Source organism: Ictidomys tridecemlineatus, chromosome 15 (assembly GCF_052094955.1).
Source record: "Ictidomys tridecemlineatus isolate mIctTri1 chromosome 15, mIctTri1.hap1, whole genome shotgun sequence".
NCBI lineage: Eukaryota > Metazoa > Chordata > Mammalia > Rodentia > Sciuridae > Ictidomys > Ictidomys tridecemlineatus.
The window spans coordinates 49,430,872-49,543,315 of NC_135491.1; the positions used below are offsets into that span (position 1 = coordinate 49,430,872).

The 112,444-nt window shown below is 43.6% G+C and overlaps 3 protein-coding genes and 1 long non-coding RNA gene across 11 annotated transcripts; 2 read left to right on the forward strand and 2 right to left on the reverse strand.

Moving 5' to 3' along the window:
• Nucleotides 1–296: 296 nt before the first annotated feature.
• Nucleotides 297–51,761, forward strand: St3gal2 (ST3 beta-galactoside alpha-2,3-sialyltransferase 2). Of its 2 annotated transcripts, none has more exons than XM_005318409.5 (7): nt 297–551; nt 37,945–39,280; nt 42,263–42,456; nt 46,678–46,857; nt 49,126–49,171; nt 49,406–49,525; nt 50,949–51,761. In XM_005318409.5, the coding sequence occupies exons 2-7, from the start codon at nt 38,942–38,944 to the stop codon at nt 51,120–51,122; spliced, it is 1,053 nt and encodes a 350-aa protein (XP_005318466.1). In that variant the 5' UTR covers nt 297–551; nt 37,945–38,941; the 3' UTR covers nt 51,123–51,761. The 2 variants fall into 2 exon arrangements, with proteins under 2 accessions (XP_005318466.1, XP_077888782.1); XM_078032656.1 differs by lacking the exon at nt 297–551 and adding an exon at nt 23,706–23,727.
• Nucleotides 51,762–53,148: 1,387 nt separating this feature from the next.
• Nucleotides 53,149–80,804, reverse strand: LOC101958629 (ATP-dependent RNA helicase DDX19A). 5 transcript variants are annotated; one of them, XM_005318410.5, is made up of 12 exons: nt 80,625–80,804; nt 77,304–77,352; nt 75,747–75,797; nt 74,274–74,409; nt 70,174–70,266; nt 67,610–67,712; nt 67,143–67,257; nt 62,800–62,977; nt 62,159–62,396; nt 59,828–59,990; nt 59,171–59,362; nt 53,149–58,740 (listed from the first exon to the last, which is right to left on the reverse strand). In XM_005318410.5, exons 1-12 carry the CDS (start codon nt 80,679–80,681, stop codon nt 58,679–58,681), a joined length of 1,437 nt encoding a protein of 478 aa, XP_005318467.2. In that variant the 5' UTR covers nt 80,682–80,804; the 3' UTR covers nt 53,149–58,678. The 5 variants fall into 5 exon arrangements, 4 of the variants coding, with proteins under 4 accessions (XP_005318467.2, XP_013221470.2, XP_013221474.2 ...); XM_013366016.4 differs by lacking the exon at nt 80,625–80,804 and adding an exon at nt 78,100–78,246; XR_013430983.1 differs by lacking the exons at nt 59,828–59,990; nt 80,625–80,804 and adding an exon at nt 78,100–78,945.
• LOC144370901 (uncharacterized) lies at nt 80,776–81,309 on the forward strand. Its single transcript, XR_013430984.1, has 2 exons — nt 80,776–80,898; nt 81,037–81,309. It is a non-coding gene; the product is annotated as an uncharacterized LOC144370901 (long non-coding RNA).
• A 6,288-nt stretch (nt 81,310–87,597) lies between these two features.
• On the reverse strand, nt 87,598–112,175 carry LOC101959289 (ATP-dependent RNA helicase DDX19B). Of its 3 annotated transcripts, XM_005318413.4 has the most exons (12): nt 111,970–112,175; nt 101,119–101,167; nt 100,101–100,154; nt 98,768–98,903; nt 98,347–98,439; nt 94,187–94,289; nt 93,266–93,380; nt 91,077–91,254; nt 90,518–90,755; nt 89,626–89,788; nt 88,968–89,159; nt 87,598–88,529 (listed from the first exon to the last, which is right to left on the reverse strand). In XM_005318413.4, the coding sequence occupies exons 1-12, from the start codon at nt 112,024–112,026 to the stop codon at nt 88,468–88,470; spliced, it is 1,440 nt and encodes a 479-aa protein (XP_005318470.1). In that variant the 5' UTR covers nt 112,027–112,175; the 3' UTR covers nt 87,598–88,467. The 3 variants fall into 3 exon arrangements, with proteins under 3 accessions (XP_005318470.1, XP_021577402.1, XP_040135987.2); XM_021721727.3 differs by lacking the exons at nt 100,101–100,154; nt 101,119–101,167 and having other exon boundaries at nt 111,970–112,167; XM_040280053.2 differs by lacking the exons at nt 98,768–98,903; nt 100,101–100,154; nt 101,119–101,167; nt 111,970–112,175 and adding an exon at nt 96,692–96,789.
• Nucleotides 112,176–112,444: the final 269 nt, after the last annotated feature.

The window sequence follows — 112,444 nt, forward strand, 5'->3', positions numbered from 1 at the left end:
CCGAGCCCGGAGCACCGCAGACTCGACGGCCTCTGCTTTAGTCGCTGGGAGCCCGGCCTTTGGGGAACCGAGACACCCCGACTCCTGCGCTGTAGCCCACTGAGCCCCGACCGAACTACAAAGCCCACAATCCCTGGGGCGGGCGCGCGCTGCCTTCTAGGAGCGGTAGTCCAGCATGCAGGGCGCCCCTGGCGGCTGGACGCCCGCAGGACTGCATATCCCAGCATGCTCGCGCGCATAAGGGAGGGGGCGGGAGGGGAGAGCCCCAGAGGATGTGAATGGGGAGGGGGCACCCGCCCCCTTCCCCCACCCTTCCCTTCTGCTGGGCAGGGGTGGGGGGAGGGGCCGGGCTGAGGCGGCGGCGGCGGCGCTCCGGGAGGGCAGGGCCAGGCAAGGGCGGGACTGGCCCGCGATCGGCGGACCGGAGAGCCGCGGAGGTAACGGGTCCGGACGCGGGCGGCGGTGGCGGCAGCAGCAGCGGCTTTCTGCACGGGCGGAGGCGGCGGCAGGAGCGGCGAGCATGGCCCGCGCAGCGCCCGGCGCTGATTGAGGTGCGCGGGCGGGATGAGGCGGGCGGGATGCGGGGCGCCCGGGGCCCCTAGCTGCCCCAGGCCACCTCTTTGCAGGCAACGGGCTTGGCTCAGCGGCCCAGATCGGCCCGATCCACCCCGGCAACTTCCCCCCGGGTCGGGGCGCCGTGTGGGCGGGGGTCCCCTTGCCTTGGCCTCGATCCCTGTCCCCGCCTTCTGCTTCTGCACATCCAGCCGCTCCCAGCCTTCCAGTCACTCCTGTTCCACTCCTTGCCGGCTTCCCCCAGCCCCAGCCCTTGAAGAGCTGCCTGCCCCAGTCCCCACTTTCAGTCCACTTATACCCCCAGCCCCCCACGTGCTGGCCATTGCTCCATCTGGAGACCCCTGCCTCATTCCTTTGGGCCACAGATTGTCTGCACCATCAGCCTTTCCCCTACCTGGCACAGACCCCCAGCCCTACACTCTGTGGCCCAGTTCTCTTAGATAAGACTTGGCAGCTTGACCTCCTTCTTACTTTGGAGGAATTGAGGCATGGGTGCAAGCCAGAAAGTTGACCCACCTGCCAGACCTGTGGACTCTGGCCTGAACCCGTCTTTTGTGTCTTCTGTCCATTCTATGACTTGAAATGGAAGATTCATTTCTTCTCTCCAGTCATTCCCCTGTGACTGGACCAAACTTCCTGACCCTGCTGCAGGTCTGGGCTGAGCTCACTTTAGTCTCCCCTGTAGCTCTTCTACCACTTCTGTTGCCCCCGCCCACCCCTTTCTTTGCATAGCCCACTCTGGCCCATTCTGCCTGAAGAGGAGTCCCTACCCATTACTGCTTCCTCGAGTTAGCCTTTCGGTTGTATCTCTTGCCAACTGCACCCATCTAGCTTTTTGCTTTCCAGTTGCCTTCAAAAGGACTGGAGAACAGAGTTTTAAGGTGGTGTTGGGAGAAGGGAGAGAGGTGCGGGTGGCTGAAAGAGATCTGCAGGCTCTTTTAGCCAGAGCTGCGGAGGGGAGTTCAGGGCGCCCTGGGGAACAGTCATTCCTAGCCAGCAACCCACACTTCTGATGTCTAGAATCTTGTTGGCCGTCCCTTTCTCTTCTTATGCCTGATGGACTTGGAAGTCCCTCTGAGATGGAAGGGACGGCTACTTTTACGGAGATGGTGGCATAAGATGACTCTGGGAGACCACACCTCACAGCCTTCTCTGGCTTCTGCTGCTAACTTTGGAGGGGGTTGCCCTTTCAGGAATGGATTCCTGCTAGGTGGAGGAAGGCATGGTGTCTGGATGTGGGGATCAGAAGTTTAGTCCTGGTGTTCAGAATTTGAAGGGAAGAGGGAACAAGGGTTCAGAGAGGCGCCACAGACTTGTTTGTACCATTCAGTTTTTTGTGTTTTTTTTTTCTGGCAAATTTTCCTCTGGGTCTTCCCTTTCTACTCCAATCCCCAGTTTCCCAGCAGGAAGAAGGGAAAGGAGGGTGGGAAACCTGTGAGCCATCAGGAAAGGTGGGGATGCTCTGGGTGTTTGGAGGGGTCCTGAGTGAGCAGTCTTGATCTGAACCAGATGGTTCCCTGCTTCAGCACCCCCTCCTCCTATGCTTCCCCACTTGGCTGTGAATAGGATTCTTTTAACCTTGTAACTTGAGAATGGAGGAAGAGAGGCCAGGGGGCCAACTGTCTGTGCAGTGTTTTTGTCTGCATCTGTACACACCAACAGACTTGCCCGGGGCCTGTGGGAGTGACTCTGCCAGGGAGTATTTTGCTGTAATGTGCTGTGGCATGCTTTAGGCCCCTAGGCAAGTTCTGAGCCCAAGCCTCAGGTACAGCCAATTTTGAAGTCCTTAAGAACCACTAGGTGTGGCCTCATAACAGCATTTTCCTCAAGCCGAGCCTCAGGTTGAGGACCCCTGTTCTTGAGAAGGCTGGCTGGGATTAGGGACATTGAAACAGCAGGATTGGCAGAGTCAGGAGGTCAGGCAGTCCTGGAACTGGTTTCTCTTCGTGGCATGAGAAAACCTGGGGTATTAGGGTCTGGGGTGAGGGGAAGGAAATAAATTTCTTTGCATTGTTCTATTCCACATTTTGCTTTGTTTCAAAGATATCTGTGTACTTGATTTTTGGTCCCCAGTAGACAGATGTTCTTCAAATGTGTCCTCATTCCTGAAATACCCTTACCTAGTCAGTCCTTGGCACATAGTAGGTGCTCAGTAAATGCTTGAGTCAAAGTAGAGGGTCTCAGGAATCTGGACTACACTACCAGAATTTTCTGACCCAGTTTGTTTGTGTGGGTCTAAAATTTGCATCTCTACCCAGCTTTTGGGGGCTAATATTTTGAAAACAAATGTTTGGGGGCCGTTAAAGTTGTGTGGCAAATTAATTTAGGCAAGTGTAAAGTCTTTTTTGTATATATTTTATTTTTTAGTTGTACACAATACCTTCATTTTGTTTATTTGTTTTTATGTGGTGCTGAGGATCCAACCCAGGGCCTCACACATGCTAGGCGAGCGAGCGCTCTCCAGCTGAGCCACAACCCCAGCCTTAAAAGAGACTTCCTTCCTCTTTACTTCCCCACCTTGTTTTGGCAGCTGCATTCTTTCATTCTAATGACCTAGGGTTGGCTAGGTTAATGAGAGGGGTGACTTGTGGTGCCTGAACTGCCAGTCCTACTCTAACCATAGCTCTATTGTCATTTGAAAGCAAGTCCCATGACCAACCAGGACATTTAGGACTCGGGGCTTTGTAAAAGAGTGGCTTTATGGACACAGTGAAGTGACACAGAAGCTGAGCCAGGCCCTCATGTGCTTTATGCCCATCTCCCAGAACAAGTGCATCCATGTACCTGCCAGGTGAGGTACTGCCACAGCTGCACACTGGTCAGAATGCTGGGAATCTGAAATTTCTTTATTTAATTTATTTTTTGGTATTGGGGATTGAACCCAGGAGCACTTAACCACTGAGCCACATCCACAGTCCTTTATCTTTTTTATTTTGAGACAGAGTCTCACTAAGTTGCTTAGGCCATACTAAATTGCTAAGGCTGGTCTTGAACTTGTGGTCTTCCTTCCTCAGCCTCCCAAATCGCTGGGATTAGAGACATGTGCCACATGCCCAGTGAAATCTTAAATTTACACAAACAGGAAGAATTACATGGAGATTTGTAAAACATTTTATATCTGCTGTTCACAGGACAGTGAGAGGTAGACATAGATAGAAGGCAGCTATAGATCTAGATAGGATTACAGAGGAACAGAGAAATATACTGTGGGTCACACAGCAGTCAAGACTCCTCGTTCTGACCCTCTGAATATTTGCTAGACCAGTTTCTACTAATAGCTCCAACAATGGGCTGCTGTTCATTGAGCACTTCCGCTAGCTAGGCATTGTGCTAGATGTGCTCATGTGTTAGTGAATCCTCCCAGTTAACATTGTGTGCAATTGGCATCACTGTCACTGTTCCATAGGTGAAGGACTGAGATTTACACATCGTGTGAGACTTATTAAAATACAGACAGTTGGGCTGGGGTTGTAGCTCAGTGGTAAAGCACTTGCCTAGCATGTGTGAGGCACTGGGTTCAATCCTCAGTACCACATAAAAATAAATGAATAAGGGTTCACCAACATCTAAAAAAAAAAAAAAAATACGGACAGCTAGGAGTAGGATCTGGGATTCAAACTTACGGCTTTCTGACAGCACATTCCATGCTTTTAGTCACTTAGCTATCGTGGTCAGCAAACCTGTAATTGTCCTTTGAGGTTGTCTGTCCCAAAAAGTCTGATGCATTTTGGGGACCTGGAACTGTGTTGGGCATGATGAAAGAGACAAAAACGATCAAGTCACAGAGGGAGGAGGATAAGACAAGAGTACAAGTGTATCTACAGTGGAAGGCAGACGGTAGAGCCAGTGACTTGTAAGAGATAGAAGTGATTCATATAGAGGGCTCAGAAGAAGCACTGGGGACAGTCCTTGATGTGTAGAGTTCCTGCAGCACCTTTGGGCTGGAGAGGTATGTAGGCTACCAGGTGCAGAGAGGTCATCACAGGGCACATTTAGAGAGTTGTCCCTTCCTACTAGAGCATAGGGAAGGTTTTCTTTGTTATTTGCAAATGTAAGGGCAAAAAAAGGGGGTGATCCCCTTCCTGCCCATTAAAAAGGCTCTTGGCACCCTTTGCCAAAAAGTTCATAAACTATACTAAAAAGTTAACAAGATAAAAACATAATTTATTTGACCATAATTTTATATAACATGGGAGCCTGCAGACTGAAGACCCAAAGACCCTGGGAACTATCTATTTTTATGCTTAGGTTGAATGAAGCTTGGACAGGCATGTAGAAGTGTGATTGCACAAGTTGAATGTGGTGGTGCACGCCTGTAATTCCAGTAACTTGGGAGGCTGAGGCAGGAGAATCACACAAGTTTGAGGCCAGTCTGGACAACTAATAAGACCCTGTCTCAAGATTTTAAAAAGGAGTCAGATGCAGTGGTGCATGCCTGTAATCCCAGAGGTGTAGTTTCCTCCTACAGGCTCAGGAGTTAAGCCGGGAGGATAGAGTTCAAAACCAGCCTCAGCAGTTTAGTGAGGACTTAAGCAACTCAGCAAGACCCTGTCTCTAAATATATATATATATATATATATATATATATATATATATATATATATATATAAAGAGCTGGAAAGCTGGGCGTGGTGGGACATGCTTATAATTTCAGCAGCTCAGGAGGCTGAGACAGGAGGATCTCAAGTTCAAAGCCAGCCTCTGCTTAAGCGCCCCTGGGTTCAATCCCCTGTACAAAAAAAAGATTTAAAAAAGGGCTGGGGGTACTGGGGTTGTGGCTCAGTGGTAGAGTGCTTGCCTAGCATGGACAAAGCCCTGGGTTCCATCCTCAGCACCACATAAAAATAAATAAGTAAAATAAAAGTATTGTGTCCAACTACAGCTAAAAAATAATATTAAAACAATTTAAAAAGGGCTGGGGATGTAACTCAATGGTTAAAGAACTTGCCTGGCATGTATGAGGCCCTGGATTTGATCCCCAACGCTGGAAAAGAGAAGAAGAAATATGATTAAACAAAAGGATGTGACTAATGCTAATATACTGAGTGTAAAAACCCAGCAGGACTCGTCCATTCAGATGCTTCTTGGCCTCTCTGTGTAGGGTTCCTTCCTCCTGGGCATGGGGCAAGACCCCTTTGGAAATGGAGGTATTATGATCTACTATCAGACAAGATAGGTCAGAGAATTTCTTTATGGCCAACTCAGTTTCAGAAAAGCAGGCAGGGGAAGGTTAAAATAATATTTTTAGGCTTTATGACTTGCTTTGGAGAAAAGGGGATCTAGTTTCTATGACCTGCTTTGGGGATGAGAAATTCTGATTTTTATGGCTTGCCTTGGGGGTAGACAGGGAAACAGGAGAGATCAGAGAGAAACTTTGCTTCTGAGGCCTTTGGGGTATTTCTGAGCCCCAGCACAGGAAAAGTGTTAGGGCTCAGACTTTAGCAGGAAAGGGCTTCCCTGGAAGGCTGTGAGAACTACCAGAATTAGTAGGATGACTAATCAACCCTCATCCCCTTCAGGGTCTCAGAGTGGGTGTGGCAGGAAGCAATGACTAGTTTTTCCAGAGTACCACTGCTGCGAGGAAAAAAAAAAATCTGTTGTATTGTTTTGTTTTTGTTTGTTTTTACCAGAATAAATCTGTACCAGCTGTGCCCAGTAATTTTATCACCACAGCTTGAGTTTCACATTCCAGAGAGGAAGTGTTTGGTTGGCCCACCGCAGGCCTTGTGCCCTCCCTTAGTGAAAGAAGAACTCAGGGCATGATAGGCAGTCCTTCTCCACTGTCTTCAAAAAGGGAAGTCCCAGGGCTGGGGATGTGGCTCAGGGGTAGAGTGTTTGCCTAGCATGCATGAGACTCTGGGTTCCATCCCCAGTACCACCCCTCCCCCCAAAAAAATGTCCCTAGAAGAAGAGAAAATGGACATTGTAGACACAGCAAGAGATCAGTCCAGAAGGATGCTAGACAAGAACTTGAGTTGGCAGGTGGCGGAGAGGTTACTTAATGTGACAAGTTTCTGAGCAGGCCCAGGGCAGATTGATGTGCAGCAAGGGACGGCTGGGTTATCAGGGAGAAGGGAGGGAGGATACAGAAAGCTCAGATAGGGTGCAGGTGAAATGTAATGCAGGCTGGAACTTGGCTGTAGAAATGGAAGAGAGGGGACTGGTTCAAGAGAGGCTGTGAAACTCAGTATCATCTCCTGGAACAGACACTTGATTGGCTGGAATTTGACGGTTCAGTGCCTAGGTGATGAAGGTTGACTTCTTTAGCTGAAATGGGCAGTCAGGAGGAGGAAGGGTTTGCAGTATGTGCCTTTGATTTCATGCGGATGCTAACTGCATACCCAGAATCCTAGAGCTCATTATTTCTGACTTGGAGCTTCCTGAGGTTTGGGGACTCACTCTGAGGAGGTAGGGCCACAGACCCTAGAGCCCTCTACATCCTGAAAGCAGCTGGGGCCTTGTGGCCAACTCAGCCCTGTCACATCTCTTCCCTCCACACCTCAGCCCAGGATGGGCTTCTGCCTTCCCTGTCAAGCCTCTCAGCTCCCCCGCCCCCATGTTCCCTTGTACCTGACCCCTTACCAAGGCAAGGACCTGGCCCAACTCTCTGGGGACTACTGTTTTGCTCTCTCTATATTCAGAAGCTTGTTAACAACAAGTGTTTGCTGACTATCAGGACAGACATCTCCATGTGACATTTCACAAGGAGAGAGTCTGAACTTTCCCTGCATCTGGGGAAAACAGGCTTTTTTTCCTCCAGTTATGCTGAACTCACCAGGGACAGCTGCCTGTGTCCCCGACCAGCCGTTCTCAAGTGCTTCTTCTTGTTTATTTATAAATCATTATTGTAATTGCAACATGTTGTCCATCGAGCCTTCATGTTGCCACTGCAGATCTCGCCTAGGACACAGACTGCGCTTTCCGCCACATTAGCCCTCCCTAGCTGAGCCCTGGGGGAGTTTCCTCCTACTGGACTGGTCAGGAAGGAGGGAACAGGGTCCACTCAGGAGGAGTGATGTGGAAGGACACGTTATCCCTGTGGTTCCCAGAGCAGAAGGTCATCTTCCTGGAGCGAGAAGGGCTGTTTCCCACAATTCTAATCTCTGTGATATCATCCCATCTACTAATGCAAGGTGCACTACCAAGAAAGACAAGAGATGAGGGAAATCTAGAGAAAAAAATATCATTTCTGTATATTTTAATATGGATGCTAACTTTTTATTTGTATAATACTAATATTATTACAACACGACACACATAGTTCTGGCATCTGATGTTGAAAAATTTAAGAGGGGCCTCAGCCCAGCCTCTTCGGGCAGGCAGATAAGACCCTCTTCACCAATGGACTTGGTTCTCTTGCCTTCAAGGCATTTTAGCTACCCAGGAAATAGCTGCCTCTGTTTCTCAACTCTGCCTAGGTTAGGAGCTGTGTCCTTAGCATCTTTTTTTCTTTTCTACCTTCCTATTTAAGATAGGGTATGGATGTGCAGGAGGGACACAGAAGGCAGCCTCACCGCTGTGTGAGTTAGGGCTCAAGAATGAAGCCATCCTCAAATGAAGTCACCTCTCCTCTTTAGCCTTGCAGGGCTCCAGGGCCCTGGAGGTATGGACCGGCCCTGGGACCTCAGGAGGCAGCCCTCACACTGCTCTGCCTCTTCTCTCCTGAATCCTTCAGGAGTCACTGCTGACGCCGTGGTAGGCAGCATCCCCAGCCTGGCAGGTCAGCAGCCTTCAGAGGAAGAAGCCAGCAGCAACTGCAGATAGCTAATTGGTCTAGAGGGAACTGCTCTGGTGAGGAAATATCAACCAGTTATTTGTTTTTGTGGTTAAAGAGAATTTGGAGGGGAACGGGGTTGCGGAGAGGGGAAGGTGAGAGGAAGAGTGTTGGGAGAGGCATAGGGAAGGGAATTGCAGCGGTGAGGTGACCATCTTCTCGCCCCTGTCACCACCCCCCATGCCTTTCCCACTCCAATCCCTCTTGCTGTCTTTGCCAGGTTCCTTTGAGTTTGAAAGGGACATTAGTAGAATGTTGAGTCTCTCCTGTCCTGTAAGTGGCCCCCATTCCCATCCAAGTCCAGTTAAAGATAAAGTAAAGTACCTGTTATTTGATGGAGAAGGTGACTTGGAACCAGTGTCAGGAGGAAACAAACGCTTCTGCGGGTCAGTGTTTGAATTCTTAGGCTGCACAGGAAAACAGACAGCAACCAAAGACTGTGAGGCCCGGTGGAAAGACAAGAGGGAGCTCCTAAGAGCCTCGGGCCCTCCTTCCAGCCCTATTAGGTCCTCTAGGGAGCTGTGTGAGGTCCAGCCTGGATTGGGTTGCCACCCACAAGGAAGTTTCTGGTGGTTGGCCTTCTCTGTTCCTTCCTGTCCCAGAAGGTTTGGTATTTCCTTGGATTCCTGCTTATTTAACCTTTGGCTGATTCCTGGGGCCTCCAGCGTAGCTCAGGAGAAGTTCCCGGGTACCATGGTAGGGGAGATGGTGCTGGAGACATGAAACCTAAAGAGGGTGAGGAGAGGAATGGGGACCCTGTTTGGACTTTTCCAGTGGAGAGGGCACTTCCTTAGGAAGATGCTGTGAAATGTCAAGCAGATAAATAGTGTCGAAGGGTTCAGCCTAAGACCAAAATGGCAGATGTTTGAGGAAGGAATTTCCTTAGTGGCTGAAAAGCAATCCATACTTGACCTTAAAGCAACAGTGGCAAAACTCTAAGATGAAAGGGAGTTTTAATCTCTCAAGAGGCATTTCCTGTGCCTTGCACAGACGGTAACAGCTGTCTGTGTTCTTCACGCCCTTCCAACCTGGGCAAGGGTCTTTGGAGGGCATTTCCTATGCACATTGTCAGTCCTAGCAATTCCTGACCATCCCAGATCTGCAGGCTGACCCTGCCATTCACCTTATATAGAAGGAGCCAGCAGGCCCTTGGTGGACAGCCCCCAAAGCAGCCCTGGGAGCCTCAGGGCAGGGCTGTTAGATTCTTCCAAAGGGGCATCAGCCTGTTTGCCTGAGTGGTTCAAGGGGGCTCAGTTTTCATGGTTCGTGGCTTAGTCTGGTCAGGTTCATGTAAACTATGGAGAGCCTTAGCTACCCACAGGGAATTCAGTGCTCCGCGACCCAAGACAAGTCACTGCCCTCTCTGGGTTTCAAGAGTCTTCATTTTTGAAAAAAAATTAAGCGGACTGGGGATGTAAATCAGTGATAGCCTTATGAGGCCCTGGGTTCAATTTCTAGCAAGAAAAACCAGGCTCAGTGGCACACTCCTGTAATCTCAGCAACTTGAGAGGCTGAGGCACAAATTCAAGGCCAGCCTGGGCAATTTAGGGATACCCTGTCTCAGAATAATTAAAAAAAATTTTTTTTGGTCCTGGAGATTTAACCCAGGGGTGCTCTACCGATGAGCTATGACCCCAGCCCTTTTTAATTTTTCATTTTGAGGCAGGGTCTCCCTAAGTTGCTTAGGGCCTCATTAAATTGATGAGACTGGCATCAAACTTGTGATCCTCCTGCCTCAGACTCCCAAGTCACTAGAATCACAGGTGTGAGCCATGGGATTATGGGTTTGTACCACAGTGCCCCACTCAAAATAAAATTTTATTTATTTATTTTTAAATATTTATTTTTCAGTTTTAGGTGGACATAATATCTTCATTTTTTAAAAATTTTTATGTGGTGCTGAGAATCAAACCCTGTGCCTCATGCATGCTAGGCGAGTGCGCTACCACTTGAGCCACATCCCCAGCCCCTGTTTATTTTTTTAATTAATTAATTAATTAGTTTTTAGTTGTGGTTGGAAACGATACCTTTTACTTATTTATTTTTATGTGGTGCTGAGGATCAAACCCAGAGTCTTGGATGTGATAGGCGAGCATTCTACCACTGAGCCACAACCCCAGTCCCTCAAAATAAAATTTTAAAAGAGGGCTGGGGATGTAGCTCAGTGGTAGTGCATTTATCTAGCATATGTGAGGACAGGATTCAATCCCCAGTACTGCAAAAAAAAGAATTTTACAGAATGGCTTAGGAATTTGCTCTCAAATTATCTGGTCTACCTGACAGAGGAGTGCCACATCCTGAGTGCAGAGGTAGAGCTGGGGGCCCAGGATGCCTCTGTGGTGTTCGACATCTGGAAATTGGCTTGACCTTTCTTCTTAGCCGCTTGGATGCATTAAGCAGCAGCCAGCCAGCCCTGGCACTTCTGAAGAACCTAGACTCCTGCAGCTAGTAGCCATTCCCTTTGTTAGGATTTTCTCATCCCCCTCCCAGTCCTTGCTCCGGCTCTGTCCTAGGTTCAGGCAGAAAAACCTGTCTGGTTTCTTATCATTCTTCCCTTCTTACACTGGCCACAATTAGGCCCTGGGGAGATGGCTAATAGGGTTCCTGTGTTTTCTATCCCAAGTTCCCCTCCTCCTTACACACTAAGCTCTGCTCTAGCCAGGTTTTCCCAAGGACAGGGTGGGAGGTGGGATCTCAGGCTGATCATACCAGGTGGTACATTTGCTAGGAGTTGAGGACCTCCCTGGGAGGAGAGGGTAGGGTCTCACAGTAGACAGGGAAGGTGGTAAGGAAAGGGCCACACATACCACTGTGCAGAAAAGGCATGGGTATTTGGGGACATTGAGGAGATAAGTTCGAGCAGAGCATAAGATTTCTTGGATCATTGCCCAGGACAGGGGGGTCTGACCAGAGATAAGCCCCAGGCCACACCCTGGCAGGGAAGAAGGGCAGGCTTTCTGGCAGAGATACCAGGCTGGGCGGGTCACATAGAATTGTGTCTGGAGAGGTGTGTGTGTGGGCGGGTGGGAGGTTGTTAATGATGGTTTGTTCTCCACAGACTGCCAGGTGGCCAGGGGTCAGTGTGATAAGAGGGAAGAGATAGACTTGGGTTTTCTACTTAGACAGCTGCCTGCTCTGGGAGGTCTCACAGCTCCTGCCAGCCTATTGTGAGGCTCTTGTTTGATCTGCTGTTCTTGAAATAAGCAGCCCCTGGCCTCAGCCCAGCTGGGTTTCCCCTGCCTGGTACCACTCCCTTTTCCCAGAGGGTCAGAGGAGATCTGCACTGGGGGAGGGGGGCAATCCTGGTGAGACTGAGTCCTGGGTATTTAGGGAGTCTCACCTTTGCCCCAGAGCATTGGAGAGGGGGGGGGCTGTCTGCTTTGCTGGAAGGAGTTGGAGGTGGGAATCTGATGGGATTTGCATTGGAGAAGATTACTTGGGCTTCCCTGTGGAGAGAAACATGGTGGGCATCTCTTTTGTAGATTCTGGGGTTTAATAGCTGGGGAGCTACTGCAGATGAAGGATGGCAATTTCTTGGATAGAATGGGTGGTTGTAGTTGTGGAGAGAAATTGGAAGATTAGAGATTCAGATGGTTAAAAAAAAAAAAAAACCTGGGTTTTGTAATAGATTGGCTGTGGGAAGTCACGGAAAGGGAGGGTCCCAGATGACTATTATGTTTCAGGGCTAAATGGATGGTGTGGTTCCTTTCCCAGAAATTGGGAATATAGAAGTAGGACTGGGTTTGAAATTCTTAATATGTGTGAGTTTGGTTGGGGCAGTTTTTTCAAGTTTGGGGATTCTAAGATACATCATCCATCGAAGCAAGGAGCATGCCTGTAATCCCAGTGGCTCAAGAGACTGAGGCAGGAGGATCACAAGTTCAAAGCCTGCCTCAGTAACTTAGCAAGGTCCTGAGCAATTTAGCAAGACCCTGTCTCAAAATAAGACAAGCTGAGGATGTGGCTAAGTGCTCCTGAATTTAATCATTCAATCACTGGTACCAAAAAAAAAACAAAACAAAAAGAAACCTCATCCAAGGAGTCGTGTTCAGGGAGTGTGACTGGCATCATTTGAAAAGTCAGAGATGATACTTAGAGGTTGAGCAGCAGTGTTGGAGAGACAGCCCTCCATGTCCAGGATTGTGTTCTGTTTTCAGCTGGTTTAGGGCATGGCTAGGCAACAAAAGGTACAAGTCAGTCTTTCCTGTGGTTGGGGGACTCTGGCAGTGGGCAGTGCTGACCATAGGCCACCCTGGAAATCCATGCATATCAAAGGCTCCTTTATTGATTGTACATAGGGGTAGTGTCCCTGGCCAATGAAGGATTTTAGTCTTGCCCAGAATGAGCTACTGCTGGGAATTCCAGAATATTGTTTTCCAGGCCCCTTCTGCTCTTGTGGCCCTCTGAGCTGGGGTGACCTATCAAGGATGGGAGTTTCAAATACAAGTCTAGGTCAGCCCTTTTGTGTCAGATGGCAAAGTGATTCAATCAGGGACTTTTAAAAATTCTTTTAAGTGGAATGGAAAATGGTAGTATGTGTGTGCAAGATTCTGTCAGTTGAACTTCTTCAGTTATAAAGGTCAAAAATCCAACTCAAAGTGCCCTTTGATAAAGGGGGATCTATGGCCTCATGTGTCTGTGGGTGTGGCTGGCTGGCTGCAGGGAAAATGCTACCACCCCCAGTTTTCACCTGGTAGGAGGCCCCTGCCCTCCATCCTCCCAGCCCTCTCCTGGGATTCTTGTAGGGAATCCTGAACTGGAGCCTTGGCCAGGCCAAGGGTACCTAGTATAGAGATGGCAGTCTGGGGAGAGACAGTTCCCTAAAGGAAGATAAGCTTGTTGTTTGCTTTGAAGACATGATATGTTGAAGTAGGGGTAAGTATTTAGGCCCATGGAGACCTTGCGGAGGCTCCATGACCTGCCTTACATGTCAGAAGCACCATTGTGAACAAACTAATACGGGTTTACTGTAGTTTATTAATTTCGCCTGTTAAAAACTAAATGCTAGAATGTAGGATGAACTTAGAATCATTGAGTCATTCCGTTTACATGTCTCGAAGTGGAGGTTGAGGAGTGTGCCTGAGATCCCCAAACTAGAAGGCACAAGAATTGAGACAAGTACCTAGATGGCCTACCTCACCGGCCAGGGGTCTGGCTGCCCAGAACAGGAGTGATTTATTCTCTGGACTGCAGGATAAAGAGTGGACATAGGCAGGTTGTAGCAAATGGCTCCTTCTTCCTGTGGCCCAGGGCTGTCTGTATGTAGCTGGTGTTATGAAGGGATCTGTCTGAGATGAGAGCCCCTTGCAGTGGCTTCAGTGAGGTCCCTGTGAACAATGACTTGGCCTAAGTCTGTGAATTCTGCCCTGGCTTTCAGGATGCTAACTCTGCTCCTGTGGTTTTTCCTTCCTTTGGGGCTATCTCTAGGGCTGCTGAGCTTTCTGGATTATACTGGGAATTTCCTGCTTGGGAAGCTCTGTGCTTCTCTGACTTCTTCAGAAGTGAATGCACAGGACAGTGGTTCTGGTTTCAGTTCCAGACAGACAAAACCAGCTCTCTTAGACCTCTGTTCCCCATAGCCTCTAATTTGGGAGGGTATAGATATTTCACCCGGGGTGGCCAAACCAAGGAATGGGTGTGGTAGTAAGATCTTAGCAGTGTGCTCTGGGCTTTGAGCCTCAGATTAGCAGGAGGAGACCTCAGATTCAATCATGCACAGGCGTCTTGCCTTGTGTGGCTCACTTCTCTGGGGCCTCTGGTTCAGAAAGGGAAGGATGCATATGAGGGGTTGGGAGCTGTTGAAGAGTGTGAAGTTTTATACCAATACAGTGCTGCTGGAGGTCCAGGGAGCTCTGGGCAAGTCTCATGCACTCCTAAATCCTCAGGCATGAGGTGGCTCTTCTGAGTTTGGGAATAAAGCCCCCTTTTATTCTGCTCATCCCCTTTCCTCCTTTAGATATTTGCTGACAGTCAGTTCTTCCCTCCTGAACTGTCTACCAGCCTGGACTGACAGGTGTGATCTGCCTGCCCCTCCTGCTTGGCATCCAGAGGCCCCTCATCTACCTGTTTCTGCCTGAACTAGCTTCTAAGTCGTCTCCCAGCCTGGCCCAGAGCCCCCTACCCTCCTTCAGCTTAGCTGTAGCATCTCCTGTCATCCGTGGTTCCTTCCTCTCTGTGAGACAAACTTGTTGATAGCCAGCAAGCCACTTCCCAGTCATAGCATATTTCATCTTTGCAGGGAGTACATGAGGTCAGCAGGGCAGACATTATCATGTTTATTTTACAGATAGGGGACCTGAGGCCCAGAGAGGTATGATTTGCTCAACTGTTGACTCAACTGCAGAGCCAGTTCTGGAATCAAGGTCCTCAGGCTTATTTCATCATCATCATTGAAAACTGTCAGCTTCTGGGCACATGATGGGGTGGGGACACCCCAGCCTCACAAAGGAATGCAAAGGATTTGAAAGCAGGCCCACTCCTTATGGCCCCCAGGTCACCCCTGCATAGTCTCTGAAAGCACCGGCATGTTGGGAATCTCTGGAAATCCCTGTGTAACTCTGAGGTAGATAACAAGCCAGAAAACTAAGCCCGCTTCCCGGGGGGCCATTGTAATAGACCAAGGTCTGTGTACCCCTCCCCTCCACATCCCCCCAAGTTGGCAACATTGATGCATGTTGTGTTGGGTATCATGTTAGCAGGGGGCTTAGAACTCAGGCCAGACCCAGGAGGATGAGTCATCCTTGAAGACGGGCAGCAGGGGCAGGGAGGGCCCCTGGCTGTCCTGGCCCTTCCTCCTCTCCTAGAGGGAGGGCCAGAGGCAGTGCAAGGAGAGGGCCCCTTTGCACCTACTCATAGCAGCTCATGTTGCCACTTTCCAGAGGTGGTAAAGTGATCACCTAGCAACCAGGGCCCTTTCTGCGTAGGGCACAGCGTATCATCAGCTCCTCACTGAAGAGGAAGATTGCTCAAGTAGAGGCAGAGAGAAGGGAAAGCAGGTGTGTACTACGGGGCTCCCCACGTCACCATCCATCTCCCACCGCTGTTTCCTGGGACTGAACTTTGTGATGGAAAAGTGGGGATGCAGGGCAGAGGTGTTTCGCAAACCTACCAGCAGTGTCGAGGCCAGAGGTTACCAAATGGTACCAGGCTGGCCGTGGGCTCATTACTACTCTCTTCCTAATTGTAACTTTCAAGGTCTCAGAAAGAAATTCAGAAAGATATAGTGACCAATGCAGGGATCCAGCTCTGGTTTCCTCCATTCTTTTTTTCTACCTTTCTCTACCTCCTCTCCTGGAGGAGTGGGGGACCCTGATTGATAGATGGTACTGGGGATTGAACCTGGGGCACTTTATCACTTGATTTTATTTGTTTATTTATTTATTTATTTTTATTTTGGGACAAGCTCTCATGAAGTTTGTTTGTTTGTTTTTGGTACCAAGGATTGAAATCAGGGGGCACTTAACCAATGAGCCACAGTCCTATATTTGTCTTTTATTTAGAGACAGGGTATCACTGAGTTGCTTGTGGCCTTGCTAAGTTGCTGAGGCTGGCTTTGAATTCATGATCCTCCTGCCTCAGCCTCCCGAGTCACAAGGATTCCAGGCTTTGCCATCATGCCTGGTTCATTGCTTCCCTTTAATCTTCTGGTCCAGGCATAGATGAAAACATCTTTAGGTTTCTATTAGCATAGCTGCCACAGGCTGACCTTTCCAAAAGACATTGCTAAATATAAAAGGAGTGCAAAATAAAGCTAAAGAGAGGGTGTGTGAAGAATAAAAACAGCCTGGCTCAAAAAGTACAGGCTACTGGTTTGTTTTTGGACCCTGCTGTTCTCTGCCATTTCCTAGACATCATCAAATCTGGGATTAGCAAACCTTCACATGACCTTTTGCCATACTCTCTGACTTCCTATGCTGGCCTGTCTCCCTGTCCAGGAACCCTTTAGGACCCATGTCACTATGAGTCCTCACCTTTGCCCTATCTTTCTTTCCCCTCAGGGTTCATTGGCTGTGTGTGAGGAATGCCTCCTTTCTTTATCTCCCCCAGGGGGTTGACATCTGTGTGCCTCTTAGGAGTGTGCTCTGATTCTAAGTACACCTTGTACTATACCTATCTCTCTCTCTCCCTCTCTCTCTGTTTTGTTATTGGAGATTGAACCCCAAGGATGCTTTTTACCACTGAGCTACATCCCCAGCCCTTTTTATTTTATTTTGAGACAGGGTCTCACTAGGTTGCCCAGTCTGGCCTTGAATTTGAAATCCTCCTGCCTCAGCTTCCTGAGTTGCTAAGATTATACGTGCATGCCATTGCAACCAGCTATAATATATCTCTTCTAGACAAAGTGCTCAGGCCCGGTTTAGCCCACAATGTGCTAAAGGACTGGTGGTTCTCCAACATCTGATCTTGGCAGGAACTATAGAAGTCTGCCCACCTGGTTCCTTCTTCCCACTGGGGCACAAGAATAGAAACTGATAAGACGTTGGCCTTTGGCTGATAGAAGTTTATTGGGTAAATTAGGGAAAGATTGTTCTGGGTTTGGAACAAAAAGCACCACTGAAATTATGTGGTCTTAATGAAGGAAATAGATAAAATCCTGGCCACAAAGCTGAGTTTCCAGACTGCAGCAACAGCTCTGTGTCCTGCCTGGCACTGGGTGGGGCCCAGGAGCCAGACAGGTCTCTAGACTTTCAGGCTACTGCTTGCCAGTGTGCACAGTACTCCCACTGCATGCCAGATGTTCAGATGAAGTCACAGAAATCCAGAGAACCACCACCTTAGGGGAATGTGGGAGCAGGAATGATTAAAAAGGGAGGTTAACTTGTCAGTTATAGCTGGCTCTCCTCACCTTCTTGCCAACATTGTGGCCCTTTAGAGAAACTTGCCCTGTGCAATCTACCTCCATGCCTGCAGCCTAGACTGTCACCTTCATGATATTGCCTGGTCTTAGAGGCAGTACATTCCACCTGGCCAGCATTCCCCAGGGCAGCATGGCCTGGCCAAGGGAACTGAAAAGTAATAGCCAGAGGCTGTTATCAGCCCAGTGATGGAAGTGTGGCGCATATCTGGGCCTGATAAAGGAGAACCTTTTTCTCACCGGCTCCTTCGAGTGTGACTTTAGCACTAGATGAGTAAGTGGTCCTGGATTTGAGGAGCATTGCACTTGGGCCCTTGTGTCCCAGAAGCGTTCCCGGCATTTTCAGGGGCTGTATTTATTCTGTTAGAGCTTTGGGCCAAGTCTGCCCCAATGTGCCATCCAGAATATTCTGCCACCGCACTCTGGCTTGCTGAGGACCTGAAATCCTGTTGCAGAGACTCCATGGACCCTGCCCAGAGCTTTCCTTTGTGACAAAGCAGTCTGGTCAGTCACAGTGGCGCATTCCTGTAATCCCAGCATCCGGAGGCTGAAATAGGCAGGAGGATCCTAAGTTTGAGGCCAACCTCACTAAGTTAGCAAGCCCTTATATCAAAAAATAAAAAATAAAATAAAAAGGGCTGGAGATGTAGTAGCTCAGTGGTAAAGTACCCCTGGGTTCAATACCCAGTACTAAAAAAACAAAAAACAGAAAATAAAAAAACTTCCATTGACGCAGTCTGTTGCCTGTCTTCCTGTGCCTGTCTTTTCAGGCTTAGCACTGGCTGTTGGCTTGATTCTCTTCCCTCTTCTCCCCATTCCACAGAGGATGTGGGGATCCGTATTTTAATTAATAAATTGATTGATTTTTGTATTGGGGATTTAACCCAGGGGCACTCTACCACTGAGCTTTTTTTATTTTTATTTTTTTATTTTGAGATAGGGTCTCTCTAAGTTGCCCAGGCTGGCCTTGAACTTGTGACCCTCCTGCCTCAGCCTCTTGAATCACTGGGATTACAGACTTGTATCACCACATCTGGTTAGATGCTGGATTTTCAGTTGGGTCCTTCAACTCCAGGTCAAGTCTTTCTGTAAAGACTGTTCTAGAGGCTTCCAGAGGCATAGCTTTTCCTTCCTGTATGTATGTTTTAGCACTTGTATTACCCAAGCTCAGCCCTTTTCCACCAGCCTCTGCTGGGATCAAGCAGGCCTGAGTCTTCTCCAGGGTGGCCAGCCTTCCAGGGCTCCCAGGTGGAGGGAGGGGCAGAATCCAGACTAGAGCCCCTGGCCATGTCCCAAGCTTGGGAAGAGCCAAGTGAGCAGAAAGCAAAGGCACCAATCCCACTCCTTTCTCCCAAGTTCAGAAACTTAGTGTTGACAGCCACGGGCTGGAAACTAGGGAAGGAACACCATGCCCCCTTTCCACCATGTTGTGTGAATCACCCTGGCTCAGTTCCTTTGGGAAAGCAATTTTTCTTTGTCCCCAGCCCCTGGAGCTTCCTTCCCAGGCTGGATGTTCTTGCCCAGGATTGTTCCAGGGAACCTATCTGGCGTCGTGGGCTCTGTTATACTTCACTGATTTCCAGCCCTGTGGGTGCCTGAGTTGGGGAAGAGAGGTTGAAATTTATTTATTTATTTTTTGTTTGTTCTAAATTTGTTATACATGACAGCAGAATGCGTTTAAATTCATGGTAAACAAATAGAGCACAATTTTTCATTTCTCTGGTTGTACCCAAAGTAGAGTCACACCATTTGTGTCTTCATACATGTACCTAGGGTAATGATATCCGTCTCATTGAGAGGTTGAAATTTACCTGGAAAAAGCTCTTGCTCTACTTCCTTTTCACCCCTTTTCTGGAGTGGATCTTGATGGAACAGATGGGACTCTGAAATTTCTCTTAGTCCTCTGACACCAGGCCAAGGGAGTGTTATTTGTTTGGGGAAGTGGGAGGGAGTGGTTGGGGAGGATGGGACGGACCAGTATTTTTATTTGGTTGGTACTGGGAATTGAACCCAGGGGTGCTTTACCATTGAGCTACATCCCCACCCCTTTTTTCCACCACATTTTAAATTGATGCATTATAGTTGTACATAATGTTGGAATTTGTTGTTACATATCTGTCTGTGCACACAATATAACAATATAATTGGTCACCAGCACTTCCCCTCCATTCCCACCTCCCACCCTTTGGTCCCTTTCTTCTACTGATTTCCCTTTGATTTTTAAGAGCTCCACCCCCACCTTTCTTTTCCTTTTTCCTCTCAACCTTCCAAATCCAAAAGAAAATGTATGACCCTTGATCTTCTGAGCTTGACTTATTTCACTTAGCGTGATAGTCTCTAGTTCCATCTATTTTCTTGCAAATGGCCATAATTTCATTTTTCTTTTTGGTCAAATAAAACTCCATTCTATGTATATACCACTTTTTTTAATCCATTCATTCGTTGATGGACACCTAGGCTGGTTCCATAGTTTGGCTATTATGAATTGTCCCAGCCCTTTTTATTTTTTATTTTGAAACAGGGTCTTGCTAAGTTACTGACACTGGCCTTGCACTTGATTCTCCTGCCTCGGCCTCCCTAGCTGCTCTTTTTCTTTAAGGAGAGTGAGACCTGGGGTACCAGTCTTGGAGGTTAGTTCCTTCTTGGCATCCTTCATAGAAGAGCAGCTCTCCTAGAGGAAGGCTGTTCTCATAGCTAAGGAACACTGTGTGGTGGGGAAGTTGGAAGGGTTGCAAGGAGCCCTGAAAACAGAGCAGCCCCACTGCTCTGCTCCTGGACAACAGGAAGCTGTCCTGAATGTTACCAGAGAGGAGCCACATCCTTTGGTGATGTGACCCAACAAGAAAGGAAGGGCCAGGGTTCTGCCCATGCTTGTTACCACTCCCCCCATGTGGATCATTAAATATTTGTTGAATGAAAACATCTGCTTTTCTTTTGCCATTCAAAGTATTCTCTAGACAGTAGACAAGCACAGATGGAAAGAGAAGTCTTGAAGTTTCTTGGTGGATCTTTATTAAACATTCGTGATATGACAAGTCAGTCATAAGCAGTGATGAGCAACCATAGCACCTGCCACTTTGAACCCTGTCTTCAAAGGAAATCAGACAATCAGCACCCGAGTCCCTTCACCCTGGGCATGGGTGCATTCAGATCCCATTGGAGATGTCAGAGGGCAGAAATGGAGTCCAAACTCCTAGCTGTGCAGACTCGCCTCCGGCTTCCCCTAGGTCACTAATCATACATCCCAGTCTGCTCCCTTCAGAAGTCTCCAAAGGACCTTAGATCAATATCTATCTATCTGTCCCCCCTTCTTTAGGTTTTTCTGTGTCAGGCTTTCAGCCCTGTGGAGAAACCCCTTGTTTTCCCTAGAATCTTGGTGCTGACCTGGACCTCGAGAACCCCAGGCATGGCCACTGTGGATGGGCCTCACAGAGCTTTTAGAACCAGCTCAGGTCAGGCCTCTGTTCTGTGTGGTTTGATGAAGTGGCAGCTGGGGAAGAGGTGACAGGCTCCATGACCCACAGATTCTGACACAGCACCCTTCTCTGTTCAGCCTGGAAGCAAGGGTCAACCAAGCAGAGCCATCTGTGAGACCTCATCCTTCCTGAAGGCTGGGTCTGCCTCTGTGGGTGGGGCGGGCAGTGCCTGTGGTTAGCCAGAAAGGAAAGGCTGAAGCAAGACAAGGGTGGGCCTGGGGAGGCTGGAGGTGTTGACAGATCAGAGCCAACTCTGTATAGAAGGGGCTATGCCTCCGGATGCCAATCCAGGGCTATGGGTCTCCAGCCCAGAATTTACCCAGGGTGGAGTGGGAATCACCAGAACTGGGGCCTCAACATGTCCAACTCAAGATGACATCCACTGAGCAAGGAGCTTTTGGCCTCTGATTCATTCAGAACCCCTTCGGGAGGGTGACTTTTCCATTTTGCAGAGAAGGACACAGATCAGAGAGGGTAAATTGTTAATAGCTGACAGGGGCAAAGCCAGATTGTGAATCCAAGTTTTTCTAGATACTTTCATTTGGGAGGCTTTGAGCTGAGTGTGAATAGGTGAGTAATCCAAAAGCCCTCGCTGGGATGGTCTACAGCCAGTGGCCCACAGTTCTGAGAGTAGTGAACAGAGTTGCATCATAGGAACCTGATGTGAGTCTGCAGATAGAACCTTAAGACGGGCACTGCCACTGGTCCCACTGTCCAAGCAGCTTCTTCAGCTTGGACACACCCACTGTTTCCCATCTCATTTTTCTTGGTGGTTCAAGAGAAGTCAGAGAAAATGCTCACTTCTAGATGTCAGCGATAGAAGAGTGGGGACAGAATATAATTAACACTTCATCTGCTTCCTTATATAATTATAAAAATGGTTTCAAGGCATTTTTTCATAACTAGTATTTGTTTTGATCCTTATAACCCTGAGGTTATATGAGGTTATTCAACTGAATAAACATTTATTGGTGTCAACTATATGTAGGATGGTGCTAGATTCTATAGTGGGACAGATAATGAATTAAATAACATGGTCTCGGTACTCCTAGAGTTTATGTTTTAAGTGAGGGAGGTAGACACATTCAAATCATCTTAGTTTCAGTGTAGGATCTTAATAAATATGGGTCAGATTTTGCTTTTGATCCAAATTAGTTTGTAAGCCCCAGAGGGTAGGGCATTATGAGAGAAGAGGCTTGGGAGGAGAGCCTGGTTTGTGGATCTCCAAATGCTATTTATGTTAAGGACTTTACCTTGACCTCATGAATGAGGGCACATCCATGAGCACGTTTTAAAAAAAAAATTCTTGAGAAATGAGCTCATTAAGTTGCCAAGGTTGGCCTTGAATCCTCCTACCTCAGTAGTAGCTGGGATCACAGCCATGCACCACTGTGCCCAGCTCATGAGTGTTTTAATGCAGGAAGATGATCAGTCTGTGATACACTTGCGCAGAAGGCAGGTTTATTTTATTTAGTTTTTTTTGGAGGGATGGGAATGCTGGGTATTGAACCCAGAGGCATTTTGCCACTGAGCTACAACCCCATTTCTGTTTGTTTGATTGAAGGAAGGGTCTAGTTAATTGCTGAAAGTTTCCCCCAAGTTGCTGAGTGCTACTGTTGAACTTGTGATCCTCCTGCCTCAGCCTCCTGAGTCACTGGATTACAGGCATGTGCTACAATGCCTGACAGAAGACAGGTTTAGAACTCAAGAGAAAAGAGCAGCAAAGACCAGAAAGGGCTGAGGGAACTGGGAATGATGCTCAGTGGTAGAGTGCACATCTAGCAATCCCTGGTTCAATCCCTGGTGTCTCTCTCTCTCTCACACACGCACACACACACACACACACACACACACACACACAATCCTTAGTACTTAGATTGTTTACTAACTCTGCTGGCCAAAGTGGCACACATCTGTAATCTCAGCTACTTGGAAGGTAGGAGCAAGAGGATCAGTTAAATGCAGGAGTTTGACCCAAAACTGGGCAACATAGGTCCCATCTCAAAATTAAGAATCCTGGCTAATCCTCAGTAGCCAGGATTACAGGAGCTGCTGCATGCAATGACATGCTCCTGTAATCCTGGCTACTGAGACGAGGCAGGAGGATCACAAGTTCAAGGCCAGCCTCAGCAATTTAGCCAGGCAGTGTAGGAAGACACTGTCTCAAAATAGAAAGCGCTGAGGATGAAGCTGAGTGGTAAAGCATCCTGGGTTCAATCTCCAGTACTGAAAACAAACAAAAATAATAAATAAGTAAAAGTGAATTATTGCTTGGTAGCAGCCTGGACTAGAATTTGGCTCCTGAATCTACTGCTCTTCTGATGAACAGCAAAATGTCAGGCTGGACCCGCTGCAGGTGGGATGGGGACTAAAAGAGCCAGATGGGACTGAGCATTAAGGGTTTCCATATGGCCAATATGCATTTTTCATTAGCCAGAAGAAAGATTTAAATGGTCAGGTACTATGGAAGTTGCCCTCTTCAGTGAAGGCCTGCTCTGTCCACATCTCGAAGATCCAGTGGTCAGTAGCATACTTGGCTCCTATCCCTGTGTGAACTGGAATGAGGGTGGGGGTGGGAATGGGAGCGCTTCAGGACTTTTGATCAGCTTACCCCAGAGTATCATATCAGTCTGAGTCCATCAGTGTGCTGGCCAGAGTTCTATCAATCTTGTTAGAGATGGTTTGATATTCCTTCCCCAGAGACAAACATTGGCAGGGATCCCTACTTCCCTGGTACAAATAGTTTAGTTCAATCCATCCCATTGAGATGGCACTGTAAATTTATACTCTTAAACACAACAGTTACGCATAAAAAGATAAAATTCTAAAAACGTCTTGCTCTTCCCCTCTTCCCAATCCCTGCCACAAACAACATTGGACAGACATCCCTGTGGACGAGAAGTGGAACAGGAACACACAAGAAAGCAGGGCTGAAGCCACAGGCCTGCTGGTCTCTGAGTCTTGAAGCAGAAATTTGGGCTACAGCAATAAAGTGATTTCATATGGAGAATTGAATTGGAGCTGGCACACTGCTAGAATCCAAGGGCTAGGTAAATGAGTTGAAAAAAAAATTGCTGCTGACCCTTCCCTTGGGCTGTGATTTATTTTTTAATTTTCATACTGTTTCTTCAAATCTGGAATTCTTAGCCATTATTCCTTCAGCTATCATTATTTCTTTTGTCATTTCCTTTATTCATATTTGAAATTCCTATTAGATATATGCTAAAGGCTCACCATCTGTCTTCCATGTGTGTGCTCCATCCTAGATGAATTTCTTAGTATTGTCTCCCAATTCCATGATTTCTTCTTTTTTTATTATTTATTTTTTTAGTTGTAGTTGGACACAATAAGTTTATTTTATTTATTTTTATGTGGTGCTGAAGATCAAACCCAGGGTCTCACACATGCTAGGCAAGTGCTCTACCGCTGAGCCACAACCCCAGCCCCAGTTCCCATGATTTCTTCATGTCCAGTCTGAAGTAATCTACTGTTTCAAATTCTAACACCGCTATTTTTTATTACTTTTTTTTCTTCCTTTTTTTTTTTCTTTTGAGATAGAATATTGCTATGGTGTCTATGTTGCTCAAACTGGCCTTGAATTTGGGATCCCCCTCTTCAGCCTTCTGAATAGCTTGGAGTAAAGAGCAGTAGAAACAGTATGGAAATCAAACAGAAAAAGTCATGTTACTAGACATAGTAAAACTGCAGAGTAAAGAGAGGATGGTAAAAAATTCCAGAGGACAGGCTCAGCTGTATGGTTCTTGCCCCCCCAAAAGAAGTTGGGCACAGTGGTACATGCCTGTAATGCCAGTGATTTGGGAAGCTGATGTAGGAGGATCACAGGTTCAAGGCCAGCCTTGACAATTTAGTGAAACTCCCATCTCAAAAAGCCTGGAAGGCTGGGGATCTAGCTCAATTGGTAGAGTACTTGCCTTAAGTTTAATCTCCAGCCCACCAAAAAAAAAAAAAAAAAAAAAAGAGCAAAAGATAAAGAAAGCTTGGGGATGTAGCTCAGTGGTAAAGCACTACTGGGTTCAATACCCAATACCAAAAAAAGAGAGAGAGAGAGCAAGAAAGAATTTCTAGATATCTTAAGACAATTTTGTTGCCAGAAAATCCTTGCTAAAAGAAAAGTAAATCCATATGGGAAGAAGCAGGTTGCTGGTGCCAGTGGTGAGCACAGAAATTGTCACATTGAGCCAGGTACATGCCCTGTAGTCTTAGCTACTTTGGGAGGCTGAGGCAGGAGGATCACTTGAGCCCATGAAAGACTGTTAAGCAAGAAAGGGATAGAAGCAGGCAGAGAGGGAGGGAGGGAGAAAAGAAAATAAATTGATACATTATGTTGTACATTTAACTACCCTTTGAAGCATAGCAGGATACTTTCTGCTACAAGGACAGAATAACCTGCTATAAAACTATAAAAAATGTTGCCAGGCACGGTGAGGCAGGAGGATCCCGAGTTCAAAGCCAGCCTCAGCAAAAAGTAAGGTGCTAAGCAACTCAATGAGACCCTGACTCTAAATAAAATACAAAAAGTAGGGCTGTGGATGTGACTCAGTGGTCAAGTGCCCCTGAGTTAAATCCCTGGTATCCCGCCTCAAAAAATGTTGAGAATGGGGGTGTAACCCACTGATAAACTTCTTAGCATGCTTGAAGTCCAAGGTTCAATCCCAGAGCCAAAAATTAAAAAAAAAAAAAAAAAAAAGATTAAATAGATTAACTGACCAGTGTAGAGGTAGCAAAGTTCCAGGCTTCCTTTCATGTGTCTCTTTTTCAGGAAGAATTTTTCCAAGACAGCTCTAGTTGATACCTTCTTAGGTCTGCTTACCCTAAGTTGGATCATCTTCAAACCAGTTCCTGGCAAAAGCAAACAAACAGGCTGGCTGTGGTTGGCTTTGACCAGTCTTGCCTCATCTCCTGGGACTGGGTCTTTAGCTGCCTGAACAAGTCAGGATTTTGTTGGCACAAAAAGAGAGTGACTGCTGGTGGGCAACCAACATTGTCTGCTACAGATGGCAAAACACAAGTGAAGAGCCAGCATCTAATTGGGTTTTTAATTTAAAAAAGGAAAACTAAAATTTTAAATTTAATTTTAAAACTACATTATCAAGGAAGAATAGGGTAAAATAAAGTAGGGAACTCCATTGTTAAATCATATCAGAATTCTGCCTTGTTTAAGGGAATGACACTATTGGAAAACTAGACTTCATTGGGAAAAATATATGTGTGCTAACAATTTAAGATAATCACTAAAAGAAGAGCAATATCATTTCTAAACCAGGGAGAAAAAAAAAGTGGTAGGATTGGGGATAATGTGTCAATCCACTGAAAGTCAGGAAAAGAGAAAAAGCTAAAGAAATAAAAAAGTAAGATAGTAACATAAGTGCAAAGCCAGAAATATGTTGGATTCAAAAAAAGATGGTTCAGTGGTGCATTCCTGTAATCCTAACTACTCTGGTGGCTGAGGCAAGAGAATTGAAAGTTGGAGACCAGCCTCAGCAATTTAAGACTCTGTCTTAAAAAATGGCTGGGGATGTGGCTCAGTGTAGAGTGCTTACCTAGCCTGTGCAAGGCTTCAGTGCCACCAAAACAAAAACCAAACAAATAAAAAACCAGTAATAAGAAGTGATCTATCATGAAATGGGGAGGAGAGACCTGGTCAGCAGGAAATGAACCCTGTGGAACTGGGGATGAGAACCAGGAGCAGTCTATCACTGAACTACATCCCCAGCCCTTTTGGCTTTCTTTCTTTTAAATTTTGAGACAGGGTCTTGCTAAATTGTTTGGGCTAGACTCAAATTTGTCATCCTCCTACCTCAGCCTCCTGAGTAGCTGGGATTACATGCCTGGCTCTCCCTAATTCTTTATATCTGGCTTGCCTGCCCAGCTATTGAGATAACTTTGCTCTTTTAGATTTCACTTCTGACTTAATAGATATATATAGTAAATTACTGGACCTCCACCCTCCCCCCACAACCACATTGGGGCTCTCTCCTGAGGAAGCAGGCCTGGGACACAGCAGGTAGCTGGTCTAAAGGGACCCTGCATCCCAACTCTCCCCATCCCACCTCCCTCTGCCTCAGCACCTGGTGGTCCTCCCTTTAGAGGATACTTGTTTCGGGGTAACATTGGTCCTCTTACAGCGCGGACTGATGGTTTATTTCTCCAGGACTTAACTGATGGTTAGGCAAGGTCTAATCTTTGATTTGAAGAGATGTGTTAGCTCTTACCTTCAGAAAACCAGAAGGCAGTTTTCTGGCTGCTAATTCTAGATAGCATCTGAGGTACGACAGCTGAGCATTCAGACTGGATATCAAGGTTAGGGGTCCTGCAAGAAGACAGGGCTGGGGGAGGCACAGGCTGTCTGAGGAGTTGTAACAAGGGACTAGAAAGTACCTGAGTCACTAGGCTAGCTAGGAGGGAGGACTCTGTGCCAGAGGCTGGTGCCAGGATGTTGCAATGCAGTGACTTCAGTTAACCAAGCATTCGAAGTGAAGCAACCCGTACACCGAGGTCAAGGACGTGCCTTGCTGGGTTTGAGTGGCGGGTAAGGGATGGGCATTCTTCTCTTCCTCAAAATAATGGGTTACCTCCCAGGGCACCTTCTGCCAGGGTTGGTGATTGCCTCATCTAGGAATCGGTCAGGGAGTTTGCTAGGTGGTCAGAAATGAGGGTATGGGGAACCTTTTGGTGTTTGAACCCTAGTTGGTGGGGAAATCCTGGATAGAAGGCAACAGGGAAGAAGCCCTTGTCTTGGAGTCTTCCCTTCTGCCTGGCTGACCTTGTCCAGCTGGTCTTGGGACTCCGGAGAATACTAAATGAGAGGCTATCCCCGAAAATGCCTGGAGACTCATAAAGCATCCTGGCACTTGAGTAATAATCTGTGGTTTGCTGACTTTAGAATGAGGCTTTGGGACTTACTCAGGCCGGGTGTGAGTGGATGGGAAGAAGTGCTTCATCAGCTTGGGCTCGGCTCTTTTCCTTCTCCCCATCCCTCCAAGAGGCAAGCAGCCCCACCCCCCACCCTCAGCGCCTTATTTTGATGCTTCTTTTCTCTGCCTGCCAGGAAGGTTGTGTTCAGCTGTGCTGCTCTGAGGCCCTGCTATCCAGGGCTTCATTAGGTTAATTCGAAAGCTGGTCTCCTGGGATCTGACAGAGACTGACTCTAAAGCCACCACAGCTTCCGAAACAGCTCCTGCTGCTCTCCTTTTGGGCACCCTTTGTTCCTCAATCCAGTGCTTCTGTTTTTCCTTCCCATCACCTGCCAGCTTGTGAAGTCTCCTTAGAGCTTCCATTGTTTCCTTGAAGAGCGGGAGCCACCCAGACAGGCATCGCGCTGATTGGTGGAAGTCTGGGGGAGGAGGAGAGAGAGCCCCATCAACTCCTCAGGGCCCCAGCTGCCTCTGACCTTTACCCTGGCTGCCATTTCCTCTGATCAGCCTCAGCAACTGGAGATTAACCAGCCCTTCCGGGGAATATTGATATGTGATCTCCCCAAATTTGCCAAATCCGTGAGCATAAACTTCTTATGAGGTCCTGGGTTCATCCCTAGCACCACAAATAATAATAATAAATAATAATAATAATAATAAAATAGAAAGGGGAAGAGAAACCTTTTTATGTTTGTTTTGAGACGGGGTCTTAACAATGTTCAGCCCAAAATTGGCTTTGAATCCCTGGGCTCAAAGGATCCTCCAGCCTCAGCCTCCCAGTAGCTGGGACTGAAGGTGTGTACCACCATGCCCAGCTTGGAAGATCTCTCTCTCTCTCTCTCCTAAATTGCCACCTACTAAATTTCCCTGGTTTTCTCCTTTCTCTCTTAGGGGACTATTTCACATCTGATCTCTGTAAATCTTCAACTCCAACAATAAAAATAATGGGCTGGGGATGTGGCTCAAGTGGTAGTGCACTCGCCTGGCATGCGTGTGGCCCGGGTTCGATCCTCAGCACCACATACCAACAAAGATGTTGTGTCTGCCGAGAACTAAAAAATAAATTAAAAACAATTTCTCTCTCTTCTCTCTCTCTTCTCTCACTCTCTCTTTAAAAAAAAATAAAAAAATAAAAATAAATCTTCCTTGTTATCTAAGCTTCTCTGATCTACTTTGCTTCCCATTCCTAGGGTAGTCCCTCCACAGATAAGTCCATCCTAGTCCCCTCTTGCTTCGCAAAGACTTTACTCCTCAATTAGCCTTCTTCCTGCATCATGAACTTTTTTGCTAATTCATTCTCATACATTCAGTAATTCCTCCCATCTCAAACTCTGATTCTAAGTGCTTATATCATATATATACATATATATACATATATATATACACACACACATATTTATATATATATACATTTATTTATTTATTTATTTATTTTATCTGTTGATGAACCTTTATTTAATTTCTTTATATGTGGTGCTGAGAATCAGATCCAGTATCTCACACATACTAGTCAAGTTCTTTACCACTGAGCTACAACCCCAGCCCTCCTTTTATTTTTATTTATTTTTTTTTTAATTTTTTATTTAGGTGGACACAATATCTTTATTTTACATTTATGTGGTGCTGAGGATTGAATCCAGTGCCTTGTGGGTGCTAAGCGAGCACTCTACCACTGAGCCACGACCCCAGCCCTTTATTTTTTAATTTGAAAAAAAAAATTAGTTGTAGTTGGACACAATATCTTTATTTATTTATTTTTATGTGGTGCTGAGGATTGAACCCAGCGCCTCATACGTGCTGGCAAGTGCTCTACCGTTGAGCCACAACCCCAGCCCCTCCTTTTATTTTTTTTAAAACACCGTTATTGGTATATAATTCGTATCTCATACAGTTTACTCATTTGAAGTGTGTACTAGTCAGCTGGAAATAGCTCAGTGGTAGGATGCTTGTGTAGCATGTGCAAGGCCCTGGGTTCAGTCCACAGTAACACACACACACACACACACACACACACACACATACACGTGCACAAATGAAGTGTCCAAGTCTGTTCACTTGAGTGTATAACCATCATCACAAGTTTAGATATTTTATCACCTCAAAAGGAAACTCTAACTCACTAGCAGTCATTTCCTATCCTCCCTCCCAGTCCCAGCCCTTGGAAACCAATAATCTACTTTCTGACTCTATGGATAGTCTATTCTGGACATTTCATAGAAATCATTCAATATAGGGTCTTTTCTGACTGACTTCTTTCACTTAGCACAATGTTTTCAAGGTTCATCTATGATGTGGAATGTAACAGAGGGCTGGGGCTGGGGCTCAGTGGTAGTGCACTTGCCTATCTCACACTTGGCATGTGTGAGGTAATGGGTTCGATTCTCAGCACCACATATAAATAAATAAAATAAAGGTCTATCAACAACTTGAAAAAAGAATACATTCCTTTTTTTTGAGATGAATTCCATGGTAGGGACAGACCACATTTTGTTGCTTCATTTATCAGTTAATAGAACCTTTGATTGTTCCTGCTCTGGAGCTATTATGGATAAGGCTCTAAATCACTTGTCTAGGTTTTTATGTGGACACATGCTTTCATTTCATATGAGTGTATACCTCGGAGTGGAATCACTGAGTCATATGATAACTCTGCAGTTAACCTTTTGAGGAACTGCCAGGCTGTTTTTCAAAGCAACCACACCATTTCAGCATTCCCACCAGCAACATATAAGGGTTATGATTTCTCCACATCCTCACTAATATTTGTTATTATCTGTCTTTTTTTAGTACATCCTGGTAGGTGGGAAGTACTATCTGATTGTGGTTTTGATTTGATTTTTGAGGACTAATGAATGACCTAGAGCATCTTTTCATGTTCTTAAAGACATTTCATCCCCACTCTCCCCCAGCCACTCTCATGGGCCACTAGGTGCTATCCTGGGCTGCCTCCTCTCATCTACCTCAGGCTCTCCAGACATTATTTATTCCAGTTTGTAGCTTAAAAAAAATGAACTGTGAGGGCCAGGTGCAATGGCACACCCCTAATCCCAGTGGTTTGAGAGGCAGAAGCAGGAGGATCATGAGTTCAAAGCCAGCTCAGCAATTCAGCGAGGGCGCTAAGCAACTCAGTGACACTCTGTCTCTAATAAAATACAAAATAGGACTCAGTGATCGAGTGCCCCTGAGTTCAATGCCCAGTATCTCCCCCTGAAAAAATGAACTAGTTTTTACAACTCTGGTTTGTAGCTCAGTGGTTGAGCACTTGCCTCGCATGGGTGAGGCACTGGATTCGATCTTCAGCACCACATGAAAAATAAATAAATAACATAAAAATATTGTGTCCATCTACAACTAAAAATATTATATATATATATATATATATATATATATATATATATATATATAGAGAGAGAGAGAGAGAGAGAGAGAGAGACACACACACACACACATAATGACCTCTCCCTGGGCATGGTGCAAACCTGTAGTCCCAGGGGACTCAGGAGGCTGTGGCAGGAGAATCACAAATTCAAGGCTAGCCTCAGCGACATCGTGAGACCTTCAGCAACTTTAGATCCTAAGAAACCTATCTCAAAATTTAAAAATAAATAAATGAAAAGGTCTGGGGATGTAGCTTAGTGGTGAAGTACCCCTGGGTTCAATCCTTAGTAGCAAAAAAAGAAAACTTCTCAAATGTATTCCTCCAGCTCTGATCTCACCCAGGAGCTTCAGATGTATGTGTTCAACTGCTTGTTACACATGGGCATCTAAAAAGCATCTTAAATGTAACCTGTCACAGATAGAATTCTTATTTTTTAACCACCCAAACCCATCAACTTCCTATCTTCTTTGTGAATGGCACTCCATCCACCATGTTGCTCAGGCCACAGCCACCGTACCTCCCTGGTTCCTTCTTTCTCTCCCACCCCCGACCTTCCAAACCCCTTCCTCACCCATATCAGGTTAAGTCCTTCAGGAAACACTCAGCCTCTTCTCACCACCTCCACAGCCTGCAGTTTAGTACAGTTCTTGTCTGGTCTCCTTACTAGTCTCACACAGCAGCCGAGTTGTCCTTTAATAAAGCATGTTTTAACCACAACAACAAATTAGGGGCTGGGATGTAGCTCAGGGGTAGGGGCCCTGGGGCTGATCTCCAGCATCAGGGGAAAAAAAAGAAAAAGAAAACATACTGAATTCTGTGCTTTTTGGAGTTTTTTTTTTTTTCTTTCTCTCTCTCTCTCTCTCTTTTATTTTATTTATTTATTTATTTTTGGTACCAGGGATTGAACCAAGGGACACTTAACCACTGAACCATATCCCCAGCCCTTTTTATATTTTATTTAGAGACAGGGTTTGCTGAGGTGCTTAAGTCCTCCCTAACTGCTGAGGCTGGCTTTGAACTCATACTCCTCTTGCCTCAGCTTCTGGAGCCACTGGGATTATAGGTATGTGCCACCACACCCTGCCCTAGCTTTTTTAAATTTTATTTGAGAGAGGGTCTGGCAGAATTGCTGAAGTTGGCTTCAAACTTCAGTCTTCCTGCCTCAGCCTCCCAAGTTGCTGATTATAGTAGGAATCCACTGTTGAGAGAGAGAGAGAGGTGTAAATGGTGTCTTGCTTGGCTTTGCATGTTTTGAACTTTTCGTGGACTCATGCTGTGGGCAGTCATCCACGATTTACTCTTTTTGCTCAGCACAGTAGTTATTCCTCCCTGTTGATGTTTGCAGCTGGATTTCAGTTATTTTTTTATGGTACAGCAGGAACATACCTCAGTTTATCCCTTCTATTTTGATGGGTATTTGTGTTGTTTGTAGTTTTCTGATACATGGTACTGTTGAAAGCATTCTGATGCATGTCTCTTGGTGCACCTGTTCTTCTGTACCTAGTAGAAATACTAGAGAAAAACACCCACCAGAATGCCTAAAATTAAAGATTGAAACTATCAAGGCTATGGAACAAATGGAACTGTCATGCATAACTGGTGGGAATGTAAAATGCTACAACCACTTTGGAAAACTACTTGATAATTTCTAGTAAAGTTAAACATACACCCACCCTATGACTCAGCAATTCCACTCCCAGATATTTATCCAAGAGAAATGAGTATGTCCATAAAAAAAAGAGAAAAACTTGTACAAGAAGTTCAGTTTTGTTAATAATAGCCAAAAACTAGAAATAACTCAATGTCCAAACATGGAAAAGAAGAAACTACTGGTACATACAACAGTGTGACTGAATCTCTGGAACATTACGATGAGCAGAAGGACAAGTGCAAATGAATATATAATGAATGTGTGTTTATGTGAAGTTCAAGAGCAGGTACAGTTCACCTCTGGTGACAGAATTCAGAAAAGTGGTAGAGCATCAGCTGTTGACTGGTAAAGGGACAAAGAGAACTTCTGGGATGCTGGAAATGTTCTATATTCTAACACTTTTTTTTTTTTCTCTCCATGCTGGGGATTGAACCCAGAGCCTCCAGCATGCTAAGCAAGTGCTCCTGTAACTGAGCTGCACCCCTAGCACAGTGTAGCTCACATAGGTAAAAGTTCATGAAGCTTAACATTGGACAGCTTCTGTGTTTTAGTATATATGAATTAGTCCTCAAAAAGACAATTAAAAAACCAGGCGCAGTGTCGAACATTGATAATCCCAGTGGTTTGGGAGGCTGAGGCAGGAGGATCGTGTGTTCAAAGCCAGGCTCAGCAACAGTGAGGTGCTAAGCAACTCAGTGAGATCCTGTCTCTAAATAAAATACAAAACAGGGCTGGGGATGTGGTTCAGTGGCTAGGTACCCCTGAGTTCAATCCCCAGTACTGAAAAAACAAAAATAAGAACATATGAGTGAGCCTTCCAACAACCAGGTGGCCCAGGAGTACTGCCTCTCTCCACTGGCAGCAGAGATGGAGACCAGGGACTGACGCCAAAGTGTATACCCTCCCCCCAATTTCTTTATACTGGAGTGTTCATGGGCTTATGAATGATCAGAGAAGCTGAGAAGGGGAGAGATCCCAGTTAGGCCCTGGGCCACCTAAGGGACGTCAGAGTTCACAGGTGGAAATGAGACAGGTGAGGGCCAGCATGAGTGACTTCTGGGGTTGTTAGTGCCCATCCAGAGGCCTATGATGTTTTTTGCTCCTCCCAGTGCCTCCTTTTACCCTCAACACAAGTTGAGCAGTTTAAGCTCCGGGTAACCGTCTGAATGTGAAGTTCCCAAAACAAGGGCTTTTGCCAGCGGCTCCATTCATGCCTTTGCTGTTCCCAGGTATGTCGTTGAACTAGGGATTTTCCTTTTCCCAGCAGAGCGGGTTACTTCAGGTGCCCCCTGGGTTGATTTAGAATCCCGGGAGTTGGGGCATGGTCCTATCTGAGCTCTTTCCTTGGGAAGCCTCCTGTGCAGGTTCTTGCCCAGCCCCCACCTTTGGTGTCACAGTGGGGCTACCCATCCACAAATGAGTCTCCATATCTGTCACTTGTCCAGTCTGCAAATTCACTGCCTTTCATGACCACCTGCTCCATGAATGACTCTTCTTAGGTCACAGGAAGCTAGGAGTGGGACCTGCTAAAGCCAAGTTCTTTTTCTTAGATATTGGGCACGGAAATGGGCAAAGGGAGAACTGAAAGAGAAAAGTGACCTGGTTTCCTGTTTACAGGATGTCTAGCCACAGGCTCGAGCTATGCCATTAACATAGACCAAACATGTTCGTGTCTTCCCACAATGTCAGAATTTATTGAATAACAATAAATTCACAAGCTACACCACTTGCAGCAGTGGTGATTCATGGAATACTTGTAGGTCATCTGATAGAGATAAGTCAGGCAATCACAAGTTCTTTTATTCCCTTCCAGTCTTAATTTCTAGTATCTATAACACATCATACTTTCTCTCTCTTTCTCTCTCTCTCTCTCTCTCACACACACACACACACACACACACAGAATGAGAAAGGGTTAAGGTGGCCACAGGGTTACAGGATGCTATGCCAAAAGCACAGGTGAGAGTGATAAGAATGCAGAGTCAAAGAGCTGTTGTAGATGGTCAGATAAAGGTTTTCTGCAGTTATCAAGGCAGAGCTGGACAGATGGCAATTTCAGTTTCAGAATGTCAGCTTGAAGTGTCAGCTCAAAGTGTTAGCTTGGAGTGGGCCCTGTGTAGTGACCATGGGCAGGAGAAACCATGCTGTGCCAAAACATAAAGACACAGGGAATCAGAGGTGCATCACTGTGGCATTCTTTCCTGGCAAGGCTTGTGATGAGTGACCAGGTAAGAGGTCAGAGTGCTGCCATGTCCAAGTACTTAGGTTTTTTTTTTTTTTTTTTTTTTTTTTGAGGGGTGGTTCCTGGGAGGGGCACTTGACTACTGAGCCACATCCCCAGCCATATTTATTTATTTATTTATTTAAATATTTATTTTTTTTTAACTTTAGGTGCACACAATATCTTTATTTTATTTTTATGTGGTGCTGAGGATCGAACCCAGTACCTCACGCATGCCAGGCAAGCACGCTACTACTTGAGCCATATCCCCAGCCTCCCCAGCCCTATTTTATATTTTATTAGAGACAGGGTCTCACTGGGTTGCTTAGCACCTTGCTGTTGCTGAGGCTGGCTTTGAACTCACGGTCCTCCTCCCTCAGCCTCCTGGGATTACAGGCATGTACCACTGTGCCCGGCAATTACTGAGTTTTGGTGCATACAAGTTATTAGTTTATGCTTTATGGTTGTGCCATGCAGGTAGTGGTTGTTTACCTCTACAAACAAGGTGTAGATTCAGTCTACCTTGGCACTTAGTCTCAAAATGGAGTAGCTCATGGCAAGCTACTGCTTTACAACATGGACTAACTCAGTGTTAGGCAGTTTGAAAACTCAGAGCAGGGCCCAACCTGTTTTCCACATGATCTGCTAAATGGGTTCAGTGGAGAAACTTTGGAAAAGGCACATTTGAACCAGTACTGCTGTTGCCAAAAGCTTGGTCCTTGTCCCTGATGCCAATCTAATAACAAGGACATGGTTTTGAGAAAAAAGGAAAAAGAAGGTTTATTGCTTTGCTAGCAAAGGAGAAACTGGGGCCCTTGACCCAGAGGCTGTGATTCTGCCCATCAGCAGGAGACTCAAAGGGTACATTCCTGTGTTCTCTGTTGGAGTTGTAATTTACTTGTTAATTTGGGAGATAGTCATTCCTGAGATCTTCTAGTGCCAACCCCAAAGTCTGGATTATTTCATCCTATGGTGGGTGTGTACTCAGGGACAGATAAATCTGCCTGAAGTGGGAAAGAAAGGTAATTCTGTTTTCCATGATATTAAGGAAGGAGAGAGATTAGTGAGGAGCAGGGAGAGAGGAAGAGAAAAAAGATGTCCATTTAAAAAATAAGTTGCAAGCCGGGCGAGGTGGCACAGACCCGTAATACCAGCGGCTCAGGAGGCTAAGGCAGGAGGATATCGAGTTCAAAGCCAGCCTCAGCAAAAGCAAGGCAAAAGTGAGACCCTGTCTCACAATTCAGTGAGACCCTGTCTCTAAATAAAATACAAAATAGAGCTGGGGATGTGACTCAGTGGTCGAGTGCCCCTGAGTTCAATCCCCAGTACCAAACAAACAAACAAACAAACAAATAAAAAGTTACAGTGGCAGAGCAGCAAGGACTACATTCAAAGTATAAAGTGGACCACGGTTACACTGTTGAGTGTCTGTGTGGATTCAAGCCAGGAGGCCTGGGTGAGGCATATGGGTAAAGCTTCACTCTTAACCCTGGGAAGCCAGTCTCTGTGTCTCTCCTTCCCTGTCGTCCCTGTGGAGCTCAAGGAACTCATGAGCTCCTTTCTTTCTTTCTTTCTTCTTCTTTTTTTTTTTTTTAAATATTTTTTTAGTTGTAGTTGGACACAATACCTTTATTTTTTTCATTTTTATGTGGTGCTGAGGATCGAACCCAGCGTCTCGCATGTGCTCTACCGCTGAGCCACAACCCTGGCCCTCCATGAGCTCCTTTCTGTGCCCTGGTTTCAGTCTAGGCTTTGGAATCAGCCAGGGGGCTCAAAGCTCCCTCCCATTCATGAGATCACGACATTAAGCGTGCTCTTTTACTTCTGTGAGCCTCATTTTCCCACCCAGAGTAATATCCTCCCACTCTGTTGCAATGGGCTGCTTCCATTCCCTGATGGCTTTGTGGTTTGGCTTGGACCCAGAAATTTGAGCTACCATGAGGGCAGTTGGATTTCTCTTAAACATGGAACCTCAGATAACTTCTCTACAGCGGCCAGGGCAGTCAGAGGACCCTGGAAGGGCAGGCTGGAGCTTTCAACAAGGGTAGGGCTGTCAGAACTAGCACTGGCCAGATTTGGAGAGGAGATGGTTTAAGAGATTCCCATGCCATGGACTCAAGCTCCTTTCCTGAGGGCCAGTATCCACACTACTCTACCCTCGGCCTCTGCCCATTTTCGTGTGCCAGGACAGCATGGGCCTCAGACTTTCAGCTCTACCAGAGACCCTGGCGCTCTTTTCACCTATAATATACAGCTAAAGGCAGGTGTCCAGAGGGAGGCTGGTCAGTGGGGGTCTTGCGCCCAGCAACTCCATTTCCTGATGCAGTCACATTCTCCCCTCATACCAGAGCAGGAAGGATTGTTCCACTACCCACACCAAGAGAGGAGAGGGGCAAGTTTGAATGGTCTGGGCCCAGTCCTTCCTTCTTGCTGGAGAGCTTTCCCCGGGCATTGAGAGGGCCTTGGGTGATCTGTGTCAGAGAGTTAGCATTCGAAGACCCTGGGATCTTCTCTGGATTGTTTTCTCTAAGTTTTACCTGAAAGTAACTATACAAAGCTGGACTGGGGGCTGGGCACTATGGCGCATGCCTGTAATCCCAGTGACTGGGGAGGCTCTGGCAGGAGGATCACAAATTCAAGGCCAGTCTGGGCAATTTAGTGAGACCCTGTTTCAAAATAATATATATATGGTATGGGCTAGGGATGTGGCAGAGTGCCTGAGTATGAGCCCCAGTACAAGGGGAAAAAACTAAATGAAGCTAGACTAAAGGCTTTCTAAACCTACTAATTCCAGTAACTTGCCATGTGACTCTAGGGAAATCAAGTTAACTGCTCCTTGTTTACCTTCTGGCTAATAAATGAAGTTTCTGGCTAATCTAGTCCCCTGAGGGGGAGATATGCAGAGCTATGCTGTCTGTGGATGGTTAGGGAGGAGAGCCCTTTCTTTTGTCCACCCTTTGGTTAAGTGGGTGTCTCCTCTGCTGCTAGCTTTGTCCCCTCTGGGACTGGGGGGTGGAGTTGGGGAAGAGCCTGTGTGTGTGCAATTTATCTGCACATTCTTTTTCCTCTCTGCAATTTCAGGGTCATGCTGCGGCAGCCTGGCGCCTGACAAGTGTGGGGGGGAACCTGCCTGGGGATTACTGCTACTGTGAACTAACAGCAAGCCAGCCTGGCCTCAGGAGAGCAGGGATGGACAGAGCAGCCGCCGAGCCCAGGCCAGCAGCTCCAGGAAGGAGGCCTGGACCCTGGTGGGGAGCTCTGCGCACACTCTGCTGACCTGGAGGGCTTGGATGCAGCACCCCACTGAGCAGCAACTGTTACCAGCCCCATAGGACTCCATAGCAAGAATAGGTGCTTGGTGACCCCTGTGCAACTGCAGTTGGAGCTGTGACTACTAAGAAGAGGAACCAGCACCTCGGATGGGAAGCAGTTGGGGACTAATTCCAGGAGAATCTTGGTCTTTGCAGCAATTTCCTGACACCGCCCACGAAGCTTCCTGGTTTTCTTCTTTCAGGGCTGGGATCCGGTCCCTGCCCCTGGCAGAAGGGTTAAACGGGAGTGTCAGCCAAGGTGGGGAGGACTCTTGCATGGAATGCAGGCCCCCTGAAGCCTGTGTCCTCTCTGTTTTAATCAGAGTTCCAGGGCTTCCCCGCTGCAGGGGACGAGGGGCTGCCTCCGTGTCTGCTCATGAGCCACAAAGACCCCGACTGCTCCAAACTGGACCTTTTCAAGCCGCCAAAGAGGGGGGCCCCCAGAGCTGGCAGCCAGCAATCCCAAGGGACTAGAGGGCTGGGATGGACTGACCTCCTCCTCTCTGGGGCAGCAGGAGAGGCAGAGCCTTTGTGGCCCAGCTAGTGACAGAGATAACCAATGAAGCCCTAAGCTGGGACCCAAGTGGCTCAGGGACAGGGGAGCCACTCCTTACATTGAGGGAGGGTGTGGCGAGGATCCCCTGCCATATCACATGCCCCTATGCCCGTTGCACTTGCTGCCGGAATAGACAGGCTGCGCCGTGGCTGGCCCCTCAGTGGGCTGGGAAAGAAGTGGCCACGGTGACAGCTGCCTGCCTGCTAGCACCATGAAGTGCTCTCTGCGGGTGTGGTTCCTCTCTGTGGCCTTCCTGCTGGTGTTCATCATGTCCCTGCTATTCACCTACTCGCACCATAGCATGGCCACCTTGCCCTACCTGGATTCGGGGTCCCTGGGTGGGACACACCGGGTGAAGCTGGTGCCCGGCTACGCTGGCCTACAGCGCCTCAGCAAGGAGGGGCTCTCGGGCAAGAGCTGTGCCTGCCGCCGCTGCATGGGTGATGCAGGCGCCTCCGATTGGTTCGACAGCCACTTTGACAGCAACATCTCACCTGTCTGGACCAGAGAGAACATGGATCTTCCCCCGGATGTCCAAAGGTGGTGGATGGTGAGAGCTCTGGCCCCTTCTGCCTCCCCTTTGCTGCCCTCTCGCCCAGGGCTCGTCCTCCCTGTTTTGGAATCACCCTTAAAATCCCCCTCTTGGTTTGGGGCTTCTTCTGGCCTCCCGTGCTTTGACAAAGTGGGAGGCCCATTTGACCGGAGCCATATACGAGGATTGCAGATAACTGAAGGGCAGATCAAGATTTCACCTGGAAGGAGAGAGAGCTAGTATTTTTGATACCTGTTGAAGCCCAGCATAGACTAGAAATGGTTATTGGTCCAGGAAAGTTGCACAGACAGGAGGATCAGCCCATGTGAGATGGTGGGGACAAATGGAAGACATGAAGATAGGGGAGCCTGTCCATTGTGCAAGAGGCAGCCACCCCTCAGCCCCAGTGAGTGTTGCCCAGCCAGGGTGTGGCTTGTGCTGCTACATCTTCCAGAACTCTTATGAGAACCACACATCTAGATTTTTTTTGTTTAAGCACTGGGCCTCAGGCATGCTAGAAAGTCACTCTACCATTGACTTACATCCCTAGCCCTTTAAAAATATTCTTTTATTTTGAGACAGGGTCTCACTCAGTTGACCAGGCTGGAACTTGGAATCCTCTTGTTTCAGCCTCCAGAGTAGCTGGGATTATAGGCCTGTGTCCCCCTTATCGGCTACTCTTGGTTCTTTACAATTGCTGGAAAAAGACTTGTCTCTGGGCTCACCTAGAAAGCATTGTAAATTACCCTCAGGGGCTGAGGAAAATCAAGAGGAGGGATGAGGGACCTGTGTAGCAGGACCCTCCTGCCCTTTTAGATCCTGCCCTCTTTCTGCTTCTCTCACCGCCTTCTGCCTTGCTCCCGTTATCTCTGGAGCAATGCCTCCCAGGCTTCGCAGGGCCATCTGGGTGCTGCCTGTGCCAAGGGTGGAGTGGTATCTTTGGGCTCACAGGCTTCCTGCACACCCAATAGGAGGCCTCAAGAGCCCCCGGTTTCCCCAGTTGGCAAATGGTAGCAGATGCCCACCCTTTCTCTCACATTCAGGGAAGATGTGAGGATGAGCTTGGGTGACCAGCTTATCAGAGCAACTTCCCACACTTCTGGCCCAGACTCTCAGAGTGCCCCAGGATTGGGGTCTGAGAGCAAGGGTGCCTAGGAACCCCGTAGGCCCTTCCATGGCATCCTGGAGCCCTTCCTGTCTATTAGTCATACTCACATCCTTCATTTAATGGAAAATAAAGATTCAGGGAATGCATGGTGCCCAAGACCATACTCTCTCAGCAGTGGTCACATAGAGCCAAATCAGTATTCTAGACAAGGGTGGATGCCCAGGGGACAGCACAGGCCTCCTGCCCACAGGGATAAAATTCAGTGACTGTTTAAGCAGTAAGTGTGTTCCTCAATCGAGAGGCTTCTCTGTTCCCCTCTTTTGCCACAGAGTTGGGAATTCTCGTCTGAGGACCAGGATACCTTTCCAGAAAGATCTCTGGTTTTCTGAGCAGCTCCTGCTTATCCACAAACCCCATAGGTTATGGCCCATTCCACAGTCTCCCCCACCCCCAACCCCTCCTGCAGTGCCAGGGATGGAACCCAGGGGCTCACAAATGCTAGGCAAGTGCTCTTTCATGACCTGAGTCTCAGGAGTACCCCATATGGGCTGATTGGGAAGGATTCCTGAAGGAATTTACTCTGCCTTGTACCCTCAGTCCACAGCATTTTAAAGCCCCAGTTTTAGCATTATCAGTTGGTGGCCATGCTATGGACCAGGTCTAGCCCACTAAGTATTATTCTAGTATTTACATTTACATAGTTACCAATATTTAGAAATCAGAGTATTTCACATGAAACCTATATTTTTTGCTTCTCTTTAAAAATTGGGGAATTTGGCCCCTTTGGGCTTATAATTCCATGTGTTAAGAATTGGTTTGGGGCTGGGGATGTGCCCAAGTGGTAACGCGCTCGCCTGGCATGCGCGGGGCGCTGGGTTCGATCCTCAGCACCACATAAAAATAAAAGATGTTGTGTCCACTGAAAACTGAAAAATAAATATTAAAAAAAAATCTCTTTCTCTGTCCTCTCTCTCTTAAAAAAAAAAAAGAATTGGTTGAATTTTTTTTTTTTTTTTGAGGTACTGGGATTGAACTCAGAGGCACTCTACCACTAAGCTACATCTTCAACCCTTTTAAAATTTTTTAATTTTTTAAAATATTTTTTATAAATTGTTGATGAATTTTTTAATTTTATTTATTTGTATATGGTGCTGAGAATCGAACCTAGTGCCTCACACATGCTAGGCAAGCGTTCTACCACTAAGTCACAATCCCAGCCCTTAAAATTTTTACTTTGAAACATGCTCTTTCTAAGTTACAGAGGCTGGTCTTGAACTTGTGATCTTCCCAGTCACTGGGATTACAGACATGTACCACTGTGCTGGACTGAATTTGCTCTTTCTGATGGGGCATATGGTCTGTGGACCCCATCTGTTGCTTCACTCCTGTGTGATACCTTTCTGGCCCAGAAAGCAGTAGACTGCTGTCCTGCCATATTTTACAATCTTTATCTATCAGTAGCTTGGTTTCCAGCTGATAGTTGGGGGCGACTGAGGGTGAGGTGAGGGAATGGCTTCAGGTATCCCATGAATGTGGCCCTGGATGGGGCATCTGTAACCCCAGCCATCAGTCTGAGTCTCAGGGGTTCCCAAGGTGGGCCGATTGGGAAGGACTCCTGAAAGAAGTTGCTCTGCCTTGTGACTGCAGGTCCCCCAGGGGCACTGTGAATAGCAGCTGATCCTCCAGTCTTCTATGGCATGTGAGAGAAACCCAGTGATTGTCAGGGCACTGGTTTCTGAACAGGAGGCTCACTGGAACCAGGACTTTGCTGCTTTTGAGAAATGGAGGGGTCCTCCCAGGCAAGGAGGTCTATGTGGCTCCAACTCAAAGGGAGGGCCCAGAGGGGTGGCCAGAGGCCCTCCCTCCATTTAGCCCTCCCTCCCCACCCACAGATGTTGCAGCCCCAGTTCAAGTCGCACAACACCAATGAGGTACTGGAGAAGCTGTTCCAGATTGTGCCAGGCGAGAACCCCTACCGCTTCCGGGACCCCCACCAGTGCAGGCGCTGTGCCGTGGTGGGGAACTCTGGCAACTTGAGGGGCTCTGGCTACGGGCAGGACGTGGATGGGCACAATTTCATCATGAGGTGAGCCCCCATGGAACTGAGGGTGGGTAAGGACAAGCCTCCAGGAAGGGGTCCCTGCCTCCTTGGCCTTATCTGGCAGGGGATGAGTTGCCTGGGTGCTAAGGGATGCTGACACCTATAGGCTTCCAGGACAGGCTTGTCTGTTTAGGGTGGGTGGGAGGTTGCATTCCAAATCTCACTTTGCTAGAGGACCACATTCGCTTTCCAATTCCTCTGAAAAGGGCTGAAACTAGACCCCTGGCTGATATTTGGTGGAAACTCATCAGAAGCCCTTGTTCTTGTTACTCACCTGGTCCCCTCAGCATAGGCCAGAAGTGAGCTCCCCAAGGCAAACTTGCATCTTGCTTTATAGCAACAGGTGATTCTTTCTAGCAGACTAACTGAAGACAGATGTTGTAGGCAGAAAAAGCTGTCTCGAAGACTGCCTGTTCTCTTCATCCTCATAAGGCTTCCAGAGACATCTCTGCCTAGCCCTGAGGAAGGGAGAAGAGTAGAGAGAGTGTTCAGTGAAGACAGACACAGTGTGAGGAAGGGTGTGTCAGGGAACACAGAGTACACTCAGGTTCCAGCATGGACTGCTCTCAGCTCTTAACCCATCTCTTCTGCCTTCCTCCCTTGGTTTGGCTAGGGATAGGATATGCCACACGGGGATCCTTCCACCCCTGTCCTTGGTATTGCCTGGTTTTTACCAAATATCTCAGGATGAGCATTACCAAAAGGCCACATTTCCCAAGAGGCAGAAGGAAGGGCTTTGTCTTCGACACTGTTGCTGTCTCCATAGCAACACCAGGCAGCAATAAGTCTCTGAGACTTTCCACATTCTTTGTAATACCTTCCTCCTATTGAGAAATGGTTATGGGTGGGGGAGAGAAAAGGGTGCTTTACTCCACCCAGCACCCCAGAACCACCTCAGTTTACCTCATCCCCTAATTACTGGCACCTCAAATAGGAGGGAGATGAGATGGGAGCCAGGGAGGGACCTCTCTCTCTTCACCCAGAAACAATGGGTTGAAATTAGAAAATGAGGTGCTGTTACAGTGCGGCCATCAAGCACTTGGGTAGCCCAGTGAAATGCTCTCAGATGCCTGAGCACCTGCCTTCCCAGCCACCTGCACCAAGTGGGAGCTCTGATGAGACACCTCAGGATAGTTGATGAGCTCCAGGGTTGAAATCCTGCAAAACCAAAAGTCTTGGCCACTTATGACATGTAGGTGACACCTAGTCAGGCCAGGCTGAGACAAATCCACCAGTACTCCTCAGGAGGCATGCTCAAGATATGTTTTGGATCAAACCCCAGAATTTCCTTCTGGAAGGGATGATCAGATGGTAATTGACTATCTGCTGGTCTGTATGAGGAACCAGATAGCAGTGGAGGCCTATCTTGATTTAGAACCAACAGGGAGGCCCCTCATCCTAGAACCAGTATGAGACTCTACTGGGAGAGCCAAACTGAGTTACACTGACATGATGGCTCTACTCTCCTGTCTCCCTACCAGCTGCCTCCTCCAGGAGGATAAGTCCTCCAAGCCCTGCTGACAACTCAAAATAGAATTGAGCTATTCCCATCTCGGATGGCCAGCAGCTACATCCACAACTCCTAGTGCAGCGCCTGGTAGATAGAAGGCATGCTGTGAATATATGAAGGAAAAGGAGTAGGCAACCAGACACCAGACCGTAAATAAGAGTGTCCATCCACCCTGCCTGTATTCCATCCCAAGGCATTTTTGGCTGCTGGAGATAGCCACGGACAGATAAAAGTTTCTGGAATGCTTTGCCCCCAAATCCCAGAGAGCCAGCTCATCCTATGGCCCCTTTCCAGGGGTTGGCTTCTCCAAAATGAATCAGAACCTCAAAACAACATCTTGACTCCAGAAGACTGCCACGTTCTTTCCTTTTCCCTCAGAGGCTAGAAATATCTTTGGGGCTTCCTACTTCATTTGTTCCCAGCTTTGTGGGCTGGTGCCTGGACAGAGCATAGAGGAGAGTAGGGTGAGAGCAGGCTCTACAGCAGGCCTGCCTGCAGGGGTGGGAGGTGGGTGGCCTCACTGCCAGGTCTAAGGAGGGTCTAAGCTGCCAGCGCATGGAGAAGGCAAAAGCAGGTCTTCAGAAGCCAGGCCTGAGGCAACCTCAGCCCCTTGATCAGCAGGATGTGCTTGGCCTCTTAGTCTCTTGTGAAATGAAGTTTGCTTCTTAGGTTCTCACAAGTATGAGACCCCTTGCTCCTGCTCAGCCAGTGTCCCCAACTCACATTTTTCCACTTCCTGTTTGTCCCTTTGCATCCTTCAGGCAACCAAGAGATGGTTCCTTACCTACTTTGATACCATCCCCTGTTAAGGCTTCTCACCAACCTACTTTGTTCTCCACAGGGTCCAGGATGACTTGGCAGAAGGCAGACAGCAGACACAGACTAGCTATGGTGACCGCAGGACATCAGTGCCTGTGTGTATAACTGTAGCAGCCCCAAACCTGTTAAGCATTACTCATGAGAGGGAAAAGATAATTCTGTGCTTCTCTAGGAGACAGTAGCTCTGAACCCTAAAGACTAGGAGACCAGAGGGAGACAGCCAGGAGACAGAGGGAGTTTCTCTGAAGACATGGGTCTGGGGCATGGGGGCAGGATCTAGATCTCTGTTCTAGGCATGGGGCACTATAGGTTCTGTAGGGAAGATTCCAGAAGTCTGCTTGAACCCAGTCTAGAACTAAGGTGGTTCAGAACAAAGACTGCTAGAGGTGGTAGTGCACTCCTGTAATCTCAGGCTGAGGTAGGAGGATTCAAATTCAAGGTCAGTCTTGCAATTTAGCAAGACCCTGACTCAAAAAAAAAAAAAAAAAAAAAAAAAAAGAACAAGGGCTGAGGATGTAGCTCAATGGTAGAGCACTTTGGGGTACAATGACCAGTAATGGAAGAAAAACAAAAAGAGAGACTCATTATCCAGACTTTATGGCCTCCCATTCCAAGGCACCTTCTAGTCCCTGAAGGGAAGGAAAAGAGAAACAGAAGGTAGAGATGATTGGCAGGGGTGGAGCATTCTGGACAGCACAACCCTTGTCTCCTCAGCTCTACCAGGTGAGGGGCAGGAGGAAGACAGTGTGGATACTCCTACAGCCCGGAAAATCTGCACCCAGCTTGGCTAATGGTGTCAGCCACTGTGAGGGCAGGGAATATTTGTACTGATTTTACAGAACTGGTATAAAAAGCTAGAGGCACGTGACGACTCTGCTCCATCCTTGTTGGATCCCTGTGGCCAATATAAGACCAGGTTATGGTCATCTGACCTTGGTAGTCATGATTCTGCAAGGTGGTTCTCAGGAGACAGTAGTGTCCTCAGCAAAAGACAAGACCAACAGATTTGTGTTTAGAGCTGGTTCACATGGGATGTAAGTTGATCACGAGAAAAGGGAGCATTGATTGTAATTATCCTGTATTTTGCAGAAATTGAAAGGATAGGATGCCTTCTTGGTTTATTACACTCAGGGCCATGGGAAGTCTACTTCATGGCCTTCATTTTCTATTCTTTTCTTTTTTTTTTTTTCCTTTCAGTACTGAGGATTGAACCCAAGGGCACTCTATCACTGAGCTATACATCCTCAGCTCTTTTTTAAACTTTGAGACTGAGTCTTGCTAAATTGTCTGGGCTGACCTCAAATTTGCAATCCTGCCTTAGCCTCTCAAATTGCTAGAATTAAAGATGTGCACCACCTGTCTAGCATTTGGATTTGTTTATTTATGTATTCATTTACTTATTTTTTTTAATGCATTCTCAGCAAGTGCTATACCACTGAGCTACATCTCAGCTCCAGAAGGAAGGCTTTTTTCCTCTTTCTGAGTTGTAATTCCCTCCTGCTGCACATAGTAGATACTAAAATACATATATTAGAAAAAGTGGAATACTTCTTACCACTTGATTCCTTCAGTGATTAGCTGTCTTGGATTTATTTCTTACCAGTACATATAAATTTCCTTCACTTCCTCTGATGGCTGTATTTCATTATCTGAAGGTGAAAAATGCATATACTGGTTTATTGTTTGACTGTTAAATAGCCATGTGCATATCTTTGCACACATATGCAACCATTTTTATTGATTTATGGAAATAGAATTGCTGGGTCAAAGTGTACATCCATTTATGTTTTTGATGGTTAGCACCAAATCGTCCTCTAAAAATCGCCTACCAGTTTCCATGGCAGTTTTTTTCTCATGTCACCCTCTTTTCCCTGCAGGATGAATCAAGCACCAACTGTGGGCTTTGAGCAGGATGTTGGCAGCCGAACCACCCACCATTTCATGTACCCTGAGAGTGCCAAGAACCTGCCTGCCAACGTCAGCTTTGTGCTGGTGCCCTTCAAGGCCCTGGACCTGCTGTGGATTGCCAGCGCCCTGTCCACAGGGCAGATCCGATTGTGAGCTTCTTTGCTGGCTGGGAATGAAATATGGGTGACAGGACCACCATGGGAAGAGTCTCCCCTAGGAGTGGATGATAGAATCCCTTGAAGTTAACATTTTGGTCAAGAAGGGCTAGTGAGCTGGGTGCTTTGGTGCATGCCTATAATCCTAGCAGCTCGGGAAGCTGAGGCAGGAGGATCACGAGTTCAAAGGTCCTGAGCAACTCAGTGAGACTATTTCTAAATAAATATAAAAAGGGCTGTGGATATGGCTCAGTGGTTAAGCACCCCTGGGTTTAATTCCTGGCACCAAAACCAAAGAGGGGCTACTAAGGATGGAAGGCCCAAAACTGTGGGTTAGCTGAGAGTACCACATGTTCTATGTCACTTCTTTCATGCTGCTGACTAGCATTCTAGTTGGTAAAGAGGTGAGGAAAAGCAGTCTGGCTTTGGTCTCCTTCCCAGGTAGTGGCTCCTGACTCTGGGAGCTCTGCCTTCTGAGAACTTTCTTCGGGGCAATTGTCCCATCACAGCTGGGAACCATGGGAGATTCAATCCACCAGTATTTTTTTAAAAGAGCATTATCACGACTTGCCCATTTAAAGTATACAATCCAGTGATTTTTGGTATGTTAAAAGGGCAGCGTAACCATTTCCACAATTTTAGAATATTTTCATATTTTAAAGATCTTTATTTAAAGATCTAATGAATACTCCTTAGCCATCACCCCCACTCCACCCACCCCTACCTTAGGCAACCACCAATCTATTCTCTTATCTTGTATTTTGTTGTGACTAAATATACATAGTATGAAATTACCATTTTAACTATTTGTAAGTTCAGTAACATTTTCACATTGTTATGCACCGGTCACTACTGTCCACCTTCAGAACTCTTCCATCATCCTGAATGGAAATCATGTACCCATTAAACAATAACCCTGATCCCTGGTAACCTCTGTTTTACTCTCCATCTCTATGGCTTGATTATTCTAGTGCATCAAGTAAGTGGAATCATATCCTATTTGTCCTTTTGTGTCTGACTGATTTCATTCAGCATGATATTCTTCAGGTTCATCTATGTTGTAGCATTTGTCATAATTTCATTCTCTTAAGGCTGTATGCATATGCCACATTCTGTTTATCCATTTATCCCTCAATGGACATTTGAGTTGTTTCTACCTTTTGACTGTGGTTATCATGTATTTTTTATGCCCTTTTTTTTTTTTTTTTTTTTTTGCAATTCTTTGGATTGAACTCAGGGATGCTCTACCACTGAGCTACATTCCTATCTCCTTTATTTTTTTTATTTTTAGACACAGTCATGTATTTTTTTAAAATATTTGTTAGTTTTTTTTCCAGCGGACACAACATCTTACACAACATCTTTGTTTGTATATGGTGCTGAGGATCGAACCCGGGCCGCACGCATGCCAGGCGAGCACGCTACTGCTTCAGCCACATCCCCAGCCTCTCAGTTATGTATTTTTTAAACAAAAAAAATTAGTTGAGTTGGGCACAGTGGCACATGCCTGTAATACTAGTGACTAGGGAGGCTGAGGTAGGATTGCAAATTCAAAGATGGCCAGCCTGAGCAACTTAATGAGGCCCTAAGCAACTTAGTAAGATCCTGTTTTGAGAAATAAAAAAAGGGGGTTGGGGGAGGCTAAGAAATAAAATAAAAAAAAGGGGATTAGGCTGTGGCTCAGTGGCAAGATGCCCAAGTCCAATCCCCGTATATATATATATATATATATATATATATATAAAATTGGTATAAATTATACTTTCCTGACTTAAGATGTTCAACATGCAATGTTTTGGAAACCTGAGGGCAGAAATCAGTGCTGTAGAGTTGAGGAGCTATAGGAACTCAGAAAAGAAAGTGTGGATTATAGGAGCCATACTGGCTAAGAGGTGTTTGTGCCAAGCCTGAGGGAAGCAGAGAGAAGGTCATTCTGGGCCGAAGGAAGTACACAAACACGGTAGGTGTGAAATGATCAGCTAAACTGAAGTAGAGGGTTCCCAGAAGACAGCTGAGGGAGAAGGGTTGTGTCTGGGCTATCGAAGGCATCAGGGCTTCTCTAAAACATCTCTACTCTGTCTCGAATGGTATGGGAGCCCCTGAAGGTTTCTGATCAAGTTACTGTCACAGATGAACATGCCACAGAAGAGCAATTTGGAAGCAGCCTGGAGGTTGTGAGGCTGTCATCAGTCCTGAGGGGGAAAAGAGGGATCTCTGGGTCCCACAAGCCATCTGAAATGTTACCTTTCTGTCCTCATGCAGCACTTATGCCCCAGTGAAGTCTTTCCTTCGAGTGGACAAAGAAAAGGTAATTTCTCCCTCTCTCCCCTTTTTTGTGGAAACAGTGCTCACCTTACTGTGGTTCAGGTGTGCCCCAGTGCTCTTACAGAACCTTCAGAATTCCCATCTGCTGACCTCTTAAGAGGCCACAGGGACCAAGGAGCACTCAGGCTCAGGTCTCCTGACAAGCACAGTAGAACTGGTAGTAGCTGCTCAGAGGCTGGTCCCTACAACCTCTCATATGCCTGTTACTTTTTCCCAGGTCCAGATCTACAACCCAGCCTTCTTCAAGTACATCCATGACAGGTGGACAGAGCATCATGGGCGGTACCCTTCCACAGGGATGTTGGTGCTCTTCTTTGCCCTGCATGTGTGTGATGAGGTGGGTAGGTCCCAGTCTAGGGAGATAAAAGGGACAGCAGGACTCACAAACAGGGAATCAGATCTTCTCAGGTCTTAACAGTGCCTCCACAGGAAATCACTTTTTTTTTAAATATTTTTTTTTTAGTTGAGATGAACACAATACATTTATTTTATTTTATTTATTTTTATGTGTTGCTAAGGATTGAACCCAGTGCTTCATATGGGCAAGGCAAGCACTCTGCCGCTGAGCCACAATCCCAGCCCAAGGAAAGAATTTTTGTAGCAGAAACTATGTGAGTTAGCCAAGAACATACTTATAATCCCAGATATACAGGAGACTGTGGCAGGAGAATCACAAAGTTTGAGGGCAGCCTGGGCAACTTTTAATAAGACTCTGTCTCTAAATTGAAAGGGCTGAGGATATAGCTCAGTGGTAGTATTGCCCACGGGCCCTAAGTTCAACTCTCAGTACAGTGTATGTGCACACACACATACACACACAATCATAGAGCTGAGCATGGTGGCCTCTAATCCCAGCTACTGGTGAGGTTGGGAGAGGAGGATCCCTTGAGTCCAAGGGTTTGAGGCCAGCCTGGATAATTTTTAAGACTTGTCTCTTAAAAAGCAAAAAGTTCCCAGTGACTTGCAGTCTGACTTGGGAAAAGCCCAAGCTTAAACCTGGGATGGCTGTGTCTCACAGCCCTGAGCCTAGGCCTATTCTGTTAAAAATGCAGGTTAGGCTGGATGTGGTAATCTAAAATGGAGGTAGAGGCAGAAAAACTTCAAGTTTAGGGCCAGCCTGCCTGGGCAATTTAGCAAAACCCTGTCTCAAAATAAAAACATTTTTTAAAAGGGCTGGGGATGTAATTCAGTTGTAGAGCTCTTGCCTGGCATGCTTGAGGCACTGGATTGGATTTCAAGTAACACACACACATACACATACACACACAAAAAAAATTACTCAAAAGAACCACATTTCACTATGCCATCAAGGGCAGTGCTCATGCCTGGCACACCCACTTTTGCCAGTAAGTTCAATGTATGGTATTGAGTATCTGACGAGCTTTCAAAAAAAAGTAATGTTTCAAAAAATGTAAGGCTGGGGCTGTAGCTCAGGTTCAAACCGCAGCACACAACCACTACCAACACACACACACACACACACACACACAATAATAATAATAATCTTTAAAAAGAGGAAGGTAAAAAAGAGGAAGTTAGCAAGGGTTGGAGGGGAGGCAGAACTGAAAAGGGAAGAGCCATCCCCTGCAACCCCAAGTCTGTCCATAATGTCCGTCCTGGGTGTTTCCTACGTCTCGGTGCCTCCTCACTGGGAAGAGATAAGCTGTCAGCCTCAAGGAGCTGTTTTGTCGCGGTGCCCCGTTCTCCTTCCTTACCGTGGTCCCTGACATACTGTGACCCTGCGCCGCCCTTCCCCGCAGGTGAACGTGTACGGGTTCGGGGCCGACAGCCGGGGCAACTGGCACCACTACTGGGAGAATAACCGGTACGCGGGCGAATTCCGGAAGACGGGCGTACACGACGCGGACTTCGAAGCCCACATCATCGACATGCTGGCCAAAGCCAGCAAGATCGAGGTCTACCGAGGCAATTGAGCCGGGCCTTGCCGCAACCCTGCCTGCCCCGCCGCTGGGTGCCGAGGCGCGCTCCCTCTTTGGGCGTCAACCAGGCAATCAGGAACAACGCCAGGCCAAGTGTGGACCAATCATACTGCAGCCCAGCGAGTGCCTGCTGTCCTCCGCCAATCATGAGACTGGAGGGCCGGCCGAGGCCTGGCACCAATCAGCTCTGCAACTGGGCGGAATTTCTGTTTCTCCCAGCCAATCATGCGACTCAAGGAGAATTTCCGTCGCTGGGACCCGTCTCCTCCAATCAATGGCCTTCGGAGGCGGGCGGGCGGCCGCTCAATCTCCCATCCCTTCTGCTTTTGGATAAGGTTTTATTTTCCGCTTTTTAAGTAGAGGCTCCTTGGAGCCTCGATGGAGTACTGTTCTCAGGCGCGACCAGAGAAAGGCCTGTCGCTGACGGGCCTAGCTACCCCTGGGGCGCCGAGGAGGAAACGGCGGGAAGGGGCCGCAGGCCTGGGCGTGTCCGGGTCCCTGGGGACTTGGGGCGTCAGCCGAGGCTGGATGGTGGTCAGGAGAGAGTGTGCCTCACCCCGGGAAAAAAGCTATGTCCCCAAATCCGAGAGCATTTTAGACTGCACATGTCCTTTCTCCATCAGGCCCAGATGGGTGAGTGCAAACCCACCAAAGAAAATTCGGTCATGGTGAAAACCCAGCGGGCGCGTGGGGCCCTCCTCCACCTCCTCCCTCCCTGCCTCTGGCCGCCCTTTGGTATGTCCTCTGACCAGGGCATTTTGTGTCTCACTAGAAACTAGGAAATTATATACGCCCCTTGTCGGGGTGGACCTTGCCTAGGGCTTAACTCCGTAACAGAGATGTCAGGGACTGGATAGGGAACCAGGAAGCCCTGTCAGGTCACATGTAAGGTGCTTCTTTCTCACGCGTGCCCTCGCTTCTACTGTTCACCAACAACCTTTTTAGTGGCTCTCCTTAAGCCCCGGGCCTCCTCACCAGCCAACCTGTTGCTCTGGAAAAATATCAGAAAACTTGCCCTAGTATTGGGGCCCTGCTTCTCTCTGGGTCCACTTCCTCTCTCCCTTTCCCTCCCCGCACCCCCAACATGCCCAGGTCTTTGGCCTTGGGAGAGAGAACAGCCCCTGGGGAAGGAGGCTGGAGAGCCCAGCTGCCTGTGCATGCGCCTTCTTCTTTCACCTATCACCCCAAAGAGGAGCAGGAAGCAAGCCTCTTGCTTGGGGGTGGAATTTGCTTTGGGCTCATACTTTAGTTAACCTAAAGCTGCCGGATATGGCCACCCAACCAAGATTCCTTCACAATTCTAAGCAGACCTCGCAGACACATCCAAGAGCGTCCCTGGGGAGGAGCGGACCTGCTGCTGTCCTCATGCCTCCCCACTGCCCGCACTCCTGGCCTGCTGCCTCCAGCCTCCTCTCTCTAACCCACTTTCCTTTCCAGCTCTATAAGGGCTAGGAAGCCAACAACCAGGGGTTACGACTAGAAATCTACTTATTATGACTGGCCCCATCTCAAGTCCCTAGTAGTTGAAGCTATTGATGGTTTTCTCACCTTCAGGGTTGGGGATGTTTAGCAGGGAGAAAGGGCTTCTGTGAAGCCCTCACAGCATAGAAAGGATCCCTCTTCCCAAAAGTAACGTCAGGAATACCACCCTTTTCTTAGTGAGTGGACACAAACTAGCAACCTCTGGCCACTGGTACAGTTGCTTTAGTTGACTGGGGGACAGTCATCCATTGGAAAGAATGGAGGTTGGGACAGGGTAATTGGCATTGAACCTAAAAATTAATATATTAAGAACCTACATTGAGTCAGTTCCTTTGCAGTTCCAAAAGCAGGAGGCATAGAGAGTGGGTGTGGTAGGGTGAACTGGGGCAGGGCTGTGGTAGAATGCCTGTCAGGGTGCCCTCACCATTTGGGAGAGTCAAGGTACCAGCTGTTCTTGCAAGTCTCATTTCAGTGCTTCCTCAAGAGGCTGTTTCAAGTGTTGAGAAGAGGAAAAACAATGCAATTATGCCAAACAGTATTGAGCAGAATAATTTATTTTTTGTTGTTTTTCTTTTAAATCATTAATCCTCATTTGGAAGAGGTAGGTCCCAGCACCCAGCCCAGATCTCCTTTTCTGCAATAGTTATTTAAACTTTTTTTTTTATTTCCTTCCCTTTCTCTTTCTGAATTAAAAAGAACCAAAAAAAAAAAAAAACCACAAAAAACCTGTAGTCATCTGTTTTGTGTATGATCATAGGTTTATCTGGGAGTGAGGAGCTGTGACCAAATAATGACTAAGGATGTTGAAGATATGAAGGGAAAGCAAAATGGCTCCCAGATATCCACCTCTTACATGTGAGCCTGGTGTCATGAACCACACTCTTTCAAGTCCCCAAGACATTTAAATCTGAGTATTTTGGTTAAAAATGAACCCATTGCCACCTCTTCAGTTTTCTCCAAAAGAGAAATCTGTTAGAATTCCTGGCAGGAACTTTCATAAATACAGAGTATCCATGAGAGGCTCAGTGCATTTGGACATACCAAAGCTGGGCCATCTCCATCTCTCTGGGATGAATTCATCTCTTGGAGGTTTTCCTCCTTGCTCTGGCATGGCTCATCAATCTGTAGCCTGCTCTTCCCACCATACCACAGGGGCCTGCATTTCACTGCAGGTTCTACATAGAAGGGCACACACAGCCTACCTGCCATTGGGAGAGCATCAGGAGGCAGAGTACCTCCCCCAGCCTAGAAGGTTGCTAAGGAAAAGATAAATGCTTAGATAAATTGCCATGTAATAACTGGGTAACCATTGGGAAAAGACAAAATTAGATCTATACTTTAAACCATTCACCAAAATAAATGTTAAGTGGATCATAGAACTAAATGTAAAAATTCCTAATAGTAGTAGCTTTTTGATGTATTCAAACAGATTTTATATTTTCTATAACTTTGTAGTTTGTTTTTAGATGATTTTTTTCATAATTTCTAGCTCCCCTTATTGTTAAGGATATTTTTTTTCACCTATTTGTATATGTGTATGTTCCCAACATTTTTGTTAAATACCTCATCTAAGGCTGTAATTATTACTATTTTGAGTTTTTTCTTCTTACCTTAAGTTGTAAGAACTGTGATATTTCATCATCTACATAGCAGATGCCATTTTCTTCCTCAATTCCCTGGTCTCTAAAAGTTTTGGTTTTGTATTTCTCCATCTACTTTATTTAATGCCCCTCTGTCATGATGAAGACTTTTAAAATTTGGAAATGAAAGACTGTCACTGTTCACTCTTCTGAAATAGTGGATCAATGGGAGGAGCTCCTTGGGAATTTTGCATACAATGGGGCCTATCAATTGTGAGGACTAAATAGTATTAGGGTGGCCAGAGGATCAGGCATTTCCTGGGGTTGAGGGTTATGGGTGTGCTGTGGCACCATCTAGAATTGGATCTCAAGAGCAAGAAAAAGGGAACCTCCAGAACCACACTTGCCTCTTTACAGTTTCTGCCAAGTTCACATTTCCTTGGTGCCAAATAAGTCCCATGGCTGTACCTCAGTTTCTCAGGGATGTGTGCTGTTCATCTGGAAGAGGTGCCATATTTGGGTAAGCAATATACAATCTAAAACAGTAGGTAGGTCTTTGGAGAGAAGGTGTTAGCTTTATGGCCTGGGATGGAGTGGGTAATACACACCTGCAGGTATGCTGGCTATATTCCAAAGGGAAGCAATTAAGTATTTTACCTGCCACAGGAACAGTAGTAGACTACCATTCAGCAGGCAAGGAGCTATCTCCTGTGATTTGTTCAGTGAAATAAGAAAGCATCATTCTATTAACTGAGGGGAAGGATAAAGTCCTAAAACTGAATTTTAAAAAATCAAATTATTCTTTTTTGAATGTGAATTAAAAAGCAATGTTCCTTCTCATTCTTTCAGAAAAAAACAAAACAAAACAAAACAGCTTCTGCAGTGAGTCTCTGCCTGGGTAACAACCACCACACAAAAATACAAGAGGATCCCTCTCTGCCCCTGAAGCTTGTTGAACCATTGGTATCAAGACCAGCATGGCCCTCAGGATACAGAATGAATACCTTTCCTGTTTCTGCTCCTGAGAATAATGCAGGCAGTTTCTGGCAGGATGGTTTCTCTACAGGAAAGAACTTGTGAAGTAGAAAAAACATTTGGTAACTGCACTTGGAAGGGTCTGAGTGTCATCCTTTGCTAACTTTGCTTTTTTTTTTAAATATATATTTATTTTTTACTTGTAAGTGTACACAATGCCTTTATTTTATTTTTATGTGGTGCTGAGGATTGAACCAAGTGAGTGCCTCATGTGAACTGGGTGAACACTCTACTACTGAGCCACAACCCCAGCCCTACCTTTTCTTTTTATACATTAAAATTGCAATGCATCTTCATTACAAAAATGACTCAAATACATAAAGTAAGTAAGGCATGAGTGGACTCCTGAACAGGGGCAGGGGAAGTACTGTGTACTGAGTTGACTCCAAGCAGGGGGGCTGCTCGGATTTGACCTTCAGAGCAGTTATCTGACAGCCTAGTCCACTTCTGTACTGGGCCCAGCAAGTGTTCAGCTTCAGACCTGCCCACCACTTGGCATTTCTGCTCCACTGCTCATCCACAGAAACACTCAACTTGTTTTTGAGTCAGATGGTAGTTTTGTTTTTGCACTCTGTATACCACTGCTCTGTGGCTCAGAGCAGATCTGTTGCTCCACTGTCTGGCTTCCTGTCTCCCCCCCCCCCCCCCCGACTTCTTCCCATGCATGCCTGGCCCCCATCACCACACCACTTCCCCTTGCCTCTTGCTGTAACCTTGCTCCTCCCTCACCCCTTCTTGAAGTTCTCCTGGACGCCCAGGTGTGCTATGCACTTGCATCCTCTCTCCTGCACTACATTCCCACAAGGCACTCAGTCTTTCACAACCTCACACACATCCATTCCCACGGAGACCTTTTCTGTTCTTGTCCATTCATGCAGGGGCCATGACTGGCCATGCACCAACAGCAACAGCTTTGCCACACACTCACCCTCTATGGAACAAAAATCTCCCACAGCCAAACAGTGGACAAAACAATGACTTTTTTTTTGGTACCAGGGATTGAGCACAGGAGCACTGAGTCACATCCCCAGTCCTACAATGACTTGTTTCTAAGATGAGTTCTCACTATGTTGCTCAGGCTGATCCCTGGAAGGGGATCAATCCTCCTGCCTTAGCCTTCAGAATAGCTGGGACTGCAACTCACACCACAAGTCTGCCTAAGTTTATTTTTTGCATCCTGGGGATGGAACTGTGGACTTTGCATATGCTAAGCAAGCACTCTACCGCTAAGCTACTTTTTAAACTTTTTTGAGACAGGGTCTTGCTAAATTGCGCAGCTTGGCCTTAACTTATAATCCTCCTGCCTCAGCTTCCTGAATAGCTGGGATTACAAGCTTGTGGCCACTGTGCCTGGTCCAGCTAATGACATTTTAAGGTCAACAAGAACTAAAAAAAATGTATTGCTTAACAATTGTCTCTACAGGAAATATGAGTAAATTTTTTATAGTATGAAGAAAATTTTTCTAGTCATGACATAAAATCCAAATTTCTTAAAAAATGGAATCTTAACATTGAAATTTTACTTTTGGACTGGGGATAGCTCAGTGGTAGAGCACTTGCCTAGCATGTACAGTGGGTTCCATCCCTACCCACTTAAAAATAAACTTTTGTGTGGCATGTTTAAAAAAATGAACTTGTAAAGAAACACTAAGAAGGGGATGGGATTGTAACTCAGTGGTAGAGCACTTGCTTATCATGTGTGAGGCACTGGGTTCGATTCTCAGCAACACATAAACAAAACAACACTAAGAAAACATCCATCACTTAAGACAAAGTCTAATTTCCCCAGCATGAACAGGGAGCTAAAACCCACTAAGGACTTATACCCCAATAGTAAAACAAGAATGGGCAGCTTACAAAAAGAGAAAATAAAATTATCCAATAAACTATAAATTTGCCAAGGCTCAGTAAATTAAAAAAAAAATAGCAATGACATTTTGCTACTCAGACTGGCATTTTAAAAATAAAGTTGGCAAGCAGGTAAGAGTAAATAAGTATTTTTGTATTACTATAATAACAAATAGGAAAAAGCTTTTTGGCAGGAATAACTGGCAATGTATTAGGAATTTAAATATTTCCATTCTTTGACCCAGCAGTTCTTCTTCCAGGAATATATCCTAGAGCAATTCTTACCAGTGCTTCAAGACAAGGACAAAGTATTCACTGTGGCACTGTGGGTAACCTTGCACGCTGGAAACTTCCAGTGCCTATCATTGGAGCCACCAGGATATAAATGCCAAGACTGCTTACACGCTGGAGTGATGCCATTTTCCAGAGTGAAGTAGATGTATGCTAGATGGGTCATCATGTCTAAGACATGGTGACCAGTAAAAAAGCAGACTGCATAATTGCACAAAGAGCACAATCATACTTCTGCAAAAGAAAGTTCGGTTGCTTTTGCATAGAAAGCAATATGACCCCCTACTGAAGGGCAGGGAGCACTTTCACATTATATATAGATGCACATATTTTTAATGAGCATATATTAGTCTAATAAGCAGAAAAATACAAATCATGATTAGTAAAGCCTTTCTCATAATTACTTTAAAATTTCTTATAATGAATGATGCATATAATTTATCTGTCCTTATTCATACATATAATGTATGAATTAAGTACCCAAAAAAGTCCACTATTATGGATAACGGCATAATTAGAGTTTCACTTGGTCACAACTTCCTTTCCAAACTCTGCTCAGCTCCAGGCACCACATGACACCCCATGGATAAGAACTGGCTAACTGGGCCAAGTCTCCTGGTGGCCACAACCAGGACCCAATGGAAATGGAAAGGGGAAAGCAGGCCCAGATATCCTCAAAGAATTTGACCACTCGTGCCAAAACAATCTCTCTCACTGACTTCCATGCTTCTTCCCAAATCTCAAGTTCATAAAAGGAGCCATGATGTTCATCAGGGAGGAAGAGGGAAGCTTCCAATGAAGACAGACAGCAAAGGTAAAGCAACCAGCAGGATGATACTTGAAGGTAGGAGAAACATTCACAACAAGCACAGGAGAGGGGCAGTGCAGAAGCCTCCGGCTTCACTCTACCCATGGTGTGGGACTACACTCATGTCTGGCCCTGCCTCTCCTGAGGACATCTACCTGTCATTTCTTCAGGGCTGTAGGCTGGTCCCAAGCCCCCCGCCAGAAAGACAGTAGGTAGGGAGGCCCTGGATAAGTGATTACCATCAGCAACCAGATTACTATAAAGATAGGGAAAATCATATTTTAAAAGGGGTGAATTTAGGACTATTTCCAAAATGCAAAATTTCAATTGTCTCCCATTATTTGCACACATTTTTGTCAAGTCCAAACATAATTTAAAATGAGGTAGGTAGCTTCTCTCCTCATGCCTTTGTCTTTGTGGTGACAGTTGAGGCCTGTGCCATGAAAGCACTCATCTCCTGGGCAGGGGCAGCCCCGACGGCGGGCACCAGTGGCTGGTAGAGCTTCTCAGTTGGCTATTTTCTCAATCTCGTCCAAATCATCTGTGTCCAATCTTTCTATCTTCTTATCTGGGGGGAAAAGAAAGATGTGACGAGAGACCAAAATGGGGTTGCCATGGAGACACAGCTGAAGTCACCCACAAGGACAGTGTGGCAGGAAAAGCGAAGACACAGGACCCTGCTCAAGAATGGGCCGCTCTTTGGGCCACTACAATGCTCCTTCCTCTTAACCCCAAAGGCTTCCAGAGCCTGAGCAGGGAGCTCTGACCAACATCCAAAAGCCCAGGGCCTTCAACCTGGCCACAGGCGAATCATCATTAGAGCCCCTAAGCCCCCATCATATGTATGCTCCTTGAGAACACCCATCCAGCCAATGGTAGAAGGGAAGGGAGGGAGCATGTATAGGGACAAAGGCCTCTCTCAGGGCCACAGGAAAACTTCCCCTTTCCCCACATCCACCACAAAGAGGGTGCCTGCAGGAGACCCTCTGGGGACTCACTAAAATGTTCCTGGATTCTGTTCAGGATGTTCATGCTGTGCTTGCTGTCAACCATGTTCACGGCCAGGCCTCTCTTGCCAAAGCGGCCAGTGCGCCCAATCCGGTGCAGGTAGGTCTCGTTATCTGGGTTCCCGTCCTTGTCCACAGGAAGATCAAAGTTGATGACCACAGACACTTGTTCAACATCGATGCCTGCACAAAGGAGGGACACAGAGGAGTCAGGGCCAAAGACGTGGTCAACCATGCACCCACTCTGGTGGAGGGAGAGTCTGCAGCAGGTCACCTCTGGAGTGCAGGCACAAGAGAGGATACATATTGGCCTATGTACCAGAACCTTGCAGGTACTAAAACCATGAAACCACAAAGCAAGTCTTTGCTACACACGCAAGAGAGTCTGAAGACACAGCCACAGCCAAACACCTAGAGATGCCCTGGAAAGAGCTGACTCTGTTTTGAGTGTCTCCTTGTACCTGGGCATGACTCTTGGCTTCTATACATTCCCATCACCCGAGGGAAATCCCATCTCTCCTGAAAAGGATTATCCCTGCCAACCCCAGAGGGCTCCTAGAGACCATCCAAGTCTCCTGGATGTAAGGACTTCTCTCGCTAACAGGGCTGGATGCCTGAGCCTAGGATTCCAGGACAGTCTCTGCTTACCACGAGCACACACATTGGTGGTCACCAGAACCTTCTCTTTGCCCTCTCGGAAGCGCTCAATCACAGCAGCCCTCTGCTCCACCATCATTTCTCCACTCAGCAGAGCCACCTGGTGGCCTTCTTTTGAGAGCTCTGCTGCCAACCAACTAGCTGTTTTGCGAGTCTGGAAGGAAAATTATTTGAGAAATGAAGGTACCTAAAGAGACTGTTTTTGATCTGGAAGACTCTTATCTGAAGGGTTAAATTTCCTAAAACTGCCAACCTGATGTGGTATAATAGAAAGTAACTATGTCACCTGAGTAGTAATTTTACAAAAACGTTCATACTACAAAAATATTTTTATATAGATTTTCAGATTGACACAATCTTTATTTTTTTTTTTTGGTGGGCTGAGGATCGAACCCAGTGCCTCACACATGCAAGGCAAGCACCCTACCACTGAGCTACAATCTCAGCTCCATACTACTATAAAAATATTTAACTTGTATAGATCACAAGGGAAAAAGTCAGGCACAGAAGCCCATGTCTATAATCCCAGCTATTTAGGAGGCTGAGGCAGGAGGATCATAAGTTCAAGGCCAGCCTCAGCAATGTAGCAAGAGGCTATCACAAAAAGTAAAAGGGCTGGGGATATAGCTCAATGGCAGAGTAGCTGGCTAGACCTTGGATTCAATCCCCAGCACTGCAAACCCCCCCCCCAACAGAAAACAAAAGCCAGCCCACCAAAACAACAAAAAACAAGAGGGAAAATCAAACAAATTATGATTATGAGTCTAGACTCTTTTAAGATGTCCATGTGATGAAAGGCATTCAGAAAGGATGGTTCTGGATTAAGGGAGTCTCAAGAGATATGACAATTAAATGTAAGCAATCCTGGGTTGACTTATAGGTTTAATATAACAAAAAGCAATGAAGAACATTTCTGAAGAAGGTAGAATATGAAACTGTATTTGAGAAAATGTTATTGTATCATTGTTACAGGAATGAAGGTGGCACCATGGTCAAGTGGGAGAATATCTCGTTCTTAGTAAACATTTTGAGTATATGATGTCTACAACTAACTTTAAAATGATTCAGCAAAAAGAAAAAACACACCCAGGTTCAGTGGCTAACATCTGTAATCCCAGCAATTTTGGAGGCTGAGGCAGAAAGATACCAAGCTGAACGCCAGTGACTTAGAAGAGCCTGTCTCAAAATTAAAATAAAAATAAACAGGGGGCTGAGTATATAGCTCAGTTGGTGGAGTGCTTGCCTCACGTGCACAAGACCCTGGGTTCAATCCCCAGCACCACCAAAAAAAAAAAAAAAAAAAAAAGAGAGATATAAAGACAGAGAAAAGTAGACGCTGACCAGTGTGGGGTATGAAAGTACTTTTTAAATTTTTTCCACTTTTTTTTTTTCCCCAAAATGTTTTAATCTGAAGTGGAGACGGGGAGAGGTTTTACTGCTTAAAAAAAAAAAAAAAAGCAAAGCTAATCAGAGTTACATATCTTTCAATAAGAGAATGACTTGTCTTAAGTCTTATATTCTCATATCCATGGCATTTGTACCATTTTCTTTTTTTAAGTTAACAGGGATTAAACCCAGTGGTGCTTAACCACTGAGTCATATTTCCAGCTCTTCATTTTTTGAGATAGGGTCCCGCTACAATGTTCAGGGCCTCTCTAAATTGCTAAGGCTGGTCTCGAACTTGCAATCCTCTTGTCTTTACCTCCCAAGTCACTGGGATTACAGGTGTATGCCACTGCACCCAGCCTTTAGTATCATCTTGAAGTGTTCTTCAGAGATCTTAAATATTTTTAAAAAATATTTATTTTTAGTTATAGGTGGATATAATATCTTCATTTTATTTTTATGTGGTGCTGAGGATCTAACCCAGTGCCTCTCGCATGGTATACGAGCGCTCTACCTCTGAGCCCCAGCCCCAGCCCCCAGAGATCTTAAATATTTACTCCTAATTTGTTCATTTTGCTTTATGTGTGTGATTTATTCTTCCATTTTTCAAATGTTTCTTGTTTGCAGTTGGGAAACTGTGTGTATTAATTTTATAACCACCCATCTTGTTAAATTTCTTATTTTTCCACAAATATCAGCTTATTCTCACGTTTTCCAATAACATATCACGTACAAATAAGATATACAGTACAGGAAGCTCTGTTTACCCTATGTATCTCAGAAACTGTCTCCTTATTTCTTCAAAAACGACTTCCTTTCTTGGCACACACTGGAACCTGCTCCTCCTCAGCACAGAGGTGCAGCTGTGCATTCTATTTGTATAGCTTATTTTCCTAAAGGGGAAGGGGGCAGGGCAGCCCTGAAAGTGCTACTCACATGGCAGAAGATCATGGCTTGTGCGATGGTGATGGCCCCATACAGGTTGCACAAGGCCTGGAACTTCTCGTCTCTGTTATTGCACAGGACATAATACTGCTTAATGGTGTCCAATGTCTCCTCCTCACGCTTTAGTTTGATAATGTTTGGGTCTGGGACCACTTTCTGGGCAAACTTCCACACAGAGTCTTCAAAGGTGGCAGAGAAAAGCAACATCTGGCAGTTCCTGGGCAGCATCCTGCAAGGTGAGACCCAGGCACTTTATACAGCATCCCTGGGATAGAGAGAAGAAGCAGGTCCAGGGTTGCATAGGGGTGGGTTAGGGTCCCAGATCTCCTTTCCCAACCCAGGCTGGGAGGACGGTCAGTGCTGACGTGAAAATGGCCCACCAAACAATTGCTTTTTCAAATATCAGAGTAAAAAATGCAACAGCAGGCTGGAGTTATGGCTCAGTAGTAGAGCACCTGCCTAACGTGTGTGAGGCCCTGGGTTCAATCCTTAGCACCACATAAAAATAAATAAATAAAATTGTACACAATACAACTTAAAAAATATTAAAAAAAAAAGAAAAGGAAAAAGAAAGAAAGAATGCAACAGAAGCAAGAGGGGCATCTGAATTTCCTCCTCACTCTAGTTCTTACCTCTGGATGCGGATGCTCTGATCTTGGTGGCCTTGAGTGGCTATCATCACGTCGGCCTCATCTAGAACAAATACCTTGATCCTCTTAGGGTCAATGAACCTGAGCTTGGAGCACCAGTCCAGGACAGTCCCAGGGGTACCAATGACAATCTGCTCACTGATCTTCTGACCCCTTTCCACTGTGGAGATGAAATGTTTTCTGTGGGTATTTCTTTTTTTTTTTTTAATATTTTTTAGCTTTAGGCGGACACAATATCTTTATTTTATTTTTATGTGGTGCTGAGTATAGAACCCAGCGCCCCATGCATGCGAGGTGAGCGCGCTACCACTTGAGCCATATCCCCAGTCCTTTCTGTGGGTATTTCATAGGTAAAGCCAGCTCTGGAAATCAAAGTCTTGCCTATCCTTCCAGGAATAGTAGAAAAAATTAATTTCAGATTTCAAAACACACCTGAGTGTTGTCTCAAATCTTAGTTTCTTTTACTGTGAAACGAGTAGAATGGCATTGTGATCATGATTAAATTCCATGCCATGGACCCTCAATAAATGTTCTACATTCTCCTATAACTTAACATCATACAATTCTCTTTATGATTACTCTTCTTCCTTTTCTATTATCCATTCACCCAAAATTCACTTAGTTCCTCCTTTATTGGTAGTTGTGACAAAATTTATTTATCAACTGGCAAAATTTATTGCTCTATTCTCTCGTCTCTCTAGACATTCTATTTGTGTAGCTTATTTTCCTAAAATATGGAGCTCTTAAATTAACAAAATACTACATTATCCTAAACTATAGCTGGTTGGAATTGAAACTGTTACAATCATTCATCATATTTTCTAATTTATGTGCCCACTGACCAACACTTCCACTATTAGAAATTAATCCTGCAAGTACAGTTTATGTGTGAAGTAACATGTGCAAGAATACACACAGGGGCTGGGATTGTGGCTCAGCAGTAGAGCACTCGTCTAGCACATGCAAGGCCATGGGTTTGATCCTCAGAACTACATAAAAATAAATAAAGGTATTGTGTCCAACTAAAACTAAAAAATAAATAAATAAACAGAATACACACAAAATATGATGAGTAAGATAAGATACACCCAATGTATGACACCAATGATACTTAGGAACTGAGATGAAATAATCTCCAAAACATATTATTAAAAGTGAAAAAAGCCAGATGTGAAGCACTTGCCTTTGGTCCCAGCTACTTGGAAGGCTGAGGCAGGAAGATCAAAGCCAGCCTTAGCAAGTTAGCAAGACCCTGTCCCAAAATAAAATAAAAGGGAAGGGGGATGTAGCTCAGTAGTAGAACACCCATGGATTCAATCCCCATTACCATAAAAAAAAAAAAAAAAATTTTTTTTTTTTTTTTTTAAATTAGCTGGGTATGGTGGCACATGCCTATAATCCCAGCTACCCAGGTCTCTGAGAAGGAGAATCATAGGTTTGAAGCCAGCCTGGGCAACAGAATGAGACTGTCTCAAAAAGAAAAACAAGAGCCAGGATAGCAAGTTCAAAGCCAGCCTCAACAATAGCGAGGTGCTTATTAGCAACTTAGTGAAAGCCAATCTCTAAATAAAATACAAACTAGGGCTGGGTGGCTCAGGGGTTGGGTACCCCTGAGTTTAAGCCCCAGTACCAAAAAAAAAAAAAGAAAAGAAAAAAAAGGGCTGGGCATGTAGCTCAGTGGTAGAGCAGCCCTGGGCTTAATTTCCTAGCACTGCAAAAATAGATAGATAAATAAATTTAAAAACAAATACATAAGCAAATATAAGAAGATCTGCTAAAAAATGTAAAATAAGAATGTCAGGGCTGGGTTGTGGCTCAGCGGTAGAGCACTCACCTAGCACGTGCAAGGCCCCGGGTTTGATCCTCAGCACCATATAAAAATAAATAAAATAAAGATATGTGTCCAATCAACTACAACTAAAAATAAATATTTAAAAAAAGAACGTCATTCTTATTAATTTTGTATTGGAAATATACCTCTTATAGTGCTGGGGTTCTGGCTCAGTGGTAAAGCACTTGCCTAGTATATGTGAGGCACTGGGTTTAATGCTCAGTACTACATATGAATAAATAAAATAAAGGTCCACTGACAACTAAAAAGCATTTAAGAAAAAATTATTTACATTATATGTAGTGAGTTTGTTGCTGTTATTTTTAAATTAATAAGTACTTCTAAAGTTTCTCAGTTTTAGCTTCTACTATGGTTAATAGCAATAAATATAACCTACAAAAAATAAAAAATGCTTTCCTCAATAATATTGAATGTAAGAGAATACTAAACCAAAAAACTTGAGAACTGCTGCTCTATATAAGCAATTATAAACTGCTGGGGACAAGGGAATGTCTCGCTTTTCAATTTTTGTTTTCTGTTTTTTAAATTTTTATTTTTTAATATATATATATATATATTTTTTTAGTTGTTGATGGGCCTTTATTTATTAATTTATATGTGGTGCTGAGAATCGAACCTAGTGCCTCACACATGCTAGACAAGCGCTCTACCACTAAGCCACAACCTCAGCCCCATGGTTTTTTTATTTTTGGTACTGAGGATTGATCTGGAGGTACTAAACCATGAGCCACATCCTCAGCCCCTTTTTATTTTATATTTTGAGGCTGGCTTTGAACTTGTGATCCTCCTGCCTCAGCCTCCCCAATTGCTGGGGATTTTGTAATGCCAAACTATTTCCTAAAACAACTATACCAATGTATACTCCCTTCCAGGAGTGTGCCTGCACTTCAGTTCTGTCTTCACGAATATTTAGTATTATCAGATACTTTAATTTTTTCTCAGCTTAGAGGGGCATAAGGTTTCCATTTCTTTGTTTCCCAGAAGCCCAATTAGGCTCATCATCTTTTCATGTCTATTAGACATCTGAATTCCTTTTTGTGCAGTGGCTGTTCAATTGGGCCTCTTCTGTCCATTTTCCTAGTAGAGATTGATTGTTTTCTTATTGATTTGTAGAAGTTTTACATATTCTGATACTTTCTTTTCTTTCTTTCTATTTATTTATTTATTTATTTATTTATTTATTTATTTATTTATTTATTTATTTATTTATTTATGTATGTATGTATGTATGTATGTGGTCGACACAATATCTTTATTTTACATGTATGTGGTGCTGAGGATCGAACCCAGTGCCTCCTGCATGCTAGGCAAGCACTCTACCACTGAGCCACAACCCCATCCCCTATTCTGATACTTTCTAATGACCCATTTCCTAAGAAATCTTTCAAATCCTCCCATGCTCCCCTCTTCACTTTAACCCATACTTTCTACAGCACATATAGAAGAATTGAAGGAGGGATTTCTGATTTGAGATGAATGTATTAACTATACATGCTCTCAGTTTCCTCTTATTAGGGCTGATTCATACAGTTAATGGAAGGGATCTGACCCCAACCTACCATCCCCAGTCTTGCGAATTCAATACCTCTTTATTAGGCAGGTCCAGAACTATGGATGCCAAACTCAAAATTCCATCTTTTCAATGAAGAACTGAAGACTCTAGGAACTTCATGAGCTTCAGTTTAACAAATTAAAAATTTTTTAAAACTAGAGAGGAGGGGCTGGGGATGTGGCTCAAGCGGTGGCGCGCTCGCCTGGCATGCGTGCTGCCCGGGTTCGATCCTCAGCAGCACCACATGCCAACAAAGATGTTGTGTCCGCCGAGAACTAAGAAAAAATAAATAAATGTTGAAATTCTCTCTCTCTCTCTCTGTCCCCCTCTCTCACTCTCTCTTTAAAAAAAAAAAAAAAAAAACTAGAGAGGAGGAACAGGGATGTAGCTCAATGGTACAGCACTTGCCTAGCATGTGCAAGGCCCTAGGTTTGATCCCCAGGACTGAGGCAGGGGACTGGAAAGTACAGCTTACACATCAGCAAGTATTTAAACAGACACAGTAAAAGCACTAGGGTGAGACTGATCTAAAAAGCTGAATATGAGCTAGAGATGTGGCTCAGGGGTAGAACACATGCCTGGCATGAGCAAGGCCCTGTTTTTTTTTTTCTTTTGTTGTTGTTTTAATATTTATTTTTAGTTATAGTTGGAAACAATACTTTTATTTTGTTTACTTATTTTTATGTGGTGCTGAGAATCGAACCCAGGGCCCCACATGTGCTAGGCGAGTGTGCTGCTGCTGCTGCTGAGCCACAACCCCAGCCCAAAGCCCTGGTTTTGATCTCTGGTGCAAAAAGAAAAGAAAGAAAAAGAAAAAATTATTTGTACCCTCAAAAGCTGAATATGTTCTCAGCTTCAAAATCCAAATATGCAGCTACCTTCCCCCACTGCTCATGTTTGGATCTCATTCCCGATACTCACATTTATTGCCTCGAACAGCATAAGCAAGCTTTAGTTCTGGATGAAATTTGCCCATCTGCTCAATCACTTTTCCTGTTTGAAGTGCCAATTCATATGTAGGGGAGAGGCACAGACACTGACAGAAAAATCATACAGGATGAGTTTAGTAACAGAAAATAGGTTCTAACACAAGTATGTAGTTATTATGACTTGAACAATGCAGGGAGTCACAACCTCCCACTTTCCAATAGTGGACTGAAGTCTTCAGTAGGGAGCCCTAGCTTAATGGAATCCCTGGCATGGTGGAGGCCTTTGTAAGATGCTGCTTTCAAATGAATTCTATTAGGATGAGGCCTGGTGTGTTAATCTGTTCTGCCTGAGCCATGGCCTAGGCTGTCAGTAAAGGTCAGGGTTCTTATTAATCCTCCCACCAAATGGCTCCTTCCCAGGGCAGGCAAGCCCCCACCCCCAGGCTTCCAAGCCCTCACCTGAGGGTATCTGTCTGTTGGTTCTACTCTGCTAAGCATGGCCAGGACAAAGGCAGCTGTTTTTCCAGTGCCAGACTGAGACTGGGCAATCAGGTTCTGTGGACTGGATTGACAAAGAGCAAAAAAGAAATAAATATTGGTTGAACATAATAAAATATCAAAATGTTCTTTCTGGGTAGAAGGAATATTTTCCTCTTTATGCTTCTCTGTATTATCTAGATCTTCTGCATTGAATGCAAATTACTTTAATATATTTTTATATGTTATTTAAAAATTTAAATAGTCAAGGAAATAATGATTGTTTTGGATAGGTTGACACACAGACACACAGACACACACAAACACACGCAAATCCTCATTCTTTTTTTTTTTTTTTTAAAGAGAGAGTGAGAGAGGGGGGGACAGAGAGAGAGAGAGAGAGAGAGAGAGAGAGAGAGAGAGAGAGAGAGAATTTTAACATTTATTTATTTTTTCTTAGTTGTCCGCGGACAGAACATCTTCGTTTGTATGTGGTGCTGAGGATCGAACCCGGGCCACACGCACGCTAGGCGAGCGCGCTACCGCTTGAGCCACATCCCCAGCCCTAAATCCTCATTCTTGACTCTAGCATAACTAAAGTGCCCTAGTTTTATATCCCAAGGGCTCCAGGGAAATCAAAAGTACAGAGCAGATCTGTGCCAGACAAGTCCCCATTTTCTGCTGAGCCATAATGTATCTTGGATCTTGGCTCCTTCTGCACTTTCCCTTTTCACATCTTGTTATTATTTTTTTTTTTGGGGGGGGGTGCTTGGGTGGGTAGTGCAGCACTGAGGATAAACCAGGGCCTTCCACATACTAGGTAAGCACTTAAAAAAAAAAATTCATTTTTTAGTAATAGGTGGACACAATATCTTTATTTTATTTTTATGTGGTGCTGAGGATCTAACCCAGTGCCTCATGCATGGTAGGTGAGCCCTCTACAGCTGAGCCACAACCCTAGCCCTAGGCAAGCACTCTTAACATTGAGCTCATTCACAGTCCTTTCATTTAAATTTTACTGAGATAGAACCTCACTAAATTGTCCTAGCTGGCCTCAAACTTTCAATCCTCCTGCCTCAGCCTTTCAAATCATTGGGATTATAAATATGCCTGTCTATTCTTTCTTAATGGGGGTGGGGGAAAGCAACTTAATGAAGTCTTAAACAACACAGCATAACCTTGTTTCAAAATAAAAAATAAGGGGCTGGGGTTGTAGCTCAGTGGTAGAGCACTTTCCTAGCACGTGATGAGGCACTGGGTTCAATCCTCAGCACCGCATAAAAGTAAATAAATGAAATAGCTGGGCGCAGTAGTGCACGCCTGTAATCCCAGCAGCTCGGGAGGCTGAGACAGGAGAATTTTGAGTTCAAAGCCAGCTTCAGCAACGGCAAGGCGCTAAGCAACTCAGTGAGACCCTGTCTCTACATAAAATACAAAATAGGGCTGGGGATGTGGCTCAGTGGTCCAGTGCCCCTGAGTTCAATCCCCGATACCTCCCCGCCCCCCAAAAAAGTAAATAAATAAAATAAAGGTACTGTGTTCATCTATAACTAAAATATTATTTTTAAATAAATAAAAGAGCTGGAGATGTGGCTCAGTGTAAAATACCCCTGGGTTCAATCCCCAGTACCCACCCACCCCAATAACAACCAAAGAAAGGAAAAAAGAAAACTAAAATGTTCAGCTATAATGTTGCTGCATAAAGTATGACACCATTTAAACTTTAATAATATGCACACTATTCCTCAGAGTTTAGTGGACATATACATATCTAGTGAAAGTATAAAGAAACCTGAGGGATAATGATGCACTTCAGGATGGAGCTCACTTTGGAGGGGGCGGGAGAGAACATGAAGGGACAGTTAAGACAGGAGCACTGACTATCAAATGGAGTCTTGTTTCTTTCTTTTTTTTTTTTTTTTTTAAATAAACATCTTTATTTTTATTTATTATTTTCTTATGTGTTGCTGAGGATCAAACCCAGAGCCTTCCGTGTGCAAGGCAAGCGCTCTGCCACTGAGCTTCAACCCCAGCCCTGGAGCCTTGTTTTATTACTTGGCAAGGAAAAGCTATTTAGTAGGATAAGGCTCTTCATACTCTAGCTAATTCAATTTTTAAAAACCCAAGTTTAGCTGGGCATGGTGGCACATATCTGTAATCCCAGCAACTCAGGAGGCAGAGGCAAAAGGATCACAAGTTCAAGGTCAGCCTCAGCAAATTAGAAAGATCCTGTCTCAAAATCAAAATTTTTAAAAAAGAGCTGGGGGTATAGCTTAGAGGTAGAGCACCTCTGGGTTCAATTCCCTGTAACAACAACCACTACTCCCCCAAATTTTAAAACTGTGTAAAATAATGCACTCTTAGTTTTTAGTGCTAAATGGGAAAGACAGGAACTATGCCTAAATCCATGTTCTCAGTACTTGCCCAAGCTCTTTTCCAGAAGAAACATGTTGCCCCAAACTACCCATTTTTTACTCAGATAATAAAAGCTAAATTTAATTTCAGTTAAATCAGATTGGGAAGAGGGGTCTTGGGTCTGCACTCACGGTTCAGCAAGCATCATGGGTAACGCATTTTCTTGTATCTTGGATGGTCGATTGAAACCCATGGCATAGACTCCCTGGAGAAGCTGCGGCTTCCTAGGAGGAAAAGCAAAGACAAGATGGGTTTCAAATAGTTGAAACTAGTTTAAAGGCCTCTAATCTTACCTTTTCCTACATCTAGCAAGGAATGATGAATGATGCCTTAAAAAATACTATTTAAACTCAACTCAAACCACCATCTTTACCTATTAAGATTAAGATATATATATGTGTATGTGTGTGTGTATTTTTTTTTAAATATTTTTTAGTTGCCAATGGATTTTTTACTTTGTTTATTTATATGTGGTGCTGAGGATCGAACCCAGGGCCTTCACACATGCTAGGCAAGCACTCTACTACTGAGCCACAACCCCAGTCCAATACATTTTTTTTTATTTGTTCTAACCCTACTAAATTTTAATCTGCAACTATTATATAATTCATAAAATAAAGACTGGTTTCCTTTTTTGGAGAAATTCATGCTTTTAGCAGACCCACAAATCGGCTGGTCTTGGATGACAAGTGTTCCCTGCGTACAGCAGAGCAGTATTTACTAATTCATAGCATAATAAATTATAAAAGAAATATCTAAAAATAAATAGTTCTTGCAATATTGCTAAGATGTAGAAATCTTCTTAGAGAATGGATTTCAGTTTTTATTTCTTGGTGCACATGTTAAAACTTGAGCCTCAAAGGCTGGGGATATAGCTCACTGGTAGGGTGCTTGCTCAGCAAGTGTGAGGCCCTGGGTTCAATCCCCAACACTACACAAAAATTTAAAATTGAATCACAGTCCTTTTGTGTTCCACACTCCTTCTAAAGCCAGCTCTGCAAATACACTAGATAACCAAGAGGTAAGAATATTGATTACGCCAGTTTCTAATAGCTAATGTAGAATAGATGACTTTAATTATGTTTAATCAAAGTAAAAAATAAAAAAGCACCAAATTCTTTTTTTTTTTTTAATATTTATTTTTTAGTTCTCGGCAGACACAACATCTTTGTTGGTATGTGGTGCTGAGGATCGAACCCGGGCCGCACGCATGCCAGGCGAGCGCGCTACCGTTTGAGCCACATCCCCAGCCCCTAGCACCAAATTCTTATATAAGTAGCCGCACAAAAGAATATCAATTAAACTACCCTTACATTCCATTTACAATGAGCTCTCTGTTATCTCTAAACTGACAGGACATTTGACAAAAACCACAACAGATTGTTTCTGAAGAAAAGCCAAACTGCATCAAGACTTCTGTTTTGGAAGCCTTCCCTGGAGGCTAACAGGCTCTCTAAAAGGCAAATGCTGCCACATGTTTCTCAGATATGCAGAACTTTAAAAAAAAAAATGCTTGGTATTTTTTGTTGGGAAAATAAAGCAGCTTCTTATTTAGTTATCAAGGAACAAAGTCATACCTAATTGGGATTCATATAATCTAATAGCTTTCACTGGATTATTATTTTTCTTTTATTTTGCAGATTATTTCAAATCTTTTAAATAAACAGCCCAAATGCTGGCAATGGTGCCACACATCTGTAACCCCAGGAACTCAGGAGGCTGAGGCAGGAGGATCACAAGTTGGAGGTGAGTCTCAGCAACTTATCAGGGACCTACATAAATCATCAGTGATACCCTGTCTCAAAAAATTAAAAAGGCTAGGGATGTAGCTCAGTGGTAAAGGCCCCATGCGTTCAATCCCAAGTACCAAGACAAAATAACAGCCCCAAGTACATTAGGTGACCTACTTCCTGTTCTTTGCTTCTTCTGACTTCCAACAATTGAATTAGAAAGAACTTGCCTTTTTTGGTACTGGGGATTGAATTCAGGAGTGCTTTACTACTGAGCTACATCTCCAGCTGTGGGAAGCCATTCTCCCACGTGATTTGAGTTACCTCCCTGGCTGGGTGAGAGGCGCTTAGACACCGCCATGTCAGAGCCTTCCCCACCCTGTCTCAGGTGCGAGGGCTTGTCCGAGTTGGGGTGTGCCTGACCACTGACCTGAAGACCAATCAATGACCCTGACCTTGGAATGCTGCCCCCCTCGACCTTCATTGGATGGAATTTTCCCTTGAATTTTTTGTTCCCCAATAAAAGCTCAATCCCTGGCGTGTTCCCTCTCTCTCGTGGCCTCTTGTGTTAACCTCGCTACGACATTAGGTGGCTGGAGGCAGGAGCTAGGAGGAGCCGTCTCTGAGCTGGGCAAATAAGGTAACGAAAGTTATGTCTCTTTAATTTTAAAACTCACTAGTTAATTTTTATGCTTTCGAACCTCTATTATGAAGCTATCGTGCTGGTCGCATGGCTGATCCAGCCCTTTTTTAAATTTTGAGACAAGGTCTCACGAACTTGCTGAGGCTAGGAAAACCTTAAAAGTTACACTTAAAAAAAAAATCATGTTCTTCACAATTACTTTGTATTATGATCTAGATCTGAAATGTCCCAAGTCTTGTATTTTGAAAACTTGGTCTCAAATGCAGCAAAGTCCAGGGATAGGGCTATTTTAAGAAACTGTTGAATCAAGAGGGCTCTAACCTCATCGGGGGATTAGTACATTTGTGAATGAACTATTGGGAGGTGATGGAAACTGTTGGCAGGTGGGACATGGGGGGAAGGAGTAACTCTCTGAGGGGTATGTCCTTGGGAAATATATTTTATCAGTGATTCCTTCCATTCTCCCCTTCTCTCTGCTTCCTGGCTGCTCTGAGCTGAGCAGGTTTCCTCCTCCACACCCTTTACCATGAGGCTCTGTCTTACCTCAGGCCCAAAGCAATGAAGCCAGCCAAACATGGACTAAAATCTCTGAAAATGTAAGCCAAAATAAAATTTTCTTCCTCTAGGTTATTTTTCTCAGATATTTGTCACAGTGACAAAAAACAGACTAACACATTTCACTAACAACTAGTTAGCTCTTATTTTCAATGTGTCTTACTCAGTGGTATTAGACAACAGGAATTTAGCCTCTATTTGCCCAGAGGGACACACTAGATTTTTCTAAACAAAGGCAAATAATCCATTTATTCCACCACATTCTTATTCACCAGCTATTTTCTGTCTATGATTTGGATCCTGGCAGACAGAAAGAATGGTAGGTATGTGATGTACTCCTCGAAAAAACCTGCACAGCGGCATATACATGAAGCAATCATCCATAAATACTATTCTATTAATTTACTGAAGAAAACAAAGCATGTGGAATGACCCTCATAATTCTCTACCTTTTTTTTTTTTTTTTTTTAAAGAGAGAGAGAGGGAGAGAGAGTTTTTTTTTTTTTAGTTTTCGGCGGACACAACATCTTTGTATGTGGTGCTGAGGATGGAACTCGGGCCGCACGCATGCCAGGCGAGCGTGCTACCACTGGAGCCACATCCCCAGCCCTAATTCTCTACCTTTTAAAATAATGACATTAAAAGGCTTTCTCAGCACACCAGGAAGAGGCTACCTTAAGGCTTGATTCTGGGTTTTTCTTAAAATTTAGAAACAATAAAATTTGGTTTCCACTCTAATACTGAGAATCCAGGCTCTTTTCACAGACTTTCTATACACAGATAAACTGTTCTTAAGACTATATACCCTACAATCTAACAAAAGGGCTTACCTAATAAGAAATGTTCCTGATATCCAGAAATCACCTGTCAGCCAATATTTTATTGAAAGTTCTAAGAGCATAAAAGAAAAGAGACTTTCAGCTATGATGAATAAATCTGTGGCATTTAAAATCTCTACCAAGAAAGTCAGGCCCAGAGGTGGACACCTTTAATACCAGTTTCCCAGGAGGCTGAGATGGGAAGCTCCCTTGAGCCCAGGAGTTGGAGGCCAGCCTGGGCCACAAAGAGAAAGAGTCTCAAAAAAAACCAAGAGAACTGGATAGCCAAGAAAGGGGTGGGAGACCATAAACTTGTTCATTCGTTTTCACTTCTGAATTGTGCATTATTACCTACTCAGAGAAGTAAATACATTAAAAAATTTAAAGCAAATTAAAAAGTAAAATCCTCACAAGAATTTCTTAGGTACTAGTTTTATAGGGGCGTAGTTGGGAAGAAAAAGTTGTTCAAAGCTATGGATACTCACAGTCGAAGCTCTTCAAAAGACTTCACTGAGTAGAGCGGGGAGTTCGGATCCCGCTGTAGGACTTCCACTTGGTTAGTGTTATCCACAAGGTTGCTTCGGATCAGCTTGTTGAGTAAAGACTGGGCAGCTCTGTCCTCTGTCAGGAAGAAACTAGCAGATTTTCTCTATACTCACCAGGCAAACTCCACCCTTGTAAGAGCCCACTCTTCCCCTCTGCACCTCTGCACCAGCACCTGGGCAACCAAGCATGGCTGGAGAAAAACATGATCACACTGACAAGCCTCCTTTTTATTGTTTTTAGTACTAGGGATTGAACACAAAGGCACTTAATCACTGAGCCACATTCCCAGTCCTTTTTTATTCTGAGACAAGGTCTCACTAAGTTGTTTAGGGTCTTGCTAAATTGCTAAGCCTGGCTTTGAGCTTGTGATCTTCCTGCCTCAGCCTCTTGAGTTGCTGGATCACAGGTGTGCAACACCATGCCTTGCTCTCCCTTTAAATTCTTCACCACTAGATTCAAATAGGCTGAGTTGCCCAGCAAGTCTTTGTTTTCATAGTCCACTCGTTCATCCTTCTTCTCAAACCTCCAGCTATAACTCCTCTTTTCTCAACTTTTTAACTTCTCCACATTCCCATTCATGACCACAACTACACAGCTACCCATATCTGCATAACTATCCTCCACCTCCCATCTAGTACCTAGATAAACAGCTTGTGCTCTTAAGGCTAAGCCTCTGCTTATCTGAAAGTTCTCATTCTTTCCTGCCCACAAGGGTATGTCTCCTCATTTTCTCATGCATTTCACTTTCCCCCTTTACTGGACCATTCCTAGGAGCATGTGAGCCTGTTTTAACATCTGTGTTCATAAATGTGTTTCTTCCTTTACCTCACAATCCCATTCCGCTACTGTTAGAGTTCACTACTCCAGTTTCTGGAACATTCCATAAAAGAGCTGTCTATATTCATTTTGCTTTCTTTCCCTCCTTTCTATTGTACACTGAATGAGCTTTTTTCTTTTTTTTTTTTAAAAACCTCGCCATTTGACCTCAATAGTCCTTGGAAAGCTCAACAATGATTTCCACACCACAAAATCAGTTTAATGGTCAATTTCTAGTTTCTCTTTTTTGAGACAGGATCTCACCATATGGCCCAGGCTGTCCTCAAACTCCCAGGCTCAAGTGATCCTTCTGTCTCAGCCTCCCTAGTAGCTGGGACTATAGAAAAGTACTACCACAGCCAGCTCCAGTTCTTCTCTTAATCAACTTTTTACCCGTAGCTGACACTCTACTTCTGTAATACTTCCTCTGGCTTCTAGGACATCATGCTCCTGATTTTCACTCTATCTCACTGACTGCTCCTTCTCAATCTCCTTTGCTGAGTCTTCCTCTTCAACTTGATCTCCTAATTCAGCCTCTGGGTCCAGGAAGGCAAGCATATTCCATCTCTTGCCATGGGGCTTCAAAAAGTAGTTACCTTTCTCTTCTTCATCTGTCTTCTCTGCAGTGGTACTGGTTTTGATAACACCTACACAAGAAAACACATGTCACTAAACAGGCAAATATTAAACTTAAAAGGTGGGACAATAGCTGGGCAAAGTGGCACACACCTATAATCCCCAGTGGCTAGGGAGGCTAAGACAGGAAAATCACAAGTTCAAAGCCAGCCTCAACAACAGCTGGGCGCTAAACAACTCAGTGAGACCTGTCTCTAAATTAAATAAAATACAAAATAGGGCTGGGGATATGGCTCAGTGGTTGAGAGCCCAAGTTTAATCCCCGGTACCCCATCCCCTGCCAGAATAAAAAAAGTAGGACAACAGAAACACTAAAACTTATTTAAGTGACCCAAATATAAATAGTTGGCCTTTCTTTATGTTTAATGGATTTTATATCTAGCAATTCTTTAAGTGTATAGAAATTCAAGCTAACTTAATATATCACTTCTGAATTATCCTAAGTTAAAATACAGCATTATGTTAGCAAACACAATCCAACAATTTTTACCTTTTGGACTGGCAAAATTATAAAAGTTTGGGGCTGGGGATGTGGCTCAGGTGGTAGCATGCACATCTGGCATGTGTGAGGTACTGGGTTTGATCCTCAGTACCATATAAAAATAAAGATATTGTGTCCACCTAAAACTAAAAAATAAATTTAAAAAAAATTCTAAGTTTGATTAAACACCATGATGGTGACAGGAGAAAAAAGGGAGAATTTATATTTGTATTTGCTTTGCTCAAAAAACCGATGAAGACTACTCAAAATCCAGGAATAGTGGTTACTTATGGGATGGTATATGTTATGGGTACAATTGTGTCCTCTCAAAATTCATATGTTCCGGTCCTAACGCCTAGTGCTTCATTATGTGACCTTATTTGGAGATGGGGGTCACTGAGAATAAAAAAATTTAAGCTAAGATCAGAGTGTGCCCTGCTCCAATAAGAATGAGTCCTTAAAGGGGAAAAAAAGGATGGGGGGATGGCACTTGGACATCAGACACAAAGAGAATGCCAGGTAAAAATAAAAGGAGAGATGGGGGTGATGCTGGAACATCAAAGACTACAAACACACCACAAGAATGCTGGGGAGAGGCAACAGAATAGAGTCTTCCTCATAATCCTCAGAAGAGACCAACCCTGCTGATACCTTGATATTGGAATTCCAGCTTCCCAAACTGTGAGACAATAAACTGCTGTGGTTTAAGCCACCCAGCTCTGTGATACCTTGTTAGAGCAGGCCCAGCAAATAAACACACGTGGCAGTAGGAACAGGGTAAACATTGGAGCAGCATGGGAAGGAAGCCTTGTATATTTTTATATATTTTGAGTTTTAAACCTAGACATACTTTCAAAAAGTTAAAAACTGATATATTCCCCTTTAGTAATGAATTCTAATTTAGGACTCTCAATTCCAGCTCCAGCATTTGCCAAATATTACACTGAAGAAAAGAGTCATGGCTTGCTGCAGCTGTGAGTGCAAAGCAGACACACACATGTCACTTGTACCTAGCCTGTGGTTTCTAGTGACTCACCATTGGTATCTGGTTTGACCTTCTCTTCCTTGATCTGCAAACTGCTCATCTGAATAGGAATAAAAAGAAACAGAGTAAGCAAATGACCTAAGCAAAGGAAGGCCTCTGAGCAAAACAGAAGCTCCCTAGTGAAAGTCTGACAAGAACTACTGCAGAACTATGTTCAGAGAGCCGGTCTGTTCTGCTCAAAGCAGAAGTGCTAAAAGCATGAGCAAAAATGTTTCCTGTATCTTCAACAACCTAAGAAAAGGAATGATAGTTGGGCAAGGTGGTGCATGCAAATATTCCTAGAAACTTGAGAGGCTGAGGCAGGAGGATCATTAGTTCAAGGCCAACCTGGGTAACTTAGTGAGACCCTGGCTCAAAATAAAAAATAAAAGGGCTGGTAATGTAGGTCAGTGGTAGAACACTTGCCTAGCATGCGGGAGTGTCTGGGTCCATTCCCCAGGACCGCCATAAAGAATAAAAATAGAAAGGAAAGAAAAAAATTAAAAAGAAAATCTTAATCCCTGAGTCTACAACGGGCATGCATGACAACACTTCATCAGTGTTACTATTTGTTGCTGGAGGAATTAAGCACATCCTACAGACTTCACTGGCAGAGCACTCTTAAAAGGTTGTACCTGATTTCCTCTGAACTTTACCTCTGGAACCTTTTTCTTTTGCTAATTTTGCTTTCTATCTTTTCACTGTAATAAATCATAGCCGTGAGCACAAGTATATACTGAATATTTATGAGTCATCCTAACAAATCATCAAACTTGTAAACTTCAAGAAAATCTTAAGAGATGTTTACCAAGATGTTGCCTTTTCTCAAATTCTGAACATCCAAATATGAATTCACCACTCTCCATATCAAAATCATCCTTCCTGGGATGGGGTTGTGGCTCAGTGGTAGAGCGCTTGCCTAGCATATGTGAGGCACTGGGTTCAATCCCTGGCACCACATAAAAATAAACAAATAAAATAAAGGTATTGTGTCCATCTTCAACTAAAAAAAAAATCATCCTTCCTCCTACTTCCCCATTCCTGTTACTAGCACTTTATTAACGATGCCTATCAGATCCAGCTTGAACATAGTAAGCTTTGGTATTATTTCCCTTCTCTCTCTTTTTTTTTTCCTATTATGTTAGCATATCCTGCTTAGCTCACCTCCATGGTATTTCTTGATCCCATCACCTCATCTTCATTTCCATTGCTCAACATATGCCCTCTACTTCTAAGATATCAGGATAACTTCCCCACTGATCTCCTTTCCTCTAGACATCATTCCTTCTACCACATTCTGTTCCCTGTAATCCAATATATCTCGCCGACCCTCAGATATAATTTGTCAATATCCCTTTTGTAAAACATCCCCAAATTTACCAAATAAAGCTTTTTTCCTCTTCAAATTCTTCATTAAGGTCCAAGTAAGATCCTCTGCAATATCTTCTATACTGCCCCTACCCCAATCTAATAACCTAAACTACAGCAAAAATGAGTTCTGATTCTTGTTCTGTAGGGGAGTCCAACACTTTGGTGCATTTTCTCCTCCTAAAATGCCACCCCCCCTTTTTTTGGTACCAGGGATTAAAACCAGGGGCACTTAACCACCAAGCCACATCTCCAGTCATTTTTTATGTTTTATTAGAGACAGGGTTTTCACTGAGTTGCTTGGGGCCTCGCTAAGATGCTGAGGCTAGCTTTGAACTCACGATCCTCCTGCCTCAGCCTCCTGAGTCACTGGGATCATAGGTGTGCGATACTGTGCCCAGCCTAAAATGCCTTTTACCTCCACCTTTGTCAAATCTGATTTATTTTCTAATATCTAGCTCACCAAATCATACCTGATTTTCCTACTCATAATGCCCTCTTACTGCTCAGAGCTCATTTATCATATTATCCTTGGCACTTTCACATCATTTCCCATCATTTCTAGATGATGAAGATGCTTCCTATACTCCACTGGGCTTACTCCATTTCAAATAACTGCTGATAAACTGATAATCCTCCCACAACAATAAAAGTGGCTGGAGAAAAAACATGCAATTTAAACATTAAAAAGTTATATATGGCTTTTCAGGTGTGCCTACAATCCCAGCAACTCAGGGGACTCGGGCAGAAGGACAGCAAGTTCAAGGCCAGCCTCAGTACCTTAGCAAGGCCCTAAGCAACTTAGCCTGACCCTATCTCAAACAAATAAATAAATAAAAATAAAAAAGGATGGTAGATGTGGCACAGTGGTTATGCACCCCTGGTACTACTACTAATAATAATAATAAATAAAACTTTTAAAAGGCTGAGCATGGGCCAGGTGCGGTGGGGCATGTCTGTAATCACAAGAACTCAGGCGGCTGAGGCAAAGGTTCCTGAGTTCAAAGTAAGCCTCAGAAATTTAGCAAGGCCCTAAACAACTCAGCAAGACCCTGTCTCTAAATAAAATTTGAAAAAGGGTTGTGGATGTGACTCAGTGGTTAAGCACCCCTGGGTTCAATCCCTGGTAAAACACACACACACACACACACACACACACACACAAGGCTGAGGATATAGCTCTGTGGTGGAGCACCCATGGGTTCTACACTCAGTACCAAACAACAACAACAAAAAAGTTATACAAGGCTTAAGACTACCAAAAAAACCTACATTCTCAAAATCAGCAGTCCATTATTAATGAACAAATCTAAACTTCAGGTGTCAGGTATGCAAGAACTGAAAACCACAATTTACAGCACTTACACTCCAGTTCAATGAATCTTCATTAATTAGAAAAAAATGACTAATATATGAAACTAAATGTCACTTTAGACATCAGAGAAACAATTTGTAAGTCTCTCTCTCCGACATTTGCAGTTGACTGAAACATTAAATCTAAACTTGAATCTGTTATTCTGCTACAAACTGCCAACCATGTTAAACATGGATCCAAAAATTGTTAATATAAATATAAAGTAGCCCGAGAACACTTAAAAAAATGAGAGGTGGGGAGGGAGGGGGAGGGAGAGAGAGAGAGAGAGAGAGAGACCTGTCACTTAATAAGGAAAAAAAAAAGTCAGCATTTGTATCTGCCTTTCCTTACAATCGTCAAGACAAAGAGGTGCCAGAAAGGAAACCAGACCATACAGCAAGGATAGATTTACCAAAAGATAAAGTCTTTAGCCAAATAAAGATAAAAACTCCACACCGGTTTCCTTCTAGGAGCAAACAGGACTAAGGGACTGCCCAAGGAAAACTCGAGGAGCGTGCTGGGGAGAGGCCTGCCCAACTCCGGCGCTCCCTGCGCCCGAAACAGAGTCTACAGGGGCCCGAGGTGCTGTCCCCCAGCCTGAAGCCACTGACCGACTTGACAGCCGCCTCCTGTTCGTCCACCGCCAGGGCCCACGAGTCGGTGGCCATGGTCCTGTTAATGGTAGGGTAACTCGCGAAAACCTGCACAACACAGCGCGCCAATATCAGTCCCCGGCCCGCAACTGGCGCAAGATGCCACTCACGCGGACCGGAAGTGGCGGAGCGCGAACTCACTGACGTCAGTTCCTTCGCGGCCGCAGACGTCACCCTTTAGCGCCAGGCCTTCATCTGTAAGCCGACCCAGGTGTTGTTTCGATTTTCTCAGGTGCGTCTTCGCTTGCGTTAAAATTCTTGAGCGCGACAAAGTGAAAAACAGCCCTCCCTTCATTATTGCCTTACTTCACACGGAAATAGCTCAAAATTTATTTTAAAGAGAATTTTTTTAATAGTTTTTTTTTTTTAGTTATCGGCGGACACAACATTTTTGGCTGTATGTGGTGCTGAGGATCGAACCCCGGCCGCACGCATGCCTGGCGAGCGCGCTACCTCTTGAGCCACATCCCCAGCCCTAAAAACTGCCACAATTCAAAGTTTCTGAACTGTAAAGCTTTATATAAAATCTCATGAAAAATGTATTGACTCTGGGGTGGCTCAGTGGAGCACATGTCTATCATGCACGAGGCCCTGGGTTCCATCCCCAGCTCTGCGAAAAGAAAAATAAAACTATAAGATACCAGATGTGGTTGTGCATGCCTGTAATCCCAGTGATTCGGGAAGGTGAGGCTAGAGTATTGCAAGTTCAAAGCCAGCCTCAGCAATTTAGCGAGATGCTGTCTCAAAATTAAAAATGAAAAGGCTGGGGATGTGATTCAGTGGTATAAAGGAGTCTGCCAAGGAGCCTGACAAATGCTTAAGAGAAGATAGGCCAGCAAATGGGGTGTGTCACATTAGTTACCATAAGAGTGGTTCAAGGAATTGTCCAGTTTTAAACAGTGCTGAGAAGTCAACTATGGACTAGGAGATTATAGTTGGCCAGTGTTCTTGGTGCAGCTATTTCAGGGGAGACATGGGGCAGAAGTCAAACTGCAGAAAGATGAAGAGAGTGACTCAGCACATAGAAACAACTTTTAGACTTATTCAAGGAGAAATGTAAGGCTTAGGATAGAGAATTAAGGGACAATACAATATTAGTCATCAAGTATCAGCACATTAAATAGCACCAAGGAGGAGCTAATGGGAGGAAGAGGTTGAAAATATGGACAATCAATGGAGCCTTAAACAGCCAAAAGAGGATTGGATGCTAGGGTGTATGTCTGTAATCCCAGTGAAGCTGAAGGCTGAAGCAGGAGGATCACAAGTTCAAGACCAGCCTGGGCAATTTAGCAAAACCTTGTCTCAAAATCAAAAGGGCTGGGGATATTAACTCGGTGGAAAAAGTGCCCCTGGGTTCAATCCCTGGTACAGGAGGAAAAGAAAAAAAAAAAAACGTCCAGAAGGAATCTGTTGGGATGGTAAAGAAATTAAGAATGCGGGGCTGGGGCTCAGTGGTAGAAGCTTGCCTAGCACATGTGAAGCACTGGGTTCGATCCTCAGCACCACATAAAAATAAAAAGATATTGGGTCCAACTACAACTAAAAAATATTAAAAAAAAAAAAAAGAATATAGGAATAATGGAGCCTGGGGTTGTGGCTCAGTGGTAGCATGCTTGCCGAGCATACGTGAAGCACTGGGTTCGATTCTCAGCACCACAAATAAAGGTCCATTAACAACTATACACACACACACACAATGGGATAATTATCCCATTAGAACAGGAATGAGGTTGCCATGTGGAGAAAGGTCTGGTAGGAGGTTGAGGGAATTTCCTCTTATTGGCCAGTTTCTTGGAATAGGGGATTTGCTCACAGCTGAGAAGGTTGATTGGGCTGGAAATTATAGGTGCGTGAAAATCTTGAAATAGTCATTGTGGTGTGTGTGTGTTGGTGGGGGTTAATCAGAAAGATCTATTGCATAGAGGAATTAGAGCTCTTTTAGAAGTTGTTCCCTCAAGCCTATAATCCCAGTGATTTGGGAAGATGAGGTAGAAGGATCCCAAATTCAAGGCCTGTTCCAGCAATTTAGTGAGGCCCTAAACAACTTAATGTGACCCTGTCTCAAAAATAAAAAGGGCTGGGAATGTGGCTCAGTAGTAGAGCACAACTGGGTTCAACCCCCAGGACCTAAAAAAAAAAAAAAAAAGTATAAAATCAGTTGAACAGATTAATATTTAATTTCTCCTGCTCAAAATTTTGGAATTTAACAGGGCTTGGATATAGTGGAGCAATTTTCTAGCATGTGCAGGGCCTGGGTTCCAGCCACATTACCTCCCACCCCACCCCACCCCCAAATTAACAAAGCAATGCCTAAACATTGAGACATTGCTGTTAAACCTGGATTCAAATAGCATTGGTTTATCTGTATAATTTCAATGCAAATTTGGCAGCTACTAGTGTCTGAGAGGAAAATAAATAGACCAGAGCAACAATAAACCTGGAGGTTACCGGGTGCAGTGACGCACACCTGTAATCTCAGTAACTAGGGAAGCTGAGGCAGGAGGATCACAAGTTCAAAGCCAGCCTCAACAAATGAGTGAGGCCCTAAGTAATTCAGTGAAACCCTGTTTCTAAATAAAATATTTTTAAAAGAGCTGAGGATGTAGCTTGATGGTTAAGCACCCCTAGGTTCTACCCCTGGTACCGAAATTAACAAATAAATAAACCTAGAGGTTGACCACACAACCAACCAAGGCTGAGTCATCCTTTCAGGTTATTTAAGCAAGGGGAGGTATGCGCTCAGATATAATAAGCTAAAGCACCTAAAACCATTTGACTGTTATCCAATTGGGGAATTCCAAGGATGCTGGAAACTTTTTTTGGTACCAGAGATTGAACCCAGGGGTGCTTAACCACTGAGCTACATCCCCACCAACCACCTTTTTATATTTTACTTAGGGCCTCACTAAGTTTCTGAGGCTGGCTTTGAACTCATGATCCTCCTGCCTCAGCTTTCTAAGCCACTGGGATTACAGGTGTGCACCACTGTGCCCAGATATTGGAAACTTACGTGTGAACAGAACAGTTGTAAAGACTCCAAAATGAGCCAGGCATGGTGGCACAAGCCTGTGATTCCAGCAACTTTAGAGGCTGAGATAGGAGGATCACAACTTTGATGCCAGCCTCAGCAACTTAGCAAGACCCCATCTCAAAATAAAAAAATACAAAAACTGGAGTTATAGACACTCCCCCTCCACCCCCTCCCCCACACAAAAAGATTACAAAATCAGAGTAGTCCTATAGGAGATTTCCACCCTGGCAAGTTATACTCCTGGGCGAGTGTATCAACTGAGCAAATGACCTCCCAGCCAGCCACTGTCAGGCTTCATCTAACATTCTTTTCCCCATAGACTACTCCTATCCCCCATTTCACAACTAGAACAACTATGAAATAAGCCCTTGCCCTGCTAAATACTAATGCCAGAATAGTTTAACAAGAAACACCTACATCTTCACTGGTCTCCAACTTCACAGTAGGTGTTTGAAGCTATTCTGGGAAGCTCTGCCTCAAATTTGGGATAAGGAAAGCAGGGTCTTAGCATCAGCACCTCAGAATGCCCTCACCTCCTGTGTTACTTTTGGAGGCTATTGCAATAGGCAATAGGAGTCAGACAATAGAATAAGGAATATTTATTCTCAAGCAAAAAAACATTCATGTAAAAAACTACAAGGGGTTCCCAAGCACCTGGTGTCTGTTTCCAAGACCAAGAGAAACCTAAAGAGGGCCCCTGAAATCTACCACACATTGAGTGGTGTGGTGAAGGAGGGATCAGCCCTCTTATAAAGGTGGCAGGCCTGGCATCATACATGACAGGGATTCAATTCTAATGCAGTCTGTTCTTTCCACACCCTCATTGTGGGTTTCTTCAGATTATTTTTTGCAGGGAATTTTTTACAAACCACAGATCCTTCTTGGCCTACCATTCTTCTTCCATTTCCCCAGTGCATTTCTTCTTTTTGTTTTCCACACAGCCAAATGACATCTCAGCACTGGGGGTATGATGGGACAGATCCAATAAAATCTGGCTTAGCTGTCAGCATTTTCTACCTCCAATATATTCAATATCCTATGTATTTCTGCTAGACAAATTATTCTCAAAAAAATTTATCATTTTTATAATTTAAGAATCTATGGAAATTTACCACTAAGTTCAAACACCATTTACTTTGGTTTAAATGATGGTGCCCTCTCCAAAATTCAGGTTGAAACTTAATTTCCAAATACAACAGTATTAAGAAGTTGTGACCTTGAGAGGGACAGTGGTGCACATCTGTAATCCTAGTCACTCTGGAGACACAGGCCAGAAGATTGCAAATTTAAGGTCAGCCTCTGCAATTTAGCAAGACTTTGTCTCAAAAAATAAAAAGGGCTGGAGATGTAGCTGAGTGGTAATGGTTCAATCCCATTAGAGGTGGGGTGTGTAGGTGTGACCTTTGAGAGAAGCATCCTTACAGAAGAGCTCAAGGCTAAAGTGAACACTTGCTTGCCCTTCCATACTTTCTACCATGTGAGGACACAGTGTCCTTCCCTCAAGAGTAGCAACAAGGTACCATCTTGGAGGAAGAGAGCAGTCCTCATCAGACTTCAGTCAGCCCTGCTGGCTCCTTGATCTTGGATTTTTCCAGCCTCCAGAACTGTGAGAAATACATTTCTGTTCTTTATAAATTACAGTCAGGTATTTTGGTGTAGCAGCACAAATGGACTAAGACACTGTTTAAAGATTCAAATCTTCATTTTCTATCTGAAGAGACTTCTCTACGCACATAGCTAGGCTGCTCATCTCCCTGCCTCTCCAGTGTACCCCTATCATCATCCTGGTGAATTTGCTTTAGTCTTTTATTATTATTATTATTATTTTTTAGTTGTAGATGGACATAATACCTTTGTTTATTTTTATGTGGTCCTGAGGATTGAACCCAGGGCCTCACACCTGCAAGGCAAGCGCTCTATCACTGAACTATAGCCCTAGTCCTGTGTTAGTCTTAATATTCCCTTCCCCTACCTAGGGCACTCTTCTTGTCACTTGGAATCTTGCTTTTCTCTCATATGCAAGCTCCATTTCTTCACAAAACTTTCTCTATCCTCAGAAATCCTTACCTTCTGGTCACCATTGATATTTATATGGAATATTCTACATCTTAAATAAGAAACAAGATGGGAATGACAAAGAGAAGACCTATCTCCAAGCCCATAATACCAGGCTATAACTAGCCTAAGAAATAACATGTGACTCTTCGCTTATTACTAATAACACTAACCAAAAACATGCTGTTTCCTTTACCCACTCATGAATGAGAACACATCTTAGTTAACACCAATAAAGAATATATCAACAAGTGATTTGTTCTTATGCACACAGCCAATAAATGACACAAAAAAATCCTAATAAAATCCATTGTTTATGGATAATGAACATCCAGTATTTTCTACTGGAACAAAATTTTCTTTCCTGAGTTTCTCTCTTTTAGGGCACAGCTTATCATTCCATAAATAAAATCAGTAAAAGAATCCCTGGGGACCAAAATTAATTAAATTCAATACATTTTTTACATCACTGAGGTCTCCAGGCTGTACTAGGTCACAGAAGCAGCTGTGGACCACTTAGCCCTGGAGACAGGCACTGGCAGGAATGAATATGGACTGTGAAGGGATATGATCCACAGTGACACTGGGATGACGTTCCAGAACCATCTACAATAGGGGGTGTCTAGGCTTTTTAAAAGATGCATAATCCTTTGGGAGTCTCCCCAAGAAAATGCATTTAAACTCAAACTAATGCATATATTTCATAGACTCCACGAAACCCATCCAGTGAATTCTCAGAGGTCTAAGATCCCAAGTTAAGAACTATTGATCTACACTTCCACCAGAAACTCATTTACTCCTACTATTGAAGAATCAGCTGTACACCATTTCCCATTTTCCTTCTCAGACTTGGGACTGCAATAGTAGATGAGTCATACCTATTGTGAGGAGTGGAGTCGGCCTGCAGCCTAGTGAGCAGTTTATATATTTCTTTATTGTCCTTGTTTTTAAGTTATTTCAAAGTTGGTCCACAGAACTTCAGGGGACTATAACATTTCTTTTCTTCTTACGAGACTCCTATGATGGGTCAACGTTGACCAGGAGTACACAGAAAACTACACCATCAAGTACCCACAGGAGAATGTGTCAGAATTGACAGTCTGTCAGTCTTTCCACAATGTTAGATTAAGGAAAGCACCGGGAGGCTGATATTGGACCCATTCCCTTTCCAGGTGACAGCCTGGCCTTAAAACAGAGATGCCTCAAAGATGATCTGGGATTACAATGGTTCTAATCATATAAAAGTCCTCTACCACAGCCAGGGGTATAGCTCAGTGCTTGAGCGCTTGCCTAGCATGTATAGGCCTTGGGTTTGATCCCCAGAACCACACACAAAATAATAATAATTGTAAAACTCCTCTTCCAGGTCCTAGATAAAGTACATTCCATATCAAGGCCAAAGAGCTGAAGAGGACTCCTTTTGGTTGGGGGTCTGAGACTGCTCTTGCACCTGAGTTTCATCTCATCTTTGCTCTGTCACTCTGGGTACCAAGAACCTTGGCCAGATGTGAGAAAGTTTCCATTTCTATTCTTTGTTCTAACTGTCCTATGCATAGATGCCAAGTAAGGATGGAGCACAGGCCTTGGCAGTTACTCGTGCCTTGGATAGATGAATGGCTGTAGTCCATCTAGTCCCTCGGTTGCACCTGTTTGTATATTCCAGGCCGTGGGAACACAGATGTTCAGAACCTCTTTACAATCAAGATGCCAAATATCTGTAATCATTCCCCAGATCTGACAAAACTTCTGGGATCTGGAGGCAAAGAAAGATTTGTGACTATTGCTGAAGGTGCCTTGAGGCTGGCCATTAGAAACCTGAACCACAATTTTCACTGAGAATCCAAATCCCAGACCACCTTTTATTTGCTTGGGCTAGGATCAAGGCAACACAAAAAAGATACTGCAAATGCCAGTGAAACCAAATTTTGTGGCAAGCTACGTCTACCACCATTTTTCCACGGTGACTTCTACACAGGACTTGCCCAAGCACAAGCAAAGGACCCATCAATAATCCAATGTACACCATACACAGATCAAACCTGCTGAAAAGGGCTGGTGATGGTCCTGAGACACAAGCCTGCATACAAAGGCCCAGAGGTTGGCATTTTTGTCCATCACAGCAAATACCTTCCTAGTGTGGGCATTAGGACAGAGGGGCTGGCAATATGCAGATGAGCTATTTGACACAAAGTCAGTCCAAAGTAGCAGCTCACAGGCTGCCTCTGCTGCCTCATGGTAGCCTCCAGATACCATGTCGAGGCATAACTCCTATCTACTGTGGGCGTCCTCTCCTTCTGTAATCCCTCTTCACTTCTATTGAGTCATTTCCACAGATGCTGGAGGCTGGCCCCCACACTCCAAGCCAGAGAACAGGCAGGTATTTCTCTGCAGGGGATCCTGGATAAGTATTCAGCCACAATATCTAGATTAGGTAATGATGAGAAAAATGCTGGCCAAAACACTGATGAAATTTCCAAAAGGTAAATTTCTGTATATTCACGCCTAATCTTCCACAGTGGTGTAAATAATTTTTCTACCATCCCTCATCATTTGCAAAATTTTTTGTCAAGTCCAAACGTAATTTAAAATGAGGTAGGTAGCTTCTCTCCTCATGCCTTTGTCTTTGTGGTGACAGTTGAGGCCTGTGCCATGAAAGCACTCATCTCCTGGGCAGGGGCAGCCCCGAGGGCGGGCACCAGTGGCTGGTGGAGCTTCTCAGTTGGCTATTTTCTCAATCTCGTCCAAATCATCTGTGTCCAATCTTTCTATCTTCTTATCTGCAGGGGGGAGGGGGAAAGAAATATGTGAAGAGAGACCAAAATGGGGTTGCCATGGAGACACAGCTGAAGTCACCCACAAGGACAGTGTGGCAGGAAAAGCGAAGACACAGGACCCTGCTCAAGAATGGGCCGCTCTTTGGGCCACTACAATGCTCCTTCCTCTTAACCCCAAAGGCTTCCAGAGCCTGAGCAGGGAGCTCTGACCAACATCCAAAAGCCCAGGGCCTTCAGCCTGGCCACAGGCGAATCATCATTAGAGCCCCTAAGCCCCCATCATATGTATGCTCCTTGAGAACACCCATCCAGCCAATGGTAGAAAGGAAGGGAGGGAGCATGTATAGGGACAAAGGCCTCTCTCAGGGCCATAGGAAAACTTCCCCTTTTCCCACATCCACCACAAAGAGGGTGCCTGCAGGAGACCCTCTGGGGACTCACTAAAATGTTCCTGGATTCTGTTCAGAATGTTCATGCTGTGCTTGCTGTCAACCATGTTCACGGCCAGGCCTCTCTTGCCAAAGCGGCCAGTGCGCCCAATCCGGTGCAGGTAGGTCTCGTTATCTGGGTTCCCGTCCTTGTCCACAGGAAGATCGAAGTTGATGACCACAGACACTTGTTCAACATCGATGCCTGCACAAAGGAGGGACACAGAGGAGTCAGGGCCAAAGACATGGTCAACCATGCACCCACTCTGGTGGAGGGAGAGTCTGTAGCAGGTCACCTCTGAGCTATCTACACCAAGTCAGTCCAAAGTCCTGGGATGCAGGCACAAGAGAGGACACATATTGGCCTATGTACCAGAACCTTGCGGTACTAAAACCATGAAACCACAAAGCAAGTCTTTGCTACACACGCAAGAGTGGAGATGCTCTGGGAAGAGCTGGCTCTGTTTTGAGTGTCTCCTTGTACCTGGGCATGACTCTTGGCTTCTATAAATTCCCATCACCCGAGGGAAATCCCATCTCTCCTGAAAAGGATTATCCCTACCAACCCCAGAGGGCTCCTAGAGACCATCCAAGTCTCCTGGATGTAAGGACTTCTCTCGCTAACAGGGCTGGATGCCTGAGCCTAGGATTCCAGGACAGTCTCTGCTTACCACGAGCACACACATTGGTGGTCACCAGAACCTTCTCTTTGCCCTCTCGGAAGCGCTCAATCACAGCAGCCCTCTGCTCCACCATCATTTCTCCACTCAGCAGAGCCACCTGGTGGCCTTCTTTTGAGAGCTCTGCTGCCAACCAACTAGCTGTTTTGCGGGTCTGGAAGGAAAAATAATTGTATAAACTGAAATGCCTTACTGCCATTAAAAACACAGAAGCCCTGATGTGAACAGAAACAGCATGATTCTGTTTTCCATACTTTTATTGATGCAGTCTAATTATACATAATAGTGGGATTCATTGTTATATATTCCTACATGCCCATGATATAACAATTTGGTCAACTGTATAATTTTGGGGGGATGATTTTTTTGTGTGTACTGGGAATTGAACCCAGGGCCTCACAACTGGTTAGAAAAGTGCTCTATCACTGAGCTATGTCCCCAGCCCTTTATAATTTAAATAAACAAATAAATAAATTTCCCAGACTGGTCTGTGATTTGTGATCCTCTCCTGCCTCAGGTTCTAAATTAGCTGGTATTATAGGTGTGCACCATGGCACTTTTATTTTTTCATCCAGGGAGAGTGTGGATTGAGCCAAAGATCTTCATTTCTAAATAGTCGATATCCTTAATGTTTAAAGTTATTTCATCAGATTTTATTTGGGTTTTTTTTCAAACAACTTCTAAGAAGTAGGATCAAAGAAGATTCAGCCATTCACAAAGTCTTCCCCTTAGAATTCAAGAACCTGAGGAGACTATGACTGGGGGATGGTACAGGTATTTGTTATATCCTTCCTTTTCAATTTCAGTGTGAACCAGGTCCTCCTCAGCACAAAGATGCAGCTGGCTGGGAAGGAGGCGGGGCAGCCCGGCAGGTGCTACTCACATGGCAGAAGATCATGGCTTGTGCGATGGTGATGGCCCCATACAAGTTGCACAAGGCCTGGAACTTCTCATCTCTGTTATTGCACAGGACATAGTACTGCTTGATGGTGTCCAACGTCTCCTCTTCACGCTTCAGTTTGATAATGTTGGGGTCTGGGACCACTTTCTGGGCAAACTTCCACACAGAGTCTTCAAAGGTGGCAGAGAAAAGCAACATCTGGCAGTTCTTGGGTAGCATCCTGCAAGGTGAGGCCCATGCACTTTACATGACCCCAAGATTTTCATTGGAAGGTAGAGAAGAAACAGCCTCCCCAGCTTGGATGGGCTATAGCCCCAGGCTGCAAGGTGTACAGAGCATCCCAGGGCCAGGGTAGAGGAAGAGCAGACCCAGGGTGGCACAGGAGTAGGTTAGGGTCCCATGTCTCCTTTCTCAACCCTGGCTGAGACATGGTCAGTGCTGATATGAAAATGGCCCATCAAAGAAATGCTGCTCCAAGTACCAAAGAACGGTTAGAAGTAAGAGGAGGCATCTGAACTTCCTTCCTGACTCCAGTTCTTACCTCTGGATACGGATGCTCTGATCTTGGTGGCCCTGAGTGGCTATCATCACGTCAGCCTCATCCAGAACAAACACCTTGATCCTTCTGGGGTCAATGAACCTGAGCTTGGAGCACCAGTCCAGGACGGTCCCTGGGGTACCAATGACAATCTGCTCACTGATCTTCTGACCTCTTTCCACTGTGGAGACGAGATGTTTTCTGTGGGTATTTCAAAGGCAAAGCCAGCTCTCCTCTCTGATATACCCTCAAACTCTTTGAATTTAATTCTAATGTCTTTTGCAGCACTGAGGACTGAACTCAATAACTTATACAGTTTAGGCAAGCACTCTACCACTGAGTTACATCTCCACAGTCATGTTGAAAATTTTTAAATTTGAGATAGGATCTTGCTGAGTTGCCCAGGGTGGACTTGCTCTTGTGATCCTCCAGCTCAGCTCCTGGATAGGTGGGATTATAGGCATGTGCCACTGTGCCCTTCTGCATTAATATTTCAAGGGAAAATTAGGATATCACAACATTATTTAATGGACACATAGAGAAACATGACAAAAAAAAACCACTAAGGAGGATATAATAATAACATAAAAATATCTTCAGTGGCATTTTTTTTTCTTTTTTCTTTTGTTTTTTTAGTGTTGGAGATTGAATCCAGGGCCTCACATATATTAGGCAAGTGCTCTACCCTGAACTTCATCCCCAGACCTTCAATGACATTCTATTCATTTTCTAGAATCATACAAGTCTCTTTCAAGTATTTGACCTCTTTGTTTTTGAACTCTGTCAACATCTTTTTCCTTGTGGCTGGGGTTGTAGCTCAACGGTAGAGTGCTCACCTAGCACATGCGAGGCCCTGGGTTCGATCCTCAGCACCACATAAAAATAAATAAATAAAATAAAGACATTGTGTCCAACTACGCCTAAAAAACAAATAAATAAATAAATATGGGGGGCAACAAAAAAAACCACATCTTTTTCCTAGACCAGAGCTTCCTCATTAGACTGAACTTTCAAAGAAAGTTCTTATCTTTCCTATGCACTCTGCCTTGTCAGCTATCTGGACATCTACTTCAAATACGTCAGTTGCTTTTATGTTTCTCCTGCCTAAGTCAGTAAATAGGATTTATTATACAAAGTTCTTCTGAAAGACACACAAACACTCTTTCTGAGAAAGTATACTTCCCTAACTTGGCATGACAGATTATAGTGTACTTCTTATCCCTGTGTTTGAGAAGAATTTGGTTCTTTATTTTGAATTAGAAGGGACTTCGAGATTCACCTTTAGTTCTTTTAAGAATTATAACCTTGCTAGGTACAATGGTATACACCTATAATCCTGAGTATTTGTGGGGGCTAAAGCAGGAGGATCAAAACTTTGAGGCCAGCTTTAGCAACTTAGCGAGACCCTCAGTAACTTGGCAAGACCTTGTCTCAAAATAAACAGAAAAGACTGGGGATATATCTCAGGGATAAAGCTCTATTGGGTTAAATCCCCAGTACACTCATGGATTCAATCCCAGTACAAAAAAATATCATTAGTTGTAAATAAGTGAATTAAAAAGGATGAATATAGAGAAAAGAATAACAAGCCCTTATAGTCAATTGCCATGAATATTTTAGATTTTTGTGCTTCTAATAACATGAGAAAAAAATTAGGAAATTTAAAAAATCCAGAATGTGAAACATTTTATAAGCAAGTGCACTGATCAACCTAACAGGTCAAATGTAATTGAGGGGGAAGGTATAGGGACAATTACACGTTGAAAGAATCAAAGACATACAACAACCAAACTGCAACACATAAACACTGACTTAATTTTGTTAAAAAAAAAAAAAAAAGCCATAAAGAAACAGTTTTAGGATAAATAGGAAAGAGTGAAAAATGGATATTAATTATCCCGGGGAATTTATTAGTTTTCTTGGTTGTGATAAGGACATCATGGATATGCAAAAATGTCCATATGAAAAGTACAATATCTCAATATCTGCAACTTACTTTCAAATGGTTCAACAAAAATGCAGGCACACATATACAAATAAAGGAAATATGGCAGAATGTTAAATTTTTTAATCTAGACAGATAGCATACATGTGTTTATTACATTATTTTAACTACTGGGTATGTTTCAAAACTTTTCAAAATGAAAATAATTCATTAGGTTAACAACTCAGGATCACTTACTCATACTCACATTTATTGCCTCGAACAGCATAAGCTAGCTTCAATTCAGGGTAAAATTTGCCCATCTGTTCAATCACTTTTCCTGTTTGAAGGGCGAGCTCATATGTGGGGGAGAGGCACAGACACTGAAAGAGTAGGAAAGAGTGTAGAATGGAAGATCAAGAGAAAATCTCTTTTATCAAGGGAATTCCCATTAGAAACTGGTCATTCCCCCAGGTGAGGCTGAAGGAAATAATATGTAAGTTAAACTGTATATCCTTTGATTCTTTAAGGTACAGTCATAAGCTAAAATTCTTTGAAATCAGAATTCTGGCTGAGTAATGACACTTGAAAACAGCTATTGGCCACTAGAATCCATTTATAAGTAAGGATCTGAAATTGCAATCAAACATTAGCCTCTTTTTAACTTACTCAATAAGTTCTCAGAAATCCCAGCAACTTGGGAAGATGAGACAAGATTGCAAGTTCAAAGCCAGCCTCAGCAACTTAGCAAGGCCCTAAGCAACTTAGTGAGACACTGTCTTAAGAAAATAAAAAAGATAGGGGATGTAGCTCAGTGGTAAAACACTCTTAGGTTAAATCTCCAGGACCCTCTCCCCACAAAATTTGTTAGAACTTTCTAGCAGATGAGATTTTTTTTTCTGCAAGAATGAAGCCTAACAGAATATCCCAGAACTTTCAAACCATGGATTTTTGTTACCACTGAAAGATCAACCATAATGTTTGTGCTTGAGTTCTAGTTTATGCAAATAATGGTAATATCAGCAGGTGATATAGTTCAGTGGTAGAGTACTTGCCTAGCACAGATGAGTCCCTGGATTCAATCCCAACCCTCCCCAAAAAAGTAGCATAGTTTGGCTTTTAATCCATCAAATGGAATTCCCCTTTTAGCTATGCATTAGAAGAACATCCAAATTCACCAAGTCCTTACCTGGGGATATTTGTTTGCAGGTTCTATGTGGCTGAGCATAGCCAACACAAAGGCAGCTGTTTTACCAGTACCAGACTGAGACTGGGCAATTAAGTTCTGTGGGCTGCACAAGAAAACAAACCATTTAGGAGCTTATAAGTCAAGATACATTTTTAGTTAATAAAAACAAAGAATAAAGCTTAAAAAAATTATATTTAAATTTCAGGGGCTGGGGATGTGGCTCAAGTGGTAGCGCGCTCGCCTGGCATGCGTGCAGCCCGGGTTCAATCCTCAGCACCACATACCAACAAAGATGTTGTGTCCGCCGAGAACTAAAAAATAAATATTAAAATTCTCTCTCTCTCTCTCTCTCTCTCTCTCTCTCTCTCTCTCTCTCTCTCTCTCTCTCTCCCTCCCTCCCTCCCTCCCTCTCTCTTTTAAAAATAATTTAAAAAAATAAAAATAAAATAAATTTCATTTATAGGAGACCTTGGATTCTGTAACAGAGTTATATATGCCAGTTTCATAACTACAAAGCACTCTAGAGAAAAAAGATTTTATGACTGAATTTGAAACACTCTACATCTTTTATCTATTCTTAATTCAGCAGCCAATGATTCTTTACTTCATCCCCCTGCCCCCGCCCCAGTACTGGGGATTGAACCCAGGGACACTCTACCACTGCATTGCATCCCCAGCCCTTTTTATTTTTTTATTTTGTAATGGGATCTTGATAAGATGCCTGGGGTCAAGTTTCTTCTGCTCCTCTTTTTGTTTCTACTTGAAAGCTCATCTTCCTCATGTAGCTCTTTGACCCACCTTCTTGGGTTGCTTCAGGGGATTCTTTTTGCCACCTTCAAGGTGCTATATATGGCTCACGCCACCTCATTTCCAGATCCTGCCACTGGAAGCATATATCTGTTTTTTTAAAAAGCATTTCAAAGTAGATTCAATTTTTATCAAGTGGTTAGGGTAGAACCTCAAGTAGATGATATCTGAGCAAAGACATGAAAGAGAGGAGACAATTGGCATGTTGTTGTCTGGAACAACTGTCCCAGGTAGAATATAGCCAGTGCCAGAAGCCCTAAGATGGGAGTGTAGCTGGCATCTTGTCAGAGCAGTATTGGAACACTGATGGATTAGAATAAGGGACAAAGTAGGAGATGTTAGCTGAGAGGTAACAGGGAACCAGAGCAGGTCTCACACTCTGAATGAAAGGCGAAGCAATCAGAAGGATTTTGAGCACAGAAGGGATATATGCTGACTCATACTTTTAAAAAAATCACTAGTGGGGCTAGTGGTAGAGTGCCTGCCTTGCACATGTGAGGCACTGGGTTCGATCCTCAGCACCACATAAAAATAAATAGATATTTTTTAAAAATTAAAAAATCACTGGCTATCAAAACCAAAAATTGACCCCCTCCGAAACAAAAACGAGCAAAAAATAATGACAAAAAAGATGTACTCCATGAGTGGATATGTGAAAAAACATAGTAAAATGTTTATGGTAGGATCTAGATAGATGGTATACAGGTATTCACATTAAAATCCTTTCAATGTTGCTGTGTGACTGAAAACTGTCATAACAAATTCTGAGGGTAAAAATTGCAAACAGGTCCTTATGTCTCAATTTCCTTGAGTTATTTTCCTCCAGTGCACTTGTCACCTTTTAAAACAGCTTTACTGAGATGATCCATATACCATACAATTTTCCCATTTAAAATGTACAATTCAATAGTTCTGGTATATTATTGTTTTTGTTTGTTTGTTTATACCAAGCATTAAACCCAGGGGCACTTAACCACTGAGCCACTTTTTTATTTTTTTATATTTAATTTAATTTAATTTTTTTGAGACAGGGTCTCACTGAGGTGTGCTTAGGGCCTTGCTAAGTTGCTGAGGCTGGCTTTGAACTTATTATCCTCCTTATTCAGTCTCCCAAATTGCTGAGATTACAAGCATGTGCCACTGTGCCCAGCTATATTATTGTTTTTTTTTTAATTTTTTGAGAGAGAGAGAGAGAGAATTTTTTAATATTTATTTTTTAGTTTTCGGCGGACACAACATCTTTGTTTGTATGTGGTGCTGAGGATCGAACCCAGGCCACAGGCATATATTATTGTTTTTTAACTTTAATTAAAATATATACTAGATAAACTGTCATTTTAACCACTTTTAAATTCGGTAGCATTAATTTATATTTATAATTTACCACCTCTTAATATATGTTTACTTATTTCTTGGGGGGTACTGGGGATGACTTAACTCAAGGCCTTATGCATGCCAGGCAAGAGCTCTGAGCTGCAACCTCAGTCCTTTTTAAAATTTTTACTATGAGACAGGTCTCACTAAGTTGCTGAGGCTGGCTTTGAACTTGCAATCCTCCCTCCTCAGCCTTCTGAGTCACTGCAATTACAGGTGCATGCCACCACTCCTGGCCATAGGAATCAATTTCTTTATAAAAGAGTCTTCATATCCTAGAGCCTTGTTAAAAATGTGATCTGGGCCGGGTACAGTGGTACTCGCCTGTACTCCCAGTGGCTTGGGAGGTTGAGATAGAATCTTGAGTTCAAAGCCATCCTCAGCAACAGCCAGGTGCTTAGCAGCTCAGTGAGACCTTGTCTCTAAATAAAATACAAAATAGGGCTGGGGATGTGGCTCAGTGGGCCAAGTGCTCCTGAGTTCAATCCCCAGTATCAAAAAAAAAAAAAGTGATCTGAAGGCTGGAAATGTAGCTCAGTGGTAGAGCACTTGGCCTAGCATAAGCAAGACTTTGGATTTGATCCTCAGGTACCACCACAAAAATAAAATATAAAAAGGGATCTAATATATCCTGAATTAGCATTACCTGAAAGTTTATTAGAAATATTGAATCCTTGTCCCAACCTCAAGACCTACTAAAATCAAAATGTGCTTTTTAATAAATTGCCATGAGATTCAAATGCCTATGAAAGTGGAAAAACACTGCAACAGAAAATAACCTTAGTGTATAACTAATTAGAATAAAAATAAAAAAAGAAAGAAAAGAAAGAAAGAAAATAACCTTAGTAATTATACCATTCAAGTGTAGAAACCTGGTTTCTTTTCCTGATTCTATAGATGGAATCCAGGAATACTACATCTCCATCCATTTTTTTTGAGATAGGGTCTTGCTAAATTGCTGAGGCTGGTCTGGAACTTTAGATCCTCTTGCTTTAATCTCTCTGATAGCTGGGATTACAGTGTGTTCCATCACGCCTGGCTCTCTGTTTGTTTTTTGCCTAGTATACTTGATACAATAAATTATATATATATGTATCTCCATATAATGAAACTATGGTATCTATGACTGATATAAATATATTTACTAACATAGAAAGATGATCATTTGGGCGCTGGGGTTGTGGCTCAGCAGTAGAGCACTCGCTTCTCACATGTGGGACCCTGGTTCAACCCTCAGCACCACATAAAAATAAATAAACAAAATAAAGATATTGTGCCCATGTGTAACTAAAAAAATATTAAAATATATACATATATGTTAAAAAAAGAAAGAAAGAAAGAAAAAGAAAGAAAGAAAGAAAGAGGGCTGGGGTTGTGGTTCAAGCGGTAGAGTGCTCGCCTGGCATGCGTGCGGCCCGGGTTCGATCCTCAGCACCACAAACAAACAAAGATGTTGTGTCCGCCAAAAACTAAAAAATAAATATTAAAAAAAAAATGCTCTCTTTCTCTCTCTCTTTAAAAAAAAGAAAGAAAGAAAGAAAGATGATCTTTTGGGGCTGGGGTTGTGGCTAAGGGGCAGACTGCTTGACTAGCATGCTTGAGGCACTGGGTTTGCTCCTCAGCACCACTTAAAAATAAATTTAAAAAAATAAAGGTATTGTGTCCATTTACAACTTTAAAAAATATTTTTTAAAAAAGATAATCATTCAATTAAGTTAAAAAACATAGCATATAAAATGTTATATATGGTTTCACTTTTTAAAAAAACTACATTTAACAATTTACATAGAAAAAAAGTCTAGAAGTCTCTACTCCATAATATCAATAATGCAAGGGGAGAGAGATTACAGATAATTTCTTTTTTCCTCATTGTTTTCTAGCTTTTCTACAAGGAGTATATATTATTAGTATAAGTTTTTAAAATAAGTTTTTGAAACTAGAAAGTTAAAAATGGAATAGAATTGTATTAGTATACATACGGTTCAGCAAGCATCAAAGGCAATGCATTCTCTTGGATTTTGGAAGGACGGTTGAAACCCATGGCATAGACTCCTTGGAGAAGCTGTGGTTTCCTAGAAAAACCATTGAAGGTAACAGTCATATAGTCTCTGACTGAGGAACACAACAAAATACCTGGTAGATTTTTCTTCTCTTTTTCACTGTAAACACATAGTTTTTAAACAACAATAATTGAGTTGAATACAATGTGAGAGTGCTGCTAAAGCTTTTACAGATTAACTGGAAATATTCCTTAATAACCAAAGCAGATAAATCTGATTATTGACTTGTGTTAGCTAAAAATATTCTTCTGTATGAAAAAATATGTACAACAGGTCTAGGATCTCTACCTAAGTGCAAAAGAAGTAAACAAAATACAGTCGAAAGTAAACAAGTACTCACAGTCGAAGCTCTTCAAAAGACTTCACTGAGTAGAGTGGGGAGTTCGGATCTCGCTGCAGGACTTCCACTTGGTTAGTGTTATCTACAAGGTTGCTTCGGATCAGCTTGTTGAGTAAAGACTGGGCAGCTCTGTCCTCTGTCAGGGAAAAAAGATCAAAGATTTTTAAAAGTTCATGAAATCCAGAATGAGTCCATTTAAATTCAATAATATGATTGTAGTGGGCTTTCTAATTTAGGGTACATCATAGTTTTAATTTATAAATATAATTAAAATAGTTCTATTTATTTATTTAGGAAGTGCTAGGGATTGAACAAAGGGCCTTCTGCATGCTAGGCAAGTGTTCTACCACTGAGCCACATCCTAGCCCATCTTACTTTATCAAAAAGAAAGGCTATAATACCTACATTGCCTCTTGGGGCCTCATATTCTTCAGTGATACTGGGGATTTAATTCAGGGGCACTTTACCACTAAGCCACATCCCAACCCCCCCCCCCTTTTTTTTAGTACCAAGGATTAAACTCAGGTGCACTTAACCACTGAGCCACATCCCAAGCCCTTTTTTATATTTTATTTAGAGACAAGGTCTTGCTGAGTTGCTTAAGACCTCAAAAATTGCTGAGGCTGACTTTGAATCACAATCCTCCTGCCTCAGCCCTTCCTAGCTGCTAGGATTACAGACATGTACCACCATGACTGGCTCAAAGCCCTTTTAATGTTTTAATTTGAGACAGGGTTTTTAAGTAGCTGAGGCTGGCTTTGAACTCACAATCCTCCTGCCTCAGCCTTCCAACTTGCTGGGATTACAGGCAAGTGTCATGGCACCCAGTTTTAGAACTCTATTCTAACAACCCTTTTTGGGGGGTTATCTGTTCTTCCTATCTGGACCCAAATATTTACTTCTCATTTGCACTCAATATAAACTTAAAAATTAGCTTAATAGATCCATCACAACAACAACAACAACAAAAGGAACTAACAAAGTCTCCATTTTTATGTGGCATAAGTTGTTCACATCTTGTCATCTGTACCAAAATATAATTAAGTTAAACACTGGGGATACAACTTAAAATTCCTTTTATAATACCCTGTATAAGATAATCATTAAGGGAATATTTCCAGCTACTGCTTAAGTTTATTAGTTGTTCAATGTAAACTTTCTCTAAAAAGTGATCATTAGAATTCCTTCACTTATTAACTATTTAAGTTGAACTTAAACTAGCACTGGGACCCCTTTTAAAGTCAAGCCAATTTGGGTATAAAAATGAAGCCTCGTAACTACACATTTTCTTGGAATATAGAATTTCACTTATAGAGCTTTAAGGCTACATCACCTTTCTCTTCTTCATCTGTCTTCTCTGCATTAGCATTGGTCTTGACAACAGCACCTTTATCAAACACAAAGTGGCTGTCATTTAAAGTCACATCCCAAATCCAACAGCCAAGACAATTCAAATTCTAGGATACTAGAAAAGTAAAGGCCTGAGAGCAAAAAGATAAATGAGAACAAAGCCACTACTAAAAACATTTTATTATCCCCAAATAAAGTATTAAGAGACTGCTGCTTATATTCAATTCTCTCTCCTTCCAGGTTCCCTTACCCTATATCTCAAAAAATAATGCTTATTTCCCTCATAGCATCAATAATGCTGAAATAGTATAGAAAGATACTATTACAATAGCTATGATCAGACAACACCCAATGTTCAACAAAAGAATATCTGTGTACATAATATTCTGTCAGCTTGTGAAAAAAAAGTTCCTAAAGATCTACATATACAAATTTATTAATAGAACAGAAATAGTCAAACAATTTGTAGCTATGTAAAAATATACAGAAAATGATTCACAGTGAGGTAAATGTTACATTGCACCCTCCCTGCTTTTCTATCTATCTATCTATTTATTTATTTATTTATTGTGACAGTGCTGGGAATTCAAACCCAGGCAATACAAGCCATACCAGGCAAGCACTCTACCACTGAGCTAAGCCCCCTACCCCTCTCCACTTAGATTACTGATAGATCTAAGTCCAGAATAATTACAATAGATGAACTTTCAGATTGCTCATACATTATCCACCTCATCCCAAATTGAGGAACAGTTAAAAAATAATAATAATAATCTGGCAGTACAGTCCTATGGTGAGTAAAACCAATAGGCACACTCATTCTTATATTAAACATACTTTGATTCTATGATCTAATTCATTGATTCTCAAATCAAAAGAATGATAATATCTGCTAGCCCCCTGTCCAGAACAAATATAATTTTTTCCAAGTAATTATTATGCCAAAATAAAAATACTAAAGGAAATGACATTTGTTTTCAAACTAGCTTTTAATTACTCACCATTGACATCTGGTTTGATTTTCTCTTCCTTAAGATGCAAGTTGCTCAACTAAATGAAGAATATGGGGGAGGGGAAAGTGTCAGGAAAATCACTTAAAAGATTTTGAATCAACAGAGCCTCCCTCATGAAGGTGGGGAGAAAAAGCCACTCCCAAGACCTTCTCACTAGGTGTGCTCATTGGGAAGGATACAGCAGGCTGTTCTGCTGGGTGCCTTTTAATGTTTAAATAAGAATAAACAAAATTTCCCATAAATATAGTTATAGAAAAAAAATAAAGGTTACACAGGAGTAAAAATCAATAGTTTCTAATTACAATTTTTAAAGAATTTAATTTGTGAATTTGCTTAATGCCCCAATTACAAAGATTTTCTCAGAGGAATATCATTAGAGTTGTCAATCTCTCACATTCTTTTCTTCTTCTTTTTTGCGGGGAGAGTACTGGGGATTGATCCCAAGGGTGCTTTACTAATGAGCTACATCCCTAGCCTTTTTTTTTTTTTTTTGATCTTTTTAATTTTGATACAGAGTCTCAGTAAGTTGCTGAGGCTAGCCTCAAACTTGCAATCCTTCTGCCTCAGTTTCCTGAATTGTGGGATTATAGGCATACAAACACTCTCATGTTCTACCCAACAAATCTAAAGAAAAATTAGAAGAGAACAGGAAGGACTACAAGGCAAAGCATCTGTGGATAAGACTATGCATGCTGCAGGATATGTTCTAGCCACAGCACTACAGCCACTGATAGGCAGCCTCATATCAAAGCCTCATTGTACTGGGTGTCTGATATTTTAACTGGAACAGACTGAAGCACGGCGGCATACTGTGAAATTGGAATACCCACTAGGCTGAAGTGGAATACAGACACCAGGCATAACACAGAAACATTTCAATGAAAGAATTACTAAGACTTTTATTAAAAAACTGCAAATTTAGCAAGATATGGTGGTATATACCTATAATTCCAGTTATTCAGGAGGCTGAGGCAGGAATAGTACAAATTTAAAGCCAGCATAGGCCACTTAGTGAGACCCTAGTCTCAAAAATAAAGGGTTAAGGATGTAACTCAATGTTAGCACATGTGCCCTAGGTCCCCAACACTGTAAAAACAAAAAATTTTTTAAAAAATTAGGGATACCCTGGTAGGATTACCATCCCTAGTAGAATGTAAATACCTTAATGACAAAATATTTCAAAATTTGGATCTAGTACATAACAGGTACACAAATAAAATATTAAGTGGCGTCTAAGATATCATTTAGTAAAAGATAAGAATATAAAAATCACTACAATGATACGGTTATTTCTTAAATCACCATCAAGTTCTTTATGTCCTGAGGTTCATTTCTGTCTTTTCCAAGGGACCAAGGGGAAAAGGAAGGAAGGTGGGGAGACAGAAATGAAAACAAAAACTTTATTGAATAGGTATTTAGATGACAATGGAAGAGGCTCACTTCTACTCCTTAACTATGAAGGAAAACAAACTAACAGACAATAACAATGGAATCACCAGCACAGTGCATGATATGTAGTAGGTGCCCAATATTTTTCAGTCTGCTAAAGCACTACCTACATTCTACCAGCTTAAGTCTGGTACTCAACTTTTCAGAGAGACAGATAGATACAGAGATTGGCAGCATTTACGAGAGAAAGGCTAGTAGTAGTCATTTCTAGGGTGATAACTATTACCTAATTAAATGACAGGGCTGAGGTATAAGTGAGTCAGAAATATCCATTACTATATTTATGATTTTTAATTCAATCATAAAAGGACATTCAATGATAGAAGAATCATTCTTTGTTGATATATTGTTCAAATTGAAGTTAACAGGGTAAAATGTATAGAAAAAGTTGCCACTTCTAAAGTAAAGGACACCAACAGATGTCTTTTATTACAATGTATTAGAATTCTGATACACACTGCAGATTCCTACAGAATGGAGAAAACCTACTCAGCCCTGGGTAGGCTCTAACGGTTTTGAAGCCTAAATAGACCTGCTGTAATGGCAGCAAACTGAATGCTAGCACTTAGGTAGAAAGCACAATTAATTCAGATACTCTTCTTTGCTCTATTTATTTGGACCAAAATCATTTTGAAACCCAGAAACTAGTCAAAACAAACCACCCACCTTTTCCAAATCGCCCAAAGCCCTACTTTTATAATAGCCACTTTTTTTTTCACTGCCTTTAATATTTTAGTTTTTAAGATATCTGAATGATTGGACATTATATAGTTACACTTCATTTTATTCAAAAGTACTTTAGAAACAATTCTTGAAGCATAAGAAGGGACATTTAAGTAGTACATGACCTGTATTGAACAGGGGTTACCTTGGGCAAAATTGTGAAGTAGAAGACTTAGAAAGCCTTAGCAGGTTTTGAAATCCTTCACCCTCTAAATTGACAAAGAGATCTCCAATGGAACAAAGAAGAGAAATTGTAAATAGAATCTAATATTCTCTTATCTACAGTGAGTATGAAATGAAGCTTGATGGATATTTAAAATACAGGTGTTCTCTTACTTTTACTCTCCCTCTCTTACTTTACCTCTCTTCCTCTCCCCTCTCTCCCTCCCTCCCTCTCCCTCTCTCTCTCCCTCTCTCTTCTCTTCTCTTCTCTCTCTCTCTCTCTCTCTCTCTCTCTCTCTCTCTCTCTCTCTCTCTCTCTCTCTCCCCGCCCTTATCTTCTGCAACTGGCTACTATGATCCTGCTAATGAAATCTCAGACAGGTAAACCGTTGTTTTGGCTTGTTGAGTTTACGGAGATTTTCCACCATTCCTTACATTGGTGCTGAAACCCAGGATGGGGATCCCCGTCACTCAAGGTGGAATCCCATTCCCAAACTCCAAGTGCAACAGTTCCTGTCGTAGTCTACTCCTCTGATCACCTGCCTGACATCCACCACCGGCCTGCAGATTGTTGCAGGGCATGTTCATGGACTTCTCCTCGGAGAAAATCCATGCCTTTAGTACATGGATATGGGGCCTCCTGGCCCTTCTCCAAACAACTGACCACCCTCCCTCCCTCCCTCTAAATGACACCCCTACTCAGCAGGAAGTAGCCAGATCGAGGACAACGCCCCCAAACCAAAACAAAAAAAGGGAGGAATGTTGGTAAAGATGGCGCCCAAGCGCTTCTCTTCCGGGAACTGAGATCCATGACACACTGAATGGCGTGTGAACCATCACCTCCAATCCCCGTGAACGGCTCAAACTTTGAGTGGCACCACCTCCAATCCCTGAAGTGGCATGAACTCTCCGCCAATGAAGAAGTAACAGCCCACTCACCTTGCTCCTCCTCATCCTGTGTTAAGCCCATAAATATCAACACCCAGTTCTGCTCGCTCTCTTACTCTCCCTCTCCCTCTCCCTCTTACTTTACCTCTCTTCCTCTCCCCCTCTCTTCCTCTCTCTCTCCCTCTCTTCTCTCTCTCTCTCTCTCTTTCTCTCAACCCCCTTCTCTTCTGCGATTGGCCACTATGGTCCTGCTAATAAAATCTCGAACAGGTAAAAAAAATTAAATAAAAATTAAAAAATAAAATACAGGTGGAATAATTAATGTTGCTCTGTATGTGTTGCAGTCACATGCATGCAACTCCCGGGAGGAGCCTCAGTGGGAGTTCCAAAAGACAGAGGAGGATAACAGGCATCTTATTTGTTCAGCTTTTGAATACTGTGACTTATTATAATTGACCTGTTTTTTTGCATGGTTAAATATCAAATCTTACCCATGATTCAACTAACTGATCTATACAATATGGACAAAAAAAACAGATTCCTTCAAAAAAATTCTATGAGCCAGGCACAGTGGAACACACCTGTAATCCCAGCAGCTCGGGAGACTAAGACAGGAGGATCACAAGTTCAGCAATTGCCAGGCACTGAGCAAATCGATGAGACCCTATCTCTAAATAAAATACAAAATAGGCCTGGGGATGTGGCTCAGTGGCCAAGTACCCCTGAATTCAATTCCCAGTACCAAAAAACAAAATAACAACAAAAAAGCCCACCTATGTGAATTATAGATAACAACAATAATAGCCATCACTCATATCAGGCATGTCCATAACTCAATGAGGTAGATACTATGATTATTCTCAATTTACAGATGAAGAAACTAAGGCACAGAGAGGTTAAGCAACTTGCCCAAGGTCATATAACTAGTTAGTTATGGAACCAGAATACAAATCAAAGTACCAAAGGTATTAATCTCTATATAAAAGTGCTTCTCAGAGCTGAGGTTATGGTTCAGTGGTAGAGCACTTGCCTAGCATGTGCTGAGGCACTGTGTTTGATCCTAAGCACCACATAAATAAATAAACAATATAAAGGTCCATTGACAACTAAAAAATATTTTTAAGAAATAGTGCTTCTCATAGATAATCTGATAATCTAAAAAATACTAATTTTAAACAGGGTACAAAGGTGCATACTTGTAATCCCAGCTACCTGAGAAGCTGAGGCAGAAGGAACTCAAATTCAAAGCCAAACTGAGTAACTTAACAACACCCTGTCTCAAAATAAAAAGGGCTGGGGATATATCTCAGTGGTACAGCACTCCTGGGTTCAATCGCCGGAACCAAAAAAGAAAAAAATCTTAAATTTAACACAATGGTGCAGCTGCTTTGGAAAACATTCTGGCAGTTTTTTAAAAGCTAAACACAGAGTTACCATATAATCTTGAAATTCTACTTCTATATTTATTTTTTTATTTACATATGTTAGAGGAACGCATTACAATTCTGATTACACATATAGAGCACAATTTTTCATATCTCTGGTTGTATACAAAGTATATTCACACCAATTTGTGTCTTCATACATGTACTCTGGATAATAATAATTGTCACATTCCACCATCATTTCTAACCTCATGCCCCCCTCCCTTCCCCTCCAATCCCTCTGCCCTATCCAGAGTTTGTCTATCCCTCCCATGTTCCCTCTCCCTACCCCACTATGAATCAGCCTCTTTATATCAAAGAAAACACTCAGCATTTGGTTTTTTGGGATTGGCTAACTTCACTTAACTCCATCCATTTACCTGCAAATGCCATGATTTTATTCTCTTTTATTGTTGAGTAATATTCCATTGTGTATGTATGCCACATTTTTTAATCCATTCATCTACTGAAGGGCATCTAGGTTGGTTCCACAGTTTAGCTATTGTGAATTGTGCTGCTATAAATATTGGTGTGGCTGTGTCCCTGTAATATGCTGTTCTTAGGTCCTTTGGGTTTAGACCAAGGAGAGGGATAGCTGGGTCAAATGGTGGTTCCATTCCCAATTTTCCAAGAAATCTCCATACTGCTTTCCATATTGGCTGCATCAATTTGCAGTCTCACCAGCAGTATATGTACTTCTAGATTTATACCAGAGATTTAAAACTATGTGTCCACACAAAACTTGTACATTAATACCACAGGAATATTACTTATAATAACCAAAAAATAGAAACAATCCATTGTTCATCAATTTATGAATGAATATATAAAATTTTTTGGTATATCCATACAATGGACTATTTATTATTTGGCAATAAAAAAGGAATAAAGGGCTGGGGTTGTGGCTCAGTGGTAGAGCATTCGCCTAGTAAGTGTGAGGCACTGGGTTCCATCCTCAGCACCACATAAAAATAATAAAATAAAAATATTGTGTCCAACTACAACTAAAAAATATATACATATCAAAAAAAGGAATAAAGTACTGATACATGTCACAACTGATGAACCTTGAAGAGATTATGCTAAGAAAAAGAAGCCAGTCGCAAAGGACCATATTATGAGTTTACTTATGTGAAATGTCCAGAAGAGACAAATCTAAAGAGTCAGAAAGTAGATTAGCGATAATTGTCAGGAGCTGGGCAGTTTAAGGGAAACGGAGAGTGACTGACAAGCAACAAAATGTTCTAAAATTGGTTGTAATGATGACTACACAACTCTGTAGATATACTAAAAATCAGCAAACTTGTACATGTTAAGCAGATAAAGTATACGGTATGCAAATGAGATCTCAAATGTGTTTATTTAAGAAAAAATACAAAAAAAACCATTGCAGGCACAGTGGCCTATAATCCCAGTTACTCTAGAGGCTGAGATAGGGATTGAAATCTTACTTTGAAGTATTTATGTAAGAGAAATGCAAACACGGCTCAGTTGGTAGAGTGCTTGCCTAGCATGCACAAAGTCCTGGGTTCAATCCCCAACACCACCAAAAAAAAAAAAAAAAAAAAAAGAAGAGAGAGAGAGAGAGAGAAATGCAAACACAATAACTACCCCAAACTGGAAAATATCTAAATGTCCATTAACTGGAGAATAAGCAAACTGTGGCATATCCACAATGGATTACTACTCAGCAATAAAAAGGTATCAACTGCTGATACCTGCAACAGCATGGCTGAATCCCGAAAGTATTATGTTAAAGTGAAAGATACTAGACTTGTCAAAAGGTTACATATTAACTGGGCACAGTGGTGCACATCTACAATCCCAGTGACTGGGCAGGTTGAGGCAGAAGGATCACAAGTTCAAGCAATTTAGTGAGATCCTAAGCAACTTGGCAAGACCCTGTCTCAAAATAAAAACTAAAAAGGGCTGGCAATGTAGCTCAGTAGTAGAGCACCCCTGGGTTCAATCCCTAGTACCTGAAAAGCAAGAAAATTTAAAAAGAAAAGAAAAAGAAACTAAAAAGGATTGATACAGCACAGTGATACAGCACCTGCCTAGCATACAGGAGGTTCTGAGTTCAATCCCTAAACAACAACAACAAAAAAAGTTACATATTGTATGATTCTATTTTATTTTTGGAAAAAATAAAACTATAATAATGACAGAAAACAAATCAGCAGTTGCAAGAGAAGGGTAGAGAGGAGGGCGTGATAGCAAAGTTGATGGGAATTTTGTCGGGACAGTATAGATGCTCTGGATGTTGACCTTGGTGGTATTATGGAACTGCTTTTGTTGAAATTCACAGAACTGTACCACAAACAGGGTTAATTTTACTATAAGAAATTATACCTTCATAAATCCAACCTAAAAAAAAATTAAATGGTCAGTCCAAGAGGTCCAATATTCAACTAAAAGAAGTTCTCGGGGCTGGGTTTGTAGCTGAGTGGTAGAGTCCTTGTCTAACATGTGAAGCCCTGGGTTAGAGTCACAGCACTGAAGAATCAATCAATCAATCTCACAATTTATAACGGTTCTGGAAAAGAGGGAATGAAGAAAAAATAAAGGTATGACTGAGGGATGGGAGGATAAAGGAGGATGATCACAAGTTCCAGCTCAGCCTCCTTATTTTGAGAGAGTGTCTCAAAATAAATAAATAAATATCACTTGAGAGTTTGAATTCATACTTATGAAATAGTAAAATTATAACTGAAGATGGTATTTTTCTTTAAACAAATATACATAAGCTGTATATGTTGTAAACTTCCTAGGATGCCTTGCTCACTTTTTAAAAAAAATCAATCTAAATCTTACCAATTTTTAAAGTTCCAACTCAAGATTTTGTTTATATAGAGCCTTCCTTGACAGCTACCACCCAAGTAGACTTCTCTTTTTTCTCATAATTTGTATATAGGTCTTTCTTGTCTCCATGGTTCTTTGTACAGTTTATCAAGGGTTGCCTTATGCACTTCCAAACACAGTACAGTTTTAAGTTTTTAAGTTGAGGATGTAGCTCAGTGGTAAAGCACCCCTAAGTTCAATCCCCAGTACAAAAAAATAAAAATACTAAAATTTTTAAAAGGAGAAGTAAGTCACATCAGGAATTGGAATAGTCTCAAAAATCTTAACAATACAAAAGTCTAAAAGGCAATACAACAATTCCTTTAAAATTTGTGAGAAAAACAATTTGCAGGGCTGGGAATGTGGCTCAGGCGGTAGTGCCCTCGTCTGGCATGCGTGTGGCCCGGGTTCGATCCTCAGCACCACATACCAACAAAATGTTGTGTCCACCGAGAACTAAAAAAAAATAAATATTAAAAATTCTCTCTCTCTCTCTCTCCTCTCTCACTCTTTCTTTAAAAAAGAAAAAGAATTAAAAAAAAAAACAATTTGCAACTTACAATTCTACAATCAGCCAAACTAATATCGAAATTATAGTGCAAAGTAAGATATTTTTAGACATGCAAGATTTCATTTGCTTTTTTTATTTTTTAGGTACTGGGGATTGAACCCAGGGGAGATTTACCACTAAGGCAAATACTCAGCTCTTTTTAATTTATTTTGAGTCAGGGTCTCACTTAATTGCTGAGGCTGGTCTTGAACTAGCAATCCTCCTGCCTAAGCCTCCCAAGTCACTGGGATGACAGGAGTATACCACATCTGGTTACACATGCATATTTTTAAAAAATTTACTTCCCATACACCTCTAGAACAGAAAATTGATGGCTTCACCAAAATAAAGGAATATAGATGTTGTGGCTCAGTGGTAGAGCACTTGCCTAGCAGGTGTGAGCACTGGGTTCAGTTCTCAGCACCACATAAAAATAAATAAAATAAAATAAAAGTTAATTAACAAGTTAAAAAAAAAAAAAAGATGAGGAGCTGGGTACAATGGTGCATGCCTGAAATCCCAGTGGCTAGGGAGACTGAGGCAGAAGGATCACAAGTTGAAAGCCAGCCTCAGCATTGAGGTACTAAGCAACTCAGTGAGATCTTGTCTCTAAATAGGGCTGGGGATATGGCTCAGTGGTTGGGTGCCCCTGAATTCAATCCCCAGTATCAAAAAAAAAAAAAAAAGAAAGTTGAAGAAAGGGAATATAGAAAGAAAGGGATCCAACACAAGAGAAGGAGGAAGGAATCCCTAGAATGAGGTTGAAAGCAAATCTCTTCCTTTCTCCTCCATCTCCTAAAATGAACTGTGTTCCAAACATAGGGGTGTCTAATCCAATTGAATCAGATTAAAGGCCTGGAAGAGACCAAATTGACAGAATGCTTGATGTATCTATCTGAACAACCTGGGATCAACTTAAGTGGCAGAGAGTTTGGGTTTGAAATGGTAATAATACAAAAAACATGACACCAAAAATACAGCAATTAAAAAGTCCAAGAAAAATAAGTTTTACAGAAATGTGAAAGTATAGCCAAGCAGAGGTGGAGCATGCCTGTAATCCAAGCTACTTGCTTGGAGGTGGAAGGTTGAATCAGGATGATCAATATTTGAGGCCAGCCTTGGCAACTGGGCAAGACCTATTTAAAAATAAAAATAGCTGAGTGAGGTGGCACACATATGTAATCCCAGTGGCTTGGAGGCTGATGCAGGAAGATCCCAAGTTCAAAGCCAGCCTCAGCAATGGCGAGGCACTAAGCAATTCAGCGAGACCCTGTCTCTAAATTTAAAAAAGTACAAAATAGGGCTGGGGATATGGCTCAGTGATTGAATGCCCCTGAGTTCAATCTCCAGTATCAAAAAAAAAAAAAAAAAAAGCAATTTATTTTTAAAAAATGTGTGTGTGTGTATATATATATATAGAGAGAGAGGGGGGGGGCGGGGCTAGGGATGCAGCTTAGTGATAGAGAGCCCCTGGATTCAATCCCTAGTTAAAAAAAAAAAAAAAAAAGGAAGGGCTGGGATTGTGGCTCAGCGGTAGAACGCTCCTCTAGCACATGCAAGGCCCTGGGTTAGATCCTCAGCACCACATAAAAATAAATAAAATAAAGGTATTGTGTCCAACTACTTCTAAATACGTATTTTATATAAAAAAGGAAAAGTATTCATTAGTTAATAATATAAACATAGACTACTGAACTAAAGTTACAATATTAAAATGAAAAATGGGGTGTGGGGGGCCAGGGTTGTGGCTCAGTGGTAGAGCGCTTGTCTAGCATGCTGAGGCACTGGGTTCAATCCCTGGCATCACATTAAAATAAACAAAATTAAGATATTGTGTCAATCTACAACTAAAAAAAGAAAAATGGGGTGTGGAAAGGCATGCATATGTGATGGGGGAAGAAGATGGAGGGGAAAAGAGTCTAAATATCTAAAACTGATAACTCAATAAGTAGCAAAATAATCATATTGTTTAGGAAACACAGTGGTAAAACTATCAATCAGTTTCAAGGAAAATGTATTTGCCTCTGGGGAAGAAAATATTGGTAGAAACCACTGTTTTTGAAACTATTTCTGTGCATGCATTCATAACTTTATCAGTTATAAAAACAAAAAAATTTAAAAGTCAAAACAAGCCGTGGGCCAAAATAAACCTTTTCTCTTTATAAGTTAAAAAGACAAACAAATAAGTAAACAAATAAAACACAAAGAAACAAGGTCCTTGCTCTGGAGGGATTCTCAGAAACAAACATTAACAGAAGTAGGTGCAAAGCACTGCCAGAACTTAGAATGTTCAGGAGGGAGAAATTAATCATACACAGTAACGTTTAACTTTCATTTTGTTTACTATGTATCAGGTTCAGAAAAAAGAACAAAGTTAAGCAGATTAGGAGATTGACTGCCCAAACCACCGTGTCATCATTTATCACCTAGCAAGCTGGAGGAGGTACACAAACAGGAGTAGGACATGGCTCCAGAACCCGAGCAGCTCAGAACCTGAAGGTGGAGATTGACACCTAAAACGGTGATTACAACCCAGGATTGGGAGTGCAATCTGTGACAGACCCTGATCCCAATAAGACAGGGAGGTGGCTGGGCGCCTGGGCCCCGGAGCACCCACCTGCGACTACGTGACGCTGGAGGAGAGCGGGTAGACAAAGCCAGCTCAGGGTCAGGCTCCACTCATCTTCTCCCCGCACCCCCGCACCCCAACCTACCGAGTGTCCTTTCCCAGAGACCAAGATCCGGGCCAGAACTCATTCCCACCACACCCGACCCTTTCTTTCACGCCTGAAGCCAACTCACCGACTCGGCCGCCGCTTCCTGCTCATCCACCGCCAGGGCCCACGAGTCGGTGGCCATGGTCCCCAGTGCGGGCGGGACGCAGCAGGTGGAAGGCGCGCCGGCGGGCGCAGCGCAATCGCGAGCTCCGGGGGGTCTCAGTAGCCCCGGCCCAGCCCCTCCCAGGGGGAAGTCATTCGCTGCCGCGCTGGGCACCGGAAGCGACGCGCCGCAGTGACGTCGAGCCGGCGCCTGCCGGCCGCCTTCGCCCCTTCGGGAAGTGGCTTCAATTGCCCCCAGATGCCCACCCAGAACTTCAGTGCTGGGCACCGTCCCCGGTCCAATAGAGGTAGCCCCGCTCGGGTCAGCTGCCCCTCCAGCCAAAGAACAAGATCACATTCCCGCCCAGCACAGCGGCAGGGAAAGGTTGATGCAGACTGAGTATATCGAAACGAAACCAGGCCGACAGTCCAAATGCATAAACAGCAGTTTCACTTTT

What these genes read in the sequence shown, in the direction of transcription:
- LOC101958629 (XM_013366016.4), bottom strand. Translation starts at nt 78,168, where the DNA reads ATGATTTTGATATGGAGAGTGGTGAATTCATATTTGGATGTTCAGAAT. An exon ending in CCCATGATGCTTGCTGAACC is followed by an intron (nt 67,713 to 70,173) that starts GTGAGTGCAGAC and finishes TTGTCAATCCAG; the next exon opens with TCCACAGAACCTGATTGCCC. An exon ending in CAGAATCCAGGAACATTTTA is followed by an intron (nt 58,741 to 59,170) that starts GTGAGTCCCCAG and finishes TTTTCCCCCCAG; the next exon opens with ATAAGAAGATAGAAAGATTG.
- LOC101959289 (XM_005318413.4), bottom strand. Translation starts at nt 112,026, where the DNA reads ATGGCCACCGACTCGTGGGCCCTGGCGGTGGATGAGCAGGAAGCGGCG. An exon ending in TGCTGTTCGAGGCAATAAAT is followed by an intron (nt 91,255 to 93,265) that starts GTGAGTATGAGT and finishes TCGTCTCCACAG; the next exon opens with TGGAAAGAGGTCAGAAGATC. An exon ending in CAGAATCCAGGAACATTTTA is followed by an intron (nt 88,530 to 88,967) that starts GTGAGTCCCCAG and finishes TCCCCCCTGCAG; the next exon opens with ATAAGAAGATAGAAAGATTG.
- St3gal2 (XM_005318409.5), top strand. Translation starts at nt 38,942, where the DNA reads ATGAAGTGCTCTCTGCGGGTGTGGTTCCTCTCTGTGGCCTTCCTGCTG. An exon ending in GGGCACAATTTCATCATGAG is followed by an intron (nt 42,457 to 46,677) that starts GTGAGCCCCCAT and finishes TTTTCCCTGCAG; the next exon opens with GATGAATCAAGCACCAACTG. An exon ending in CCCTGCATGTGTGTGATGAG is followed by an intron (nt 49,526 to 50,948) that starts GTGGGTAGGTCC and finishes CCTTCCCCGCAG; the next exon opens with GTGAACGTGTACGGGTTCGG.